This window comes from Bufo gargarizans, chromosome 6, assembly GCF_014858855.1.
Source record: "Bufo gargarizans isolate SCDJY-AF-19 chromosome 6, ASM1485885v1, whole genome shotgun sequence".
Taxonomy (NCBI): domain Eukaryota; kingdom Metazoa; phylum Chordata; class Amphibia; order Anura; family Bufonidae; genus Bufo; species Bufo gargarizans.
In genome coordinates, this window is record NC_058085.1 from 256,482,099 (window position 1) to 256,626,277 (window position 144,179).

Consider the following 144,179-nt stretch of genomic DNA (forward strand, 5'->3'; position numbering starts at 1 on the left):
ATCTGCATGCAAATCCACACGTAAATCGGCACCAATTGATGCGGATTGACAGCACGGATTTCCCTGCGAACACCTGCAGATTTCAGTGCGGATTATCCGCGCATAAATCCTGAATGTGTACATTTACCCTAAGAGTCCCCTAATATGTGAATCAATTCACTGATCATAATCTATGGATTGTGCTGTGGACCCCCACAAGTAGTGTAGGGGCTTCCTAAATAGGGCATGGCTCTGGTAAATACATTGATACATCTTCCCCATTTTGTACATGAGTATACAGTGTGTGTGTGTATATATATATATATATATATATATATATATATATACACACACACACACATAATGCTGCATGAACTAGACAGGTATAAAATGCAAATCTCATAGCTAAATATGTAGTGAAGTAGTGGTTGTAGCAGCAATATAATGTGAAGCGATGTATTTAAAAGGGAATATAGTTTTGTGAGAAGGAATCAGATTAAGGGCTCGTTCACACGAACGTTTTTTTTGCATTCCGTATACGGGACCATTCATTTCAATGGTTCCGCAAAAAAAACGGAATGTACTCCGTATGCATTCTGTTTCCTTATTTCAGTTACGTTCAAAGATAGAACATGTCCTATTATTGCCCGCAAATCACGTTCCGTGGTTCCATTCAAGTCACTGGGTCTGCAAAAAAAATGGAACGCATGCGGAATGTACTCCGTATGTCTTCCGTATCCGTTCCGTTTTTGCGGAACCATCTATTGAAAATATCATGCCCAGGCAAAAATTTTCTATGTAATTACTGTATACTGTATATGCCATACGGAAAAACAGAATGAAACCGGAAACACTACTGAAACAAAAACGGAAAAGCGGCCCGCAAAACACTGGAAAAAAAAAACTTGTTGTGTGAACGAGCCCTAAAAAAGTTTAACATCAGCTCCAGAGCCTTAGAGGGACGAGGAATCTGGTTGAGGTTTAACTTCCATATCTGATTTCACATCACTGCGTGTATACGGAGAAGCCACATACTGGATCTACCTACTACTGGAGGCTGAAGGAACATGCATCTTACACACTTGTATTTTTAGAGTATCATATGTTTACTCACTGAAGAAAACTGGGATTAAGTTCAACAAACGTACAAAGAGAGTCCTCAGTGTAACCCAAACTGTGACCCCATTTACTGACTGCGGTCACCCGCCCCCCCCATCCCATACAACGATGATTCATTCTTAACTTGTTCACTGCTGGTAAAAATTTACATGGACCTAAAAACTTGGAGCAATAACATAAAGGCGCCAGGGTGTAGCTTGTAAATTCCTAAAGCTTGGTGTTGTGGAGTTTTGCAGGCATTTTACGATGTCGCTTTCCATAGGAATTTCCAAGGATAACAGAATCCAGCGCAGTTGTGGCTAGGAAATGGTTAAACAAGGTCTGATAGGAAGGGACTTGCAGAGCTGGGATATGTGTGTTGATGTTCTGCCCCAGCATAGTGTCCTCCTGTCTTACAAAGGCTTTGGAGACCTGTGTGTTTGGGATTGAAGCCACCCACCCCTTCCTTGTGTCTCTCCCACACACCCTCCCCTCTCTCCTCACCGCCTGTCCACACTACTCCCCCTCCTGTAGATGTAGAGGGCAGTCACCAGCACAGCACCTGGACAGTAGGATCAGCCCCACAGATCACTTGTGTTTTCTATGTACAGCTGATGGTCTTCAAGAAACTTCACCACTGAGTGGAAGCCGCTCTGAGGAGCCAAGAACCCAGGGCTCCCTACTTCCCTGCTCACTTGAGTGCATTCAAGGAGTCTGCACCGTCTCAGCTTGAATCTTGAACCATTTACTTTCTCACTGACTTTACCTTCTTCTTTCTCATCCCACCACTGACTGCACAGCAAGCAAACACTACTAGTTTGGCTGGAGAAACCGAGGGTCCTCTTCTTCTGGACTGCGGTAAGCCCTGTGGTCTGTGCCACATCTACTCGTCACCATTCGCTCAGTGTATATAAAGTTTGGTTTGCCTATGTGATTTTATAATAGTATCCTGGGAAAGGTGAATTCATTTGTCAGTAAGTTGTGCAGATGGAGTTGTGATCAGTTATGTCATGAGCAGTATTTAGTAGAGTAGATTATAACCTTATATACAGGTGACCCTTCATCAGTCAGGCTTCCTACATTGTTATAGTCCTGTCAGAGGCTCATGTGGTTACACATCAATGTGCTCCAAAACATCAGCTTATTTTTGGTGGTGACTTGGACTCTTCTTGCAAGTTGGAATTCCCGGGTGGTCCCAGTGGAACCCACTCCCCAATAAAGCCACAAATTAACCTGGTGCCCACCTTATCCACTTGGGTAGACATCATGGTTATCATTACACATAAGAGAAATCCAATTGGAATTGTGACTATTCTTGAACTTTTACATCTACAGATCAGGAACAAAACCCAAGCTGATACCAGCTGCTTTACTATAACAAAGAAGTTTAATTGCAGCAAAAATCTCAATAAATAACAAGGGCAAAAAATATAACATTGCAGGACAGTCACACAATTAATAAATATATCTACGGAGATCACCTCCTCATAAAATAACCCAAAGCAGATATCTCTGGGCTAATTCACAGAGAGAGCACTAATCATTTCCATTAAAGGCCAATTAATCCTTACAATTCAATAATGGTTTACGCTCGTCAGGCTGCTCCGGGGAAAGCCGCCGGTTACATTTTAATCTTGAACAGAGCTTTTTAATCATTTTTAAGTTAAGTTTTAAGTCCATAAAGGCAATAAATGGGGAATGGGTTGCCAGCTGTTCACAAGGACTTTCCTCCAAGTGATTTACTGGTGTTCAATAGGCAACAGCAGAGCTGTACAGGAGGTTTTAAGTCGTCAGCGGAATCTTATAAGGAAGTTATTAGACTTTCACCTTCATAACTGCTTTATTTCATACTAAATCCATTCACTTTACAATATCCCCTCGCACTAAATTCAGCTGTTAAATCTCATTTACTGCAAGAAAAAGAAAATAAATTGTTTTCGGAGCTTGGAACTCAGTGTGTCATCAGACCGGTAAATGGAGCAAAGAATAATTTTATTGTACTTTTTAATTTACTGCTAAAAAAATATAATTTTTCTAAGAAAAAAAAAGTCAGGCGTCGTGATTTGGAAATGTTTTTAAATGTATTTATATAAACCTATTTGTGTGCGTTAATAATTCTTAATCTAAATTTCTACTATTCGCCAGTTACGTGTTCCTTAATTTTATTAAATGAGCATAGAAATTGTTTAGACTGAGAATTAATTTTGCAGTTATATATTGAAACCGATTCGCGTTTCCGGTGCCCCCATCACGAAAGAAGATAAAAAATAAATCAGCAAAAAGTGATAAGTTATAATGTTCCATTGCCCGTAAATTGTTCAATACCGCATTGATGAGAATATAGAAGTTTAGCAATGAGTTCAGCGTATTTTTGTGCCTTTTGTGTTTGATACGTTTCATATAATGCGCGTTACAGAGCTGTATGGCGGCTGATGCATGCTAATGAACTCATTCAGTATTATGCATAGTCCAATATATCCTAATTAATTTACACTAGAGGTTAGGAAGTCTAATCTAATGATGCTCTCATTAATCGTTCCAAAGATTTCTCAGATCTCAGGCGTAACATTTTTTTTTATTATAGTCGGAAGCAAAATAATAAATAAGAGATAATTCCATTTGAGGCTTTTGGTCTGATGACAATTTGATGGCTTTTTTTTTTTTCATTTGCCTCTTTTTTGACTTGTAATCAGTTTGCAGAGATGATTCTTCCTCCAGGGAATGTTTTTTATTACACAAAGTAAAAAGTGTTCACCTTGTTTATATGGCGGCTCTTGGCGCAGGTAATGAGCGGTGATGAGAAGGAGAAACACTTGTGCTATGATAATATTGAGCTGCTGGATGCGGCTAGAATGACTTCTTTGTTAGAAGAGGAAAACGCTGGATTTAGTAAAACAAACGCCTCGATGGCTGAACCAACGCAGAAGCGTCCTGTGGATTTAGCAAATAGTGCGCTGTTGACAGAAAGGAATCCTTATCACAAACACTTTTGTCCCCGGGTTTATTCACTGGAACTGGAGGCTGCTAGCAAGCGACCTGCAGTAGTGGAGAAATCTGCCGGAACAATGCCTCGTCTTCTTTATTTAGAGATGGTAACTCCTCTAATAGCATTTAAACAACACTCCATATTAATCAGGGGAAATGTGACAAATAAGCGCGGTGACAGTGTCCTGCCCCAAAGGTGGTGACAATAAAACAAAAAAAGAAAACTCTACTGGTTTGGAACAGACTGTGGAGGACACTGAGGGTTGTTGTATTTTGACTCCTTTGGATTACAGTATATACATTTGTCCTAAAGAAATAATGAAAATAAAAATTTCCAATTTACTAAAATTGAGATATCAAAAAGCATTCTATAAAAGTTCAAATAGAAATTTTCCAATTTGCTAAAATTCAGTTACCAAAAGTGTTCTATAAGTGTCCTGAAAATGAAAATTGATAGGACCCGCTGCCAGATGATCAAACAGGGTCATAGAAAAATGTGAACAACTGTGAAAATCAACAGGAAGAAAACCAAAAGTGAAAACTTACAGTGAGTTTGGTCTTTGCTTTTCTCTGCTCAGTCCCTTGTATTTTCATAAGTGACGTGGAAGCAGAAAATAGGCTTTAATGGTGTAAGATATTTTTTAAATTCATAACGCAAGATCTTTTTTTTTGTGATGTCACTAAAAAGAATATTGGTTTTGGAAAATGTTATTTCAGTATTCCTCCCTCCTTCCTGGAAGTGTCCTGTAATTGTGGTGCGTCCTGTGTCGCTTTTCCAGGAGGGAGGTGAAGGTGGCATTAACTCCACCAGTGTAATTAATTAGGAATTTTGAGAAGATCTAGGGGATTTAACCTCCAAGATGCCATGTTTTTCTTGTTTAGGGGATTGTTTGCTGAGATTTTTTTTTAGCTTGCAGCTACATAACGTTCTAGTCAAAGCATTTAATTGTTTGTGCACTAACAACGCCTTGGAGAGATGTAGGCTGCAGTGCAGACACTGGAAACATATAACTATCCAAGATTCCAGCATTTACCCAAAGGCATCCTCGAAGATTGCACCTTGCTATTATTTTTTCTTATTAACATAGTTGAGCTGATAATGCAGCAAATTCTGTTTTTTTTTCCGTTTTTGCTGTGTTATCAATGGAAAATAGTATTATAAAACAATCAATCGTTGCCTTGTTTCAAAGCCAGGTTTAATGTTAATCGGCACCAAATTCCCCATCTGCAGCAATGTGACCATTCATTCATGCGTCAACGGTTGAACTGATTGGTGGTTGTGCGGTGAGGGAGTTTTTTTGTGTGTCTTTGCCAGCCTGCACCCACTCGGTATCATTTAGCAAAGACCGACATTTTACACTGGTGTTTGCCCTGTGCTGCCGGAGGATGCGCCTAGTTTATGAGGAGGTGTGGCCTTGTCTTAAATTAGGCGCATACTCCGGCAGTCCATGCGCCTAGTTTGAAATCTACTCCAGTTCCTGGAAACAGGCGTAAATGTTAGTGAATTTGCCGGGGCTGATGGTCCGGCCCCCGCTACTACTCAGTGGTGAGGATGGCGTAAAAACGCCAGAGCGACAAAATAGTGTTTTAAAAGTCATAAAACGGGATCTTGCAACTTTATTTTTATTCCAAAAACTGGCAAAGAAAATGACCCTCACTGTGTTTACTATAGCCACGAAGCTGTATTTGCACTTATGTACTCTGGTAAATGCACTATTAGTTAACCAACTTCTTAGAGTCCAGGTTCCCATGAAGACACATAACATAGTGTTCTGGGTAAAAATGGCTGATTGACATCTCTGCTTATTTTGCTGCAATTCTTGAATTTCATGTATAAGGCTGCTGAGCACCAGTCATCTCTGCTGTCGCTGGTCTCAAGATTTGCTGATGAGAGGGCTAGTGGGGGTCTGGTCCTAAGGCCCCCTTCATGTAAAATGGCGTACAGAATGGGATAATGCAACAAAAGCCAGTGAGCGTGTGCTCTGCTCATAATATTGTATAATTCCCCATGTTCACCAATACAAAAAATATTGTCCCAATAAACTCCCAGCCGAGACACGGAGGTTGGAGACAGTTCTGTACAGTAAAAGTTTATATCAATCTATAAATAATGTTTTTTTTATCTAGAAACCTCATATTTTGCGGTGCCGGAGTCGTGTACCAGATCCCTAAATTCTATTATTTTTACAATGATCCTTCCCACTAATTCAACCCCTGAAGCTGCCAAACATCGGCTCAATGTCGTCTCCTCCAGAGGAACATATAAAAGGAGCCGGGACATTTCAGTAAAATGTGTATCCTAATAAACCTATATTATCTTGGCCAGAAAAATCCATAGCTTGGATGTTTATTGCAGCCACAAAGACTGTGAGTTTCCCTCTCACGGGCAGAACGTTGTGAGCTGTAGATGATATTCCTGTCATTATCCTGGGCAGGGAGGCTGCTCCTCTGGGATAAATTCACATGAAGGTGCATGCTTAGCCATTAGATTGCCCTCACTACTTCTTGGGGACTCAAGGTGGCCATAGACATGACATAGTGTCCAGAGCTCTAACTAAAATAGTAACATACACCAAAGAGATCAACTGTATCTGAGGATAAGATAGGGTTATTAAAAAAATAAAGGTAACACACAACCAAATTTTTACAAAATGCCTAAAAACACAACAGATTTCCTTATAAACCCAATGTGCAAGCTACTTTAGTAGACCGGACAGGTTTGCAGCTGCCAGGTATCTTTTGGCTTGATTATCTCCAGGAAAAAGGATAGGATCGAACAGGAAAGATTCAACCTGCTTGGCCTATGTCTACCCCTAAGTAGACATCAGGGGAGACTCTAGGGAAGCCACCATAGACTTTAGATTGTCATCAGATCCCATTGAAATCTGTGCTATCTGCTGACTAACTGTCTGATGGATGACTCTGTACTGAAGGGATTTTTACTGAGGCAGAATCGCCAATAAAAAATATCGGATTGGATAGAATCTCATCACAAAAATAATAGTCGTTGCAAGGGCCTGACGAGACCTTCAGCTTTCCACAGTCCATAACCATGCATTGTTCTAAGATATGTGTGACTGATATCGTCTATGGGTCTAAATCCTCCAAGATTTGTCACCTCAAGTAGTGATACGGGAGTGAAGAGGGTTTATAGTACCTACGTTTAGAGTCGCTTTAATGGCTGTTTACTTTGCACTTAGTTTATCGTGATTTATTTTTATTTTTTTTGCTTTTGAGTGTCTTAAGGTTTATAAATGCAGAATAAAATGGGTAATTGGAGCAGTTCATCATAATTGTAATTAATCCCCTTGTATCCATCTGTCAGATTGTTCTTAAGGAGATGGAGAAGTCCTGGACTTCATTAGAGCGAGGCCATTTACTGCAATAATCCCACCTGCTGTTTATATAACATGCAGTGAGGAGTTTATACAGTGTTCATTCTCTCATCATGTGAAGTGTTTTTTCGCTGTTAGAACAGCTGGCCGACACATTTCTCTCCGGCGTGACATTTGTTTGTGGGGTTTATTGGGTTAACAGAGCAACACTGCGGCGAGTAATGTGCGTTTCTTACATAGCTGCCTGGAGCTGCGAGCTCTCAGTCCTGCGCGGACATGTAGTCGTGTTGTAACATTAGCTTCTTAATGGACCGCTGTATAGTTTATATTCATTTGGGTTCTTTCCAGCAGAGATTTTATCTCCCTTCTACATATAAGACATTTTCGTGCTGTAGATTAGTGCTCGTTGCCCACCGCACCCAGGACCAGTGTCAGCTTCCAGTGACCTTCAGCAAGGTTATGTGTTCTGCACAAGCGCCTCGCATGGGCTGACTCTAAGGCTTCATGCACACAGTCCTGTACGTATTTCGTTATGCAAACAACGGATCCACAAAATACAGATACCTTCCATGTGCATTCCGCTTTATTCCTCACTCCTATCAGTAGGAATGACGACCATAGAAATGGCACTATAAAATTGAATTGGTCAGTGTGCCAGCCACAAACCTTCAGATAGCACACAGATGAAAAAGACGGTCGTGTGTGACGTCTCAGCCCCAATCTACTTAAAACTGCATTAGGCACTAGGCAAGGTCCAACAAACTGCAAAAAAAAATATGGAAAATTACGTTTTTAAATAGAGGTAATTAGATTCTGTATATCTACATGAAAGTCCATGAAAACAGATTACATTTTATTTTTTAATACATACAGTAAATAAGTAAAAAATATTTTTAGGCTTTTATTTAAAAAAATAAGAAAATTAATAATCCTGAAAGCAAAAAGTTGAAATTGAAATAGATTGGATCAAAAATGTGTTAAAAAAAAGTGGGGAAAAAAGTAATTTTAATATCTGTTGGTTTATTCATTACTAGTGAAAGTTGTATATTAGATAATGGAGAGCTCTTCTGTATTCCATTACATTGCCGATCAGTTCCATGGATGGATGAGGTTCACAATCAAATCTATATAATCTATAATTACCTAGGAGGTATGACGCAGAAACAATGCTGCTGTTCTCCATTTGTGTATCTCCTGTGATATGTGTAGGAGGCTCACATCTTATGGTTTTCCTGGCGTACATTGGGAAAGTATTCCAGACATATCCGCTGAATGTACGGTACTTAATGGCATATTGTATGTCTCCCATTGACTTCCATAAATTTTTTATGGGCTTGCCTTGGAACATGTAGTCCACTGCACTTTTTAATATAGGTAAGTAAAACTTATACTGAGTTATACCGCCCGAACATATGGCAAAGGTACACGGTATGTTTGTGGTATAGATTGAGAGCATTGCCATGTACACCAGACCTAGGAAAAAACTAGATGTGAACCTAATATTTGTATCTTCTCTGGGTCTGGTCTTTTCTGTTTTATGTCGATTTTGGATTCTGACTCTTTACATTATTCAGATGACATTTTGCAAAAACTTCTCACAAGCTGTGTAGTCCCCAATACTTGAGACTGGTACCCCATCTTTAGATTTATATGTATCACGCAATGTAATATAATAAGGCTCATAGGCAGATGCCTAGAGTGACACAGAATATGCAGAGCGTTAATATTTTTATTATATATATCACACATACAGTATCCAGCTCCTTGTAGACAAATGTGTTTGGAAAGAATGGGAAGGGCACTAACCCCCCGATTATTAGCTGCGTTGGTCGCCTTCGCTATATTTTACTGTTCTCGCATGTCATTGGTTACCTCATTGTGATACGATTACAATTAAGTTGTGATCACTTTGGTTTGGACGTGTTACTACGTGACATGAAGTGGAACTGGACACGATCACTGATTGACCACAGTTAGCTGAGAGAAGGTTTTGCATTGTTGTTACCGTGCCGAGATCTGGAAGAGCGTGATGTCATCTGTTCAGTGGGGTCATGTATCACCAGGTCATGGAGTACAGAATATAGCTAACGCGTCTGTCAAAATGGTGGTGGAATTATATTCTATATATTTAAAAGCTGGACACCACTATGCAACTATGGCAGTATATATTTCTAAATCGATATAGAGGTGCAGGTATGGGCACCCAACATTTACCGTATCTTCATGTGTCCCACAAGATGAGTCGTAGATGAGCTTTAATTACCCGACCTCCAGTATGTCCTGCGTGAGACCCATAGAAGCTGCCATTATATACGGTATGTCCCCTGAGCTGACCACGGTTATTGGTGTAAAATCCTGTAATGACCATGTCTTCAAGAAAAGCTACAGACACAATGTCTCATGCAGCTTTTTGTGTTCTGCAAAATGTTTTTTTTTTTTTCATGAGATTAACCCCAAGAACCTCCAGTTTGGGGACTACCCTTTAATGTGGGAGTGTGCACATATATCTGTACTATGAGTGCCTGGAGCAGCAGCCATGTCAGTGATAGGCAGTTTTTTATTAGCTGGAAAATTTGTGCACTATGATATTGCAAGATTTTTTTTTCTACATTTTTATGTGACTTTCTAGCATGTTTTGTAGTGGGAAAAAAAAATCGGTAGAATGAATAATGCTTACATATTATAAAGTGTGTGCATTTGCTAATGAGGTCTAATAGTTACAGTTTAAGAGCTCATGCACACGACAAATTGTGGATGTGCAAAACACGGAACTTCCGACCCATAATAGAACTGTCCTTTCCTTGTCCGTAATAAGGACATGTTCTATTTTTACATGGCGTAAATTCCGTTTTTTATGCAAACCCATTGAAGTGAATGGATCTGTATACAGGCCTAAAAAAAAAACAGCACCGGCGCTGCTTCTTTTTTTCAATAAAAAAAAAAAAAAAGTGCTGCTTACCATTGATAGAAATAGGAGGCTGTTTTCATGCGTTTTTTGGAGCTAATTTTGAGGCAAAAACTCTCCCAAATCAGTGCCAAAAAACTCAGTGTGAACTGGCCCCCTAGACTGGTATTTTGTGCCAGAGGACTGGTGCACGAGCATCATTAATAAATCGTGAACTGTGAACTTTTTTCTAGACACTTCTGCTCCTTTTGGCACAAATCAATTAAAAACATTTCTCTAAGGGCTCGTTCACACAAACGTTTTTTGCATTCCGAATACGGGCCTTTTTTTTGTGTTCCGTATACGGTCTGGTGGAATGTACTCAGTATGCATTCCGTTTCCGTTTTTCTGTTCCGCTGAAAGATAGAACATGTCCAATGATTGCCCGCAAATCACGTTCCGTGGCTCTATTCAAATCAATGGGTCTGCAAAAAAAAACGGAACACATACGGAATGTACTCTGTATGTCTTCCGTATCAGTTCCGTTTTTGTGGAGCCATCTATTGAAAATGTTATGCCCAGCCCAATTTTTTCTATGTAATTACTGTATATGGAAAAACTGAACAGAATCAGAAACACTACTGAAAATCCAGGAAAAACGGATCCAGGAAAAATGGCCAGCAAAACACTGAAAAAGGCATACGGTCATGTGAACGAGCCCTAAATTGAATTACACCCTTAGTAAATGTAGTCCAGTTTTTATCACTTTTGCGCAGAGGGCTGCCTACCATGACGACACAACGCACAGCAACCAGATACTTTATTAATGTGGTGCTTATTCTTTTTACTATATGTGCTGTAAATGCACCATGTTTGTGAATGAGTCCCCATTGCTGTTATATTTCGTTTTGCCGTCTATTTCTGGAACAGCTGAATTTCCAGCAGCGACCCAGGCCGTTCCTCCGCAGCCCCTTCTAATGGCAGAAATACAGCTGCTTATGGCGCCATCCTTGCAGGAGCCCACACTTTTCTGTTGTCCCGGTCACACCTGTCATTGCTGAGAGGGGATTATAATCACATAACAACAATATCTCCTGACCATCCGTGTCTCCTTTAATAACCATAACACCAAAAATTTGTAGCCTCACAAACACCCTAATCCTCTGTGGTATGTTAGACGGTTGTGCTGTGTGTTTCATGTTCCGGAGAACACATGACCTGATATCTCGTTTCACCATGTTCCGATAGCAAAATCAGGAATGAGGAAGAATGCGGCGGTATTGTCTGTATAGAAATGTGCGCAGCCTTCACGTACACTGCACTTTCTTCATGTACAGGTGCACATAGGAAATGGCTGCTTCTTCTCTGGGTCCAACCTGCAATAAGGCTCCATGTCCGTAGTGCGGTCCACAAACCACGGATCTGCAAAACACAGATTTCTTCCACATTTCCCCACTCCTATCAATAGAAATGACTATTTTTATGTGCAATATGGACCAGAATAGGACATGTCCTATAATTTGCGGATGAGCTACATGGATTGGCAAAAATATGGATGTACTATGGCATACAGATGTCATACGTTTTTTTTGTTTGCGGATCCGCAATTTGCTGACCACAAAACACATTCGGTCGTGTGCATGTAGCCTTACATCTACTTTTTGTTCTGGTCTTTTTTTTATTATTATTCATTTATTCTTTATTTTTTTATATATTGACTTTATTTGCTCAGTTCACACAAATCTGTCCTGGAGTCGATTTATATCCTAAATCAGTGGGACCCAGTAAATAGTTAATGAGTAGGAACCAGCAACAGCCGTCCAGTCCCCAGTGGGTTTCACATCATTTGCTAGAAAATGAAATGCGATATCGGAGACAGACTCCCCCGATTGTTCCTGTGTGTGGAAGTTTAACTGCATTCTCGGCACTGGAGCTTTGTGTGACCTTGCACGGGGCTGTGTTGCGTTACATTTGCAGCAGCCAACGAGTTAAAACTCATTAAGTCTTTCTTCAGTAGCAGCTGAAAAATTCTGTGATGGGGATTTATCAGAGACATCTATCACGGCGGCCCAAGCGCTACTGGCGCCGAAACGTGAAATCAACAAATTTGCTAAAATGAACGTTTTTTTAGCTATAGACCTGTAAAATCAAATCTGAAGCCTCCATGTAATGACAGATGTGGCCCTGACACTGCATGTGAAAGTATGTATGAGACCCGTGGAAGGGACGCTCTGCGTCGTATTGTAATAATAAGAATAACCGGTAATCTGCTCTTCTGGGGACATGGCAGCTGCTTGCTGCAGGGAATTAGCATTGAAGGGTAGATAAGCAGCAGGATCATTCTGAAGTAGTACTCGCCCCCCTCTCAGAGATCTGGTATCGATGATGGTTGAGATTTTCTTCTGTTATAAAACTCGTTTCTGTTGAGCGCCATATTTCATTTCTATGGATGCAGCCTGTAGTGTAAAGAATGGAGATTTTCCTGTCTACAGGTATGTATCCTATAGCTCTCCGATATGCACATGCCTCATTACACGTGGCTGGTTTAATAAGCAACCAATGGTTCTTACAAGAATATAAAAAGTAAGAAACAGAAATACAATAGAGATCTGTACAAAGCCTGGGGCAACCAGAATAAAAAAACCTCCATTCTTTACACTGCCTTCAGAGATTTGGAAAATGGAAATATTGTTTATTTGACAAAGTTACTTCTCTTGTTTTAGGATGCATCGGCTTTGTGTATAGAAACGGCTGAACCTTGTGAAATCTTTTCTGCAATGAAGGTCTTTACATGACATATCACAATGCTTTTCCATACAACAGATACAAAAACATTTTTAGGTCTGTTTTTTTAAGCACTTCTAAGTGCTCCTCATTGTATTTCATCTTCAGTGCACCCGTCTTCCAGCTTCCATCCATGTAGGGCTGTGCGCAGCTCCTATTTAGGGAAGGAAGATGCCCTTTAAATCTGCCGCTTGTGGTTCTTATTACTTTCTTGGGGTTTCTTCCCTTTTACACCAGGAGGAATGTGACCCCCCTCGGTTCCTGCTCATCAGGGCAGCATCTATCTGGGTAAAAGCTATATAATTATTACAAATTAGTGGTAAATCCACCTTACCGATCCCACTCCCTCTCTGCTGCCAGTTATAACCAGATGCGCAGAAATCCGATGATCTCAAAATCATCCGTCCTAATCCCAGGATATTCAGTATAAGGCCTCATGCACACAGCCGTTGTGCGGCCCTTCCGTGCATTGGGGACCGCTTGAATGGGTCCCTGATCCGTCCGCACATGTTCTATTTTTTTTGCGGTGCGGAGGCAAAGACAGAAACACCATGGAAGCACTCTGTAGTACATCTGTTGTCTTCCGATCCGTGCTTCCATTCCGCACCGCATCTCCCAGATTGCGGACCCATTCAAGACAATGGGTCCGACACGGCCGGTCCAGTGTATTGGGGACCTGCCGTAAACGGGCCGCAATACGGCCATGGCCGGGCAACGGTCGCGTGCATGAGCCCTAAGGTTCTCCGGCAAGAATCTGTACACACCATCTTTGCTAGATAAGATTCCTGTCGGTAAATGATCCAGTTCTATATAAGGAAATTGCCATCTTATTATGTATATTTTTATTTGCTGCTGCAAACTATATTGTGGTTCCCTGCCTGGCAGTACTTCCCTATGTGAACGGAATACCAGATTGACACATAGAGGGGGATTTACTAATCAAAATGCACATAAGCGTTGCGGGAAAATGTGCGGATGCGTTGCGGGAACACGCGCGATTGAAATGCACCAGATGAATCTATATACGCACTTTGCACCACATTTAGTTAAGTGCTTTAGACATTTTTTTTGCCTTGTCCAACAAGCAGTAAAGAGGCTTAGTTGCTTCGTATCATCATATTAGATGATTAAAAAGTCATACATACCCCAAAATGGTATCAATAAAAAAAATACAAAAAAGGCTAGCCATGCAAAAAATTATCCCTTAAATATAAAAAGTTATGGGTGTCAGAATATGATTTGAAAGTTTTTTTTCCTTAAGTATTAAAACATAAGAAAATCTATATAAATGTTTATCGCAGTAATTATACCGACCCGAATAAAGTTGACATGTTAACCCTGCTGTATAGCGAATGCTGTAAAAATACACAGGCTGAACGGCATTTTTTCCAAGTCCACCTCGTTTAGATTTATCTTTTTTTCAGCTTTTCACTACATGTTATGGAATATTAAATGGAGCCATTAGAAAGTGCAAAGTAGAAATAGTCCCAGCCATAATGTATGTCACATTATGACTAAGGCCCCCTGCACACGAACGTGTGCTGGCCGTGCCCGTGCATGGGCACCTACCGTGGGGATTACGCATGCGGATTGCGATCCCATTCACTTGAATGGGGTCCGCGATCCGTCCGTCGCGCAAAAAGATAGGACAAGTTCTATGTTTTTTTCCGAACACTCCGTAGTGCTTCTGTAGGGTTCCGTTCCTTCCGTTCCGCATCTCCGGATTTGCGGACCCATTTAAGTGATCGGGTCCGCATCCGTGATGCGGAATGCACCCGGATGGTGCCCCGTGTATTGCGGCCACTGGGGGCACACGGTCATGTGCAAGAGGCCTAAGGGTGCCATGCACACCTTAAACGGGTCATTTAAGAATATTGAATAAAGCCTTGATACTTTTATCCTGCACCTGGGACTATTTCTTCTTTTCTGTTCCCCGGTTCCAAGCCTTCCCGTGCCGGGGTCCACCTAGAAGCTGCAACTCGTCCCACAAACAACAAGCCCTCAGAAGTAGTTATGGCTCTAGGAAAGCAGGGAGTAAAAAACACTGATTATTACGGTTTCTTCATTTTCTACTTTACCAGGAGACCGGAGTGGACTTTTGTGCAACATTTTAAAAAGACGCAAGTGATAAATTTGGCTAAAAATCTGACTCTGCCCACAAAGTATCTGCCCCGAACTACAAAATGCTGGCCATGGAGCAAACCACATAAAAAATGCTGCAGAGACTTTATACATTTGTCGCATGTCCAATTTCACCGACAAAATAGCTACAAACTCTCCCCTTTTCTGGTGCAAATGCTTTCACCCGTTACTCTACGTTTTCATACATTTACTCTAAATCTTAGGATTAGCATATCTGTCACATAGGCCTCTTGCACACGGCCGTTGTGGGTCCGTTCTGTGCATTTGGGACCGCAATTTGCGTTTCCCAATGCACGGGCAACGTTCGTGCGGCGGCTGGGACGGATCGAGACCATTCATCTAGAATGGGTCCGTGATCCGTCCGCATCGCAAAAAAATAGAACAAGTTCTATTTTTTTCCAGTGCAGAGGCACGGACAGAAACGCCACTTTCTGTCCGTAGTGCTTCCGATCCGCATCTCCATGATTGCGGACCCGCATACAGCCACGGGCACACAACGCCGTGTGCAAGAGGCCATAGGCAGAGCAGTAGGAGGATCTTCGGAGTGCTGTAATGGTGGACGAGGCGTCTAGTATCTGTATAAGAGACCAAGCGACCTCAGAAATGGCTGGATAGTGCACGTGGAGCAGGTATCGGCTCCCCACCACGGTTGGCCCATTCTCAGTAGATTTCTGACACATGGAGCCTATTATCCCTGCTGGCTGCATACAGTACACATGTTGTATGTAGCAATAGCTACAATGATTTCTCCTCTTACTGGAAAACATGTTGACATGTTTTTTCGATAATCAAGTCTTACAGCGGCTGGCTCCTATGATCATTTCATTGTCAAACAAATATCAGTCGCGGTGTTTTTTAGTTTTTTTATGTATACGTTTTTTTGCTTCCTATCCCACCACAAACAGCTGAGCATGTTTGCATGCTGGGGGTTGTAGTTTCACAGCAGCTGGAGTGCCGAAGGTTGCTGATCCATGTTCTTAACCCTTTAATCAAGAAGGAGATGGAGGCGCAGGCAGAGGAAGCAAGGGGAGTAAGGGTGCACAGAGTGGCTTGGCTCTGCCCTGGTCCCATGTTCATATGTGCCCACATTGCTGAGAAAAATGATGGTTTAGGAGCAATGGGGGCGTTGCTGTTACACCTAAAGGCTCTGCTGTCTCTGAAACTCCACTTTGATTGACAGAACCAGACAGTGAAAACATCATGCTTGGCCCTGTCAGTCAAAGTGGAGAGGGAGCAAAAGTTGCAGAGAAAGCCTCTAGGTGAAATGGCAACGCCCCCATTGCTCCTAGAGGCTCATTTGCATATATTAAAACGTAATATTTCTCAGCAATACGGGCACATGTGAACATGGGACCAACACAGGTGCCTTCAGCTGCCAAGCCCAAATGTAACAGGTCAGCCAGTGTCATAGGTACAAGTCTGCTAAAGGATGTCCTCTGCACATTTGGAATTGAGCGACAAACATTCATATTTTTTTCATTTTTTTTTTTCGATTTAGAAAATTCGAATATCCTCCACATATTTCTGAACCTGTGACTCAATGTAGACTGTACCGCAGCCTGTGTGATCGGTACCGTCACTTGATGATGCTGTTGACGCTCTAGATTTTCCGTCATCTTTCCTTTGTAGGCACAATCTCCATCAAGGGCAATGAGAAGGGACATCCAGGAGCTGCCGTTAGCTGGTAGTGATCCGCTGCTGTGGGTTCTGATGGAAATTGACCCTGTAATTACCACAGCACTTTGATGTGTGCTTGTTGTGTTAACCATTTTCTCCCGGTGTGGCCTGAATGCTCCAGTACAATTTTAAGAGGTCATGTCAACAGCAATGCCCCCTTTAAAGTTCCTTGATTGCTGGAAGATGAAAGAATGAGGACCACATAGAGAAAACATGAACTTTCCTCAGCTTTTTTGGGGCAGAAAACAAAATGGTTTAACCCATGTGTGGCTGAGTGTCTGTCTGGCGCCTGACGGCGGAGGCTATTGTAGCGCAGTGATTAATCACCCTTAACCCTTCCATGACTAGTTTGGAGGCTGCAGAAGCCTCTGTATATACTGTATGTAATCACCTTGTGCTGCTTCTCTGTATGCATTCTATAGCAGCAGAAAACTGACCCAATTGTCGGCGATGAGCATTGGTAGAAACGATCATTCCGGATTATTGGCCCGTATAAAGGTGCCAGCACCCGATAAATGTGTGACCGTGTCTTACAGGCGGCACCAAAAATAATAGTGTAAACAAGGATCTGCCACCCAGAAATGAAGATGTATGTACTAGTGATTGCTAGTCCCCATACAGAGGAAATAATTGCTGCAAGTAAATGCAACTTTCATCTCCCTGACAATCAGGCAATTATTGGGAACCAACATTTTGTTCCTGATAATTGCTTAGTCGTGTAAAGGGACATTTGGATAGTCTTAGGGTATATGCAAACGGTGTGTTTTACGTGCAAATTTTCTGTGTGGATTTCCGTGTGGAAACTTAGCGTACCAGCTAAGTATTTGAGATTTTCAAAATCTCACGTACACGTGGCAGAAATTTTGCACGTAAAAATTGACCAGCAGTGCAGATTTTGAATTCCGCAGCATGTCAATTATTTGGATTTTTATTGCAGACTTTACCCTTTGTAATGTAAAGGGTGATCTGGGAAAAATCTGCATCTAGAGCTCGTGCATACGACTGTATGTATTTTGCGGGCCGCAAAAATTACTGATGACGTCCGTGTGCATTCCGTATTTTGCGGAACGGAACAGCTGGCCCCTAATGGAATAGTACTATCCTTGTCTGTAATGCGGACAATAGTAGGACATATTCTATTTTTTTGCAGAACGGAAACACAGACAGGCGGATACGGAATGCACACAGAGTAACTTCTGGGTTTTTTTTTTCAGACCTATTGAAATGAATGGTTCCGCATACGTTCCGCAAAAAAACGGAACAGACAAGGAAAATACGTTGGTGTGCATGAGCCCTAACTCTATGACAAAATCCACACGTAAAGCCTCATTCACACATCCGTGTCCGTGCTCAAATCCATGAGCAGGTGGTCAGTTCTGCATCCGTGAAGATGTCCGTAAAGGATCTGTGTGTCCGTTTTTTGCTGTCCGTGTTGCATCCGTGTTTCACTGACTCTGAACAGCTGAAAAATTCATTTCAAAGCATCTCTTTCTAATGATCCGTGAAACACGGATGCAAGACTGATGGCATCCGTGGTTTTCACGGACCCATAGACTATAATGGACGTGACGGACAAAGAAGAGCATGCATCCATGCTAAAAACACTGACCCACGGACAGCGCTAAAACACTGACGTCTGAATACACACATTAAAATGAATGGGGACGTGTGCTGTCTGTGGAGAACATGTACAGCACACATCCGTGAAACACTGACAAGTGAATGAGGCTTAGGCTACATGCACACGACCGTTGTGTGTTTTGTGGTCCACAAATTACGGATCCGCAAAACATGGATGGCGTCTGTGTGCGTTCCGCAATTTGCGGTGACAGTACCCCCCCCCCCCCCCCCTTTTACACGACAGCTTCTCAGGATGTTCCATATGAAATTTTTTGACAAGCCTAGTGGCGTGAACATCCTTAGCTGGTACCTAGGACCTTTCCTCCGGTCCATAGCCTTTCCAGTGTACCAGATACTGTAAGGAGTTGCGGACTCTCCTAACATCCAAATTTTTTAAACCACAAATTTGTCAGAATTATTAACCAGCACTGGTGGCGGAGCAGGCTGTGAAGAAACAACAGGAGTAGCATGTCTTTTCAGCAGAGATTTATGGAAGACATCATGGATGTACAACAAATCAGGTAACCTTAATCTAAACAACACTGGATTGATTACCTCCGTAATCTCGTATGGACCTATAAAACGAGGTGCAAACTTTTTGGAGGCCCATTCTTAGAGGACAACCACACCTGATCCCCAACCTGAAAATCCATCCCTCTAGAACGTCTCTTATTAGCTTTAATTTTTTGATTATTTTGAGCCTTCTCTAGGTTCGACTGAACCCAAGCCCAAACTGTGCACAGCTCAGATGAGACCTTATCCACCTCAGGGTTAGACGAGGAGACAGATGACATACTTACATGCTCCCCACTGCATGGTCCAGGTTCCTTCACTCTATGGCCTTGACTGCCTCGCTCAGGGTCAACATCTGCTTTGACTCCGCTGCAGCCCATCTCTGGCCACAGCAGTGATCTGCTCCTCTTGGGTCATGTCAATCATCTTGTGATGCAAGGAGAGCAGGACACCTCTGTGGCCAGCGATTGGCTACACCGGTGTCAAACGGAATGTTGACAGCGGGGAGCGGGGCAGCCGAGGCCGGGGAGCAAAGGTGTAAGGACCCAGTGGCATAGAACAGGTAAGTAAGCTTATCTTTAACTGAATGTGACTGCAAGCTGACACACGGCCAGCTGAGATTTAGATCCCTCAGCAACTAATCGTAAGTTAGTAGGTATATATCCATGTGCATGAAAAGGGGCAAACTGCCGTTATATGTACATAAATATATTTTTTATAGCCTACAATATATACCCATCTCATTTTACTACAAAAAGGTCACAAGAACGGACATCGTTACATCAATAGTGTTGATTGTTATTAAGGGACCAATTGAAGAATATACTGTATATTTTAACATTTTATTTATTATATTTAAGTCTCTATTTTCAATTTAATACATTTTAGTGTGTTTTTATTATAATGGATTTAGCGGTTCCTTGGGCGGACATTATAAAATAAAGTCTACATTTTTACCTATATGTCCCAGCGTGATTCTGGAGAGAGTGCCAATCATGTATTTATATTACAGTTCCTACCATTGTCTGCTTGAGGTCAGTGTGTGTTTTAGCCGCGGTTTTACCAGACAATAATTACTTATGTTTTTGAAGGCGAAATACATTTATTTAACACTTGTAAAAACAGCATCACAATTTTTTTTTTTGCAATCGCATTCAGTTTTTACCATTCGACTTTTGTTGCAGTTTTTAGCCACATCTCATCTGCAACCTGTAAACCTAGTCTCAATACAGAGCTACAGATCGGCTTTGGCCTGCTGGATTTTTAGTGATTTTGGGGTTGCAGTCACATTCAGTTAAAGATAAGCTTACTTACCTGTTCTATGCCACTGGGTCCTTACACCTTTGCTCCCCGGCCTCGGCTGCCCCGCTCCCCCGCTGTCAACATTCCGTTTGACACCGGTGTAGCCAATCGCTGGCCACAGAGGTGTCCTGCTCTCCTTGCATCACAAGATGATTGACATGACCCAAGAGGAGCAGATCACTGCTGTGGCCAGAGATGGGCTGCAGCGGAGTCAAAGCAGATGTTGACCCTGAGCGAGGCAGTCAAGGCCATAGAGTGAAGGAACCTGGACCATGCAGTGGGGAGCATGTAAGTATGTTTCCCTTTGCAGGTCTGCCCAGGAGAGGGGGTGTTGACAAAAAATAAATAAAAAAATAAATAAAAAGGTGACCAACCCATTTAAAGATGCATTGCCATACAGCAAACTTTGGTTGCATGTCGTTTGCTGTGGGAAACCAAGACAGTCAAGGGTATTGTCTGTGATGCTTGAGAGCCCTACCACTTACCTACCCAGGCCACTGATGCCCGCTAGGGGGAGCACATTGCTGGACAAGGATTATACATTCCTCATCAGTGTATGATCGTCTTACTGGCTGGAAGTTATTGGTTCAGACCTAATCTATTCAGCAATATATTTCAGGCTTAACACTTTCCAGTCATAATTTTTTTTTTTTCTTGTTGTTGTAAGGACCAGGCCTGACCTTCTGCATCATGGTGGGATGATTATGTCATCATCACAATATATAAAAAGTATTTTCTACTCATCAAGTGCCAGCTCCTACCCAGGAAACGATAATGGGTGACTGGAGGTGAAGAGGTCACCCAAGATCAAAGTCCCCTCCAGTTCTAAGTGTTTTGTCTCACAGCTCAGAGCTAATGGAGAAAACAGCTCCTCTATACACTAAGTATTGCAGAATGAAATCTGGCTAGGTGATTGATGTTCACTCCTTCTTCTCTGTCAGGAGACACAAGCGAACAATGTCAGTGAACATAAATTACACTCAGAAGACCCTTCAGCATCCCTAATGGGACAATATACATAGCGGAGAGCTGGGGCTACACTCATTGAAGCTCCCGAAACCTTGCTGCCTCCCCACATTCCCAGATACACATTGCACACATTTCTAATAAGTCAGAATCCACGTGTTGTGTACGGACAAGTCTATGACTGCTGTCAGGGGTCAAGTCCTGGGAAAAAAAGTGTGGGAACTCACCCAAGATCCACTGCAACCCCCCCCCCCCCCTCCAAAAAATAAAAAAGCACAGAAAATCTAGCATGCTGTAATTTGTGTAGCTGCGGACTAAAAAAAATAAAAAAAAATAAACACTTAGAAAAGTTTACCCTGGGATTCAATCTCATGACTCATACACATCAGAGGCAAGGCATATGCCCTCACAGCTATGAAAGCTGTCTAGCTAGTTACTTAAAAAAAAATATATATAAGACTTCTACTGTAGGTAACTTTGCCCACTGTGTATGGATGTAGCAGAGCTGGGTGTGTTGGGGCAGCTGTCAAGTGTATGGTTGTGCACTAGGTATCAGTAAACTAGGTATCAGTAGAAGTATCAGAAAAAAAAAAAACACTTTTAGAAAAGTATGTTCTAAGATTCGAACTCATGACCTCTACACATTAGAGGCAAGGCATTTACCCTCACAGCCATAAAAGCTGTCAAGGTAGTTGCTTAAAAAAAAAAATATAAGACTTCTACTTATACCTAGTGTACAACCATACACATGACAGCTGCCCCAACACACCCAGCTCTGCTACATCCATACACAGTGGGCAGCTGTCATGTGTATGGTTGTACACTAGGTATCAGTAAACTAGGTATCAGTAGAAGTCTTATAAAAAAAAAAAACACTTTTACAAAAGTTTGTCCTGGGATTCGAACTCATGACCTCTACACATCAGAAGCAAGGCATTTACCCTCACAGCCATAAAAGCTATCTAGGTAGTTGCTTAAAAAAAAAATATAAGACTTCTACTTATACCTAGTGTACTGATACCTAGTGTACAACCATACACATGACAGCTGCCCCAACACACCCAGCTCTGCTACATCCATACACAGTGGGCAGCTGTCATGTGTATGGTTGTACACTAGGTATCAGTAAACTAGGTATCAGTAGAAGTCTTATAAAAAAAAAAAAAAAAAAACACTTTTACAAAAGTTTGTCCTGGGATTTGAACTCATGACCTCTACACATCATGAGAGGAGTCACAGTGAGGCAGTCGCAGGCAGCAGCACCGCACAGACAGCTTCCTCTCAACTGAAGCCGCCCCTCCTCCCTTAGCCTGCCCTGCACAGTGCGCTCCGTCTCCATCTGATTCTGATTCAGCCGCGTTCTCCTGGCTTGAGGCTGAAAGGGAACGGCGTTCCTGCCATGAAAAAAGTGCAGGAACGCCGTTCCCATGCGTTCCCCCTCCACTTGACCCCTGACTGCTGTGGTCATCTGCTGTAGGCCTAATTCAGATGAGAGCAGTTTCTGTATGTGTGCTGTCCTGGCTGCACCCGCGTAGCACACGGACCATTGGTCCATGCAGACACTGACCATTCTTTCCATCTTCCCTCCAGGGCTCAAATGGTAAGGCCCCATGGTCAGATTTTCTGATGCGGGTTTGGGAGGAGAATTTTTTAAAAAAAACGGTAGTATGTGTCCTTTATACTTTATCGCCTTTTATGATCCACTTCTGATTTTTGCCTTCAAAACTGCATCAAGAAACCTGACAATGTGGCTGTTCTCTAATGAATGGGTTCAGAAAAAATGGACACACCAAGAGACCACATGGATGTCCATATATTTTCAGATGGAAATCGGAACGACCATCTGTATCAGGCCTTATATGATGAGAGGGGTAGCTATTTACTAATATTTTAGTTATGTCGCCGTGTGTTATATTCTGCATAGTAGTCATAAAGAGTCACTAACATTTTGCAATATCAAAAGTTTAGATCGGTGGGAGTCTAACCACTGAAAACCCGCCGATCCCCAAAATGAAGGGAGAGAAGCTCAAGGATAGCGTGTGCTCTCTCGTTGCCATTGAGGATGGAATCGAGACGGACCCATAGACTTCTACAGAGCCAGCCATGTGCAGTGAAGATAGTGCGCTATGTGCGTGCCTCTACCCCTCGTTCTAGGGATCAGTGGGGGTGTCCACGCTTGGCCCCCACTGATCTAAACTTTTGATGTATCTGGCCTCTTTCATGCATGCGTATTTGCAGTCTGTATATGGGCTAGATTTTATGTACCAGAATTTGCTGCTAATGTTAATGAATAGCGTTATGCACATGGGCACATAATTTCCGTCAGGATTTTAAATCCGCAGCATGTCCGAGTTTTGTGCATATTTGTTTCCAAATACACCATTACAGTCTTTGGGACTGCATCAAAAATTAAGGGAGGAAAGAATACGCATGTAAATCCTGATGAAATTCCGAAGCAATACTGATGGTCTATCATCAGGAATCCATCCATAATCCAGAGACAGAATACGGACGGATTTCAATACGCTCGTGTAAAAGAGGCCTCTCTATGATGATAGGCCATCAATAACACAATTCTGGGCAACCCCTTTAATTATTATTGTGTACTGAAAACTTCTACAAAGTCCTAATACTCTTTTGTGTTTCATGTCCACACGATCTCTTCTTGCTGTTTACATCCAGAAGTTATAAATGCATCCTGGAATTTTCGCTCATCAAATGTCCCCAAAATGTCAAGGGGGCGAATTATTAAAAATAAAAGCAAAGGAAGAGAAGGAGCAGTTCTGCCTGAAAAGCCAGACTATGCTCGCAGCTTGGTGAGCCTGGCCCCTGCAGCCTCTGCACATCAGGAAGCTGACAGCTCCTCTGCTTCCGATTATAATGTCTACAATCTAATTAGTGCACTTAAGTGTCTGACTCTCATTAACAGCGCAGCAGCCGTCCAACCCCCCTGAATATGGAATATTCCTCCATGGTGGGTCATGGCGGCTGCCCATGGTTGGGAGGGAAGCTATGGGATGTAAGCTCCTGTTACTACTTAGCAATCAGCGTTCAGATGAGATTGTCACTTCTTATTTGTGTATTGTGTAATGGCAAACAGTGAAGCCATGTTGTAGGACTGAGCTGATAGATTCATGGCCCGGCTCTCCTACTGGTACATTGACGCCTGGTTAAAGGAATTTTTTCGACAAAGCTATAAAATAAAGGCAATTCTTTCTTATTTCCAGTAAAAATTCTGCAAATGTTCTTTTGTCTAGAACATTCGACGGTTCCAATTCACAGAGTCTATGGGGGAGATTTATCACAACTGGTTTAAAGTAGAACTAGCTTAGTTTCCCATAGCAACCAATCATATTCCATCTTTTATTTTTCAGAGTTCCTTTGGAAAATTAAAGGTGGAATCTGATTGGTTGCTATGGTCAACTAAGCTAGTTTTCCCTTGCATCAGTTTTGCTAGATCGCCCCCTATATGTATGCATTAATAGATATCATTCTTGGATCCTTACACATATCTGACTGTAGGACAGGGATCAGCAACCACCAGCACTCCAGCTGTTTAGAAACTACAACTCCCACAATGCTTCATTCCCTTCTGTGGGAGTTAGAAGAACAGCCAAGCATGTTTGCATGCTGGGAGTTGTAGTTTCACAGCATCTGGAGTGCCAAAGGTTGCTGATCCCTGCTGTAGGATGACGGACCACAGGTATTTTTTGCTGTTTTTATGTTGTTGTTTTTGGTGCGTTTTTTTTGCTGTCATTTTTTGACTGGTTATGTACACAAATAAACATAAGTTCCAGATGTTGAGTGGAAATCTAGGGGAATTATTAAATGCAAGATTAACAGGAATTTTTCCTTTTCTTTGTAGTGTCATTTAAAAAAACAAAACGCGTGCAATATTTGTTAGTGTTTTTTAATGGAGTGCATGGCGTTTTCCTTAACAATTATTTTATCCCCCATACAACTCTAAAAAAAAAGTGGTATCATAGAGGGGCAAATACTTTTATCTAAAAAAAACTAGGCATGTAAAAAATTACATAAAAAACGCTAGGTGCTAAAATAGGCTATGGGCAAAAGCACCTCAAAATATGGTTAAAAAAGGCCCACAGGAAGTATGTGTGAGTAAGGCCTCATGCACACGGCCGTTGTTGGCCACAAATTGTGGTCCAAAAATGCACGGGCAGCAACCATTTGCCCGCCATATGTAGACGGGGACCCATTCACTTGAATGGGGTCCACAATCCACATCTGACAGTCCTCACCGCCAAAAAGTAGTGCATGCACTACTTTTTTGAGATGCTGAGACACGGACAGAAAACCCATAGAAACACTGCGTAGTGCTTCCGTAGGGTTTCGTGCCCTGATGCTGTGCACAAATGGCCAGTGCCCGTATATTGCGGACCCGCTGTTTGCGGCCCACAATACGGGCACCGGCCAACAACGGCTGTGTGCATGAGGCCTGAGTGTGACATTTTCCCATGTTATCCTAGGAGGTTGAAAAGTGTCAATCCATGCCCTGTGTTCTGCTGCAGAAAAAAGCCTCACGTTCACGACCAGGTCTGCAAACCATGGACCTGCAAAATAGGGATGCGGTCCTTGTGCCATCTGCGGACCTATTAACTTCAAAGGGTCTGTGGTCCACCATTTGCAGACATAGTCTATGTGCATGAGGCCTGATATTCTGCTGTGTAAATAATGATGTGTTGCGACTTTTCGGATGCGGAACATCTCCATTCATTTCAACGGGGGATGTAATCTGCACAAAAACCCACTTCAAAATTCACTAAGAAATCTGCATCGTAAAACCCACACCATTGTCAAAATCCACACTGGCAGATTTTTCCGCCACGTGTGAAGGCACTCTTCATCAGTCCAGATCAGCACCTCAGCAATCCTGTTACATTTTTAGAGTCAATACTAAATAGTAAGAGAAAAACGAATGCCCCACGATTTTCATAACTTTTTTCCTAATAAAAGCTTTCCATTGATTTGCTGTTTGCCGGGTTTAGGATAACCTCCTTTGTGTTCAGCCCTGTTTTTAGAGGGCTGCATGCATGGAGCATATTGTTGTATATGGTGACAGCTGTGTTTGGGAGTGGGGTGGGGTGAGCCTGTACCCGCTCATACGGAACTCCATTCTGTTTCACCCTACACACAGACTATTGTTCCAGATACCCACAAGTGAGAGCCCTAAGCATTCTCTAATTCTATACTGGCTGGGTGAGAATTTAGGATTCGGTGTAGGAACCGTGTAGGATTGCATAAAGCTGCTTAACCAATTTATAAATGATATCTTCTAATCCGGGAGATAGAAATGGATGTAAAACCCAAACATTTGCTGGGCAGAAGGTTATAGGGGAAGTAACCAGAACCTGCAGTATAGAGATGGATGGATCCATTGACTGCCACACCTGTGCACAGGTAACCGTATCCACAGCTGTTATTGGGAGGACTGTCTATCACCCATCTCCTCCTGTTCAGTGAGGTTAACCTGTGGGTGGAAATGCAGAACAATAAGGGTTCGGCCACAAGTCACCCGTCCACTGTGGGTCTTCCACAGCGTGTCTGAAATGCAGACGGCTAAATCCAGGAACATTAATTGACATGCTGTGGATTTAAAATCTGCGGCACATGTCAAGTTATGTGTAGATGTTGTTGCGGAAAATTTCCCAAAGTGCTCAAGTAATATTTGTGAACCTCTTACGGACACAGGGCGTACAGGTACGCCCTGTGTATTTCCGATCACCGCCGCGTGGCGGGCGGTGATCGGAACAGAGTGCTTGCTGAAATCATTCAGCAGGCACCCTGTGACAATGCCGAGAGGGGTTCTGTGACCCCCCCCCCTCCCCGTATCGGCGGTCGCTGCAAACTGAATTTTGTGGTGCTTTTTCTCCTTTTAACACTTGGGGGCTACAAGAACATGTTAATGTAAAAAAAAGGAGATTTTGAATTTTCTCCTCCACTTTGCAGCTATTCCTGTGAAACACTTAAAGGGTAAACAAACTTTCTGAATGTCATTTTGAATACTTTTGAGGGGTGCAGTTTTCATAATGGGGTCATTTATGGGGGATTTCTAACATAAAGACCCTCAAATCCACTTCAAAACTAAACTGGTCCCTGAAAAAAATCAGATTTTGAAATTTTCATGAAAAATTGGAATATTGCTGCTCAGCTTTGAAGCCCTCTAACTTCTTCAAAAGTAAAAACATGTCAACTTTATGATGCCAACATAAAGTAGACATATTGAATATGCAAATCAATATATAATTTATTTGGCATGTCCATTTTTCTTACAAGCAGAGAGTTTAAAAGTTAGAAAAATGCTAAATTTTCAAATTTTTCATGAAATATTGGAATTTTTCACAAAGAAATAAGGTAAGTATCGGTGAAAATTTACCACTAACATAAAGTCGAATATGTCACGAAAAAATAGTCTCAGAATCAGTATGATAGGTAAAAGCATCCCAGAGTTATTAATGCATAAAGTGACACTGGTCAGATTTGCAAAAAATGGCCTGGTCCTTAAGGGGTTAAAATCATATCCACTTTGCTCCTACTATAAATGTTGCAGATATTTTAGCATGCAGCATGCCACAAATGACCCTACCCGCAGGGTCTATCCATCATCACCACATTGATGTTAAAGGGGTTGTCAACAAGTTGTCAACCGTATTTTTGGTCCCAGTCTGATCCGCTTTTTTTGTGGGTCGTACATGAACCCATTCATTTCTATTGGGCCACAAAAAATGAAGACGACACGGAAGTGGTCGGCACTTGGACAGGACAGGTTTTAAGCCTATAGATAAAATTTACAATGTTCCAATTTACGTCATGAAGCAGAGATTTTAAAATGGTGACAAATGAAACACAAAAGAGGAAATTGATGAAGATAATACTTTTGCGTCAGTTTTTGCTTAAGTCTGTGTTGGTGCACTTTGCACCACATTTTTCAGATGTCACACGTTGTTAAAGATGTTCCAAATTTATCAATGTGAAATGTTTTATCAAACTAGCGCAAATTATGGCAACGCTGACAAGCAAAACTGACTTCCAAAAAATTCCCTCATGATAAATCTCCCCCTTTTGTTGTGTGTTTTGAGGTGAATCGTAACTGTGCTGACAAGTACTACAATGGGCCTCTGAGCCCAGCGCTTCACTGAAAGCTGAAACCGGGTTTCCCTGGGAAACCGCCGCGCTGTCTGATAAAATATAAATGTCAGCAAGGAATGTGAACGGAGCTCGGAGATGTCTGCTGCTCAGGCTGCAGCTACAGATACCCCAGCAGAAATAACTGCTGTGGTGGGGTGGGTTCTGTTACTATCATTTTTTGGGGCTTCTTTTGCCTTGTATACTAAGTGTATGATCTAAATTTACAGAGCATGAAGGCTAAAAATATGAATATTTTCATTAATGATGCAGATTTTGTTGTAATCCTCTCAGGTCGGACCCGATTCGTTCTCTGGTTGGCCTTTTCCCTTTTGGTAAAATATCACAAAGGACAATGGCACTTACCTTGGGAATACAGCGCAGTGACCCCTGGGTTACATGACAGTGACATTTGGGGTACAGAAACATGACACATTCTCTGCTGTCAGACCTGTTCTCCCCTCTACTCTGATACCTATGTGCAGGGGCTGTGGTCCACTCTCATACCCGTTCTCCCCTCTATTCTGACATCTATGTGCAGGGGCTGCGGTCCACTCTTATACCCGTTCTCCCCTCTACTATGACATCTATGTGCAGGGGCTGTGGTCTACTGTTATACCCGTTCTCCCCTCTACTCTTATTTCTATGTGCAGGTTCTGTAGTCCACTCTTATACCCGTTCTCCCGTCTACTATGACATTTATGTGCAGGGGCTGCGGTCCACTCTTGTACCTGTTCTCCTCTCTACTCTGACATCTATGTGCAGGTGCTGTGGTCCACTCTCAGACCTGTTCTCCCCTCTACTTTGATACCTATGTGCAGGGGCTGTGGTCTACTCTTGTACCTGTTCTCCCCTGTACTCTGACATCTATGTGCAGGGGCTGCGGTCCACTCTTATACCTATTCTCCCCTCTACTCTGATATCTATATGCAGGGGCTGCGGTCCACTCTTATACCCGTTCTCCCCTCTACTCTGATATCTATGTGCAGGGGCTGTAGTCCACTCTTATACCTGTTCCCCCTCGGCTCTGATACCTATGTGCAGGGGCTGTGGTCCACTCTTATACCTGTTCTCCTCTCTACTCTGATACCTATGTGCAAGGGCTGTGGTCCACTCTTATACCTGTTCTCCCCTCTACTCTGATTTCTATGTGCAGGGGCTGTGGTCCACTCTTATACCTGTTCTCCCCTCTACTCTGATTTCTATGTGCAGGGGCTGGGGTCCACTCTTATACCTGTTCTCCCCTCTACTCTGATATATATGTGCAGGGGCTGTAGTCCACTCTTAGACCTGCTATCCCCTCTATTCTGTCATCTATGTGCAGGGGCTGCGGTCCACTCTCAGACCTGTTCTCCTCTCTACTCTGATATCTATGTGCAGGGGCTGTAGTCCACTCTTATACCTGTTCTCCCCTTTAATCTGACGTTTTTGTGCAGAGGCTGTGGTCCACTCTCAGACCTGTTCTCCCCTCTACTCTGACATATATGTGCAGGGGCTATGGTCCACTCTTATACCTGTTCTCCCCTTTAATCTGACGTTTTTGTGCAGGGGCTGCGGTCCACTCTCAGACCTGTTCTCCCCTCTACTCTGACATATATGTGCAGGGGCTATGGTCCACTCTTAGACCTGCTATCCCCTTTATTCTATCATCTATGTGCAGGGACTGTAGTCCACTCTTAGACCTGTTCTCCCCTTTGTTCTAACATCATAGTGCAGGGGCTGTAGTCCACTCTCAGACCTGTTCTCCCCTCTATTCTGTCATCTATGTGCAGGGGCTGTAGTCCACTCTTAGACCTGTTCTCCCCTTTGTTCTAACATCATAGTGCAGGGGGTTGCAGTGCACTCTCAGACTTCATGTCTCTCATGGGCATGTGGCTGTGGGGTTTAAGTATATTGTTTTCTGGTTGCTCTTGTGGAGACCATTGCTGGTTTATTCTTTGTGCAGCAGTAACATAGTAACATTGAAACGGTTAATGGCTGCACTGTGATTGCTCTGTGTCCTTGGCCTAAACTGTATTTTTAAACCACACACTGTAAAGCTCCTGAAAGATACAGAGAAGAAATCCACATTTCAGCAAAGATCCATTTTGCCAATTTTCACTTCAACATTAACAACAGTTTTCCGGTTAGAGGAAATTAAAATTTCTAGATCACACTGTGTGTGGAGCTCGATTAAGACTTCAGTCCGGTGAATGTGAACTTTCCTAAGGATTCCCAGCTACTTGCACTCTGGATAATGTCAGCAAAACAAATACAGGCTGACAGTATACAGCGCTGCCAAGCGAAACAAGGAAAGCGACCACTGAACGCACACATGTATATTTAGTATCCTGTGTGCAGAACCTCTGACTGCCAGTAACTTGCTGCTCGGACAGTACCTTCTCACTGCCTCTGGAGTCCAGAGTGTTTCTATGCTGAGACTGTTTGTGGCGTCCCTTTTTATTCATGACATGTGCTGCAAGTCATTTTCATAATCGACTGAAATTAGATAAAAATGGCAATATGCAGAAAAAATTGTAACATGCCCAACAATGTTTTTTGTTACAGGTGAAACATTTTGAATCAATGTCTTTCACCAGTAAAAACAGCAGCCATTGCAGTTTTTCCAATGCGGTTTTAACCGAACCTCAACGGCAACATGTGAACATACTGTTATAGGAGGGTTCCCGTTTTAACGGATAATTAAACGTGCTACAGCTCTCCATTATAAGATCGTAGCTTGCTATCAGTGAATGATAAAATTCTTGGTTAGGCTACTTTCACATCTGCGTTTTCCTTTTCCGCTATTGAGATCCGTCATAGGATCTCAATAGCCGGGGAAAACGCTTCAGTTTTATCTCGATTCACTGTCAATGGGGACAAAACTGAACTGAACGAAACGGAATCCATTCCGTTCCGTTTCTTTGTGTCCCTATCGCGGACAGAATAATGCTGCAAGCACAATTAAATTTGAAGGATCCTGAACCAACATTGGCTTATCCTGCTGAACAGGGGTGGACTGGGAACTTAAAGTGGCCCTGAAAAAAAATACTAAAAGTGGCTCCATTTTGTAGTCTGGTCCAACTTGATGGAAGGCAAGGCCAACAATACCATATTGTAGCACATTATACCACCCCAACAAAGCCAAACACCACAGTCCATCAGAAAATACTGCCCCAGCAGCACAAAATACATCCCCACAAACTTTCACTGGCTGGGCGTGAGAAGGGCTCAGACGGCCCCCTGGGCATCGTCCCACCAGGAAATTTAGCTGTAAAGTATATGGCCAATCCGCCCCTGCTGTTGAACAAGAGACTACATCCCTAGGACTATTGAAAACGCCATAACACTGAGTAAGCTACATTCTACAAGAGACTTACATCTAAGGCTACTTTCACACTAGCGTTCGATCGGATCCGTTCTGAACGGATCCGATCATAATAATGCAGACGGAGGCTCCGTTCAGAACGGATCCGTCTGCATTATATTAGCATATAAAAGCTAAGTGTGAAAATAGCCTCGTACGGATCCGTCCAGACTTTCAATGTAAAGTCAATGGGGGACGGATCCGCCTGAAGATTGAGCCATATTGTGGCATCTTCAAACGGATCCGTCCCCATTGACTTACATTGTAAGTCTGGACGGATCCGCACGCCTCCGCACGGCCAGGCGGACACCCGAACGCTGCAAGCAGCGTTCAGCTGTCCGCCTGTCCGTGCGGAGGCGAGCGGAGCGGAGGCTGAACGCCGCCAGACTGATGCAGTCTGAGCGGATCCGCTCCATTCAGACTGCATCAGGGCTGGACGGCTGCGTTCGGGTCCGCTCGTGAGCCCCTTCAAACGGAGCTCACGAGCGGACCGACGAACGCTAGTGTGAAAGTAGCCTAACACCAGAGGAAATGTTGTTGGGGAGTTTCATATGCAATATATGGTGTGAGACCATCAACAACAGAATTTCAACTTTCTAAAGCATTTTGACCAAAGAATAATTCACTATAATTCACATCGTTTTTTAATTGCTCTTCTGAATTTGTAATATGTATGATCAAATGTACATGCAGTCTGAAGTATAGAGGATGGCTCTTAGAACCCGTATTAATAAACATAGGTCTAGTATATCTAAAAGCTATGCAACACATAGCCTCGCAAGGGGTGCACCACCAATGAGGTCAGGTGAGGCGATCGCCTCAGGTAGGGGCAAAAAAAGGGGGGCAGCCAAAGGGCCATGAGCTGAAGTGAAGGGGTTAGGTTAAAAAATTGGCATGGGGGGGGGCACCATTTCAGTTTTTGCAGCTTCACACCTATTGAACAGTTCCCCTCAGATCAGATAGAGCCAACAGATTTGAACCCCTGATACACATGGAGATTATATGGATTTCTAAAATGAGCACCCTGTCTCCCTTGGGCCTTAATACATCTGTTGTAAATATATTCCTAGGTGTGCAATTACCTCAGTATGTCACTTATTGGGATACTGTTTTTATGGACAGTTACCTCTTATCATGAATTGTCCCTTTTAAAGGAGTTATTAAAAGCTAACTCTTAATAACTTAGGAGTTACCTTTATTCCACTAGTTTTCCATATTTTTTTCCGAATGAAGTGAGTCAAAGTGTTGTCTTCAGAGAAATACCAACACCGATTACGTGGAAGTGCATCTATCAGAGGCTTATTATCTATGATTATATTAATCAGTAACTTTTTTTTATATATTATGAGTTATGTGTTCTTATAATGTGAACAGCCTAAATGCCAATGGGGTTTCAACAAAAGGACAGTTGCTCACCCTCAATGTGGGTACAATTTCCTAGGAATAGTCATTCCAGAGCCTCTACCATTCTAGTGCATAGCCAGGGCCAGCGTTGGGGGGTCAAACTGGGCAATTGCCCAGAGCCCCCATGGTCTAAGGGGCCTCCTGCTTCAGAGCTGCTGTTCAGCTGAAAGTCCGTGGAAGCAACTGACAGCTCCGGACACCAGCAACACTCTTCTACTAGAGCTTTAGGACCTGCCATGATGTCACCTGCAGGAGGCGGATCTCAGCAGAGAAGAGTGGGATGAAGGACCTGCAATGACCTCACCATCATGTGACGAGAACAGGAGGCGGAGCTACGCAGTAAAGTAATGAAGAAGACCAGTGATGCATGGGAAGAAGTGAAGGATTCAATGTAAGTGCCAGGGCAATGCTGGGAGTTGTAGTCCTCTCCTCTTATACTTCCTGTTATGTAATATCAGAGTACATTTCAAGATGAGGTATGAGGAAAGGACTACAACTCTCAGCATATCCAGGCCATTATTATATAATATCAGGGGACATTACAACGGGAGGGAGGTGTTTTTTATTCTAAATGTCCACACTGCTGGGGGCACCAGGGAAGGGGGGAAGGGGGGAAGGAGATCATTATATATACCTGGCACTACTGGGGAGGAATGGAGGAGCATGATATACTGGCACTATGGGAGGAGCATTATATATTGGAACTAGTGGGGGGCACTATAGGGGGACATTATGGTTATATTATTACTACCAGGGTATTGTAGGGGCACCTGGCACCCCATGCCGATCAGCTGTTTGAGGAGACAGAGTGCGCTGTGCGCACATGCCATGTCCCTTCTCTCACTGCTCACCGCTGTATGCCTATGGGACAGCAGCAGTGAACAGCATGCGCCGCCTGCTCAAAAATCTAATCGGCGGGGGTGTCGGACGTCGGACTGTGTTTTTAGCACATTATTACAAGATTTGGGGCCCCACTTTTGATTTTGCCCAGGGACACATTTTGTCTAAAACTGGCCCTGTGTATTGCGCTCAATTCCTCCCTCATGTATGCAGGCTTTTTTTCGGTATGGATGACTTTTGGTGCGCATGCATTGGTTAGTTCATCCAAACGACTCTCCACAGCAAATATCCATAAAGAACTACTAGTTTTGCTCCTCAGGCATCTCTCTTTAGCAACCAGCCAGTACACATGCATCAGCATCTCCTTACAGATATACAAACACGTGCACGAGTCCATCCATATGACTCCGCAGCAAATATCCATCATGCACTACTAGTTTCGCCCCTCATGCACATCTCCGTAGTAACCAGCCAATCGGCATCCATCAGCATCTCCTTATATGTGGACATTAGTCCATCCAAACGACTATGTGCAGCAGATATCCAACACACATGCACAAGCTTCTTCCCTCATCTCTTTAGGAACTAGTCAGCATGTATGTGCAGGCATCTCAGACGTTTCACTATAGTCATCTCCCCTTGAATGGCTTTAAGGCTGGGTTCAGACCTGAGCGTTTTACAGCGCATCCCTACGTGCTGTAAAACGCTCAACAGGCAAGAACCAATGATTCCCTATGGGAATGGTTCTCACCTGAGCGTTTTACAGCGCGTACGATCGCGCTGTAAAACGCCCGACGCCCCAAGAAGTACAGAAGCTTCTTTGGAGCGTCTTGTCGCGCGTTCCCGTACATAGACTTCAGCGGGAATGTGCGACAATGGGCGTTCGCTTGTCTCTGTATGCGGGATTGCAAACGCCCGTACAATCGCGCATACAGAGCGTACGTTCAGTACGCTCAGGTCTGAACCCAGCGTAAGTTTCTCTGTCAGTCAAACTTGCTTTGCACTTGTGTTTTCCGTCTTAAGCTACTTTCACAATTGAGTTGTTGTTTTTCGGTATTGAGATCCGGCAGAGGATCTCAATACTTGGAAAAAAACGTTTCCGTTCAGGATGCATCAGGATGTCTTCCGTTCCAGCAGCATTTCGTTTTGTGACCGGACACAAAACCACTGCAAGCTGCGGTTTTGTGTCAGGTCATAAAAATGGGAAAAAAAACGGATCCAGCACTGAAAATAATGTAAGTCAGTGGTGAAGGAATAGATGCATCCTGATGAGCAAAATCAAAACGGATTCATTTAATTCCAGTATTGAGATCCTCTGGCAGATCTCAATACCGGAATAAACGATGCAAGTGTGAATGTGGCCTTATTCTGCAGCAGTTCAGTGTATTGAGTTTGCCCCATATGGTTATATTCCTATTACTTACCAATTAAACAAACATCGGTCAGTCCGGTTACATGTCTTGTATGTTCCTTTTTTAACTTGATTTGAAACTAATAGTATTTCATGTGTAATTATTTCATCTAGGAGCTGAGTTTTTATTTATTCTGTTTCCGTTCTGTTTTTTTCGTTCCGTATACGGACCGTATACAGAACCATTCATTTCAATGGATTCACAAAAAAAAAGAAGGTACTTCGTATGCCTGCCGTTTCCGTATTTCCGTTCTGTTCAAAGATAGAGCATGTCCTATTATTGTCCAAAGGACAAGGATAGTACTGTTCTATCAGGGGCCAGCTTTTCCGTTCCGTAAAAAACGGAATGCGCATGTCATCCGTATTTTTGGCAGATCCTAAAAAAGCTATACGGTCGTGTGCAAGAGGCCTTATAGTTATGTACTATAATCCTGTGAACTTGACCCAACATTGGCAGCTTCACTGGTGTATACACGCACACAGTCCATATGTAACCTATGTAACTTTGTGGACCTGAAAAAGTGGTGATGACTCGAAATGCGTTGTCCTCTAGACATTGCTTTTGTTGTGTGTGTTTTTGACACTAAAAATCCTTTTTTTGTTTGAATATCTGGCATTTTTATTTTGAAGAACCCACTACGATTTGGGACATCCAGCACCACTGGGAGTCTTCTTCCAGACTTGATTGATTACAGTTATGTCTGGGCAGCTGTACTGGGCAGCACTTTTACTCTCTGTTGTCAGCCTGTTAGAGAGGAGTAGTGTGTCTGGACAGTTACATTCAGCGTCACATGGACCCTAATACATGAATCCAGCCCTCAAAAGTAACTTGCATGAGACTGGTTTGCCTGTCTTTTTTTTCATGACCCTGAAATAGGAGAATTACGACACTGCTGCTTTATTATCAGCTGTGGATTGTTCTGTTAATGGTGACTGGCCGACCATCTTATGTATATGTCCTGACATTACTTCAGTAACAGAGGTTGGAAAAATAAGCTACAGCTGATCGACTATTTGGCTGGCAGCTATCTAAAGCGTATGGGCAGTTTTAGTGGCTCCTTCTATACCGCTGCTGTACTATTATGAGCTGTGGACTGTAGTGTTGTAAATTCCTTCTGTTATCTGTGCTTTATTATTATATGCTGTGGACTGTAGTGTTAGACTCCTCATATCTCTGCTGTATTATTATATGCTGTGGACTGTAGTGTTAGTTACTTCTGTTATCTCTGCTGTATTATAATAAGCTGTGGACTGTAGTGTTAGTTCCTTCTGTTATCTGTGCTGTATTATTATATGCTGTGGACTGTAGTGTTAGAGACTCCTCATATCTCTGCTGTATTGTAGGTTTAGTGGTTTCTCATACCTCTGCTGTATTATTATAAGATGTGGACTGTAGTGTAAGTTCCTCCTCATATCTCATCTGTAATATTATACATTGTGCACTGTAGTGTTAGCAACTTCTATCTCTGCTGTATTATTATACTATAAGCTGTAGTGTTCCTTCTCTTATATGTCTGCTGTACTATTATAAGCTGTGGACTATAGTGTTAGTTCCTTCTCTTATACCTGCTGTATTATTATAAGCTGTGGACTGCAGTGTTAGTTGCTCCTCTTATATGTGTGATGTATTGTTATTAGTTGTGGACTGTAGTGTTAGTTCCTTAAAAGCCCAAAAATGTAGTTTTAATGACTCCTTTTATAACTCTGCTGTATTATTATAGGTTGTGGACTGTAGTGTAAGTGGCTCCTCCTATAACTGTGATGTATTATTATTATTATTATTAGACATGGACTGTAGTGTTAGTTCTTTCTCTTATATCTCTACTGTATTATTATAATCTGTGGACTGTAGTGTTCCTTCTGTTATTTCTACTGTATTATCATCTGTGGACTGTAGGGTTAGTGGCTCCTCTTATATGTCTGATGTATTATCATAAGTTATGAACTGTAGTGTTATTGACTCCTCACATGTTTGTATTATTATTAGACATGAACTGTAGTGTTAGTGGCTCCTCATATCGCTCCTGTATGGATTGTAGTATTAGTGGGTCCTCTTATCTTTGCTGTATTATCATCAGACATGGACTGCAGTGTTAGTGGCTTCTCATATCTCTACTGTATTATTTATGAGCTGTGGACTGCAGTGTTAGGCTACTTTCACACTAGCGTTCGATCGGATCCGTTCTGAACGGATCCGATCATATTAATGCAGACGGAGGCTCCGTTCAGAACGGATCCGTCTGCATTAAAATGGCAAAAAAAAGCTAAGTGTGAAAATAGCCTCGTACGGATCCGTCCAGACTTTCAATGTAAAGTCAATGGGGGACGGATCCGCTTGAAGATTGAGCCATATTGTGGCATCTTCAAACGGATCCGTCCCCATTGACTTACATTGTAAGTCTGGACGGATCCGCACGCCTCCGCACGGCCAGGCGGACACCCGAACGCTGCAAGCAGCGTTCAGCTGTCCGCCTGTCCGTGCGGAAGCGAGCGGAGCGGAGGCTGAACGCCGCCAGACTGATGCAGTCTGAGCGGATCCGCTCCATTCAGACTGCATCAGGGCTGGACGGAGGCGTTCGGGTCCGCTCGTGAGCCCCTTCAAACGGAGCTCGCGAGCGGACAGCCGAACGCTAGTGTGAAAGCAGCCTTAGTTGGTTATCTTACATCTCTGCTGCATTATTATAAACTATGGATTGTAGAGTTAGTGGCTTCTTCTTCCTTCTTTTATATGCCTGCTGTATTATTATACGCTGTGGACTGTAGTCTTAGTTACTTCTTGTGTATCTCTTGTGTTATTATAAGCCGTGGACTGTAGTGTTAGTGGATCCTCTTTTATCTATGCTGTATTATTGTAAGCTTTGGACTGTAGTATATGTTGCCCCTCATATATTTGATGTATTATTATTAGACATAGACTGTAGTGTTAGTGGTTCTATATCAAGGAGAGAAAAACAGAACTGGATCGCACATCCACAATGCTATGCTAAGATGTAATTAAACTCGTTAGTGGCTTCTCATATCTGTGCTGTATTATTATAAGCTGTAGACTGCAGTGTTAGGCCTCATGCACACGGCCGTTGTTTTGGTCCGCATCCAAGCCACAGTTTTTGCGGCTTGGATGCAGACCCATTCACTTCAATGGGGCCGCAAAAGATGCGGACAGCACTCAGTGTGCTGTCTGCATCCGTGGCTTCGTTCCGTGGACCGCAAAAAATTATAACATGTCCTATTCTTGTCTGCGCTTTGCGGACAAGAATAGGCCGTTATATTAAAGGCTGTCCGTGCCGTTACGCAAATTGCGGAACACACACGGACGCCATCCGTGTTTTGCGGACCGCAAAACACACAACGGTCGTGTGCATTTAGCCTTAGTTTGTTATCTTACATCACTACTGCATTATTATAAACTATGGATTGTAGGGTTAATGGCCTCTTCTTCCTTCTCTTATATGCCTGCTGTATTATAATAACCTATGGACTATAGTTTTAGTTCCTTCTCGTGTATCTCTGTTGTAATATTATAGGCTGTAGACTATAGTGTTAGTTCCTCCTCTTATATCAGCTGTAGTATTATGAGCTGTGCACTATAGTTTTAGTTCCTTCTGGTCTATATCTCTGTTGGATTATTAAGCTCTTGAATGTAGTCCCTTCTGATATCTCTGATGTATTATTATGAGCTGTGTATTATAGTTAGTTCTTTCTCTTATACCTCTGCTGTATTATTATAAGCTGCGGACTTGTGGTGTTAGTTCCTTCTCTTCAGGCAGCCATACACATTCGTTTAAACGTTAATCAAAATGGACGGCCTCAACCAAAACATGCGTTCAGTTAAAATCTAACAACGAGCAGTCGCTTTAGCCAACCCACGAAAGACCATTATCATTTGAAAAGAAGTCTCCCCGTGTTTAATATTTTCAACCGATAGTCGGATGAAAGACCTTTCTTTCAAAGACAGACAGTTCATCATGAATGAAAGATCTTTCTTAGAAAGAACGTTCCCAGAAAGATCTTTTGTCCATCCTGGTTTCACGTATGGGCAGTTTGAACAACTGCAATGGCCAATATGGACTAAAATGTGTATGGCTGTGTCTGCAAAGCCAAGGTTCACCAGATGTTTATTTGTTCAACCATCAGCCCACTTGTGTATGGCCAGCTTTATACCGCTGATGTCACATTATGAGCTGTGGACTGTGATGTTAGTAGCTCCTCCGATGTCTCTGTTGCACTTTGGGGCATAGGCTGAACATTTCATTCTCACCTCTAGCTTCCTCTGTAGCTTATTACACTGGGTCTTATCAGGAGGAGATGTCTTATCTCCAGGCTGGAGGAAGTGTCCTTTATCTTCTAAAGCTTCTGACAGAGATAAGTATCAGCTGGAAGTCTTTTGTGGAAGGAGAAGTAGAAAGGATTGTAAAAAATATAGAAGGTAAATGTGGAAAACTGCAGCAGTGAGCACTGGTAAAACCATTACACGTCCGGCACTGAGGACCTTTGCACGCTCACAGTTTGCGCTCTTCTGTGTTGTCTGCCGCCGTTTTCATGCGTTTTTCAGGCGCGGAGCCTTTTATGATCAGGAAACAAATGTATCTCATTGAATATCTAATGCAGTCAGGACACAGCGAGGCTCCAGTTCCCACCTCCCCCCCTCCTCTATATAGCGGGGGCTTGTGCTCACCTCCCAGCGGTAACATATTCTGACACCATACTTCCTCCATAGTACTTCCTGAATGATTGGGCTTTGGCTCTGTGTTCGTCCCTGGCTTCCCCTCTGAATAGTCTGCTCTTTATTCCATGGAGCTGAGCAAATATTAAACCCTTCATCTCTGAGAAGAGGGGGGAAGCCTCAATCTGGTGAAACCTAGTAAGAGCACCACCGTCCTGCTGTGGCCACTTCTGCCATAGACTTGGCTCTACAGACTACAAACTGTTTTTCTCAATGGATTTCCCTCAAAGTGGAAAAAAAACACTCATCCACTTGTGTGCAGGCCGCACTGTTCAGTTATCCCTTAGTAGTCTGGTTCTTCTCGGTCAGCTGACCAAATATTGGATGACCACCACTGCCGTGCCTATCAGGAATTTCACCAGATTTCCACACACCCTGATGATTTGAACAGACCCCCTCCGCATGTTTTTACTTCAGTACTGACCTGCTCAGTATTAACATAGCGGTTAGGTGATTGCTGCAATACGGGAGAACACACAGAGAATGCATGACATGGTCTCCTGAGATTGATCTATAATGGGCATCTATCAGCAGGTTTGTACCTATGAAACTGGCTGACCTGTTTCATGTGCACTTGACAGCTGAAGGCACCTGTGTTAGTCCCCTGTCCATATGTGCCCGCATTGCTGAGAAAAAGAATGTTTGAATATATGCAAATGAGCCTTTAGGAGCATTGGGGGTGTTGTCATTACTCCTAGAGGCTCAGCTCTTTCTTCAACTGCTGTGACCTCTGCACTTTGATTGACAGGCCCAGGCAGTGAAAACATCCTAACATCCATCATCAAAGTGCAGGGGGCTCTGCAGTTGCAGAGAAAGTGGAACCTCTAGGTGTAACGGCAACTCCTCCATTGCTCCTAGAGGCTCATTTGCATATAATAAAATATCATTTTTCTCAGCAATGCAGGCACAGTTTTCCATGCCACTTTCTAGATTTCTTTTAAAAAAAAACTAAAGTTGTGCTGTTTTCAAATTGGGGTAAAAGGCTGCTTTCACACGATGGTGGGAAAAAAACAGCCGTTAAAAATGGACACACTCAGTTTTTCATTGCCATTTTTCAACGATTTGTGCTTCCTTTTCCTTTCTGGCGGACATTTTAATTGGATTTAAAGTTAAAACCCCCAACCCCTGCTGTGCCCTCAGTATATATACTGTATTATTCCCCCATAGTGCCCCCAGTATAACTAATGCACCCCTTTGTACCCCCTGTAGTTATAATGGCCCCCAGTATAATGGCCCCCTTAGTGCCTTCCAGTAGTTATAATAGCCCCCAAGTTGTGCCCTAGAATAGATATTAGCAGGGCCGGTGTTAGACAAAATGTGGCCCTGGGCAAAGTCAAAAGTATGGCCCCAAATCTTGTAATAATGTACTAACAACACAGTTACATTCTGTTGATTACGGCGCTCCCTCACAGATTTACACCCCGTAAAGCTCCTCACACAATTCATTACCCTCATGGCCTCCGAATATGCCACATGCCCCCTCCCCTCACAGCAATGAGTTCCCCTTACTCACGGCATCTGAGAGTGTTAAAAATCGGAAGCACAGGATTCCTCTTCAGGCGCACTTTCCCCCAGAGGAGATGAGGGAAAGCACCCTGTTGTAAAAATGAGTCGCAGCCTGTACTAGGCTTCCAGGCTTATTGTTAGTATATCCCAGTTCAGGCCACTAGATGGCAGCACTGAGCTGTGATAAAAGGATTTCTATTCAGAATAGTGAAGCAATTTACATCTGATGATTGTAAGTTGTGGTCCGTTTGGGGGAATTAACAAAAATAAAAAATAAATTACAAAAAAGTTTTGAGAATATAAAAAAAACATAAAAATTTAAATCAACCCCATTCCCCAAAATAAAAAGAGAGAATTTTTTTTATAAAATAGAATTATGGGCATAACCGCATGCGAAAGTGCCCATACTATTGAAATATTTTTAAAAAGTTAGCCCATATGGTGAATGGCGTAACAGAAAAAATTTAAAAAAGGCTGTTTCGAGTTTTTTTCATCACTTTATCTCTAAGAAAATTGAATACAAAGTGATTGTCATACACAACCCTATTGGTATTGTCAAAAACAACAGATCGGCCCACAAAAAATGAGCCTCCGTGGACAGAATTATAAAAAAAGTTATGACGGTCAGAATATCGTGATGAAAAGAAAAAAACATTGTTTACCAAGTGAGTCCTGATGAGGCTTAGCTTGCTGCAATGATCAAGCCTATAGAGGTCCTGAGTGTGTGAGTGTGTGTGTGTGTGGGGGGGGGGGGGGGTGTTAGGGTTGCCACCTTTCCCAACAAAAAATACTGGTTACACAAGTTAAAAAGGTTGGTGTGGGTAATACGGGTGTTATGTGATCATATTTTACGTTTTGCTCCATTTTCAATTCAAACTCACAACCTTCTACATTAAGGGCAAAATCCTTAACTACTGGGCTGTAGATCTGAATGCTATGTATTTGCTGAAAAACCACATAGAAGTTTATTTTGTATTATACAGTAGAAACTTCTATGAGGTTTTTAAGCAGTAACTTAGCATTGAGCTCTATAGCCCAGTGGTTAAGGTTTTTACCTGTAATGTAGAAGTTTGTGGGTTCAAATCCCCACAGAAACATTTTAAAAATACTGGTTACACAAGTTGAAATGGTTGGTGTTGGTTAATACGGGTGTTATTTAATCATATTTTATGTTTTGCTACGCCCTGTGTATTTGTTTTATTTAGTCTCTATTTTTAAAAAGTTTCTGTAGGAATTTAAACTTACAATCGTCTACATTAAGGGCCAGAACCTTAACCACTGGGATATAGAGCTCAATGCTATCAGGGCTGAAAAACCTCATATAAGTTTCTCTTCTGTTAAAAACAGCATGGAAGTTTCTCTTTTATTATACAAGAGAAACTTTTATGAGGTTTTTCAACAATGACTTAGCATTGTGGTTAAGGCTCTGGCCCTTAATGTAGAAGGTTGTAAGTTCAAATCCCCACAGAGACATTTCAAAAATAGAGTCTAAATTAGATTTATAGACACAGGGTGTCCCTAAACATAATGACAATGCTTGGGAATACCCCTTTCACGTTCATAACACTGACTCCATATATGGACATATGTATATATAGAGTCAGAGCAGGGACTCCTAACCTGGGAAATTCCCCACTATGGAGTCCAGACTGTTCAACCTTCTGTGATCTGCTGGGCTGGACTGAAGCAGGGGGCCCCTTAGAGGATCGAAGCCCTTGGAAATTGCCCAGTTTGCCCCCCCTCCAACGCCAGCCCTGGATATTAGCCCCCAGTTATTACCCTATTATAAATATATGTATGTATGGCCCTAGTTGTTCCCCTCCGCCTTCCCACCATCCCCGCTAGTGCCAACATTAATACAAATCTGTGATTGTGAGCCAAAAGCAGGCTCGGACTGGCCCACAGGGGTACGGGGAATCCCTGAGCAAGGTGGGCCCCTACTTTCCCACCCCCTGCACAAGTGGCACATAACTCAGTAGACTTACTGCACTACATACATATATTCAGTGTACAGTACCTCCACCAGCCTATGTTCATATAAAAAACTTGTTAGATTATTTATTATATTTAAATGTATCCATATGGTGGGCCCCCAAAAGAAATTTTACTGGTGGGCCCTAGGTACCCCAGTCCGACACTGGCCAAAAGTAATGGCTGGTTTACACGTCCCAATAGTTGGGTAGGTTATCGGGGATGAACGCCGATCGCCCGATGTTTGTTCAGGCACATAAACTTATCACTATCTGTGAGTCAAAATCCAACTTTTCACAATCCTTAGGACATGACAAGGGAAACTAGCGAAGCCAGATATCCATCAGTAGACAGCTGTTTGTGTGCTTGCCCCTCATCATTACGGAGTACGATTTTGGCTGGCTGAGTGAGATGCCTATGGGCAGGACATTGGGGTCCTAGGTTTGAATATGCTCAAGGACAACATCTGCATGGAGTTTGTATGTTCACCCTGTGTTCGTGTGGGTTTCCTCTGGGTACTCTGGTTTCCTCCTACGCTCCAAAGACATACTGATAGGGAACTTAGATTGCGAGCTAAGACACCAGCTATGTACATGTATGGAGACTTATTGGTAATGCTCCATGGGAAAATAATATACAAAGATGTATCTCCCAAGGAAAGAGAACCATCTTGCTAGCGCCACCTTGTGGAAGTGGCTTCATATGAGTCAAAATCCGACATGTCCCAAGGCCTGTTAAAAGTCGGATTTTGACTCATAGGGGGCCACTTCCACAAGGTAGTGCTAGCGAGATGGTTCCATTTCCTTGGGGGGATACCTCTCTGCATGTTGATTGAACACAAAAAGTTCCTTTACACGGGACGAGGATCTAGCGAAAGTGTTCCTTCCTGACTATCTGCTGATCGCTAGCGGAGGAGACCACTTAATTTACATGCAGTGAGCTCCTCCAGAGTATGGACACCACTGATAATTTAAGTTTTGCAACCAACTGGATTCCGTGTGTTTAATATCATGCAATGTCCAATGTACTGAAATTCTCTGGGTGTCACAGGCAGCTGAGATGACGATGATATGGAGGCTGAAGCCTTTCCACCCTGGAGTCTCCTGCTGGTATGCCTGGCATTGCCAATTGCTGTGTGGAATGTCTCCCATCTACTGCGGGTGTCACATTCACAGCTATAACTATATTTATACTGCACCTCCCTGAGTGGTTCACATTGCTGAGTAATAGCGCTGGCTGCAGATATAAATAGATGGATATGTGTGTGCACGTATTACACACTGAAATACATGTGAAATAAGCTCTCAGCATCTCATTGATTTTAATGGGAAATACAAGCCATAGTTCATATACCATGTCGTGTAAATAAAATGAAAAAAAAAAAAAAAAAGTGACATGTATTCCATGTGTGGTGGAAAAAAACATCACAATATGCATCAAACACATGTAAAAACCATATTAAAATTAAAATATACGTGAAAAGATGAAATGCACGTGTTATTTTTTATGTTGTGGCTACTGTTTTGTGCTCTTTTCTGGATGACTTATTGGTTCATTAATTTAAATATTATTGAAAAAAATACCTATATTAATTTCATCCGGCTTATTTTTTTCAATTGCTGTCACAGGGTTCGCTCGATGATATTGTGTGAAATAGAAAGTGACAGGCTCCATGCACAGTGTAGTTTATGTGGATTGTCTACACTGATATTTGTGCAGATTCCGCTGAGTTTCCACACCAAAATCTGCCTGTGTCACTTGTGGTTTTTGTCACGGATTATGACACAGATTTGCCCCAGATCTCGCCATTTGCATTGCACTGAAAATCCCCACAAACAATTGACATGCTGCAGATTTCTAAATCCACACGCAGGTCAATGTCCACACCCCCCGTCGGTGAGATTTTGAAAATCTCATCTACTTAAGTGGTGGTACTGTACGACGCGGCGGATATTCCACACAAAAATCTGCGCATAAGAAGCACTGTGTGCATTGTTACTTGATTGCCACCTGCACCTGTCAAACAGTTGCAAAAATTGCACTAAAAAGGCAAAAAAGGCAGCTGTGATAATGTGCCCGTCTCATGTCCTATGACTGGCGGCCGTCGCCACTAATACATGTCCCCTCATCGCATAGGCCTTGCATGGAACAATAAGTGCGCTTGTCTGTAACTTTTTCCCAGGACACTTAAAACTTCATAATTTTTTTTTTCTTTTTAATTAAGTGCAGTTTTCCTTCTGCTAATTCCTTTCAAATCTTCCAATTCAGCAGTTGGGGGAAATAAGAGCCCCTTGTTCTGCTGCAGGTAGGAGCTAAAGAAAAGGCCATTTCATCCATCTTCTTACCTTGAACTGATCAACCAGAAACCTGAGTAGCCACAATGCCACCTTCAGCAAGGATGGCCCTGCGCCTCCTCCATATCTTCCCCTCATCTCTTTCACTTGTTAATTGCAGGAAGTTTTGTGAGGTCCATATCCCAGCTGTTGCCTCCCATTATGAATGACCTCCAGTTCTGTGCACCGTGACCGGCTGCTCAGACATTTGGAGGGGGAGGCGAGGGCGACAACCAGGGAGCAGGAGAAGGGAGACTGGACGGGGCCAGGAATTAGGCTGTGAGCGAGCCGCCGTGGTGCAAGCTGGAAGGTAAGGGGGTGGACGACCGGCTGTGCATGTACAGAAGACAGGTAGGGGGTCAATATGGAGCTGACACCAGTGACATCCAGACATCATATCTGTGCGTCTAGTCCTCCATTGACTTATTTCATCATGGATGTCTGCACATTTATTGTACATGCTACTGATTACTGCTTCCAAGAATATAATGGCGCCTGAGCATTATATGTAACTACAAGTTGTGCTTGAATCTCTCCTAATAGACATAATAACTATAGATAGACATTAAGTATCCGGTAGATTAATAGCCCACAAAGGGGGCCACATACAGATGGTAATATATGTACCATATGGAGAGAGTGCGGTTATTTATTTTATATTTTTAAGCAACAATATTTTACTGGTTGATAAATCAGGCATCCGTTGCATAAACGCCATATAGACACTATCCAACATAGCCGTAGAAAATGTCAAAGAACGGATTGCTGTACCTGTGCTATGACAAGCCCTAACTGCATATTGAATTATAACAGATCCAACAGGTTTAGCCCATGTTGACCGCAATTTCAACAGGTAGAATTTAGCAGCATGCTGTGCTATTTTTCATGTCAAATATGGCGGAATTCATGACAGAGGCTCAAACGGAAATATGAACCAAGCCAGGATGTTTTTTCTTTCATCTGCCCCTTATCTGCAGTGCTAGATGTTTGATGTTGAGGGGATCATTCATTGCCCTCCATAGTTGTCGGATGCATTAGTGCCTGCACAACCCTTGTGTATGACTGGTGGGGACCCGTTTCTGCTAGTGATCCAGCAGACCTACGATGGGGCCAGGTACCATCCATGTTCTCTATATTTTAAGTACATGTATGAGAATTAGGTTTGTCTCTTTTTGCTGTACAATACACCTTGGCCCGGAGCCGTTATCCGTCACTGTCTTGCACGCCACCACATACAAATTGAGCCTCCCTTAGGTGGCGTGTGATCTCCAGCCTCACATACCTTGTATTATAAAACACAATCTCCTCTCGTATGGAGAAAACATCTCCTGTGTAATGCAGTAAATCCAGTGTAACCGGAAGGCCGCGGCGTTGTAAGCACTGCAGTCTGGGTCATGGTAATCCTGCTGCACATATGTATCAGGCGCTGCAGCGCCGCTCATTTCTGCTCCCAGTCCTGCTGTAATTTCCCAGTATTTGGGAACATTTGCTCTCCATATGTATTTTGACAATGAAAGCCAAGTAAACGGTGATGATTATGAACGCTATATAATAGGGGTCAGCATAGCGTAAAATTAGTGTTTGCTACTTTGTGTCTTACATTATTAGGGCTCATGCACACGAACATATTTTTTTTTTCCGTTTCTGTGCCTTTGTTTTGCAGCCTGTATACAGATCCATTCACTTCAATGGGTCTGTTGAAAAAGAATTTACTCCGTGTGCATTCCGTGTCCGTATGTCTGCATAGCCGTTCCGCAAAAAAAATAGAACATGTCCTATTATACTCCATGTGACGGACAAGGATAGGACTGTTCTATTAGGGGCTGGCTGTTCTGTTCCACAAAATGCAGAATGAAAATGGCTGGTATCCACAATCTCTGACCGCAAAACAGCCAATGGCATGTATATGAGCCCTTAGTGTAAGGTGGATGCTAATATAGCCATGTTTTCTATCTATCGCATTATGCATATTTGCAGTGTAATACAGTACCAGCTAAGTAGATGAGATTTACAAGTACACAGTGTGTACATTTTCCACTTGGAAATTGACCTGCGTTCCAGATTTTAAAATCTACAGCATGTTAATCGTGTGCCCAGGTTTTCAGTGCAGAGTTAACCCTTTGCATTGGATCTGGGCCAAATTCACTTAAAAATCTGCAACAAAATCGGCAATTAATACATGCAGATTTTGGTGCAGAAAACCGTACGAAAATCCACAAGCAAAATCTGCATGGACTACACTGCCGTGCGCTTGTACACCACAATAGAGAAATACCCATAATTGCTGTAAATTTGATAGTAACATAGTACATAGTAACATAGTACATAGTAACATAGTACATAAGGCCGAAAAAAGACATTTGTCCATCCAGTTCGGCCTGTGATATGATCCAGTTCGGCCTGATAGAAATGAAGTTTGTGAGGCAGAAAAGCAGTGCAGCAGCAGATGTATTCAGCTTTCTTATTATTCAAATATTTTACTATATGTTTATTATCTACATCATATGATACAAGTTTATGAGCCAAACTCTTTTTTTGCGAAAAATTCCATTTATCCTTTTTTTTCCTGGGAAATGGAAACCATTACTGCTCCAGTCATCATCCTGAGTAGCAGGCTTTCGTGTATATCTCCTGTTGCTGTATTCTTGCATAATAGGCTGATTCCTTACGCAGGACTGTTGGATGTATGAGGAGCTCACTAGTAGTGGCGGTTATACTGATTGTCACCCCTAAAGTCCAGGGGGCTACAGGGATGTCCAATAGCTCCTATAATACCCACTTTTCTAATCCGTCTGATGCATCACATTACTGACCTTTCATATCAACTGCAGAAAGCTAGGCCATAACTAATAATAACATCAGGAACCATAAAACAAGATTTTTCATCCATTCATTTCCAAATTCTCATGTTTTCCGTCATTATTCCCCTCTTTCCTTGCACCCTCAGTAAAAAGAAAATGATCAATCACCCGGCAACTAATGAAATCCCAGAACAATAATGCAATTAGAGGGCATAAATGTTTTTCACGCATCTGTTCTCTCTCCACATGGTTCTCCCCTGTATTCTTGTAGCTGGGGGAGGAAGTCCGAGGAGAGGCTTTTTACAAAACACTCCTAAGTTCAGCAAAATTGGGAGCTTTTACTGAGTCTCTTGGCTGTGGGGGCAGACAAATTAAGTTAGCAGACCGAAGATGTAGCGTAAACAAAACAATATGTGCGGACGGGGCCCCCAGCGGATTGGGGGAGTTGTTAGCTCGAGGCAGCGGTGACTTCCTGATATTGGTACGGCAACATACTGTTTGTTTCACATGAAAGTCGCCTACGACCTGTGCGTTATAGACTTCATCTGTAGTATTTTCTGCACTGCACTCATTGCTATTACTATACATTTGTTATGTGTGATGCGCTGGAAGTCTCCTGTAGTAGTGCTGCACTGAACATCTGCTCTGTAGGTGCAGGGGCTGTATGCACTGGTACAGTGACTGCGGTATGGCTGCTCAGGCGGTGCAGAGCTGTACATCTGCTATTGTATACATCTGCTTATGTGATGTGGCTGCTGTGTACGTCTGCTTATGTGATGCGTCTGCTGTATATGTCTGCTTATGTGGTGTGCCTGCTGTGTACGTCTGCTCTGGTGATGCGGCTGCTGTGTACGTCTGCTCTGGTGATGCAGCTGCTGTGTATGTCTGCTCTGGTGATGCGGCTGCCGTGTACGTCTGCTCTGGTGATGCGGCTGCCGTGTACGTCTGCTCTGGTGATGCAACTGCTGTGTACGTCTGCTCTGGTGATGCGGCTGCTGTGTACATCTGCTCTGGTGATGCGGCTGCCGTGTACGTCTGCTCTGGTGATGCGGCTGCCGTGTACGTCTGCTCTGGTGATGCGGCTGCCGTGTACGTCTGCTCCGGTGATGTGGTTGCTGTGTACGTCTGCTCTGGTGATGCGGCTGCCGTGTACGTCTGCTCTGGTGATGCGGCTGCTGTGTACGTCTGCTCTGGTGATGTGGTTACTGTGTACGTCTGCTCTGGTGATGTGGTTACTGTGTACGTCTGCTCTGGTGATGCGGCTGCTGTGTACATCTGCTCTGGTGATGCGGCTGCCGTGTACGTCTGCTCTGGTGATGCGGCTGCCGTGTACGTCTGCTCTGGTGATGCGGCTGCCGTGTACGTCTGCTCCGGTGATGTGGTTGCTGTGTACGTCTGCTCTGGTGATGCGGCTGCCGTGTACGTCTGCTCTGGTGATGCGGCTGCCGTGTACGTCTGCTCCGGTGATGTGGTTGCTGTGTACGTCTGCTCTGGTGATGCGGCTGCCGTGTACGTCTGCTCTGGTGATGCGGCTGCTGTGTACGTCTGCTCTGGTGATGTGGTTGCTGTATACATCTGCTCTGGTGATGTGGCGGATAGGTACGTCTGCTCTGGTGATGTGGTTGCTGTGTACGTCTGCTCTGGTGATGTGGTTGCTGTATACATCTGCTCTGGTGATGTGGCTGATATAAACGTCTGCTCTGGTGATGCGGCTGATATAAACGTCTGCTCTGGTGATGTGGCTGCTGTGTACGTCTGCTCTGGTGATGTGGTTACTGTGTACGTCTGCTCTGGTGATGTGGTTGCTGTATACATCTGCTCTGGTGATGTGGCGGATAGGTACGTCTGCTCTGGTGATGTGGTTGCTGTGTACATCTGCTCTGGTGATGTGGCTGATATAAACGTCTGCTCTGGTGATGCGGCTGATATAAACGTCTGCTCTGGTGATGTGGTTGCTGTGTACATCTGCTCTGGTGATGTGGCTGATATAAACGTCTGCTCTGGTGATGCGGCTGATATAAACGTCTGCTCTGGTGATGTGGCTGCTGTGTACGTCTGCTCTGGTGATGCGGCTCATATGAACGTCTGCTCTGGTGATGTGGCTGCTGTGTACGTCTGCTCTGGTGATGTGGCTGCTGTGTACGTCTGCTCTGGTGATGTGGTTGCTGTGTACGTCTGCTCCGGTGATGTGGCGGATAGGTATGTCTGCTCCGGTGATGTGGTTGCTGTGTATGTCTGCTCCGGTGATGTGGCGGATAGGTACATCTGCTCTGACGGTATTCATCTTGCATTCGCTGCCGATAACTATACTCCCTATTACTGCCCATGGGCATTGCTGATCTGTGTGGTGGCGAGCTTCCTGCTGATCACTGCAGACATACTTTCCTGAGAACATGGAGGGTATAGCAGACCCAAGGCCTTGGTGTGCAGCATCCTGGCCACGTTATTGCTGCATTGTTCTAAAATAAACACCCACTAGATTTCTGCAGATGGATCTGTATATTAGAAACAGCTTTGGTTGTTTTACCGCTGTAAATATCTTTGTATGTTTTGAACCTGAACCAGTTTTCTGTCAATCAAACTTCTTTTTGCTCCACAAACTGGAAAACACGTGTGATTTGAACTTATGTGGGTCCTTTCGTTGCCCCCAAACCTGCTGGGGCAGCAGCTGAGACCTGGTAAGAAAAGCTGCGCTGCAGCTATCGGCCCCTGCGACCGGCTCAGACAGCCGTCCTCCGACAGCCAAGGAAAGACTCAGAAGTCATTGAAATAATCCAGGAAGGCAGCGTCTCCCACCATTTCCTGATTTCAGCTCTGTCTATACATTGTTTGGAGCAGGCCCAAATTGCTTGTTTCTAAGAATTATTCCAAAAACATATTGGAATATGTTCCGTATGTGAGGCCAGCGGAGAATCTTGTAGATGTTTTAACCCTTACTTCAAGGCATGACATCACAGCAGCTTGAACTAACATGGTTTTGGCTGCTGTTTGTGGATCTGGTGTTGAAATATGTTACAGTCAACCTCTCTCCAGCCTGAAATAGGAGCAATAGATTGTATTCCCCTGCCCTGTTGTCAGCCTCTCCAGTATATTAAATGGCTGATAACAGCGAGTAATCCATTGCAATCATTCATCTGCCTTAAAGGAGTTCTCCGGGATTGATATGTTTTTTAACAGATATGCCCATGTAGTTGCTTACCTTATGTACATCTTCTTTTTTCCAATTCAGACTTTCCTGACCTGTTTTCACCATGTAAACAATCCCACTGTTTCTGCATATAGCACTTCCTGTTGCTGTATCCAACCAAACCCATGATGCACTTCTCCTTTCTCTGCCACGGCTCTAGCACCGCCCCTAACAGCGCCTAGCTAGTTTATAGCTCCTCCTACCCAGCTAGTTACATAAACACTCTCCTATCACTGCCACTAACAGTGCCGAGTTTGTTTATAGCTCCTCCCACCCAGTTACATAGACACTCCCCTATCACTGACCCGCCCATGGACATAGCATCACAAGAAATAAAGAGCTGAATGGACATGGTCATGTGACCACAGCCCAGAACGGAAGATAGGAGCAATTGGTCAATCAAAGAGGGGAAGGCACAGCAGTTGCAGAGAGAGCTGAGCCCCTAGGTGTAATGGCAACGCGCCCGTTGCTCCAAGATGCTGATTTGCATATATTTAAACCTCATTTTTCTCAGCAATACGGGCGCATATGAACATGGGACCAACACAGATGCCTTCAGCTGCAAAGCGCGCATGCAACAGGTCAGCCAGTTTCATAGGCACAAATCTGCTGACAGATGCCTATAGCAAATCTGCTGACAGATGCCCTTTAAAGGATGTTGATGCCAACATAAAAGGTCCGATAAGCCACGTGTCAGCTGTTTGGAGAACAGTGAGAGGGACCAAACATTCATATCAGCCGTTAATTGGCTATTATAAAGGCCCATTACAGTCAGCAAGCAGAACATTAATTACTTCTCCTTCAGCCGAGCGATGTTCATGTCCGGGTACTGTCCAAGTGTGGGCACAGACTTATTACGGTCATATGTGCACTTTTCCACACAGACCATAAGTCCGGGCAGAATGACGCGCAGCATGCACCTTGTAGGTTCAATTTTCCCGCAAGACTGGTCCATTCTAACGCATAGGCTGACAATATATAACAAGCGGCCACCTGTTAGCGGATTTTCCTGTGCTGTTACTATAGTCTATGTGCAGTCACCATCAATCACTTAGGTTTGTGATGTGAGGGGGTCTCCTCTCTTTGGAGACGTTTTTTTTTCCTAGTAATAACCCTGTGAGCAGCTGATGGGGGTCTCCGGCTTCTGTCGGCCTAGGGGTGCCATGCCCTCTGTGGAGTCAGTAGGCCAATACTCAGCAGTAGTTTCTGACTTGGGGAATCCATATGCTTTTGATGCATTTTTTGCAGTCGAGCAGAGCTTTGATGTTTGCCCAGTAGCCCTCCCTCTACCTCCAGCTGTCATCTCTTGGGTTCCGCTCCCTGACATTGTTCTGAAACGGGGCTTTTAAGAGCGGTCATGCTTTCCCTAAACGTCCATGCCTCAGGGGTATGTGAGTGACGACAGGCCTAGCAAATGGTGGAGGATCTGCTGTGTGTGCCAGCGCAGCCCTGTCTGCAGCCCCGGTCCTGTGTGCTTGTCCCCGTTCTGGTAATTAGCTGCAGATTTCTCATGTTATCTATTAACATGTCTGCTCTGTGAGGAGAAAGCAGCATTGTGTTCATCACTTGTATTAATTACACGTTTATTATTCACAGATAAAGCACCCAAAATCTTCATCCTGTACACCAGGGGTGCACAACCTTTCCCTTTGCTGGTTGGGGGCCACATTGTCAAACCCAAGGGCTGAAAATAAAACTTAAAGGGGTTGGGTATTACAACTAAAATACTGTATTTATGGCATATTGGCCATACAGTATGTAACATAAATGGGAGAAATACAAGAAAAATACATGTGAGCAGCCACAAGACATAGGCATACATGTCTGTTACCAGATGGTTGGGGGCCGCACAGAGTGGCATCGAGGGGCGCAGGTGGCACAGTTTGTGCACCCTTGCTGTACATGGAATTGCTGGAATTATTAATACAATGATTATCATTATCCAGGGTGCGCCAACCTACTCTGTCCACTCCAGCAATGTCCCTAATTTGCTCGAGAAGAATAGGTGACAGCTGACCTGTTCGCCATTATGGGGGTTGTAGTCACTGAGCTTTCTACGACTGCAGAATGGTCAGCCTGCCAAGTTATACGGCAGTAGGGATGTATCACTACTTGAACAGGAAGATTTGACAGCCAGGATTATGTGAGCGCTGGATGACAACCCTGACGGGATTTAGGCGGACATATCTGGTGTCACTCAGCTTTCTCAGAAACAGATATAGCTAATGGGCTCTATTTTGGTTTAAAGTATTAAAACGGAAAATCCAGTGTGAATGGGTTCATTTATCAAACTGATGTAAAGTAGAACCAGCTTAGCTGCCCTTAGCAACCAATTAGATTCCACCTTTCATTTTCCATAGGAGCTGTCCAAAATGAAAGGTGGAATCTGATTGGTTGCTTGACTTTAGTCCTGTTTCAGACGGGCATATTTACCATCCCTGTACTGTCCGTGTGTGTGCATCACATGGACCCAGATAAGTCAATAGTGCAACTGACACTTCTTTTTTTTTCCTCACTGACCTAGAGTCCGTGCAGGCCCTAAGTGGGTAAAAAGGGCATAAGTCTTTAGTTTATCTCTCCACAATGCCTAAGGCTCATAGATCACTATATATCCCCCACTATTTAGTCCTCCCTAATACCCAAAATAAATACCTCACTAACCAAGTTAGAATTTTTACTTGACAAATTTCCCCAAATTATAGAGCATTGATATCACCCTGGTGTGTGAATCTTACATGCCTTGCCCATCTGAGTAAGGCCTCTTGCACACGAATGTGTGCGCCCTGTGGTCGTGCTGCGGCCCGCAAAATGCACGAACACTGTCCGTGGGGCAGCCGCAGTGGATCGCGGACCCATTCATTTGAATGGGTCCGCGATCTGGCCATTCCGCAAAAAGATAGGACTTGTTCTATATTTTTGCGGAACGGAAGTACTGGACGAAATCCCACGGTAGCACTCCATAGTGCTTCCGTAGGGTTCCGTTCCGTGCTTCCGTTCCGCACCATTCCGCACCTCCAGATTTGCGGACCCATTCAAGTGAATACGAAACGGCACCCGTGTATTGCGGATCCGCAAATGCGGTCCGCAATACGGCAACGGGGCGCACACGTTCGTGTGCAAGAGGCCTAAGGGTCCAACTACACGGCGACATGTTTCGCACGGCACAAAGGGTTATGGCTACATATTTTTGACATTACGTATTTCAGTGGTATCGCAATGCAACATGTTGCTACTGTGACACCGCAGTCACAGAAAAATCCGACTTGAGTAGTTTTGCGACTGTCTAGTCGCAGTTGCAGCGTTTAGCATGTCCCATAATGATACTAGTGAAATTCATTACATGAAATGTCGCACAACACATGTCGCCGTGTAGCCAGATCCTAACACTCAAATGGCCTGTGCACCTCACTGCATATTAAACATCATCTCCGTTTTGCAGCTGCAATATGGACGTTTTTTAATAGGGCCGTTTGAATCTTAGAATATTGGCTGTAAAAAGTCAGATGCAAAATACCGTCCAAATCTACGAGTATATAAAAAAAAAATAATAAAGAAATACATTTTCTAACATATATATTTTTTTCTATAGAAAATGCAAACCAAATCTTCACTGCGTGCACAAAGCCTTGTAATGTCCTATATAAATACAGTAGAAGGACAGGCATGTTGGGTGTTGTAGTCCTCATCAGAGCTTTTAAAGAAACCCCTAATACCATGTATCCTGCTCTCATTAATGTTGCATTAAAGCCGTCTGGGGCCCCGGATGAAGTAACTGAGAGGAGTGGGGTTTGTCACATTTACCTCCCAGATCCTTCATGTGCCGGAGTTTTATTAGCAGGAGACCCAAAAGTCATTTTCTGATGGTAAACGACATAAATCAGACAAACGGCAATCAAACATGTATGGTCTCCGAGGAGCCGCTTCCCTCATTTACATGCCGCATTCTCTTAGGTGGAATAACTCCAGCAAATGTTATTTTATGAAATTTAAATGGAAAATGAGATTTAGGTGTTGTGTTTTAATATTTATATGGCATTGGGAACAATCATTATGCATGCAGAGTGGAATAAATTATCCATCTCCGTCTCCGCAGGTACAAGGAAATGCTAGATCTAGTGATATCACAGAGCCTGTCTGTGACCAGTGGCTGCTCTGAGAACCTGAAATTCAACCCTTCTCACGGTCACTCCACGTCTCCTGATGACATAACAGGTAAGTGTCTGCGCTGGTATCACTCTATGGGATGGGGGAGGGGGGTTATTGGGGGACAGTGCAGTGGTCAGACAATATAATGTCATCAAGGTTAGATGAATAGACCGGTGTGTCTGCCAACGTATCGCTGCCCGCAGTCTTATCAGTCCCAGAATATAGTCCGTTGTCTAAGCAGGATGGTCAGCCCTGAGAAAAGGAAGCAGAGATAGACCAGGTAGGTACAGCAGGACTATAAGGATACCTTCCCTTGTTCTTTATATGTATTTGCTGCACTTTAGTGGCCAGACGGTACATGTTGGGAACTGTGTTTTCTGTGATATTTTTTAAGGAGTTTGTTAAGCATTTTTGTGGCATTTTTGGCCAAATGCATTTTTTATGGTGTTTTTTTTTGCATGCCTTTTTGTGTTTTTCTTTTATATATGAAGCGGTCTGCCCCTGTAATGTAATTTCCTCTTTAGAGAAAATCAAACATAAAACTGCAGCACTCGCCGGTCTTAAATTCATGCTGGTTTATTCACCAAAAATTGTGACGTTTCGACCTCTCTGTCTTTCTCAAGCAAACTGTTTGCTTGAGAAAGACCAGGAGGTCGAAATATTGCAATTTTTGGTGAATAAACCAGCATGAATTTAAGACCGGCGAGTGCTGCAGTTTTATGTTTGATTTATTCTGGATGATTTGGGGATACTACAGACTGGTATCCAACACTGCGGGCACCACCACCATAGAGACTTTTTGCTATAGATTCGTAAGTGCTGCTACTTTTTTTCTTTTCTGAGCTTCCTCTGTAGAGCAACATGAAAAACATACATTGGTAAAAAAAAAAAAAGGCTATTAAAAATGCAGCACATGTTGCCACTTGGATTTCTCAACAGGTCCAAAAATGATAGATGTCTACTGCACAAAACACTTAGACACCAAAGGCATGCTGTAATTGACCGCAAAAAAAACACACCAAGTATCCAAAAACGCCACTACAAAAAGAGCATTTGTGCTGCGTTTAATAATAATTTCCATAGACTCCCATGAAACTTGGGGGGGGCTGGTGTTTTTTTATTTTCCTTAAAAATGCTGCAAAAACATCAGTTAAAAAATTTACAAAAAAATGCTAAATGCCTAAAAATGACTATGTGACACCACCTTTATTAGGAGACTACTGATGTCAGGACTGGTGAAGTATGTCCTAGATAACCATCCTGGAGCTTCTGTGAGAGATTTTGCATATAGTCCCTGCTCCATTCTACTCCCTTGATTGGCATCACATTTAGGCTGGGCTACATGGTGAAGTGGCGCAACCAAAAACATATGTGAAAGTTGTCTACAACTTGCTTTCACACAACTATTTTAGATTTGTGATTTGGCTGTAAAAACAGAGTCACAGGCAAGTCACACTAGCTTGTATTGTGGTCTATGATGGCAAAGTTATGTGCAACCTGGTGACCTGTGACCAAAAAACTAAGTCTTAAATTTTGTGGAATTGTTGCATCACAGTTGCAGCGCAACACCACAATTATTAGATGCAACATCTCGTTTTTCATGTCGTGCAAAACATGTCATCATGTAGCTCCAGCCTTAAAACAGTTGTGGAAAATTGGGGGAGTTTTGCCAAACCCTCCTTTCCCCTCACTTGGCCGGACTTGAAGCCAACTGCTTCCCAGCGCTGGCTACCCGCTCCTTCTCTTCCAGGCCTGGGCTCCTCCAGTTTGACATTGGCTCAGCCAATCACTGGCTGCGACAGAGACTGGATCCCCTTTCGTTATGTGACCATCTGTCACGACATGAGGGGAGTCGGTCATCGTCAAGGCCAGTGATTGGCTGCAGGCAATGTCAAATAGGATGTTTACAGCGAGGGAGCCTAGCAGAGCATCACAGGCTGGGATGAAAAGGAGCGGGGAGTCAGCGCAGTTACAGATTTAGGCAAGTAGGGTGGGGTTGCCAAAACTCTTCCACCACATTCTTGCACAACCCCTTTAAAGAGGCATGCAACCATATTCCATGGCTGTTATCTGATATTCCAGGGTTTTCTTTAGAGTTGTTTTTTGTTTTATTTGCCTCTGTCCTCAATGTCCTGACTGTTTCAGAAATGCTAAAAGATTTTGTGTTCCTTCTCGATGTTGTGAGACTTGAGAATGAGACATTCTGCTCGTCTTTCCTATGTTTTTTCCCTTTAAACATTTGACCTCTAAATGTCCTTCTATAAATAATTTATCTTGAATCGATTCCATCGGGAAAACGTTCCTCAGGCGACTTAGCACAGGATTTCACAGAATTATTTCCTGACTCCTGCTCAGGAATGTTATTGATGCCCAAGAACGTCTTAACTGGCGAGAGAAATGTAGGACTCGTTCGAGTCAGATAGCGGCCTGTAAAACCATTAGAAGACTCCAAATCTGTTTAACAGATCACTGGCAGTGTGGACCAGGCTGACACTAGCAGTGTGACCCCGATCCAGGTTCCCTCACTGTTCTACTCCTTATTCTTTTACAGGACAAAAAATAGAGCTTTGGGATTTTGGGTGAGCAGATTTTAGTGACTGAAGAGCCCATAGATCACAGATTTCACACTGGTGAAAACCACAGGCTTTTTTTCATTTTTATATTCATTTTTCTTCTCTGCCAATCTACATTCATATGCCATAAGATGAAGAGCCAAAACTCTGCTCGTTCCGGTCAGGGTTCATTCCAGCTTGGATCATACATTCTGCATGCTTCATCATAAAGATGTGGCATAGTTACTCCCAGGCAGGAGAAATGTCTGCACAATGTCAGTCTAAGGGCTCATGCACACGAACGTGTGTGCCCCGTGCTGCGGACAGCAAACAGCGGTCTGCAATGGACGGGCACCGGCTGTGTGACCACCGATTGCAGATGCGGACCCATTCACTTGAATGGGTCCTCCATCCGTAAGAGGCAGTCCTCACCGCCCAAAAATAAAACATGTTCTATTTTTTTGTGGTACGGAGTCATGGAACAAAATCCCACTGAAGCGATCCATAGTGCTTCCATGGGCTTCCACTCCATGACTTGCAGATTGCGGACCTATTCAAGTGATACGGGCACGGGCCGCACATGTTTGTGTGCATGAGTCCCAAGCCGCCAAAGGATCTAATCCTAGTTGTATTCCATGCATAAGTCCACAGGGTACAACACCCAGAACAGAGAACTTACAGTAGATGTATACACAACTTGATATGCCGCAAAAGGGGCTTTCGAGCTAAGGCCTCATGCACATGACTGTATCCGTTTTGTGGTGCAAAAATCGTGGCCCATGTACCGTCCGCATTTCTTTTGTGGACCCATTGGACCATGGACTTCAATGGGTCCTTGGTCCGCATTTTGTGGACATGTTTTATCTTTTTGCAGAACGGACATGCGGATGCGCAAAGCACGCAGATGATCCATGTGCTTTCTGCACCCATATGTACGTTCTGCAAAAAGATAGAACATGTCCTACGCTTGCCCACAAAATGTGGACCGTGGACCCATTGAAGTCAGTGGGTCCTCAAAAATTGTGGATGCAACATGGACTGCATCCATATTTTGTGGCTCCACAATTTGCACATCTCAAAATACATATGGTTGTGCGCATGAGGCCTTAGGACTACAAAAGTCATACATTTTTGGGCATTCTGCCTAAAAATGGGCAACTTTTTTTTGTTTTACATGCTCTTGCCATTTTTAGTGAAAACAATGAGGAAGGTTTAGTACTTACTACAATTTACGACAGAAAAGTATAGCTGAAATCCCCCCAGCTTATAGATTTGTTCTGAGGTACAAACTGCTGGAAGATGAAAGCTGGCTCCTCTTAAAGGGATTGTCTAGGATCAGAATATTGCTGCAATTTTTCCAAAACAGCACTACACCTGTACACAGGTTGTGTGTGGTATTACAACTCAGCCCTGTTCACTTCAACAGAGCTGAGTAGTAATAGCAGATACAGCAAATGGACAGGTGTGGTGCTGTTTCTGGAAGAAAGCAGCCATGTTTTTCTAATCCTGGAACAATCCTTTTAGTAAATTTGGTACATCTAGTGCCAGCACAGTTCTGATAAAGACTGGCATATGAAGCGCTAGTTTTAATCAATTCCACCATGTGTGCTTCAGTTTCTAACTTCTGTTTGCTGTCAGTGTATGTAAGCAGTAAAAACTTGTATGACTATTATCCTTATCACAGCTGAGATTTTGTTACATTTGCATCTAGTCCAGACAACGCTTTGGGTTAAACAATCTGGCCTTCTGACTGACATATTTTTATACTTTGTAACGACGGGTTATCCCATTCTCTGGATATAAAGAAGGTTGCTTCTGTTCACTGACAGCAAGCAGGCTTTGTGTTTCAGCCACTCAGCATTTTCAGGATCTGTAACAGAAAGTTGCAGAAGTTCCTATTATACGTGGATTCACCTAAGTGCTCATGCACACGACCGTAGGTATTTTGCAGTCCGCAAAAAACGGATCCGCAAACAATACAGATGACGTCCGTGTGCATTCCGTATTTTGCAGAAAGGAACAGCTGGCCCCTAATAGAACAGTACTATCCTTGTCCGTATGCGGAAAATAATAGGACATGTTCAGAACGGAAATATAGACATACGGAAATGGAATGCACACGGAGTAACTTCCGTTTTGTTTGCGGACCCATTAAAATGAATGATTCCGGATATGGTCCGCAAAAAAACCCGGAACGGACACGGAAAGAAAATACGTTTGAGCCCTAAGGTTGGATGGACCCCATGATTGGTGATGGCTCAATCCGTGTGTATGGCGTGAAAGCCTCCTGGATTTGTATTCTGTGTGCAGCCAGCATCTCAGCCCCTCCGGCGTTGTTTTCATTGACATCATGCTGGAAGGCCTCATGAAGCCATGATTCCGTTATGGAACAGTAATCAGATTATTAGCTGCAAATATTGTAACACAAGAGCTTAGTGAAATGCATCCAGAGTCTGCGGGGAGGCCGGGTCATCCGAGGTCACAGGCAGGAAGATTCAGCTGTTCTTCGCCGTCTCGCTGGTCGACGCGCTGTGTGTTCTGCCCGCGCTCTAGAATCGGTCGTTCCTTTTCATTAAAACTTGGCATTCCTGATTTAGGCTGGTAGGAAACGTCTCCAGGCATAAGCCATTGTTGTAGAGAAAAAAAAATCCATGGCAAATTTTCATTCGGTGCCATTCCAGCTCCCAACGGGTTTTTTCCCAGTTTTTCCAGAATGGCGGATCTGCCTAGCAGGGCACGTACGTAAGGGAGTGTGGGTATTTTACTACAGTACTGGGCATATTTGTCCAGGAACATTGGGCACCATTCAGTCTGGGGATAATTGCAGCTATATTGGTTTTCACACTGCGTTCCTAGAAGACTAAGGCCCCTTTCACACGGGCGAGAATTCCGTGCGGGTCCAATGGGGCTGTGCACATGAGTGGTGATTTTCACACATCACTTATGCGTTGCGTGTAAATCGCAGCATGCTCTATGGCCTCTTTCACGCGGGCGTTGCGTAGGAAAATGCGCAATTTTTCTGCGCGAGTGCAATACGTTTTAATGCGTTTTGCACGCTCGAGAGAAAAATTGGTATGTTTGGTACCCAGACCCGAACCCGGACTTCACAGAAGTTCGGGTTTGGGATCGGTGTTGTGTAGATTTTATAATTTTTTCTTATAACATGGTTATAATGGAAAATAATAGCATTCTTAATACAGAATGCTTAGTAAATTAGGGATGGAGGGGTTAAAAAAATATAAAAAATTTAACTCACCTCATCCACTTGTTTGCGAAGCCCGGCTCGTCCTCTTTCTTCTTCTTTGAGGACCTAGGAGGAAAAGGACGTTTGGTGACGTCACTGCGCTTATCACATGGTCCATCAATAAAGATCGGGTCCCCATCCCAATTGTCACCTAGCAACCATGTGTGAAAATCGCAACGCATCCGCACTTGCTTGCAGATGTTTGCGATTTTCACGCAGCCCCATTTACTTCTACGGGGCCTGCGTTGCATGAAAAACGCACAACATAGAGCATGCTGCGATTTTCACACAACACACAAGTGATGCGTGAAAATCACCGCTCATGTGCACAACCCCATTGGAGTTGATGGGTCCAGATTCAATGCAGGTGCAATGCATGAGGTGAACGGAATTCTCGCCCGTGTGAGAGGGGCCTATATTGTGTGTTTTTGATGCAAAGCAAGCCCCATAAAAGTGAATGGGGCTATGTGAAAATCGCAAGCAAGTGCGGATGCAGTGCGATTTTTCACGCATGGTTGCTAGGTGTTGATCGGGACCCGTTCTTTATTATTTTTCCTTATAACATGGTTATAAAGGAAAATAATAGCATTCTTAATACAGAATGCTTAGTAAAATAGTGATGGAGGTTAAAAAAATAAAAATTAAACTCACCTCTTCCGGCTTGTCTTCTTTCTTCTTCTTTGAGGACCTGGGAGGAAAAGGCCCTTTGGTGACGTCACTGCCTCATCATATGGTCCATCACATGGTCCATCACCATGGTGATGGACCATGTGATGAGTGCAGTGACGTCACCAAAGGTCCTTTTCCTCCCAGGTCCTAAAAGAAGAAGAAAGAAGACGAGCCGAGCAGTGCGAACAAGTGGAAGAGGTGAGTTTAATTTGAAATATTTTTTTTTAACTCCTCCATCCCTAATTTACTTAGCACTCTGTATTAAGAATGCTATTATTTTCCTTTATAACCATGTTATAAGGGAAAATAATAAAATCTACACAACACCGATCCCAAACCCGAACTTCTGTGAAGAAGTCCGGGTCTCGGTACCAAACATGCTGATTTTCACACTACCATATGGCTTTTTCAGTATTAAGCAGTCTGTTTTTCACGGATCCGTTGTTCAGTTTTTTTTGTTTCCGTTGTGTTTCCATTTCCGTTCCGTTTTTCCATATGGCATATATAGTATACAGTAACTACATAGAAAAAATTGTGCTGGGCATAACATTTTTAATGGATGGTTCCGCTAAAATGGAACAGATACGGGAGACATGCAGAGTACATTCCGTATGTGTTCTGTTTTTTTTGCAGACCTATTGACATTGAATGGAGCCACGGAACGTGATTTGCGGGCAATAGTAGGACATGTTCTATCTTTCAACAGAATGGAAAAACGAAATACGGAAATGGAATGCATACGGAGTACATTCCGTTTTTTCTGGAACCATTGAAATTAATGGTTCCGTATACGGACCGTATACAGAACGCAAAAAAAGGCCTGCAACGGAAAAAAAAAAGGAGGCCTTAAAGGGATATTCCAGTTGTGACAAGTTATATTCTGTCCACAGGATGGGGGATAACTATTATATCAATGGCGGTCCTACCGCTGGGAACCCCACTGATTAACTGCACCCCTCGTTTAACGTCAGATAGAGCATGTGCACTGCCACTCCATTCATCTCTGTGGGAATTCCGGAAATAGTGGAGCGCTGTACTCGACTGTCTCTGGCACTCCCATAGAAATGAACTGAGCAGCAGTGTGCATGCTTGACCTGCCGCTCCACGAGGGGTGCAGGATCTCCGTCCTCATGATCGGTGCGACTTCCCGCCGATCTAATAGTTATCCCCCATCCTGTGGATAGAGAATAACTTGTTACAGTTGGAATACCCCTTGAAGATAATGGGAATGCAGACTCTTAATTGGATGCCAGTCGGTAACACTCGCTTTTTCTAGTCGTTTTCTAGTGGATCCCTGATGTCCCTGGCCGTGCCTCTATCAGCAGAGGTTACATGTGATTTTCAGCCAACCCTCAGCCTCAATTAGTTGGAATTCTGCACTTTTCTTGGCAGACGTCCTCAGTAAACGCGAGAAGCAATTAAATGGATTTTTCGCTCTCGTGTTGAGGCAAAGTTAATTTTTCTTTTTTTTTTTTTTTCAGATAAAGAAAAGAAAGCTTCGTCCAGAGACAGTTTTGCACATTCAGGTAGCTCCAGATAATCGGACCTACTTATTTCTTGCCTATTACTGATAGGGAATCATTCATAATGTAACGTCTTCCATCGTCCCCCTGGAGTCGTCCCTTTCTGTCAATATTCTAATCTGTCAATAGCCATTTATTCGTTCTATCTGTTTCTAGTAAAGCTGGGTGCTTGGGGAAAATCTGGCTATTTATGCAGTGCTACATCCCTATTCTCGTGTCAGGTGCAAACGCCTTTACCAGCTGAAGTGATAGCTAGGAAGCGAAATAGTCAAGCCTGGTTTTTAGTAAGGCTGAGTTCACATCACCGTTTAGCTTTCCGTTCTTCTGATCCGTCAGAAGAAGAGAAAAAACTAATAAAAAACAGGTTTTGCATAGGATTGCATAGGATCACAATGCACGAACACAGTCCGTGGGGCAGCCGCCGCGGATCGCGGACCCATTCACTTTAATGGGTCCGCGATCCGGCCGTTCCGCAAAAAGATAGGACATGTTCTATCTTTTTGTGGAACGGAAGTACGGGACGAAACCCCACGGAAGCACTCCGTAGTGCTTCCGTAGGGTTCCGTTCCGTGCTTCCGTTCCGCACCATTCCGCATCAAGTGAATGGGTCCGCATCCAGGATGCGGAATGCCCACGGAACGGCACCCATGTATCGCGGATCTGCAAATACGGTCCGCAATATGGCAACGGGAAGCACACGTTCATGTGCAGGGGGCCTAACTTGACAGAAGAGAAGGATTCACTGAGCGAAATCAGCATTTGGCAATAATACGGCCTCTTTCGCACGAGCGAGTTTACCGTCAAGTTTGTTGCAGAAAATTTTCTGTGTCTGAAAATCTGTACTAAAAATTTGAGACAATGGGGGAGATTTATCAAACTGGTGTAAAGTAGAACTGGAGCTGTGAAAAGTGAAAGGTGTAATCTGATTGGTTGCTATGGGCAACTAAGCCAGTTCTACTTTACACCAGTTTGATTAATCTTCCCCCAGTCCCTGCAAATTTGGGACTGTTAGCAACTATGTGAATGGGGATTACAGAAATCTGTGTGCTACCGCCAACTACCGTATTCAAATGAATGGAACTGATTTTACCTTAGGTAGGGTAAATGAACGCGACGGTTTAGTTTATGCATATTTTCCCTGCTGATTTCCATGCACTTTTCTCTGCGTTTATGCACCAAATCCTTACCAAATTCCGCATGTGTTATTTGTGAATTTGGGACAGATTTGCCCCAGATTTCACTTCATGAGTGAAATCTGCACTGAAAATCCTCGCCAACCATTGATATTCCGCACTGTGAGTCAGCTTCCACGCTGAAATTTTCAGCACCATGTAGATTACTTAGCTGGTACTGTATTAGGCCTCTTGCACATGAACGTTGTGCATCCGTTACGTGCATTGGGAACCGCAATTTGCAACTTGAATGGGTCCGTGATCCGTCCGCACCGCAAAAAAATAGAACAAGTTCTAATTTTTTGCAGTGCGAAGGCACGGACAGAAACACCACGGAAGCACTCCGTAGTGCTTCAATGGGGTTCCAATCCGTACTTCTGTTCCACATCTCTGTGATTACGGACCCATTCAAGTGAATGGGTCCGCATCCATGATGTGGGCCGCAATACCGCGTGAGCCGTGTGAACAAGCTCTTACGCTGCAGATTTTCTGCATGAAAATCTGCATTAAAATCTGAGCGTCATCGGCACCGTGTGCATATACTCTACAATTTTTTCTGACTACTTAATGGTCAATGTAAAGTTCTGATCTAGCTCCATTACCAACAAATATGTCAGTGATCACTGCGAGTATCCACATTACCTATAGAATGAGAAATTGGAAGGTTGTCAGAAGGTGGGGATTGCTCTATATTCAAAGTATTTCAATGTTGTCAGAGCAGAATCCAGTGCTGGTTTCAGACTAAACATGTCTTATTTCTTTCTTTAAGGCAACAGCAAAGAATCCCAGCAATTTGTACCTGAACTGAATTACCCAAGGTAAGCAGAGTGCAGCCCGCTATGTAGAGCGGTGGGAAAGTGGTGGACTTTTCTGCATTGATTGTTTAGTGACTAGAGCGGAAGTGGTTGCATGTTTTCTGAAGGCCCATATGCAGAAGGAGCAGCCTGCGGCCTTGTTCACACATCAGTGAATCACGGACGTGTGCTGTCCCCATTCTTCACGGACAGCACACGTATACCTGTGTTTATTCACACATACAACAGAGACATACACTACTTTGATCTGTGATGCGGACCGAACACACCCATTGAAGTCTATGGGTGTGTGAAAACCACTGGCAAAACACAACGTTCTGTCCATTGGTAGTAGATGCTCTGGAGATCCCTTTTTCAACCTAGCAGTACATGTGGAATACAGATGGAGGACAAAAGATGGACACACGGACCAACAACTGATCCTTCACAGACATCTTCATGTATTAAACACCGCTGTCTTGTCACGGACATCATCACGGGCATGGAAATGTGAACAAGGCCTGAGGAGAAGTTATACCTGGAAGCTTTGACCTCCCTGTCCAGCAGAGCCTAGGGGTGCTCTGCTGGCTGGCACACAGTCTTCCCCCAGGAGGGGGTTCTCTATTCTCACTTCTGCAGGGCTCGTCTAGCAGGGGGTACTACCTTCACTAACTAAAAACTCCTCCCTCTTTAGAGAGGGCTAGAATGGATAAAAGGTTCCATTCTATGCAAAGTAGCTCTGCCATTACTGCCACCATCTGCTGGTGAACCAGGTGCATTATATTTACACACAACAGTTGCAAAATAGAAAATGCACTGTGTTTGAACCTGGAATAAATAAATGAACATGTGGCCGTATCCACGGGCGCTGCGGGAAAATGTGCGGGTGCGTTGCGGGAACACCCGCGATTTTTCAGAGCGAGTGCAAAACATTGTAATGCGTTTTGCACTCGCGTGAGAAAAATCGTGCATGTTTGGTACCCAAACCTTGGCTTTGGATCGGTGTTCTGTAGATTGTATTATTTTCCCTTATAACATGGTTATAAGGGAAAATAATAGCATTCTGAATACAGAATGCATAGTAAAATAGCGCTGGAGGGGTTAAAAAAAATAAAAAATTATTTAACTCACCTTAGTCCACATGATCGCGTAGCCCGGCATTTCTTCTGTCTCCTTTGCTGAACAGGACCTGTGGTGAGCATTCATTGCAGGAACAGGACCTGTGGTGACGTCACTCCGGTCATCACATGATCCATCACCATGGTAAAAGATCTTGTGATGGAACATGTGATTACCGGAGTCACGTAACCACAGGTCCTGTTCAGCAAAGGAGACAGACGAGATGCCGGGCAGTGCGATGAAGTGGACTAAGGTGAGTAAAATTTTTATTTTTTATTTATTTATTTTAGACCCTCCAGCGCTATTATACTAAGCATTCTGTATTCAGAATGATATTATTTTCCCTTATAACCATGTTATAAGGGAAAATAATAATGATCGGGTCTCCATCCCGATTGTCTCCTAGCAACCGTGTGTGAAAATCGCACCGCATCCGCACTTGCTTGCAGATGCTTGCGATTTTCACGCAACCCCATTAATTTCTATGGGGCTTGCGTTACGTGAAAAACGCACAAAATAGAGCATGCTGCGAGTTTCACGCAACGCATAAGTGATGCGTGAAAATCACTGCTCGTGTGAACAGCCCCATAGAAATGAATGGGTCGGTATTCAGTGTGGGTGCAATGTGTTCAACTCACGCATTGCATCCGCACGGAATACTCGCCCGTGTGAAAGGGGCCTAAATGTTTTGAATTGGCGACTGTCAGTGCAGAATGTCTGTGTTAGTTTCAATTTGATTTCTTTCACTCCCAGTAGAAACTGATTCTAGAATTATGGATAGATGATTCATGCTTTTTGCAGACCCCTTTCAGTTTCATGCGACTGTAGTCCTTTGATCCACAGGCAGCATGGCCCAGATTTAATATTGTGCGTACGCCAAAAATCTGTCTAAAAAGTGGCACAATGTATTGCATGTAGGGTTTCTACACTTTTTTTCCAATACGCTTGACAGAGGGTGGGACTTAGCAGAAAGTCGATGTTGCTTCATGGGAAAGGGGCGGGGTCTAAGATGTGCCATTTTGCACCAAAATTGCGCAACAATTCTGGCATAAAAATCTGTCTCAAGTAAACCATTCAATAGCTGCTATACAGTCAGAAAAAAGTGTCTATTCCTGCCCCAGATTTATTATCCAGCCTAAGCCCACTTGATAAACCTGGTGCAGGTCTAGATAGCCTGTCTAATCTTGCGCCATATTCAGGATTAGCAAATCTGAGACCATGTCTGTAGTAGTCTCTTTAAAGGGGTTATCCCATGACTAATGTAAAATATTAAATACAGATATCATATAATACATGACAATCTCTAACAAAGGTAGAACCAGTCCTGTACCTCACATGGATCCAGAGATCTCCCCATTCATTGCTCGGCTAGATTTATATCCAGCTGACAGCTCAAAGGGAGTGTCTTTTCTGCTGCAGCTAGGGGGGCGTGTCTCAGCTCTCCCTATCACAGATCAGGAGGCGTGTCTCAGCTCTCCCTATCACAGATCAGGAGGCAGTTGAAGGATGAAACTGAGCATGTGCGGCCTTCTCAGTGAGCAGGACAAAGAAATAAGAAAACAAACAGCAGGCGGCGCTATACAGATGCATTTTATTGAATAATTTAGTGGCTATGCAAAATTTGCAATTTCATGCAATTACAAAAGTATTCAGATCCAGGTGCTAGTTTGAAAACTGTAGAATGTTTTTTTGGGTGGCCAACCCCCAATAAATGACAAGGAATAAAGATATGAATAAAGTATAGCTTCAGATGATATATTGCATAATGTCAGATTTTTTTCTATTGCAGGCATTATCCCCATATAGTCTCCCCACCATCCATCCCAGCGATGGCCGCCTATGGACAGACCCAGTACAGTGCAGGAATTCAACAAGCAGCGGCATACTCCACGTACCCTCCCCCCGGACAGGCTTATGGCATCCCATCCTACAGTAAGTCATAAATTCTGCCATCATTGATGCCTCCCTGTTATCTAATTATATTATGTAATACTGTAATAAGATATATGTAATCCTTTAGAGTAGGCCCAGGTGGTTTGGCCGCACTGCCACAGATTTTTCATGCAGCTATTGGCCGAAACGGGTGCCTGTTGTCTGCCGTGTGCACCCGGTGCACCGCATTCAGACCATACCCATTACAGTGCTCACTGTCAAATCTGACCCTTGCTGTGGATGGAGCCGGTTCATCAGAAGAGTCAGCGGTTTGTTGTTTAGTAGCAGGAGAATACTTGCTATCAATGTGAAACCATTCACTGTATTCCTCTGACACACCACAAATGGCTTCCTGCCTCTGCTCAAACTCCTAGCTACGATGTGGTTAAAGAAACGGGTCAGGGAATGAAGTCCAAGATTTCACTGACCAGCAACAATGTTTGGTATCTGACTGGAAATGCTTGCCAAGCAGAGCACTGCTTCAATTCCTGGCTGAACTGACAAGGCCTCATTCCTGAGGCTGTGGAAATCAGGAGACGTTAAATCTCACACACATCTATTACGTGTCAGTCTGCACTAGAGGGTTGAGGGGCAGAAACTGGTGCATGTGGATGAAAGCTACCACCCCCTACAGTGGAGTCCCCCGACTCTAACTATATAGCCACAGCTTAAAGGTTATGTACACCGTTGGGGGAAATTTATTTTATTAGTGCGTTATATTTTTTTCAATTGGTCTTTATTAAAAATATGGAGTCCTTTTCTCTGTACAGAGCTGAGATGCTCTACTAGCAGGATCAGAATTTTCTCTCCGCTCTGTCAGACAGCTAGCTGACGGGCTCCTTATCTCTGCTCTCAGACCTTATAAACACTCGTCAAAGTTCAATACTTATCTTACTGATAAGAATGTAGCTTAAATAGGTGTTTATGACCTCTTAGTAAATTAGAGATAAGGTTCATTATATGACTGGTGCAAAGTGAAAGTAAAAAATGACCATTCACACAGCTAGAAAAACAGCTCTTTGTGACAGAACGGCTCAATATTTTTAATAATGACTAGATGAAAAAAAAGATTTTTAGCCCAAAATGAGTAAAAATGGAATCATAAAAAAAATTGCCTCCGAAGGTGTACGAAGGCTACTTTCACACTCACAAAAACAGATTTGTTACAATAATACAACCGCATGCATCCATCATGAACGGATCAGTTTGTATTGTCGGATCCGGATGAACTCAATTGAAAGTCAATGGGAGACGGATCAGTTTTGTGTATTGACTTACATTGTGTGCCAGGACGGATCCGATCAGTTACATTGCGTTTTGGTGTCCGCCTCCAGATCGGAATGGAGACTGATCAGAGGCAAACTGATGCATTCGGAGCGGATCTTTTTCCATTCAGAATGCATTAGGGCAAAACTGATCCGTTTTGGACCGCCTGTGAGAGCCCTGAACGGATCTCACATAACGGAAAGCCAAAATGTGACTGTGAAAGTAGCCCTAGTAGGATCTGTACATATGTCTCTAGTCTGCCCTGTGATTGTGCTTTCCTCATAGACGACATAAGGGTGCTTTCACACGCAGCCTGAGAATGAAAACCAGTTCCATTAATTTGAATGCATGTGAATGAGGCTTGCAGAAATCCATGTACTTGCCGCCAAAACAGTCCCATTCAGATGAATGGAATTGATCTGCTGCACCGTAAAACTTTATGAACACCTCCATGCTTTACACTACAGTCTGCATACAGCTTGGAAATAGTTTGGAAATAGTTACAGAGTGACTTTTTACTCCATGAGTGAAGAACTCCGTGTAAGGCTCTGACTGAAGGCCACCTGTGTCGATTGATTCCTCGCTGTCCGTTTTTGCAGCATTTTTCCTGTTTGTGGCTTGTTGTGGAGACGTGAAGTGAATTACTAGCAGATGTGGTGGTAATTTATGTAACAGAGGACTTTGGGGTCCAGCAGGAAATGTTGGGGGGAGATACTAAGCGTGGTAGACGTGTGTATGTATATATGTAATATATATGTATATAGTACAGAAGGGGTGACCTGGGCCTTCTTATCGTGTGACCTGTTGTCTTGGTGAGGCAGGAAATAGTGAATCCTAATGAAGCCGAGCACAGCATGGAGATGCGGGTCGCAGACCGTCCCTTTAATTCTGATGATAAGTTTAGGGCTTTTTCCAGAGTTGTTCTATAGTTCGAGAACTGGAAAGTTTCCAGGGAAAATACCAAGCAGTTGTTTCTCATAGAGCAGGTGAAAGTAGAACCATTTGCTACTGGATTGTGTCTTAAGGGTAGGACACATGACGGCTCCATATGTTGCTTATAAATCGTGCAGATTACCTATTAGGGTCACCGCTCATGCAGGGCGAGTGAAAGGCTCCCACCTGGCTGCTAATCCACTACAATGAGGTGTTTCTGTTCATACAGAACACCATAAATTCAGCTCATTTTCCTAGACACAACATGGCATGGCGGGGGGAGATGTTTGCTGCTTGGGGTTATCTTCCTACATGAACAGTTTCTTGTAGGGCTCAGTAAACTGTCTGAAAAGATTCATTTTTTAATGGTTTAGCAAAATAAAAAAGGGAAACTTATCTCATCGATCCCCTGTCAACCCCCGTTCCACGGCTTACTCGGTCCTCTCTGGTCTTTGCTTCCTGGTCCCACTCCACACACAGAAATGCCCGTCCAATCGCTGTGGCTGAGTAGTCATTTCCTGTGCATTGAGTGGGACCAGGAAGCAGGGACGAGACGCATTCACATTTCCGTTTTTGAGATCCAGTTGCCTGATCCGGCGCAAATGCTAGCCGGACAAAAAAATGTTGCCTGCAACGGTTTTTGTCCGGCAGAAACACTATAATTATGCTGGAAATCAACCGGTTCACTGCCGGACCTCATTGTTCTAACGGAGATGTGAACAAAGCCTAAAAGCGTCAGAATAGGTACCAGACCTGGGCAACCCTTGTAAATATAAAGAGCACCTACTCGAGCAGAGGTTCGCTGTATCACTTTCACACTAGTGTTTTTGCTGGATCCGCTTCCGTTACTGATATACCACCATCTGCATCCGTTATCCGGTTGTATTATCTTTAACATATCTTTAACATTGTCAAGACGGATCCGTCATTAACTCCATTGAAAGTCAATAGAGGACAGATCCGTTTTCTATTGTGGCAGAGAAAACTGAATCGTCCCCATTGACTTACATTGGGTTAATGACGGATCCGTCTTGCATCCGCATCCAGGGACAGAAAGCAAACTACAACATGTTGCGGTTTGCTCTCCGGTCTGGGAAGGCAACTAAATGGAACAGAATGCATTTTGGAGAATTCCGCTCTGTTCAGTTCAGTTTTGTCCCCATTGACAATGAATGGGGACAAAACGAAAGCATTTTTTCCCTGTATTCAGCTCCTATGACAGAACTCAGTACCGGAAAACTTAAACGCTAGTGTGAAAGTACCCTTAGCCATTTCTAAAGGATGCTCAAATCACTCGATATCCAACTCAATACACATCCTCTGATTTTTAGGAATTTTCTTTGTTATACATGGCAGCACTCCATTTTTTTTTTTTACTGGGGACCAAAAATCTGTTTATCCTGATCCTCCTGGTCCATGAATAGAATTTCAGAATGACAGAAGAAATAGGGACCTCTGCATTACAAAATGGCAGAGTGGCGCCCTCCATTTATCTTCAGTACTTCATGTTAGAAAGATAGTATTTTTATCCATTTGAACACAGATATTCCTCTTTCATTTTATCAAAGAAGTTTTGTTAAAGATTTTTTTTTTTCAGGATTGCAGCCCTTTTTTTTAATAAGACTCCATAGCGAATGGCACCTAATGAAAGAATCCTACTCCCCAGCTTCCAGCTGCTCAGGGTCATTCAGCAATCATTCAGTGTGTACACTGCTGCAGCCAATGATTGGCCTCAGCAGTAACATGTCCTCAAGCATCAGTGCTGGATCATTTACTGCTTGGGACACATCACTGCTGAGGCCAGTCATTGGCTGCGGTGGTACATGTGTCCACACCTGGAAGTAAACAGTCTGGGGACCCCAAGATTGCCAAACTGATCCAAGACACTGAAACAGAGCGGCAGGGAGCAGGTAGGATTTTTTCATTAGGTACCACACGTTATGGGGGCTTATTAAAAACAAAAGGTCATAATCCTGGAAAAGGTTTTTGGAGAGGGTTGCTTTTCCTCCCTCTGGGTTGGTTCACCCCAAATCCAGAAGAATATGTACATTAAAGAAAATTGTAATATAATTCTTCTGTTCTTCTCTGTCCATATTTATTTACTGTAATCTCATCCATAGATGAAGGTGTCACTGACCTCCATTTCCTTGTGGCTTAGAACTGGGATATTTGGGAACATCTCCCCGCAATATTCTCCAGTCAGGTCACATAGGTTGCTCATTGCCCTGTGATCCTGTATTTACGTCCATACTGTTTTACATAAGACCGTTATACTGTGTTTATTTCTGTCCTTTCTTTTCTAGATATCAAAACAGAAGACAGTTTAAGCCATTCTCCTGGACAGAGCGGGTTCCTCAGCTATAGCTCCAGTTTCAGCACCCCACCCCCAGGACAGGCACCATACACGTATCAGATGCACGGTATGTGCCCTGCCAGCCGTAATGTATAGAATTCTCTAAGGAACATTAGAATTTTGGGTGCCTTGACACATGGCGGAAAAAAATATGCCAGAAAATGTGCAGCATAACGACTTCCCCCGTGTAGTGCAAATCTCTGCCCTGTGATCCAGTACAGAACAATATTCTGCCGTACAAATAATTTTTGAAAGCAAAATATCTCCATGTACTTTAATGGGGGATGTAATTCGCAGAGAAATCTACAACAAAATCTGCAACACGTAAATATCCGCACCTTTGTAAAAACCCGCACCTGCGTTTTTCTGGTGGCTTTTTCCACCACATGTGGAGGCACCCTAAACAGGATTCTGCTTTATCTCATACTGTAATTTGGGAGCAAGTGAAGAGTAATGTTCTTCATGTAAGGCCCACACATAGAGGATTTTTTCTGCACTTGAAATTCCACTGTGGGTTTGTTCTGGATTTTGGTGCAGATTTCCGGCAGATTTCACTCCATGCATTGCAAAGGGTGAAATCCACGATGGATATCTGCAGTATAAATGAACATGCTGCAGATTTAAAATCTTGAATTCAGCTCAGTTTAGGCTGCAGATTTGTATTGTATCATGGAGATGAGATTTCTCGAAATTTCATAAACTTTGCTGGCGCTGTAAAACACTGCCGTTCTTCTGCGCACAAATCTGCTGCTGCAAATATGCTGCCTATCCGCTGTGTGTGAGCATACCCTAAACATACTGGTGCCACACACTCGATTTGATAGAGGTGATCGGTTGTGAGCAGTTAATTCTTCTGCATGGCCTCCCGGTTTATGCTAGTAGAGATGAGAGTCCGCAGCGTTTGGCCACGGTGGATGGGTTAATTGCTCGCTTGTTGTTTTCAGCAATGTGTTCAGCTGTCTTGATGGAATGCTCAGAATCCTCCAACATGACGTTAAGTCTAAAACCTGCAACTTGTCCTATCCGAAACCCACAGTCTCTGCCAGCCAGTCCTTCCCAAGAAACACTTTGTTCTGCCTGAGAAATGTCCGATATTTGTGGCTGCACACAGGAGCTCCCGATCTGCTGGGCAATCAGGCCGAGAGCTGCACTTGGTGGCCGGGTGACCTACCGCCTGCAATTTTTTTTTTTGCATTATTGACAGACTGAGCAAACTTAAACAAAAGGGATAATTAGCAGCACAGACGTCATACAGAAAAACAGGGGAGCAGAATCTATGTTCTCCAATTCCAAAATCTATATGACATTCTTTAGCGAAACAGCTGTCTGCAGATGAGATGCTGGCTTAATTATAATCCAAGTCATGTCTCAAGGCCTGTTTAAAAGGTCAAACATTGACTTATAGGATAGCTACCTTACATCTGGTGGCATTACGGACAGGGTTTGCTAGGAGCTCATTTGCATCCCTTTTCCCATAATTTTAGAGGAGCGTGCATGGCCTATTAGACTCCTCATTCTGTTTAGGCGCTCTCCATAAGGAGGTATAGTATCGCCCAAATTCTTTAGCATATAAATGAACGGCTCCGTGCACATCTATTTACCTATATATCATCTGCCCTGTGTCCATTCCAGAGAGATTCCTTGTAGCTCGGGGCCTGAAGGGTGTACAGGTCATGTTTATTTTTAGGTGATGTGTCCCTTGAAGCAGGTTGTAGGTGAGGTTATACCTTGAAGGAGTTGCAGGGAAACAAAAAAAAAAGCCATGTGTTTCCCACGCTATAATGCTGCGAGGCTTCACCCTTTGCTACCAGAAGAAGCATTTTCCCTCCGGCGACAAGAAAAGGAATAATTATTTTCTCTTCTTTTAATTTTTTTTTTCTTCCATAAATCAGGCTTTACAATAAATGTGGCCTCATTTTCCTTTTCCGCCTTGCAGGGATGAGCCCCGTCTGGAGTGACAGCCATCGACAGCTGAAAGCCCCTGACATATTTATATATTTACCCAAATCCCATGGGGGTTCTCAGCGTTTGACTCTTAACCCCTGATGGAGACTGAAGTTTTTAAGAGGAGACAAAAACTATTTTGAAAGAAAACACCCCCCTGCAGTTCACTGGCCTCTTATAAGAACGTTTCACATGCCATCGATTTACAGGCCGGAGTGCAATACATACGTACATGCATATGTGAGTGCAGCCACTGTGCGGGATATAGCAAAACATTTCATATATCATCTTACCCGTACACATAGATTAACACATATAAATATAGCAAGATTCCAATAGTCTAGGATTATCAGAATTTGACAGGTGCCGAACTACCAGATGGCCATAGAGAATTACATAAAATCTTCCTTTAGGCTGGGGCTAAATGGCAACCTATGTTGCCCAAAAACACCGCTGGAGTTTTGGTTGCAAGCTGCACGCAACTTTGCCGTCATAAACTACAATACAAGTCGCCTGCAGTTTGGCTGAGTTTCTACAGCCAGATCACAGGTCTAAAAGTTACACAACTTTTCTGCGACATATGTTGCCATGTAGAAAACACTATATGAAATGTTCTATGGGAAAACATAATTGTGCTGTGTTTAAGCACTGGATTATGTCAGTTTGTTTCTATAGAAATCCATGGTGAAAAACCGCAATAAAAATGTGAGGAAATTGTGATCATCTGGGGCATTGCACATGTATTTCTGGCACAGATTTGGGTGCAAAGATCCTTCTGCAACTTCTCCCCACTCACGCCAGGTCTAAAAAAGTGGGCGTGGTGCGGGCAGGGAATGGGGCAGGCCGGCAGGCCCATCTCATTTACCATTTTCTACGTCTGGTTTGGTCGGCGGTGGATATGCCTAAGTTATGAAGAAGCTGACGCCTCTTCGTGGATCCTTCACCAGCTATGGGGACTTATTAAGACTGGCATCTAAAGCGCTGATCTTAATATATAATATATTTTTACTTAAATCCCATTCATGACAGTGTAATACAGGGGGTAGGCAACCTCCGGCACGCCAGCTGTGCATACTGGCTCTGCTATTCTAAAAACTCTTATAGAAATGAATGGAGCATGCTGGGAATTGTAGTTTCACAACAGCTGGAGTGCCGAAGGTTGCTGACCTCTGGTGTAATATCTAGTCAGTGCAGTGACAACCAAAGCACAGATTTATCATTTTGGTTATTGGTCATTTACTCCGGGCCTCTCCCTTAAACCTCCTAGATTTTTTCCCAACCCCCAGCCTTCCAAATAAACACACACAGCCACTGTTTGGATTAAATCGGCCACAGCAGTCATTTTATTAATAAAATAAATACATAATATAAATAAAATAACATTAACCTTGACGAGGGAGATCGTAGAAGCCCCAAAATTTGACATCCATAAAAACCCAACATGGCACTTCCATCTTGCCTCCAGCCGTAAAACACCAGCTCGGAGACACCAACTGATGGACGCCTCTCTGAACCAAACAAGTGCCTCAACTATGAGAGTCCAGCCCCACCATTGAGGCCCTCCCATTTTCCAATACCGTCCTATACCACCAGCTTCTAGGCTCTCCCACCGCCACTCAACATGACAAAATCTCAACCCTGCCCAGAATCATGGAACCACCACCCGATACAACCAATGTTGATGTTTAAGTATCCCTACCAATCTTTTTAACCCCTCAACAAAATGTTTTTTTCTTTTATATATATTACCAAACCCTAGGGAGGAAGGGCGGGAGTTCCTCTCACCTACGCAGCCCCTTACCTTTTTAACATTTTTAACCCTAAAATCCACCCCCTTTTCCTAACCCCTCCCCACCTAACAGCTATTAACTCCCTCCAGCCTGGCCCTTCCTACCAAAACCTATCATGTCGGCCTCCCCTTAACTCCCATCCTTGTCCGGCCTCACTGTTCTGGCATAGGAGGTATAACAAATCTCCCACAATAGATCGAATTGATTTTTGCAAGTAAATACATTCCCGGCTTTAGAGTACTAGCAGCACAGAGGATAACAGCAATTCCTAATATTCCTACCTTTTCAGATAGTAATCAGGCCGGGAATGTGCACTGCCTTTGGCTCTGAACTTTCAAGCTCCTGCTTTCAGTTGACAGAGTAATTTGGGGCCATTTGGAAAGCTGTGCCCCTGGGCCGTGTGGTGGATGCTGACTGTTAGAGAATGTTGATTTACCCTGAATGATCACTAATAGTTTTCTCCTTGAAGTTAACTCTTCAGCAGCTGGCAACGTCCAGAGGGCAATTGTTTTAGTCTGCATATAGTAGCGGCGGTCGCCTGAGATAACTGTATGTTAAAGGGAATCTGTCACCTATCAAACTTTTTGTATAGACACATAGCTGTTGAACTGAGGATCCAATCCCAAGTTATGATACTTTATCTTAATATGCAAATTAGGCCTTTGGTGCAGTGAGGGAGTCATCATTGCTCTTGCTGCACCCAAGCTCCACTCCTTTCTGGGGCCGGCCCCTCCCTTAGCTGCCTGGCCCTGTGAATCACACTAGCAAGGGAAGGGCTGGCCACGGAAAGTGGCATTTTGCTGTAAAAATTTGCATCTTTTTGAAATTTTCCACTGCTCACTCCATTTTTTTTAAAGAGCTTAGAGGAGGAAAGCCGTCTCCTCAGCCTAACACATCTATCACAATTTACGCCAGAAAACTGACAGAAATTATAGCTGAGGGTACTTTCACACTAGCGTTTTTCTTTTCCGGCATAGAGTTCCGTCACAGGGGCTCTATACCGGAAAAGAACTGATCAGGCATATCCCCATGCATTCTGAATGGAGAGTAATCCGTTCAGTTTGCATCAGGATGTCTTCAGTTCAGTCGTTTTGACTGATCAGGCAAAAGAGAAAACCGTAGCATGCTACGGTTTTTTCTCCGGCGAAAAAAACTGAAGACATGCCTGAACGCCGGATCCGGCATTTTTTCCCATAGGAATGTATTAGCGCCGGATCCGGCATTCAGAATACCGGAATGCCGGATCTGTCGTTCCGGCATGCGCATGCGCAGATCGGTAAAAATGCAAAAAATGTACAAGACGGATCCGTCGGTCCGCATGACAAGCGGAGAGACGGATCCGTCCTTGCAATGCATTTGTGAGACGGATCCGGATCCGTCTCACAAATGCTTTCAGGCAGCAGCAGATCGGCGGATCCGGCGGCCAGTTCCGACGACGGAACTGCCCGCCGGATCACACTGCCGCAAGTGTGAAAGTAGCCTTACGCTGGGTTCAGACCTGAGCGTTCGGAAACGAGCGCTCTGTATGCGCGATTGTACGGGCGTTTACAATCGCGCATACAGAGATTGGCGTTCACACATTGTCGCGCGTTCCCGAATTTCTATGTGCGGGAACGCGCGACAAACGCCCAAAAAAAAGCTCAAGCACTTGTTTGAGCGTCGGGCGTTTTACAGCGCGATCGTACGCGCTGTAAAACGCCCAGGTGAGAACCATTCCCATAGGGAATCATTGGTTCTTGCCTGTTGTGCGTTTTACAGCGCGTGGGAACGCGCTGTAAAACGCTCAGGTGTGAACCCAGCGTTAAACCTTTACCAGCCCATATCGGCTGAAGACTTCAGTTTCTGTAACCCCTTAATATGACTAGACTATGAAACGCCCCTTTCTGTTTGATCTGTTCACCGTTTCCAAAATCTCTGCTTGCTGTCAGTTAATGGGAACATTCTTGCTTAAATTTAGAGACTGCAAACTTATCTTGACTACTGACCTAATATTTCTTGCAGTTAAGAATTTGTTACTATTGTATCCAGTCTAGACAATCCTGGACTCCAAGACTGATCTCTCCTGCACTGATACATTGTAGCAAACTATCAGGAAAAGAGAGATTTGTGCTTCCTCTCACACAACATTGCATAGATCTCTCCTAGAGCCTACAGTAGAAGGCAAATATGCTTAGGCCTCTTTCACACTTGCGTTGTCCGGATCCGGCGTGTACTCCACTTGCCGGAATTACACGCCGGATCCGGAAAAACGCAAGTGTACTGAAAGCATTTGAAGACGGATCCGTCTTCAAAATGCTTTCAGTGTTACTATGGCACCCAGGACGCTATTAAAGTCCTGGTTGCCATAATAGTAGTGGGGAGCGGGGGAGCAGCATACTTACCATCTGTGCGGCTCCCGGGGCGCTCCAGAATGACGTCAGAGCGCCCCATGCGCATGGATGACGTGTCCATGCGATCACGTGATCCATGCGGTTGGGGCGCCCTGACGTCACTCTGGAGCGCCCCGGGAGCCGCACGGATGGTAAGTATGCTGCTCCCCGCTCCCCGCTACACTTTACCATGGCTGCCAGGACTTTAGCGTCCCGGCAGCCATGGTAACCATTGAGAAAAAGCTAAACGTCGCATCCGGCAATGCGCCGAAACGACGTTTAGCTTAAGGCCGGATCCGGATCAATGCCTTTCAATGGGCATTCATTCCGGATCCGGCCTTGCGGCAAGTGTTCCGGATTTTTGGCCGGAGCAAAAAGCGCAGCATGCTGCGCTATTTGCTGCGGCCAAAAAACGTTCCGTTCCGGAACGGAAGACATCCTGATGCATCCTGAAGGACGGACTGTCCATTCAGAATGCATTAGGAAAATCCTGATCAGTATTCTTCCGGCATAGAGCCCTGACGACGGAACTCTATGCCGGAAGACTATAACGCAGGTGTGAAAGAGCCCTTACTTAGGCCTCTTTCACACTACCGTTTTTTTTTTCTGTTTTGCGGTCCGTTTTTTGCGTTCCGTATACGGTCCGTATACGGAACCATTCATTTCGATGGTTCCGCAAAAAAACTGAATGTGTTCCGTATGCATTCCGTTTCCGTATTTCCGTTTTTCCGTTGAAAAGATAGAACATGTCCTATATTTGGCCGCAAATCACAGTCCGTGGCTCCATTCAATTCAATGGGTCCGCAAAAAAAACGGAACACATACGGAAATGCATCCGTATGTCTTCCGTATCCGTTCCGTTTTTTGCGGAACCATCTATTGAAAATGTTATGCCCAGCCCAATTTTTTCTATGTAATTACTGTATACTGTATATGCCATACGGAAAAACAGAACGGAACAACGGAACGGAAACGGAACCACAACGGAAGCAAAAAACGGAACAACGGATCCGTGAAAAACGGAACGCAAAACACTGAATTCAACATACTGTAGTGTGAAAGAGGCCTTTTATACAGAGACGCATCCTTGCTGTTGCCATCATTTAGGGTACTTTCACACTAGCGTTTTTTGATTCTGGCGGGCAGATCCAGCAAGCCGTGTACAAACGGCAAGCTTTTTTTTCCGGATCTGGTGAAATACCGGATCTGTCTCATCCGGCATCATCCAAAATAACGGATCTGGTATTTAAAGATCAAAAGCAAAAATAGCTCCTCCTATGTCCCGTCACAAGCGCAGGCCGGAAAAACGGATCCAGCCTTTTCCAGAACACTTGGTACCGGATCCGGCCTTAATACATCTCTATGGAAATGAATGCCGGATCCGGCAAGTGCGGTATCGTTCCAGGATTTTGCCCGGAAAAAGTAACGCAGCATGCTGCAGTATTTTGTTCAGTCAAATACCATACAAGGGAGGGAATGGAAGACATCCTGATGCAGACTGAACGGATTGCTTTCCATTCAGAATGCATTAGGACAAAACTGATGCGTTGTTTTTTTCCGGTAATGAGCCCCTTTTATCGGATTTCAATATTGGAAAATAATAACGCTAGTGTGAAAGTACCCTAGTTAGGTAGATTTGCCCTACAGGTGTCGAGAAAAGCTGGGTATTAACCCCTGGAGCTGTAATCATAGAAATTCTGCTCGCCACCCAGGTATAGGTATTACTATAAAACATATGATGAACATTTTGACAACTTGACAGAAGAGGGCAACTCCAGGACTTTATGGGTTACTGGCTGTCTACATCCAGTACAGTACAATTAAGAGCGGTGACTGGTATATTATATGATTGTGCCGCTCTCAGTGATATTGGAGAGTTGTGAGTGTCTCTGGGTGGTAGCTCACTGAAGGTCGAGGGGGGCCCATCCTGATGGGGTCACCGCCTGCATTTACTATGCATGCCGAGGCGCACAGAGGCTTTAATTCAATCAAGACGTTGTAATTTTTTTCCTCCGGTTTTCGTGGGGGTGGGGATGAGGGCAAATTCTGCTCTGGAAGTTTTGGGTGGGGACGGTCTTGTGCATATTTAGAAGTTTAAAACATATGTAAACTATTCGGCTTCATACAGGAAATCCCAAAGGATCACATATAGAGTGTGCGACATGTGGGGGCACAGTGGGGGTGGGGGTGCTTCCCTCTAATCAGATAATCTTGGGTATACATTATATATATATATATATATATATATATATATATATATTTTTTTTTTATAATGCTAATTACATATTTGTACTGATCTAGAAATCATATCATACTTTAGTCATACTAGAGCTGCATTTTGCTGCATTTTGATTGCACTGGTTTCCTTTTACCGGAACAAAGTACATCATGGGAGAGTACAAAGAACAGTTGTTACAGTTAGGTGCTGTGGTACCGTTTGATATTGTGGCTTATACTCCAGTTACCTCCAGAGCTGCAGTCACAATTTTGATTGTCTTTTTTTTTTGCATTGTTGGGAGGTCCATTAAACAGTTAAAACGAATCTGTTTTGTTAGAAGACTTTGCAGAGTATAGATGAACCACTATCGAAGGGCAAACAAGCAGAATTGTGACTGCAGCTCCGGATGTGACCGGACGATAAGACATTATGTAATAGAATATCAATGTGACATAAGGAAGACAAATACTGTGCAAATCTACTGATTTATAGCCTTTGGAAGCAGTAATCAGATTGAAGCCAGATATTAGACCATTTTAGGTCAGACCTTTTTGTCTTCACCTTTCTAGTTCACGAACAATGAAGCCTTCGTACTTTTTCCCAAATTTAGCGCTCTGCGTCCTCATGTGGTCTCGTTGCCAGCGATGCATCTCCTCGGCCAGAGAATTGAAGTCTCCGTTGAAAATCAGCCCCTGACACTAACTTTACGGGTCTCAGCAAGTTACTTAACCCGACGGTTCCTGTGAGCGCCCGTGTTGTGGCAAAGCCCTCAGTCAGGCACATTGAATAAATGAAACTGAAGGAAAAAATTCCTCTGCTTCTGCTGTATTTAACCTGTGACCTCCCAGTAATGCAAAACAGCCACGGTGGCTGCAGATCTGATCTAGTGAAACCCACTTGTGTGTTAAAGAAATGCAATGTGCGGTAATTGATAGTGCGCCAGCTTCCCCAAACATCTCCCAGCCAACGCAGCCGACATCTGACTTGTTTTACTGGGCAAGGACAACCTGATCCTCAGCTGCAGCATCGTCTGTAGGTGGGGGATCCTCTCAGGAGAAATTCTCTCGACGTTCGGAATTGGAGGCTATGATGTGTAGCGGAGGCGCAGCCGGACACATGAATAACGCTGCTCTGTAACAGCACATTCTTCTCTAGGCACCCCATAGTACATCCCCTCCCTACCTGCAAGCCATGGCATCACCGCAGGTTGGATATCTGATACATGGCGGTGCTTGGTAATGACATGTCTGTCATTCCCAGATAATTCTATTCTGAATTATAAAAATGATCAAATCAGTAAGATGCGCTCATTTCATGTTAGGGGAGAAGGCAACATATAAAGTAGTGCATGTAGAAGAGCATACAACTAGATATCTGGATGGATATGTGGATCAGATATAACATGCCTATGGAGGATATATATGGTAGGAGAAGATATGACATGTAGCAGTAATCATGTGGCTATCAGGTATAACATGCATATGGTGGATTTATGGCAGTAGAAGGTCTGACATGTACGTAGCAATCAGCATGTGGCTATCAGGTATAACATGCTTATGGTGGATATATGGTAGGGAGAAGGTCTGACATCTAGCAATCTGTGGCTATCAGATAGAACATGCATATGGTAGATATATAGTAGGAGAAGATCTGATATGTAGCAGTAATTGTGTGGCTATCAGATATAATATGCATATATGGTGGATATATATGGTAGGAGAAGATCTGACATGTAGCAGTAATGGTGTGGCTATCAGGTATAACATGCCTGTGGGGGACATATATGGTAGGAGAAGATATGACATGTAGCAGTAATCATGTGGTTATCAGGTACAGTATAATGCAAATGGTAGATATATAGTAGGAGAAGATCTGACATGTAGCAGTAATGGTGTGGCTATCAGGTATAACATGACTGTGGGGGACATATATGGTAGGAGAAGATATGACATGTCGCAATTAGCGTGCGGCTATCGGTCCCTTACTAATATATAGTAATATCCATTCACTGAGCGACGAGTAAAGAAAACAAAATCTCTCCAGGTTTGCTTCATAAAAGCAAACTCTCCATAAAATAAGTCTCTTTTTTCCGTCTTTTTACAGCACATATGGTTTACATTAGATTTAGTCTAAGATTATGGCGGCATAGCTGAATCTTAAGCCCCAGAGAAAGTCCTGCGGGTATATGGAGGCCTCATTTGTAAGGGGTCAAATCACACGTCCTACAGTACAATTAATGCTTCACAAATAATGGTGCGTGAGATCCCACTCTGCTGTAAGGACTCCGCTTGTTCGGTTTCCTTCATCCTATTCTTTCCAGAAATAATACAGCAATATGTTTTTTTCTGACGCATGTTTTCGAATGGAGATACTAAGACATTGTGCATGGTGTTTTATAGTCTGCATGTTGCCGCCATACAGTATATCATCGTTATTATGTGTATTTGTTTTATTATCATTTATAAGCCTAGTGTGATCTGTTTAAGTGTGTTGAGTGTGCAGTTGGTTCCAGTTCCATATATACTCGTAGAGCTCCAGTACCGTATAAATTCATAGAGCCCCAGTACTGTATATACTCATACAGTTCAGTACCATATATATTCATAAGGTCCCAGTACAGTATATACTTATAAAGTTACAGTAGAATATATATTCATTCTTTCCCAGTACTGTATATACTCATACAGTTCTAGTACCATATATATTTATACAGTCCCGGTACACTAAATACTCGTAGAGCTCCAGTACCATACATATTTATACAGTCCCAGTACTGTATATACTCGTAGAGCTCCAGTACCATATATATTCATACAGTCCCAGTACTTTATATACTCATAGAAATCCAGTACCATATATTCATACAGTCCCAGTACTGTATATACTCTTAGAGCTCCAGTACCATATATATTCATACAGTCCGTACTCATAGAGCTCTAGTACCATATATACCGTGGATATAAAAAGTCTACACACCCCTGTTAAAATGTCAGGTTTCTGTGCTGTAAAAAAATTAGACAAAGATAAATCATTTTGGAACTTTTTCTACCTTTAATGTGACATATAAACTGTACCACTCAATTAAAAAACAAACTGAAATCTTTTATGTGGAGGTAAGAAAAAAAAAAACTAAAATAATGTGGTTGGGGATGTAGCTGTGTTCAGAATTAAGCAATCACATTCCACATCCTGTTAAATAGGAGTCAGCATACACCTGCCATCATTTAAAGTGCCTCTGATTAACCCCAAATAAAGTTCAGCTGCTCTAGTTGGTCTTTCCTGAAATTTTCTTAGTCGCATCCCACAGCAAAAGCCATGGTCCACAGAGAGCTTCCAAAGCATCAGAGGGATCTCATTGTTAAAAGGTATCAGTCAGGAGAAGGGTACAAAAGAATTTCCAAGGCATTAGATATACCATGGAACACAGTGAAGACAGTCATCATCAAGTGGAGAAAATATGGCACCACAGTGACATTACCAAGAACTGGACGTCCCTCCAAAATTGATGAAAAGACGAGAAGGAAACAGGTCTGGGAGGCTACCAAGAGGCCTACAGCAACATTAAAGGAGCTGCAGGAATATCTGGCAAGTACTCGCTGTGTGGTACATGTGACAACAATCTCCTGTATTCTTCATAAATCTGGGCTATGGGGTAGAGTGGCAAGACGAAAGCCTTTTCTTACGAAGAAAAACAACCAAGCCAGGCTACATTTAGCAAAAACACATCTGAAGTCTCCCAAAAGCATGTGGGAAAAGGTGTTATGGTCTGATGAAACCAAGGTTAAACTTTTTGGCCATAATTCCAAAAGATATGTTTGGTGCAAAAACAACACTGCACATCACTAAAAGAACGCCATGCCCACAGTGAAGCATGGTGGTGGCAGAATCATGCTTTGGGGCTGTTTTTCTTCAGCTGGAACTGGGGCCTTAGTTAAGCTAGAGCAGGCATGTCCAAACTGCGGCCCTCCAGCTGTTGAAAAACTACAACTCCCAGCATGCCCTAATAGCTGTAAGCTACCCAGGCATGCTGGGAGTTGTAGTTTTGCAACAGCTGGAGGGCCGCAGTTTGGACATGCCTGAGCTAGAGGGAATTATGAACAGTTTCATATACCAGTCAATATTGGCACAAAACCTTCAGGCTTCTGCTAGAAAGCTGAACATGAAGAGGAACTTCATCTTTCAGCATGACAACAACCCAAAGCATACATCCAAATCAACAAAGGAATGGCTTCACCAGAAGAAGATTAAAGTTTTGGAATGGCCCAGCCAGAGCCCAGACCTGAATCTGCTTGATAATCTGTGGGGTGATCTGAAGAGGGCTGTGCACAGGAGATGCCCTCACAATCTGACAGATTTGGAATGTTTTTGCAAAGAAGAGTCAAAATGAGCCATGCTGATAGACTCATACCCAAGAAAACTGAGTACTGTAATAAAATCAAAAGGTGCTTTAACAAAGTATTAGTTTAAGGGTGTGTATTTTTATATTTTTTCTTCCCTCTACCTAAAAGATTTCAGTTTGTTTTTCAATTGAGTTGTACAGTTTATAGGTCACATTAAAGGTGGAAAAAGTTATGGTATGATTTATTTTTGTCTCATTTTTTTTACATCACAGAAACCTGACATTTTAACAGGGGTGTGTAGACTTTTTATATCCACTGTATATTGTGGGTACTCGCTCTGGTAGAGAGGATTAGCGGATGCAGTATAGAGGCAACAACAAGTTCTTTGAATCAAACAGTTCAGTGTTTTATTCACACTTTAGGCAAGTGAAAAAACAAGCTGTCATATTCAAACAAAAAGTTACCTTGAGGAGTTGGTGGTAATTCACGCCAAACAGGTAGCAAGCCTTCATCCAGACACAAGGCTCCCAGATCCTAACACAGAGACATGGCTTCTGAGCCCAGCTGCCTATTTAAGGACAACCAGATGCTGCCAAAACCCGGAACGGCATTTAAAATCTGGTTTGGTATTTGACCTCACCTGACTGTAAATCAGCCCAACAGCACATGCTGGGAGGAAAATACCTGTTTTCCCAGACCCAGACCAAACCTCTCACTGTGTCACAATATTCATAAAGCCACAGTACTATATATACTCCTAGAGCCCCAGTACCATATATATTCATACAGTCTGCTATTCCTAGAGCTCCAGTAATATATATATATATATATATATATATATATATATATTCATATGACCCCCAGTACCGTATATACTCATAGAACCCCATTACCATATATATATACAATGAATTTGGAAAGTCTTCAGACCCTTTCATTTATTTCATATTTTGTTGCCTTCTGCTAAAAGATGAAAAATGACCATTTTCCCCCATTAATCTGCACTCAATCTCCCATAATGAGAAAGTGAAAACAGAATGTTCAAAAGCTTACTAATTTATTGAAAAGGAAAGACTAAAATATTGCATTGACATAGGTATTCACACCCTGTCCTCAGGACTTAGTTGAAGTCCCTTTGGCAGAGAGTACAGCCTCCAGTCTTCTTGGGTATGATGCCACAAGGTTTGAAAACCTGGATTTGGGGATTTTCTGACATTCATCTATCCAGATTGGATGGGGACCGCATATTTTAAAGCTCCAGTTCCATATATACTTATAGAATTCTAGTACTGTATATATTTTCCTAGAACTCCAGTGCTGTATATACTTGTAGACATCCATTATTGTGTATACTCCTAGAGCTCTGATACAGTATATACTTGTAGAGCTTCACTGCCATATATTTATAGAGCTCCAATACCATATATATTCATAGTGCTCCAGTACTGTATATTTTCTTACAGCTCTAGTACAGTACATATTCATAGAAGTACATTACCTTATATACTTGTAGAGTTACAGCACTATATATACTTTTAATGCTCCAGTACTTTATACATTTGTAGAGCCCTATTTTCTTATATACTTGTAGAGCTCCAGCATTGTATATACAGACAAAGCTTCATTATCTTATATACTTGTAGAGCTCCAGCATTGTATATACAGACAGAGCTTCATTATCTTATATACTTGTAGAGCTCCATTACCATATATACTGATAGAGCTTCAGTACTTTATACATTTGTAGAGCCCCATTTTATTAATACAGTATACTCGTAGAGCGCCAGATGCGTGTACATTTGTAGAGCCCCATTTTATTATATACTTGTAGAGCTCTATTATCTTCTATACTCGTAGAGCTCCAGTACCTTATAAATTTGTAGAGCCCCATTTTATTAATACAGTATACTCGTAGAGCGCCAGATGCGTGTACATTTGTAGAGCCCCATTTTATTATATACTTGTAGAGCTCTATTATCTTCTATACTCGTAGAGCTCCAGTACCTTATACATTTGTAGAGCCCCATTTTTCTACTTGTAGAGCTCCAGTACTTTATACATTTGTAGAGCCCCTTTTCCTTATTTACTTGTGCAGCTCCACTACTGTATATACTCATAGAGCTCCAGTATGATAAATACTTGTAGAGCTCCAGTTCTGTATATGCTCACAGAGCTCCATTATCTTATATACTTGTAGAGCTCCAGTTCTGTATATACACACAGAGCTCCATTATCTTATATACTTGTAGAGCTCTGTTACCATATATACTTGTAGAGCTCCAGTACCTTATACCGTACCATATATAGCGGTATGTTTGTAACGACTGCATGCAGCATGTACTGACCTATGATTAACCACATGTAATCTCCCGGATTTTGGGGCTGACAGTAACATGTTACACACACTGTTTTGTATGGAAGGACATGTATGCAGCCGTGTGCTGGGAGCAGGCCGGAAGATAAATTACCCGCTTTGTTACTCCTATTATATTGAGGCACAGCCCAGTCAGAACGACATGTAGAGGGGAAGCAGCCTGCTCCTATCTGTCATTACCAGGGTGGAAACCGTCCAGAATCACACAGCATCTTAACAGAATGTACTCCGTGCTGAGCGCCTGTCTCCAGGGGCTGCCGTTATCGTCACACGGGCAATCACTGAAATCTCTGTTCTTTTCATTAATTAGAAACACAATTCTTAAAACTGACTCTGTGCTTCTGACGTGTCACACATTTTTGGCCACTGGTTGTGCAGAAACACCAGCGGATAGAAGCTCCTGGGTACAGTTATCATGCTTGGTGCTGATTCACACATGGTATACTACTACTTTTACTGCTAAAAACCGGCCTCCGCAGTGGAGAGGTTGTCAAAGCCCTGCCCCCTGTTACTGACATCACTGAATATGATGTAATATGATGACATCATGATCAGGCATCCGTTAAATCCATACATCTTATATTACAGTAACAGCTATTCTATGTATTACTGCCGACAACCAGCCTCTGTATCGTGACTTAGAGGTTGTCACAGTCCCTCCCCCTATTACTGACATCACTGAATAAGATGTAATATAATGACATCATGATCAGACTTACATGGAGCACATACACCTTATGTTATAGCAACAGTTATTCCATCTATTACTTCAGACAACCAGCCTCTGTTTCATGACTAAGAGGTTGTCACAGCCCTGGCCCCCATTACTGACATCACAATATAGTATGATAGTAATGTGATCAGACGTCCATGATATCCACTCAGCTTATACTATTCTTCCTTCCGACACCCAGCTTCTATATCATGACTGACTGAGAAGTTGTCGGCTATAACTGAATATAATGGTAATAAATTATATTGCGATCAGATGTTCCGCGTATTTATCTATATATGTGCTGACCTCGCTATGTGCAGACATTCTGAGTAAAACCCTTTTACTTCTTCTCCCTGTGAAGTAAATAAATCTCGGCATTGCCTGTGCTGAATGACGGATTTATTACTGAATACGGGGCTGATTTCTTCTGCCAAGCACAAATACTGGTAATTGCACAGAGCGGTGCAGTTCCTGCCAGCATCATAAAACCATAGAGAAGCACATTATCACCAGCCCGGGGGACAATGGGGCTTTTATAAGACTCATTGTCTGGGGCAAAGTGTAATAGATGCCCCCATAATGAGCGTCCTCTCCTGCATTTCTCTCTGCTTTACTGAGGCTACAAATGGCAGCAGAGCCTCATGGCTGTGGGTGAGATCTGTGGCTGCCCTTGGCTGCCAGCGTTTGTTCAGCTGTTCATTCCCCAGCTAATCCAGCATCTCGAATGAAAGTAAACACGATTTTAGGGGAAAAGAGGCAAAGAAAAGACACGGTCCAGTAAGAATGTCTCTAGGATGGGTTATTGTCTCCTGGGAGCATCATATCTCCGAGCTGGGATCTATATCCATTGGTATAGTAGTAGGAGAACGGATCACAAATGATTACTTTACAAAATACGAAGCAAATTCACCCTAAATCATCTGGCACCTCGACTCAAATCATGGTTATCTGCAGATTCCATTGACCAGTGCATTGTCTCTCTGCTCCCCAACCCATATCATGTGCAGGTCATCTCAGCTTCAGATGGTCTCCCTTTTCCTCCTTGTGCTCTGTTGGGTCCTGTCTAGGAGAATCTTAAAAGTGAAGTCACCTCCAGTTCCAGGCTAATCATGCTTTGAAGTTGCAGCAGGCGGATCCCTGCGGAGCTAGAGACAGTAACCAGTAGGTGGTGCAAAATGTAATTCAGATATAATGGGATGTGTGCCCCAGATCCTCCGCTATCCTGAAGAATCCCATAATCCCTTCCTCCGCTCACTATGTTCATGTGAAGATAACCAGCTACTAGAATATAAGATCAACATAATGTACATTGGATTATGGTTTTATTATTGTAAGAGATTTCATTTTTCATGTACAAGACACAGTGAGAATGATGGGAGTTATTCATGCAGTTTTTATATAAACGTTGGGCAGTGTGGTAATTATCTGCAGTGAATCATGTAAGATTGTGTTGTTCTCCTCCAGGTCCTTCAGGACTCTACCAGGGGGCCAATGGTTTGACTAACGCCAGCACCTTCAGTGGTCTACATCAGGTGAGGGGCAGACAGTAGTCAATTTACTTTATAACCAGTCATGTTTTTCTGATCAGAACTGTAATTTTAAGCTTGCGAAAACAAATCTCGAATTTAGCCATTCACCCAATGCATCCAAATTGAGCAGGCAAAACAATCCATAATCCCTAATGTGAAACTTTATTCTTTCAATTTCATTTAAGGAATATTCATCATATCCCGGCTTTAGTCAAGGACAATACGCACAGTACTATAGCACATCCTACAACTCCCCATATGTTCCCAGTAACAACATCAGTCCAAGCACCATCCCCACCACCACCTACTCCCTACAGGAAACATCTCACCACATCTCCAACCAGAGCTCAGAGTCACTGTCAGGTGAGTACATGGTTACATGTAGGCGTGTGTTGTATTATAGATCATTGTGCAATGAGATATTCAAGACAGAATTCATCAAGTACACTTCGACGTTTTCACCAGTCTGTGGTATTAGACATGCTCCTGTCTTACTGCATTCTTAAGAAAGACCTCAGTATAGAGATGTCCACATTTGTAAACTGTATTTACCCTGTCCCATTACTTCTTTGCAGGAGATTATAACACTCACAATGGTCCCTCCACACCAATAAAAGATTCTGAAACTGACCGGCAACACAGAGGCTCTGACGTGAAGTTACGAGGAAGGTCCAAACGAAACAACGACCCTTCCCCTGCGGTAGACAATGAGATTGAGGTAGGTAATGCAGGATGTGCAACCATGTGCGGCCTCATCTAGAATATGCAGTCCAGTTCTGGGCACCAGTACATAGAAAGGACGCACTGCAGCTGGAAAAAGTACAGAGGAGAGGGGCATGGAGGGTCTTAGTTATGAAGAAAGATTAAAAGAATTGAATTTATTTAGTCTTGAGAAGAGACGTCTAAGAGGGGACATGATTAACCTATACAAGTATATTAATGGGCCATACAAAAAAATATGGCAAAAAGCTGTTCCATGTAAAATGTGCTCAAAAGACAAGGGGGCACTGCCTCCGACTGAAGAAGAAAAAGTTCAGTCTCCAGAAGTGTCAAAGCTTCTTTACTGTAAGAACTGTGAATTTGTGGAATAGACTTCCTCAGGAGGTGGTCACAGCAGGAACAGTACAGGACAGTTTCACAGTGAACAGTTTCAAAAAGGGTTTAGACTAATTTTTTTAAGTAAAAAACATTAATGATTATGAAAATGTGTAGAAATCTGAGTCTCACTTCCTTTTGGGATTCGCGTCCCCACCTATCCCTTGGTTGAACTTGATGGACGTATGTCTTTATTCAACCGTATTAACTATGTAACTATGTGACAACGATCAAATGCATATGTGAACAGTCCCATCCACAAATTCCATAAGGATCTACCTGAACACATCTGACTCTGACAAGTTTAGGGCTTGTTACAATGTGTCAGAGCGTAATGCACATCATTGTCAGACATGATCAGTCTCTGGATGTAGAGTGTTCACAAGCAGAGATTTTGAAAATAATGAGAAACAAAAACATAAAGCAAATTAGAAAGCTGCATAATTTTTCAGTATTCGATTATTAAAGTTTTGTTTATATCCAGAAAAGCTATGAAAGTGAGATAAAAAGTAAACCAAGTACAGATGCAACAAAGAACATCGTTTTCCTCCTTGAGCATTATCCTATATTTTGATCCATGACCCCCCCCCCCCCCCTTCCCCCTATTACAGGTTGTATGAAATCAGATTGTAATGACTCTTCCTGGTCTTACATAAATTAGCTAACAGGCTTCCTTCCTGCAAGTTATTTCTCCAAGTGCAGATGAGAGTACTGATGGGTCCTTCAAGGAGCAGATTCTGAGTGGGCATTTTTCTGCCAGCGAAAACAGTTGTAAGCTTGTAATAGACTGGTGCCAAAGCCTGCCAGATGTTCAGGATTAGAAGGGATGCAAAGCAATGTCAGTAATGTACAATAACAATTAATGGGTTGTGATTTACTGACTTTGTATTGGAATGTCTGGCAAGTTCAGCAGGGGAAGACAGAGGCTCCATCTCCTGCGCGATCCCCCTTCTTATCCACTATAGACTTGGACTGACGTTAGATCTAGATGACTCTGTGATTAGATTTCCTTGTCATAACTTTACTATCTATGTAAATTAGAACCTCAAAGATCGAGTATCTAAAGCCAGTGTGAATGATGGTTTGGGTTTAGAATGGTTAGCAGCCTGTAAGATCTACAGGATATCAGCAGATGACACAATGTGCTTTCTTATAGTAATACTTAGTGGGTTGTTCCCAGATTGGAACCATGGCCATTAGCCAGCGCAGAAAGCAACTGCAAACAGCATGTGTGTGTCTGTGTGTCTATCCTTGGTGTTCAGATTGTGATAGGTAACTGGTTTGCCAGTGGACTAATGGAAAATGGTCATGCATAGTAGACGAGTCCTTTTACTATGGACTGTAGAGGAAGGTCTGATAGGTTAGGGGCATGTGTAGTGGATGAGTCCTTTACTATAGACCGTAGAAGAAGGTCTGATTGGTTAGGGTCATGTGCAGTGGACGAGTCCTTTACTATAGACTGTAGAGGAAGGTCTGATGGGTTAGGGTCATTCATAGTGGACGAGTCCTTTACTATAGACAGTAGAGGAAGGTCTGATAGGTTAGGGGCATGTGTAGTGGATGCGTCCTTTACTATAGACCGTAGAAGAAGGTCTGATTGGTTAGGGTCATGCGCAGTGGACGAGTCCTTTACTATAGACTGTAGAGGAAGGTCTGATGGGTTAGGGTCATTCATAGTGGATGAGTCCTTTACTATAGACAGTAGAGGAAGGTCTGATAGGTTAGGGGCATGTGTAGTGGATGCGTCCTTTACTATAGACCGTAGAAGAAGGTCTGATTGGTTAGGGTCATGCGCAGTGGACGAGTCCTTTACTATAGACTGTAGAGGAAGGTCTGATGGGTTAGGGTCATGCATAGTGGACGGGTCCTTTACTATAGACTGTAGAGGAAGGTCTGATGGGTTAGGGTCATGCATAGTGGACGGGTCCAATACTATAGACTGTAGAGGAAGGTCTGATGGGTTAGGGACTACCCTTTGTTCAGCATCAAAGACCAGACAACAGGCAATGACAAAATTCAACCACATGAAGATAACCAGTAAGCTCCTATTTATGAGTGAGCGTGGCAAGTCCCAAAGTGGCGGCGCCACCATGGGAGCTTCCTTACTAGTGCACTTTACTGCCTCTGTTGTAGCTGCAGTTGTTCAATTATTCCAAGACTTTCCTCCAGACCTACTAACCGGGATGCAGCGCAATCTATCAGCTTCAGAGACAATAGAGAGTGGAGCGAGGTAGTTTGTCATTGCATCAGACTAATCCCATTTCCTCTAATGCCTTTTCCACATGGCTATTTAGCTTTTTTCTGTAGGACAAAACTTTGAAACTAGCTTACCGAAAAATTGGCTGCCTCACAAAGGATTCTTGTATCTAAATACATTATGTCTTGAAAAGCCCTGAATGAATTTAAATAAATGTCCTGTAGTGAGTTTGGCAGCAAATGTGAAGACGGCAGGAAAAAAATATATATTTTTTTACCTGTGGACATATGATCTATGCAACTACAGGCCCGTTAACCACATACATGCCAGAGTTCTCCTACCATCCCGTGGTCTGGTCCCTCACAACATATTGTTTAATCAGACATCATGACAGATGTAGATGGGCGCTGGTTGGATGGTGCTGGCTGTGCCTGGTGGGAGGATTAATGGCCTATTAGTCTCACACATAGATGGTCAGACAGGACAGTTTTAGCTTGGACAATACTGATGTGACTTTGTCAAGCTATAGCTGACTGTATGTATTGTAAGTCAGGTCGTGTCACAGGTCCACAGTGAATATTCAGAACGTATTGCTGAGGTTTTGCATAATTCCCCTTATAACGACTGCACCTAATATGACCTATATATAAAAGTAATGTGGATTCCTCAGCCGGCCAACACAAGAAGCTTCTGCCAGGACTTCAGATAGAGGAGGGGACAAGATGCAGGGATACACTGTGATCTCCCCCAGGGTGAATCCAGCAGATGATACAGTGCTGCACGTACATCTAATCTCCACTTATCGTGGGAACTTGTGTGGTGCGCCGCTGCCCGTATCAATCTCATCTGCTTGTTTCTATATCCTGACACAACTTAGTAGAATCCAGGGAGAAATCCAGACGGAAGGAATCCTTATTTATGGTCCTGAGCTTCAAAGATGGGCCATTCCTGAGTCAGTTTTCCAATATATCTGTACTTTCTCTTTAATCCAGCCAAGGGATGCAATTCTATCAATAAGTGGCACTACAATGTCAGGGGCGGGGTGTAGTCCTTAAACAGTCCAGCAGTCTGTTTGTAGCATATGCCTGGGAGCTGGAAGCTTGTAACCCATAAAACATGCTATAGAGCCCAGAGCCTTAAATGTGCATTATGTCCACAGTCGTATATATCCAGCACAATCCCCTTGTAATGGCTGCTTAACTATCCAGAATTAATGTTCCCTTCTTTCTCAGAGGCTGGTGTTTGGAACTGTCTCCTCCTGTATCCTGGGTTGGTTGCTCTCTGCTGCTCTATGCTGCTGCTTTTCTCGCTCTCTCTCTCCTCACTAAACTGAGCAACAGCATCACTAGAGGGATGGGTGGAGTAGCCCCTACTATCCCCATACGCGGCCTGTTAACCCCATATGCAGCCATCACTGGAGAAAACAATGAAACTACATAATAGTTACCGTTTTAACCCCTTTTTGCAGTATACCACTAGGTCACAGCTTCAGAAAAGAGGTGTCTTATTGGTTGTTAATGTCAGGGCTGCAGCTAAGTACTTGTATTCTTATAACACTATGTGCTGTTAATGGGGTCTTTTGACTCTTACACACAAGGCCCCTGGTGTGACCGCATGCTCTTTCTGCACCTTCTATAGATCCGCCACTGATATAGATCTATGATGGTTTACAAATATTAATAATGTAAAAGAAAGTAAAGAATTCAGTAATGAGTCTGCTGAGTAGTTTTATTTTTGGTGCTATTCCCTGGTCATCCATGCACACTGGTGAGGTGCGAGGCTGATGATTGTTCAGTGTGATGTAGGACATTCAGTGACAATGCAGCATCAGTGGGCTCTGCTTTATTGGCCTTATACAATGGACATGTTCTGCCCTGTAATAAAATGTGCTCCTCTTTCTTGTCACAGCGCGTCTTCGTGTGGGATTTGGATGAGACGATTATCATCTTCCACTCATTACTTACTGGAACATTCGCCACCAGATATGGCAAGGTAAGAGCAGGTTATGTGTCATCCACAGAGTGCAGGTCATTATTATCATCCCTATAGTTATATCCCGATCAGAAATTCCCAGTAATTAGAGGTCCTTGAATGGTTCTCACCTGTCAAGTGTCAAACTATATGCAGCTGTTTCTTTATTGTATTTGTTTCTAGGAAAGCTGAATAAATACTAGTATGGAGACTATCATCTAGATTTTCTAGTGTCCTGATTGGCAAAACTGCCTGGTGACACCATGGTGGGCAATGTTCACATGCAACATCTAAATTCAATATCTGTACAGCAGACACTGGATCCACTGGATTTTCAACTGGGTATTTATGCACTCAGCAAGTGATCCAATATAACATACTGCTTCCTTTAGAAAGTGAAATGTAACAGGCAGCAGCTTTATGGGGGATGGGAACATACAGTATATCGGGAATTCGGAAAGTCTTCAGACCCTTTCACTTTTTTCACATTTTGTTATGTTGTGCTAAAATAAAAATGTTAACCCATTTATTACCCACAATGAGAAAGTGAATTTTAGAAATTTTTGCTAATTTATTAAAAAGGAAAAACAAAAATTTTGCATGGACATAAGTATTCAGATCCTTTACTATGACACTTTAGCACTTGATTCCTCCCATTTCTCTTTGAGATGTTTCTCAAAGAAGTCCACCTGTGGTAAATTCAGTTGATTGGACATGATTTGGAAAGACATAGCCCTGTTTTGTATAATGTCTTACAGTTGGCAATGCATAGCAGAGCAAAAACTAAGCCTGTAGAGCTCTGTGGAGGCACAGAATAAATTCTGCTGCGCTGAAAGTTCCCAAGAGCACAGTGACCTCCTTAATCCTTAAAGGGAAGAAGATTGGGACAACCAGGACTCTTCGTAGAGCTGGGCACCCCACCAAACTGAGTAATTGGGGAGAAGAGCTTTGGTAAGAGAAAGAACCAAGAATGCAATGGTCACTCTGGCTGAGCTCCAAAGATCCTTTTTGCAGATGGGAGAAACTTCCAGAAGGTTAACCATCGATGCAGCACTCCACCAATCTGGGCCAGAGTGCCCAGAAAGAAGACTTTCCTCAGTAAATGACACATGAAAGTTTGCAACAAAAAAAAGTACCCAAAGGACTCTCAGACTGTGAGAAACAAGATTCTCTGGTCTGATCAAACCAAGATTGAACTTTTTGGTCTCAATTCTGAGTGTCATCTTTGGAGGAAATGAGGCACTGCCCAATTCCATCCCTACAGTGAAGCATGGAGGTGGCAGAATCATGCTGTGGGAATGTTTTTCTCAAAGAAGTCACAGGTCAGGGTGGAGGGAAAGACAGAGACAGATCAGGGTGGAGGGAAACATAAATGGAGCAAAGTACAGAGATCCAGAGTGCTCTGGACCTCAGCCTGGCCTGAAAATTTGCCTTCCAACAAGACAACAGCTCTACGCACAAAGCCAAGACAACACAGGAATGGCTGAGGAACAACTCTGTGAATGTCCTCGAGTGGCCCAGCCAGAGCCCTGACCCAGACATCTCTGGACACAGTCCCCATCCAACCTGACAGAGCTTGAGAGAGTATCTTCAGATAAGAATGGCAGAAAATCACCAAATGCAGGTGTGCAACCTTGCGGCATCATACCCAAGAAGACTAGAGGCTGTAATTTCTGCCAAAGGGGCTTCAACTAAGTCCTGAGTAAAGGATCTGAATACTTATGCCAATGCAAGGTTTTTAATTTTTCCTTTTCAATAAATTTGCAAAGATTTTGAACACTCGGTTTTCACTTATGGGGTATTGAGTGCAGATTAATGGGGGGGAACGATTTTTTTTTATATTTATTTTATCACCGCAACATACTGTAACAACATAACAAATTGTAAAAAAAAATTAAAGGGTCTGAAGACTTTCCAAATGCACTGCATATTGCTCTAAAAACACACATGGATATGTACCCACATCACACCCATTTCTGCAGGTTTAGCCGTTTCGTGCCAGCCGCATGTAAGTCGAGTGCATAAAATCTGACGACTTCCTATTTTAACAGCTTCCAATTAATCCTGCTTAGCAGCTCAGTAGGAGGGGAGCACGTCTGCTCTCATCATCGCAAGCCATCAATTAAAACACTAATGGAGCCGTTTCACTGCTCGTAAGAGCCGCACGGATCTATTTATAGACTGAGGAGAAGTCACAATGTACTAACACTTCATTAATGTGCGCAAGGTGCCGGCAGCGCAAATAAAACCTGCCCTGGGGTCTAGGAGGAGGCTCTTCACCTTAGGCCCTGGATCAGATTTCCAGTAAGAACTATATGTAAGATATCACCAGTTTAAGAGCATTTTCCCCAAAATCTGAAAATCTCAAGGAGTGAATAAAAGTTCTTGAGTTGACCTCAGGGTATCCCTACTCTCTGTACATAGACCCCAACACCCAGCTTGTTACAGTATAGCAGCGATCTCCTTTCTGATGATCACTGTAGCTGTGTGAGAAGGACTAAGGGCCCATTTAAATGGGCAGATAATGTAAGTGGGTGTTGATCAACAATATGGCATTCAATCGACGCTTAGTGCATTTACATCCAATAAAAGAACTATCATTAGTATAATCATTTGTCCCCATACAGTTTGCATTTACGTGGGAAATGTGCTGTCCACTTGCAATTTATTTATTTATTTATTTTTGCTATTGTCTGTCACCTGATCGCTGGCCATATTTCCATGGGGCAATGGTCGGGAACAAAGGTTTGTGCTATTATCATCCCATCCAAACAATGATTATGTACTCGTACTACACTCCCTTATGAAAATTTCCAACTAGCAACACAAAAGGGGCAGCTATAAAAAATAAAACAACTTTAATTTGGTTTGTATCTAAAAAACTAACAAAATGCACAATAAATACAAAAATAGAAAGTCTTACTAGTATGTTGATAATTTTATTGGCACTTGAATACCGGACTGGTTTGGGTGATGCCGATGACAGGGAAGGTGAGATATTACAATATGTAAATCCTGTTCCTACCTTGCCCTGTCAGGTCTATAATGCCCTAATAGCCTCCTAAATATGGAGTCATCGCCCTGACAAGAGCAGCCCCGTCTGGAACCTTGCCCTATTGCCAATCCCTAAAAAACCCTATTAGGGGGAGTTGGTATCTGTCAATATTCTCCCTAATCCAAGCAACAACCCAAAAAAAAAATTTAAAAGATATGTAAAAAAAAAGTGTAAAAAAAATGGTCCAATGCGTTTTGTGTTGATGGATTCCCCCAGACTCATCAGGGGACAAGGAGCCAAAATTGAAAAAATAATCTGTAAAAGAAATTAGCAAAAAAAGATGCGTAGTTATCACCACAGTCTGGTGTCACTTATACACCGAAAGAGGGCCTGTAGATCGCCCTACTACCTCTAAAGCCCCTTGCAGACGAGCGTTCCTCCCACAGCGAGTCCGCATCGCAGCACCCGTCCTGACTTCCCAGCACTGACGGGATTCACATAGCATTATATTGATTTATGATGCTATGTAACCCTTACAGTTCTGGAATGTATTGGATAACACTGGCAGCATTATGCTAGTATTATCCAATACATTCTAGCACTGTATGGGTTACATAGCATCATAAATCAATATAATGCTTTGTGACCCCTGGAAGCTGTGTTGCGGACTCGCTGCGGGAGTATGGCAGTATGACTAGTTCACATGTGTCTATCATCCCATGTAAAAGGGCCTTACACCAAGATAGATGCAAAGAAGATAGACATATTGCTGTCACTATATAATCATAAATGAGAAGGATCTTTTCTGGGGGGTTCACGTGAAGAATATTGGGGGTCGCTTGTCTGTCTCTTGGTATGTATTATATCACTCTGAGATGGGGCTCCTGTGTCATCTCAACCAAGAACTAACACAGGCTAATATACTTAGGGACGTGTTTATTTTCCTGCTCGCAGGTTCCTCCTGCGTTTATTTACCTTGACTTATCCTAGCCTGCCGAGTACCTGGGGACACTAGGGGCTGGAAGAGTCTGATCTTAACTCCTCAGAGAGCTTACCCACTCACAAGATTAGGACAATCTAGGGAGGAAGTTTTGCTTCTACAAGATTGACTATGGAGGAAATAAAATGAGATTTGCACAACTAATAACCCACCAATTATCACTACTGAGAAATTCACCTACACAAAGTTACAGCTGAAAGTGTGAGATCAGTAAGATGTGGACATTGAGTTTATTCCCTTGTCGATGAAATCTGTTCCCCCCCCCCCCCCCTTTGCTAATTTTTTTAATTTTACAGTGTCACATTCAACCAATCTCAGCTTTCCTTCCCTCCCTCCTTCCTTCATTCCCTCTTTCTCTCTCTTTCCCGCTCTGTCCTCCTCTTTCTTTCTCATTCTTTGCCCCTTCCTTCTTTCCATTCTTCTCTTTTCATTTCTCTCTCCCTTTTACCTTCTTTCTTCCTTCCTTTCCCCATTCCGCCTTATTTCTCCCTCTTTCTCTCTCCTCCTCTCTCCTCCTCTTTTATGTCTTCCTTCCTTTGCTCTCTTTCTCTTGACTTCTCTGTATTTCTACCTTCCTTTCTTCTTCTTTCTCTCTCCTCCTTTCTCTATTTCTGCCTCTTGGTCTTCCTTTGTTCCTTCCCTCTCTTTCTTTATCTTGACTTCTCTTTATTTCTCCCTTCCTTCCTTTGCACTCTCTCGACTTCCCTTCAGTTCTCCCTCCCTTCTTCCTTTCTTTTTTTCTCCCTTCTTTATCCATTCCTTATCCTTTCCTCCCTCCTCACTCTCTCCTCCTCTTTCTGTCTCTTGGTCTTCCTTCCTTTCTATGCTCTCTTTCCTTCTCTTGACTTCTCTTCATTTCTCACTTCCTTTCCTTGCTTTCTTGACTTTTTATCAGTTCTTTCTCCCTTCCTTTTTTCCTCCCTTTGTTATACGTTCCTCCCTTCCTTATCCGTTCCTTATCCATTCCTCATTCCTAAATCTCTTCTCCTCTCATTCTCTCTACTTCTGTCTCTGATAGTAATTTGTACTGTAGTTAGTGACAGACATGCATGTGATGGTTGGGAAGGAGGTTCTTCCCCTGTTTAGTACAAAATTCAGTGGATGTAGATAGTTTCCCTATGAAAGGCTCTAGTGACGCCATTATTGAAGCCTTAATTATACCATGCCAAGAGAAGCACTTAGCCAGACTCTTGGCCGTCCCGTCCTCCCCGCTTACTCACAGTACCTTTCAATTATATTCCACGGGGCTCTTAAGATTAATAAGTGTGATTTAAATGTCGGCTTGAGAGCACACAGCAAATTGCTGATTTGGAGAGCCGGGCGGCTTTTGTGCTTTATAAATAGAGTGTTGGTCACGGATAAGAGTGCAGCCCCCACCCCTCCCGGCATACCTGGATCATTCCCCCGGGCATTAAATAGCAGGTTACACATCCTAAACCTCTTCATTACTTTATGGGCTTTGGAGAAGAAATAATAGGCGCTGGCTTGGCAAGTTCTACTCTAACATTCTCAGGGGATCTAAGCTTCTATCATCCCTGCTCAGGGACAAAAGGGCAGCGAAGGCCAGGATTGCTAAGCAGCGATTTATCTCCCTTATATACAATCTATTCAGATTTTAAAAAAATCACAGCAGCTGTAAATGTGGCGCACAGGACCACAGGGGAGAGGATGGGAGTGGTGGCGGCGGCAATCAAGGTGGTTGTAATCCTCATGGTTGCTAAACCTGCCCTAGCGCATCCCTTGGGCTGCACGTGCAGTGAATGGAGGGGTGCAACCCTTGTTCCCCTCAGGGCATTACCTGGGGACCCCTGCCTGGTGGTGGCTAGGGTGACTATATATGTTAGTAGTATGGATAGTGGGGTACAAGGCAGGAGAACAGGAGTCCAGGTCAGATAAGGAGCCCTATGACCAGGCTGGCTATAGGGGTCCAGGTCAGATAAGGAACCCTATGACCAGGCTGGCTATAGGGGTCCAGGTCAGATAGGCTTGGTTGTAGTAAAAATAGAGTCTCTCTTTTACTGATTTAATATTTGGTGCAAATACAAGCATTAAACGCAGTTCTCAACTATATCACAGAGAAGACGTTTTTCCAAAGGCTGTATATAGGATGGTTATGATAGTGTTCATCCCTGAGTCACTTTCTGTAGATACATGCAATCTTCCTAAATGACCAAAGGGGTTCAATATTTCTCTGCAATGTGCAATTGTGGGCTGCAGTCCTACATCAGATGGCCAGTCTCAGTGTGGCAGGAGTCAGAAGCAATAAACCCCAAGCCAGGTGCAGTGAAGTCTAAAGCCATAAACATGCATTGCAATACCTTTCACTGACTTTGTCCAAACATTGTCCTTTTATGGTTCTCAACCTTCTGCAAAAATTCTATGCTTCTTTCCCTTAGATTTTGCAAAGTTGCTTTTCTGGCAGCTTTTCGCGCACTGGGATGGTGTCTCCACAGAGAATAATAATTTTCTCCTTGTTCAGCTTGTCCGGCTTACACACCAGTAGCAATGTACATATACTCTCTCTGGGCCTTCTTGCCAACAACTACTCTCTAGCCAGAGGTAAGTGGGGCCAGCCCACCACCCGGCACCTATTACTAAGAACTGCTAGTTAACCATTTCCTTCCTATACTCAGCCTTTTGAGATACATAGTGCATAGATAAGCTACTTCAACCATTTGTACCACTAAAAGTGTATAGTTAGCATATCCGTAAATATTTCAACAAACTTAGAAGTGCATTAACCCATTAGCAGTGAACCAGTGGGTCACTGCCGGAATGTCACTTATAAAGCAGTAGAACACTTTACTGCCCTTTAGTTCTTCTACTCAGAAAGGCATGTTAAAAAAAAATTGTCAACCACTGCATGGTCGTTACGCCTGCTTTATAAATGTACCCCTTCCTTCTCACCTTTTGGCCGCTGTCAGTGCTTGAAAAAGATGAGATTCATATCATTTTCCCAATGTATGCTCAGTCGGATTCAGGTCAGGTGATTGACTTGGCCATTGCATAACATTTCGCTTCTTTCCCTTAAAAAACTCATTGATTGCTTCTGCAGTATGCTTTGGGTCATTGTCCATCTGCACTGTGAAGCGCCGTCCAATGAGTTCTAAAGCATTTGGCTGAATATGAGCAGATAATATTGCCCGAAACACTTCAGAATTCATCCTGCTGCTTTTGTCAGCAGTCACATCATCAATAAATACAAGAAAACCAGTTCCATTGGCAGCCTTCACTGATGCTTAGGATCATGAGCAGTTCCTTTCCTTCTCCATACCCTTCTCTTCCCATCACTCTGATACAAGTTGATCTTGGTCTCATCTGTCCATAGGATGTTATTCCAGAACTGTGAAGGCTTTATTAGATGGCAAACTGTAATCTGGCCTTCCTGTTTTTGAGGCTCACCAATGGTTTACATCTTGTGGTGAACCCTCTGTATTCACTCTGGTGAAGTCTTCTCTTGATTGTTGACTTTGACACACATACACCTACCTCCTGGAGAGTGTTTTTGATCTGGCCAACTGTTGTGAAGGGTGTTTTCTTCACCAGGGAAAGAATTCTTCGGTCTTCCACCACAGTTGTTTTCCGTGGTCTTCCGGGTCTTTTGGTGTTGCTGAGCTCACTGGTGTGTTCCTTCTTTTTAAGAATATTCCAAACAGTTGTTTTGGCCACGCCTAATATTTTTGCTATCTCTCTGATGGGTTTGTTTTGTTTTTTCAGCCTAATGATGGCTTGCTTCACTGATAGTGACAACTCTTTGGATCTCATCTTGAGAGTTTACAGCAACAAATTCCAAATGCAAATAGCACACTTGAAATGAACTCTGGACCTCTTATCTGCTCATTGTAATTGGGATAATGAGGGAATAACACACACCTGGCCATGGAACAGCTGAGAAGCCAATTGTCCCATTACTTTTGGTCCCTTAACAAGTGGGAGGCACATATGCAAACTTCAAATCCATTCTGGTGGTGTATAGAGCCAAAAATGTTAGAATTGTGTCGATGTCCCAATATTTATGGACCTGACTGTACATTGTCAACCTATTCTGCAACACTGTAGAGAGATTGTCACCTTTCACATCAGTCCCTGTTCTAGGGAGCTTACAATCTTATTTCACAATCTATTTACACTTGCATTGTTTTTGGACAGATTGTATTGGAATTTGCAGATTTTTGTGTGTTACTTCTTGTCTAGGATGTGAATGAATAAAACCTGATGATTGTGTTCCCACGCCTGTCACTGCTGCCATTCTTTGTGTGCTCACTTCTTATCTCTGGAGAGGATGGAAAACATTGCAGTTAATCCTTTCATCATGAGCTGTTACCTGAGCACAGGAGAACAATAGGATTGACACCTCCGCCATTAACCTCTTCATGAACACACTGCTTCCTAGAGGTGCCAGAATCATGCAGGGCTTGTGTCCTTATTTCAGAGTGTGCCGTCAGATTTCATTTATGCCTTTATTGTTCACATACTGGACATATATACTGATCTGCGGCTAAAGACAGAGGTATAGAGGCAGCAGGGTGTGAATATTTACATTTCTCTACCTTTTTATATATAATCATAAAATAACTTTCAGAGCTCCTGTACTGTAGATCCCAGCCATGGATGTAGCATTATTACCCTCCAATAATTGCAGGATCTGTAGCATTTCTCTATCTAGTAGGGACCCATAGCTGGTCATCCTGAGCCCCCCTACTTCATATTTTTATTTATTTATTTAATGCACTTATATAGCGCTACTATATTCCGCAGCGCTTTACAGACATTAGCATCCAACTGTCCCCAAACACAGGGAGAACATACAAACTCCATGCAGATGTTGTACTTGGTCAGATTTGAATCTAGATCCCCAGTGCTGCTAGGTACCAGTACTAACCACTGAGCCACCGTGATGCCCAGTGTCCAGATCTACAAATACACAATAATATATGGAACAACAGTGAACACTGATACCTAAGTGAAATAGGAGAAAGCAGGCGATATCACACAAGATGCCAAATCTCAGGGTCCCAGATTTATTTTAATGAGAAAAACCCTTCCTATAATTGAAGGGGGTATATATATCTTGGTAGGGATGCTACTGGTAAGTCAGATATATTCTATATGACCGTGGACGGAGCAGTCTATAACTGTGATGGCTAACCTCCGGCACTCCAGCTGTGGTAAAACTATAACTCTCAAGATGCACACTTGCTTGGCGGTTCTCAGTATTCCATAGACATGAATGGAGCATGATGGGAGTTGTAGTTTTACCACAGCTGGAGTGACGGATGCTAGCCATCGCTGGTCTATAATATCAGCACTGCAGACGAGTACGTAGATTATAGAGCTCTGCGTCCATGTAAAAGACTGATATCACCCTGATCCATTCATTACATTTACTTTTCCTCCTTATTGCCCTCATTGTACCAAAGTGCCGTTGGAGGAGCCACAAGTGGTTCTTTACACTGCAAGAATGCCACGGGCCGCGACTTGTTCCCTCGCCGCTGCTGCACTAAAGTATTCTCCTGGACGGCCGCCAGCCCTAAAAGTCAAACATTACCTGCCAGAGTGCATTAGCCGGGTGTCAGTGATGTCCCAGGGCTCGCCGTCCCATAAATATCCAGTGAAATTATCTCTTGGCAACAGGCTGGCGGCCCCGCGCTCCACACATGTCACTCAACTTTATGTGTGCATGTGTTTTAATGGGCAGCGCAACGGCAAAATGCTCTGAACTCAATCAAAAAGCACTTCTCCAGAACTGGGACCAAGCTCAAAAAAATGCAAACGCGGCTCCAAAAAAACTACAACTTCTCTCCCTTTTTATTAATTACGCTTTTTAAGGAATATTTGGAGTTCAAGCTGCAGTATAAATCCCTAGGAAATCTTATCCTTGGCCTCCCCATGCTGGCTGCTTTGTAGGACTTGGGGTAGTCATAAATTATAGTGTCCGCACTGAATTAATGGCAAGAAATTTACAGCCGGTCAGAGATGGAACCACCCCTGCAGACTATGAACATACTACATAGATTTACATGCTGTGTCCTGGCCTCACATCTCCACGACCACCCCGAGCGTCACACCGTCCACACGAGGCCTCACTACTCCAGTAATCTGAAGGCTTTTATCCTGGAAAATGAGGACAGGAGCATAAGGGGTCACTCTAATGCGGAAAAGAATAGTAACACTTCCGGCTCCTCTGTTTTGTGGGGTTGTTATTTATCAGAACATTTAAGTAACCTTTTAGGTAATTTCAACTTCACTATCTGAGAACAATAGTGAGTAAAAAAGAAGCTGAAACATACGAAAAAGGCTCTCGCCATTTCAAGGGAAAGTCAAGATATATATATAGCATTAACACAAATTTCTCAGAACATGGAGGATATTATGGTTGTTTTTTATGCAGGACATGTTTTATATAGGTTTGTCTGTACAATTTTGTTGTATGTTTTAAATAATATGTCAAAATAAAAAATTTAATAAAAAAAAAAAAAAGCAGAGCTCAGTGATCTATAGGTTTTACGATTTGGAGCAGGATTTCTGAGTAAAAAACGGAGTAAATCCCGACAGGACTCTTAGGAGAGGCAGTGAGAGTCCTGATTACTCCGCCCATGGTCAGTGATTGACAGCTTTGCCTTTATTAGTGTGTGTATACAGAAAGATGTCAATCACTGTGTGTGGGCAGGGTAATCAGGACTCTTACTGTCTCTTCTAGGAGTCCTGTCAGGATTTAATCAGTTTTTTACTCAGAAATCCTGCTCCAAATCGTATAACCTATAGATCACTGAGCTCAGCGCTTTTTATTTTACATATTATTTAAAACATACAACAAAATTGTACAGACAAACCTATATAAAACATGTCCTGCATAAAAAAACAAGCCCAGCTTCTATTAGAGTCAATGTAAACCTTTAATTTGCCTAGTTTTACTGTTGAGTGATATTAGGAATAGCCGGGGGACTGTGGCTACCTCCTTAACTTTATTGTTCAGTAATAATTTGGTGTAAAATCGGTTCAATTTGTTAACAAAGTGATGACCATGAATTATGAGTAAAGTCACCATCCCTAATGCTAACAGATCATATGTACATGTCGTGAGGTTGCCGACCAGCTGTGAGACATTGCAGCATTCATGTAAATGAAATCTATGTTGGAAGGGGCATTTTTTTTGGGGGGTCTCTGTAACAGGTAGAATAGATGCAGGGTGAAAATGGAGAAGCTCTGTAGGAATAGTGGCAGAAGAAGACATCCCCATTGGGAACTATAATGGCAGCCATATTGGTTGTCACCCAGTTTTCCCAGACAGATGAGAATGACTTTTATTTACAGAGGGTTCTTCATTCTAGTAATTCAGCTTGTACTGCGACCACCGACAAAATGTCTCAAATGGTGATCTGTGGGGGTAAAATACGTTCTAGAACAGTGGTCTCCATCCTGTGGCTGTCTGACTGTTGTGAAACTGCAACTCCCAACATGACATTTACAGATTACCATGACTTATTGGGAGTTGTAGTTGCACATTAGCCAGAGCCCCAAGTTGGAGTTCATAGCTCTAGACGTGTTCCACAACCGGCAGAACAAGTCTGAAACCTGCGAGTTCCTAAGTAATTAAGTGCAATTAAGGAGACGGCGTTGTCTGTGATTTGCAGCACTTTCTATTTGTGCAGGTAAAACCACAAGGGGAGGGGGTTTACAGTGCAGAGAAAGTTGCTGATTGTCTCCTAATCCGTCTCTCACCCTTGGCTGACATCTCCGGGAGATAAGCTCCACAGAATAGCGGTCTGATTTAATAAATACACATAATTAATACCTTTATCCTTGTGGCAGTGTCATTATTTGCGCACATTCTCAACAGGTAGTTGGCAGTAGAAAAGATGGGGGCCGGCCTGCCTGAAATGCTTACAAAAGCCTGTAACGTGTGGACTCGCATCCGCATTGTCCTTGCCTCTTGAATGTCAGAGTAATTGGAAGATAAGTAAACAGGAGGGGATCCAGACAACGAGACGCAGGTTTACTGGAAGCCGCTCACAGCCAGCAAGTCTGAACATTAGGGAAGAGAAGGGTGTGCGTCAGAAGCGGGGGCCCCATCGGGGCATGTTACCGTATAGTCCCGTCCCCCTGTAAATTATATACAGTACATCTGGAATCATTAGCAAATAAACTCTTACAGCGTAAATGTGACGCTAATGTCGGAGATGTGTGTAAGATGTTTACATGTAGAGCTAGAAAACGAAATCCTACAAGTGATGTCACAAGTAACGCCCAGCAAGAAAATTTCTGTTCAGATTTCAACGAATCGTCCAGGTGTCTGAAATAATCCTATAATTACCTGTAGAATCTGAGGGGTCAGAGCACTGAGACCCTCACAGGAAGAAGGACCCTCCATCCTCCAGAACGTACAGCCTCCGTACATCCATATGCTGAAACCACAAGCAGCCTTCTCTAATTAACATTCACTGCGCTAAGAATGTGTAATAATTAAGTTACCATGCAGTATATAGGATGATTGAAACGCATTCTCCTCTGGTGACCCCCTGGCCATTGGGTGCAGATCTTGGGGTGGAATTCACACTAAGTTTATATACTGTGACCACCCAGGGAGCTGATAGGAGCACCCCCAGAGTTGACGGGTTGCCCACAATCACTGGTAGTGCTCCTGAAACCTGGATTTCCCCGCAGTGGATCCTCCATATTCCTAGTAGTAATATATTATAGGACTGCAGAAAGTGGGAGAGGCAGTGACTATTTTTTTTCCTGGTGTAGCGAGGGATGTGTTGTGGTAATTTATATAATTTTTTGTTTGTTGTTGTGTTTTTTGAGTGGAGAAATGTAGAGGGAACCCCTTCACCCCCTTCCCTTTTTTCCATTACTGTGTTCTGATTGATTACAGAATGGTTCTTAGTTTCTTTCTTGTTGTCTTTTTTATATGCACTTTATATTGGTTTACATTCTTCCTCATTGGGGGGGGGGGGACAAGAAAAAACATATAAACTGTAAAAACAACCTGTGTTTGTGTAGATTTCTAAACCATTCTTTCACTTTCCTTGAACATCTGGACTCTAGAAAAGTTACATTTCTCTCCTAAATGAAGCCGTAAAGTGTGAACCCCAAGTAACGGCCCTGAGGAGCAATGAGGTGATGACCCCACTGACAATGTATCTGTCTCTCTTCAGGACACGACCACATCAGTGCGGATAGGTCTTATGATGGAGGAGATGATCTTCAACCTCGCCGACACTCATCTGTTCTTCAATGACCTGGAGGTGAGTGTCCTGAGCCCCCACCTCATTACTTGATAGAGAACATCCCTTGAGGGGCGTCACCTGTGCAGTGGGCGTGATATTACCTGTGATCAGGACAGATAACCATACTCAAGCACCCTATATACCCCACAATTTACACATGGGAGGGATCTAATCCTCATTCATATATAAAACTGGTCAGTCATTAACTATCTTTTTCAGTTTTCATTTGTTATGCAATTTTCCTGATGCAGTGTAAAGAATGGAGGTCTTCATTCTGATTGTCATTGCTATGTCATAGGTCGTGTATACATTTTGTGTTTTATTTCCTTTTTTGTCATTTTTTGCAGATTTTTTCCCCTGACCTTTTATATGTGGCCAGATGTTACATTAATTGTATAGTGCATTATTTAATGCGCTGCAGACAAAGCATTTTATATGGCTTTTTTGGCTGCGTTTTGACATTTTTAGTGTTTTTTTTTTAACAGAAAGCAACAGGCAAGCTCTAGGTATGCTGTTTTATGTTGGCATTTTGTGCCATAGGAATTTCTATAGAAGATGAAAACCGACAGCTACTGAACACATATGGGCAGCCGTTAAAGTCAGGAGTGCATACACACATGCTTGATAAAGGGCTATATAAACTTAAGGCCCGAAACGTTGTCATATTGATGCACCTTACACGGCTGAAGTAAACAGACATGTATGTTAAGCTGCAAGAATCTTGGCGTGCCGAAATATTTTGTCTATGAAATTCATGATCCACGGGGGGAGAAGGATCATAAAGGGACAAGCACTCAAGAAAAGCCTCAACTTCTGATAAGTCCTGTGGCCACAGTATATTCTCAAGTGTTTTTACAATTAGAATGAAAATCTCAATTTTTTACTGTGCAGGCCATATCCAGGAAAATAATAAAAAACACTGAAAAAAAAAGGTACACAGGCCCAGATATTTACTGAACCTAAAATCTATCTAAAAAAATGGCTCAAGTTGGTGCAACTAGAATTTCTATACTTTTTCTGACATGCTCAAAAAAGGGCAGGGCTTAGCTGGAAGGGCGGATCATCACAAGAAAGGGGTGTGGTCAAAGATGCACTGTTTGGTGTCAATTCTGGCATAATATTCTGTCTCAAAGTAAGCCAACCAATAGTTGATATAGAGTTAGAATAAAGCGTCTATTCCCGCACCACCTTTATCATCCAGCCCCTGTGATAAATCTGGAGGAGGTGTAGACAGCCATCTATAGGATTAGTAAATCTAGGCCACAGTTTATAGCTTTGTGGCTACTAGTGTGGACACCAATCTTAAATCTAACGTTTTCTTGCACTGATCCGAGCTGTTGATGATCAGTCTTCGGTGGTGCTAAAGACAGACAATGATAGCATGGATAACATCTGTTCATGTCTGACCCTTTTCCAGGCACAAACATCAGGGGGGATCTAGGCACCTCCGCATCTGCACGTCTTATACACTGATTATACTACCCACTGACATGAGGCGGGAGGGGGCGTCTGCTCATGTAATTGTGGGAAATGAAGGTTAATGACTTGTACAGGTGAAACGTCTTAGTCTGCCCCATCTGCTCAGACACAGGGATTCACTGGCCAATTAACCTGATGTTTACCCAGCGCTGAAACAACACGCCCAAAATCCGTCCTTCCTGTCGTGTCCATTTCCACCAAATCATTTCCTAATTTTTTCTCTTTTTGGTAATTATGCTGCAGCTTCCTGTGAGGGTCAGAGTTCATTCTAGAATCACCACTCCCCTGACCACATCAGGGTGGGGGGAGGATCCATAATGAGCGCATTATAAAAGCCCCTCTCTGTAAGTTGTGTTACATCGTTATGAGAGGGGTCCCCTGATCAGGAACCTCCAATTAACCGAGCTCCTGTGATTTCTGTTTATTTCAGTCTTTGTAGTTGCCCAAAACCGTCAAGCCCACTTATACGAAGGGTTTCGCCTGTAGTGGTCTGCGGCAGTTGCGCAGCTTTTTAATACCGTCATGCACATCCCTGCTGAATATCCTTGTGCTGAGATCTTCATTGTCTTTAGATAAAGCTGCAGACACTCTCCATTTTCAGCTGCTTTCATAAATACATTTTCTTGGAAAAAAGCCACAAAAACACTGATCGTCAGTGACCTTGTTCCTCCAGTTGCTGGCAATTCATTTCAGATAAAAAGTAATTTCTCCAGAAATCTCTTTCCCAAATCACCAGACATCTGACTACACAAATACCGGATGACAGGCAGCAGTGTCCTCTCTTCACGAGGCCTGCGCCAATCATACGGTTTGGTTGTACACAATGTCTGCTTATATATTTAGCCTGTATCCAGATGCAGGAGCCATGCAGCGTTCACTGGGAGCAGTACCAGGAAAATCACTCTTTACACCCTTCACCCACTTATGTTGTTTCCAAAGTCTCCGCTCCTTTTTTAATTGTACATTGTGTCCCAGTGGTCTGTATCAGCAGCCGCTCATTGTGTTCATTTCTGCAAAATGTTGACATGTTTTTAGCGCAAATCGCTGGTGGACACATGATTCGAGCGTTACAACACACTGATCGCGTGGGGGGGAAAAGTTTGAACTTTTGAACTCTTAAAGGGGTTGTCGAACTTCGGGAACTTTTTTAACAGACCTCTGAACTGAGTTATATCTATGGAAAAACTTATACCCACTGATCCCTGCTGCTCCATTCCTGCTTCCTGGCTCCTCTCAGTGGTCTTTCTGTCCCTGTCCTTTAAATTTTCGGATAGAAGGGTTCACATGCACTGCTGCACACAATGTCTGGCCTCAGCAGTGACATTTCCCCAAGCGACATGGGACCCAGCAGTGACATGCCACTTGGAGACACGTCATTACTGATGCCATTCATTGGTTGCAGAAGCACACCTGACCACATCTATCAAGATGGCCAGCAAGAATGGAGCTGCAGGGAGCAGGGGAGTATCATTTTCTTCAACAGATATGACACAGTGCAGGGGCCTGTTAAAAAAGTCTCAGAAGCTGGACACTCATAGCAAGAGTAAACTTTAAATCATAAAGACTTTGTTGCCTGGTGCAAACTTGTGACTTTTACTTGGTGCCAGCGTGTAATCCAGAATCTTACCAACCAGACCTGAGGTCATGATCAGGCGCTGCTGCAGGGACATTTGTGTGAGGAGTTAGCGCCACCATGTGGTAAGAAGTAGGTAGCACTTATAAAACATTATCCAGACATCTGTCCCGTAGACATATTCCTCTGCCAAGTACCTGCATCACACCAGAGCGGATCCACAGATGTGTGGGCTGAGACTGTAACAGCGTGTGGAAATAGGATTTCCAGCAGATTGAGGGATCGTGCCAATTAAAGCAAGTGTGAGCTGAATTAATTGCACACAAGGACAGATGGAGATTTCTAGAGGAATCTTAGGCTTGGTTTACACAAGGCATTTTTATGGGTTCTTGTTGCATCGTAAAAAAATGCACTTTGGAAAAAATGCATGCAATTTACTGCTGCATTACCAACTGACGCATTTGCACAGGAAATTGCAGCTGTTGACGCAGCAGTAAAAACGCATACTGTTTTCTTTATTGATCTTAAACGCAACCAGAACACATTAAAATACCCTGTGTAAACTCAGTCTTAGGCCTCATGCACACGACTGTGCCTTTTTTGCGGTCCACAAACCACGGATCCGCAAAAAACGGAAGGCGCCCGTGTCGCCTTCCGCAATTTGCAGAACGGAACGGGCGCCAGCAATATAAATGCCTATTCTTGTCCGCAACAGGACATATTATATTTTTTGAACGGGGCCGTGGAACGGAGCCACGGATGCGGACAGCACACTGAGTGCTGTCCGCATCTTTTGCGGCCCTATTGAAATGAATGGGTCCGCATCCGAGCCGCCAAAACGGCGGCTCGGATGCAGACCCAAACAACGGTCGTGTGCATGAGGCCTTAGGGCTTGTTCACACGAACGTATGTGTTCCATTACGTGCATTGGGCACCGCAATTTGCGGTCCCCAATGCACGGAGGACGTTTGTGCAGGCTCCGGGACGAATCCAGACCCATTCACCTTGAATGGGTCTGCATCCTTCCGTTCCTCAAAAAGATAGAGTAAGTTCTATCTTTTTGCGGAATGAAAGTACGGAACGGAACCCCATGGAAGCACTCCGTAGTGCTTCCGTAGCGTTCCGTGCTTCCGTTCCACATCTCTGGATTTGTGGACCCATTTAAGTGAATGGGTCCGCATCCGTGATGCGGAATTCACACAGAACGGTGTCCGTGTATTGCGGATCTGCATATGCGGTCTGAAATACGGAAAAGGAACAAATACGTTTCTGTGAACAAGCCCTTAGGCTACATGCACACGAACGTTGTTTGTTTCCATGTATGTTCCGTTTTTTTAGCGGATAGGATTCGGACCCATTAATTTCAATGGGTCCGCAAAAAATGGGTGCTCTACGCATCAGTATGTCCATTCCGTAGCCCCACAAAAAAAATAGAACATGTCCCATTCATGTCCATTTTAGGCATTGTTACAATGGATCCTCAAGAAAAAAAAAAAAGATGGCATACGGATGTCATACGTTTTTTTTTTTTACGGATCTACAAGTTGCGGACCGCAAAACACATATGGTCGTGTGCATGTAGCCTTATACAAAGATGACGAAAACAGAGTGTATCTAATTTCACACAAGTTTGTTCAGTCCGGGAAACACGCTCCGTGTGATGGCTGCATTTCCCAGACCGAACACTGCTCCCCTAATCCAAACTCACAGCACCATAAGGATATATGAGGCTGTGAGCTGTGCCCGACCACGGATCTACTGAATGCTGCGAGTACGCACAGCATCCTAAAACAATATGATGTTGTGCGTTTGAGTCAGAGAAGCCGTGTTCAGTTCAGGAAATGCAGCCATCACACCAGTGTGTTTCCCGGACTAAACACAGTGGTGTGAAACTGGGTTTAGAAAGTTGTTCTTACAAAGGACCAGTCCATTCTTATGAGAATGAAGGTTAGGCCTCATGCACACGGCCGTTGTTTTGGTTCGTATCCGAGCTGCCGTTTTGGCGGCTGGGATGCGGACCCATTCACTTCAATGGGGCCGCAAAAGATGCAGACAGCACTCCTTGTTTTGCGGATCTGCGCAAAACACACTACGGTCGTGTGCATGAGGCCTTAGTCACAGGATGCTCATATTCTCTTCTGGATGTAGCCCCAGTGCATCTATCCTGTAAACCTGTGACCTAAGATCTGGCATTTCCTGGCATGGAAGGAGTTAACCGCTGCTGCATGTTTGCACTGCTAATATGATTGCAGTAAAGCGCAGATCAGCAGTGAGTTAACGTCCTTTAAACAAACAGCTATGAGCGGCTAATGATGATAGAGGGGTCCAGGTTTTCACATTATCTTGCACTGCCTGTAGATCAGCGCCATTCAGTGGACACATTTATGGACACATCTCGACTGGCAGGAATGGCTATGTTTCCCAGTTTTATGCAGTGGGTTAATTATCTTCTATGTGAGAAGATTGATACTTCAGCTTCCTATGAAGCACGGAGTGATGCTGCTCCCTTCAATCACAGCTTTTCTCTTCCTGGCTGTACACCATGCATTTAAGGGCACAGTGCCACCTGGTGGCCAGATTATCATGGAATTATCATGGTTTCAGATGTTTTTGTGAATCTCCATCTCCTGTTTTAGATTTCATCCAGCGTAGAGTGGATGATAGGAATATTCTTATACCATTCTTATATCTCAATGCATCCATCTATATACCTCCTTCTTGCTGTATTTTTTTGTTTTTTACCGGCTCCCCCTTTCAGTTCTCACCACAACATGCTGATGAGGGTCAACTGTGTCCAACCTGTTTGATCGCAGCCATGTTTAGCCTGGTAATACGATAGAGCCAGTCAGTGGGTTATGAGGTAGTGTCTCCCCAAGTGTCACAATGTTTTATTAACCTAGATATGTGAACGCTGCAGGTGCCGCACATCAGTGCAATGATTCCATCAAAAATGAGAAAAGCAGATTTCTGTCCACAGAAATACCATTCTCCTTACATAATGCATCAAGGAGGACGGAGCGGAGGCCGGGTTCATGTAACCAATGTGTGTATAGTGCAAGGAGCTGATCTCAGTGCTGCAAGGAGCTGCTCAGATAAACATTTAGCGAACACGTACCCCCTCACTGCATCATGAAGGCACCCCCCCTTCCCATATTTTGATATGTTTGTGTGCTTTATTCTCAGTTTGTCTATTTCTCCTTCTAGGAATGTGACCAGATCCACATAGATGACGTCTCCTCAGATGACAATGGACAGGATCTAAGGTAAGAAGCCGCACAGCCCCCACTTTTAGCGATCGTATCTGCTGAGCAATACAACCCAGACTGATAGTAAATTTTTATTATATGATTGAGAGTGACTTGAATGTTACTATGAGGCCATAAGACAGCGGTGATGATGGTGGATTCCATTCCATTGTACAGAAGCTGCCATTATCATCCTCGAACATGACATAATCTGATGCTGGTTATATCCTTTCATACTACTGACCCCTTGTGTCTTGTCTCACTCCCTTACAGCACATACAACTTTGCAGCAGATGGTTTTCACAGCTCGGCCGCAGGATCAAATCTCTGTCTGGGATCTGGGGTTCATGGGGGCGTCGACTGGATGAGGAAATTGGCATTCCGTTACAGAAGAGTGAAGGAGATGTATACTACCTACAAGAATAACGTAGGAGGTGGGTGTCATGAAGGGGATCATTGCATCATTCATACTACTGCCCACAACATGCAGGCAATGTTACTATAATCCAATAAAGCTGTCAGAATGCTCCCATATTTTACAGCGGATGTAGATGCTTTGGGGCTCTGGTACCTTGGTGGACCCATCTACCACAGAGATCAGAGCTTTAATTGGCAAATTGTTGCCGCAGAGGAGAGGGGCTGGTACACAGGGGCGGATTGGCCATAGACCTTACAGATAAATTTCCCGGTGGGTCGATGCCCAGGGGGCCGCCTGAACTCTCCTCACAGCCGGCCAGTGGAAGTTTTTGGAGATGTATTTTGTGCTGCTGGCACCAGTATTTTGTGATGACCTGTGGTATTTGTCTCTTTTGGGGCGGTATAATGTGCCACAATATGGTATTGCTGGCCCTTGTGTTGCCCCTGCCTTCCATCAATTTGGGTCCAACTACAAGACGGCCCACTTTTAGTATTTTTTCCAGGGCCACTTTAAGTTCCCAATCCGCCCCTGCTGGTACAGAATTTACATGAGAGTCCAAGACCCCCCCCCCCCCCCTCCCTCCCCCACCACCACCGACAAAAACAAGACAATATCAGTTTTCCTGTTGTCTATTTTGTTGATATTTGTTGCATCACTTAGTGGTCTTTATTGTTTTTAATTGTTTCTGCCAAATTCTAAAATCTTAAACAATCTAAGATAATTGTTTAATGTACTCCACGGCTTTTACTGCCCTGTGACCAAAGAGCGTAGACTCCTTTCATTCCTCTCAAGCTCGTATTAAACTTTGGGCCAGAAACTCAATTTAGTTATTTCTTGTAAAGAGGAATTCTGACATCAGCCCAGAAGAAGCTCAGGAGCTGACGTCAACCTGAGGAGAGGCAGGGAAAGGGCTAGCAGCCATTAATTACCTATTAAATAGCTATTATAGGGACTGACTGCATCCCCTGCTCTACTATAGTCTAGTGACTATTCCTCATCCACCTCATGACCTCATTTTAACTACTTATTTTCATTATTTCATATTTTTGGGAGGTGACAGGACAATGACACACAGACTCTTGAGGAATCAGTTTCATATATGAATTAACTTCAGGATATTGTCATTACTTTCATTTTTCATAATTTCAGGTCTGATCGGAGCCCCCAAGAGAGAGACATGGTTGCAGTTAAGGGCAGAGTTGGAGTCGTTGACTGATCTGTGGTTGACACATGCACTGAAGGCTCTGAATCTCATACATTCCAGGTGAGAGGACAAAGAAATTGACTAAATATTTCCTTTTACTATAGCATATGAATGAAGTACTCCAATAGAAGACAACGCTATGTAGATGAAATATGCTTAAATGTATTAATCCAGTTTATATTAGAAGCCAGACCATGTGCAGACTTGCCTCTCTGCGTGGAGCAGTTTAATGTTCCTCTTTCTTTAATAAACCCCCACACAACGCCATCTGTTTCAACTCTCACACTTGTGTCTGATCATTGCTCTGTTTTTTTTGCTGTCTTCAGGCCAAACTGTGTGAATGTGTTGGTCACCACGACCCAGCTCATCCCGGCCATTGCCAAGGTCCTCCTCTATGGGTTGGGCACAGTTTTCCCAATTGAAAATATTTACAGCGCAACAAAGACAGGTAAGTTCCATCCCTGAGGAGCTTCCCAGCCCCAGGGCAAGGATGTTCATATTGTTGCTCAGTGGTCACCTTATTTGATTTTGGGCACCTTTCCTTACTTTCCTTATGATGACATGTCTGTCTATGCAGGGAAGGAGTGCTGCTTCGAGAGGATAATGCAGAGGTTTGGGAGGAAAGCCGTTTATGTCGTAATTGGAGATGGAGTAGAGGAGGAGCAAGCAGCGAAAAAGGTAACAGCAATCCCCCCGGTACAAGATTTAACTGCAGTCTGAAACTTAATTATTTGGTTTGGTCTGTATAGTAATTTCCAGAAGTTTCCAGAGCAATTTCCTCCAGCAAATCCCCCGCTTTACTCGTATGTCCCTTGATAACAGCGCTTCGTACAAAGTCATTTCCAGACAGGAGCAGCTGATGTAGTCAGTGCTCCTGTGCCGGACACAAAGGAGGCTGTTCCTGCAGTCACCCTGAGTCAGGATGCATCTATGTTCCAAAAGAGGAACAGCTTGACACAGATTGTTTGTTGTAGTGAATGGCATAAGAGTGGCTACCACCTGAAGACCAAACCTACCCCATAAAAACACATAGGATCATTGGCACAGATTAATCCAAACATGCACCAGAAAAGAATGCAATAAAAGAATTGGAAAGTAAATTAAATGTAGAGGGATTTTGGGAATCAATTAAATAGCAACTTTCAAAAATCAGAAAAACATTGTCACCACTGATCCCGCAGTTGAGCAAATGACCAAACAGGTCAAACCCCCAATGTGTATGGTCCTTTCTTCCTTTGATAGCAGGGCCGTTAGAGTCCTCACATCTGTGCTCAGTTGCTTTGTCCCCATTTTGTGATTCCTTTCTTACTTTTGCTTCTTTTTGCTGCAGCACAACATGCCATTCTGGCGGATCTCCTGCCACGCTGACCTGGAGGCCTTACGACATGCCCTGGAGCTGGAATACTTGTAGCACCCCCCCTGCGCTCAACTAACCACAGACATCCAGCACAGGAGCTGGGGGCCATTGATGCTCTGAGTGCTGGAGGCTTATACCCAACCTGGACAATTTATAAGCTTGAGAGACTTGTGCCAGGCACTCCTTCCGCTACTCAATGTCCCCGACTTGATGGACAAAGGAGTCAAATAATTTTTTTTTTTTGTCTAATTTATGGACTTGTCTCATATTTTTGTCCTGTCCTCGCGCTCCTTGTACCTTGTCAGTCAGGTGGGCGGAGTCACAAGGATCTTATTTAATAATTCCCAGGGAGCGGTGCATCTTGTACATTAGTTTTGGTTGATGACTATTATACCATTCTGTTTTCCACTTGTCACTGGGACATGGACCTTGCATGTGTCTGCAGTGCGCCTTCTGCGGCCAGCTCTAGTTTTTCTATATAAAGCAGAACATTGTCCTGGATGAAAGGCGTTCAATAAAAAAAAAAAGGGAAAAATGTTTACATTTTGGGGAACAATGCGTAAGTAGTGTTCTCATTTATCTGCAACCTCATGGCATCAACCATAGTGTCTATTCAGTCATGTGACAACTGGCACCACTCATTGTGGCAGTTGTGGCATCCTCAGCTTCCAGCAGAAATCTGCTTTGCTGCGGTGTGACAAAGAAAATGCATATAATTACAACCGGGTTTTGCTGCAGTTTACTTAGAACACTAAACACAAAAAACAATCCCAGAACTTCCTTCGCCACCTTATTTCCCGTAAAACTAGTTTGTCTTGTATTACAGGTTATACTGAAAAATATAAAATCTTCTCTGTGTCCTAAGAGATCAGCCATGTTCTCCCTCCTCCTGCTCACTGTTCTATGTCCAGCTCTGAGGCAGGTAGCTGAAGCAGGTGCCCCCCTGCTGTGTCATGTCTACACTAAGACAAAAAGCCCCACTCTTTTGTGAAACCACACCCCTGACAAATATGGAGCCGAACTAAAGGCATTTAATCCCTTTGTTCTCTACAACACTGTCAGTCTGTAGAATTTTCTGCATGATCCTGACACAGACAGTGAGGGCGACTTTATTTCTAAGTTTAGTCTTCATATAAAGGCGATAGGTACATCTGTGCAACCAATTTTTGCTAAAAAAAAAAAAAAAGAACAAAACAACTTTCTAAATAGTCTTGATTATAAATCTCTAGCATTGTGTATACACCTCCTATGCAGATAAGTGTGTCTCCATGGTACAAAAGTACAAGCAAACTCTGCGTAGTTAGGCCTCATGCACACGACCGTGCTGTTTTTTGCGGACCGCAGACCGCGGATCCGCAAAAAATGGAAGCCGCCCATGTGCCTTCCGCAATTTGTGGAGCGGAACGGGCGGCCCATTGTAGACATGCCTATTCTTGTCTGCAAAAACAACTGCGGACCCGAACAACGGTCGTGTGCATGAGACCTTACCCTGTAGAAAACCCAGTGTAGTCAGATTCTACAATCATGTGTTCATCCCCTTGCTGGGGAGACTTCTGAGCTGTACAGTTGTGTCATCGTGAGAGGACACAGTCTAGAACACTGTTTTTTCGCTCTTCAGCAGGTCTGGTTCTTAAGTCTTTTTTAATTGAAAAAATGGTGCTGATATGTTTAACCTCTTCGTGACAACTCACTCTGCAAAAAATACAAATAATAAGGCAACACAAACCAAACTTTTTTTCAAATCTTTTTTAGATTTCAAAAATAGTAAAACATAAGAAATATATAAACTTGGTAATTTTTACTGCACAGTAAACACCATAAAACCAAGACACAATTTTTTTTCAATATGTTATATGGTACATTAAATAATGCCATTAAAAATACAACACAAAAAACCCTCATGTTTATGTATGGCTTTTGGAAGCAAGGATGGAGAAACAACCAAAAAATAAATAAAGGCTGCAAGCCTGCAAGAGGAAGGGGCTAAATGGCTTTATTCACATTTCCGTTATGTGCATGGTAACATGTTACAACCATGCCATATTGGTACAGTTTTTAGCCCATAGAAGTCAATAGCTTGAATTTAAAAATGCATTTTATGTGTCTGTATAGGTCACATGTGTTCAGTTTTTTAGCATACATATTTCTGCAACATTACATAAACAGCAAAAAATAGTCCTTTAACGAAAAACAATATTGAGGAAAATTCACAACTCGAATAGAGAATGGATTAGTAACAGATCAAACAAACAAAAAACATACATATTTAATCTGTGTTTTCATATCCAAGTGTGATTAATATCTGCACACATGATATGATAATGGCCTAAGGCCAGGTTCACATCACCAATTATTTTCTGTTCTTCTAAGGCCTCATGCACACGACAGTTTATTTTCACGGTCCGCAAAAACGGGGTCCGTGGGTCCGTGATCCGTGACCGTTTTTTCGTCCGTGGGTCTTCCTTGATTTTTGGAGGATCCACGGACATGAAAAAAAAGTCGTTTTGGTGTCCGCCTGGCCGTGCGGAGCCAAACGGATCCGTCCTGAATTACAATGCAAGTCAATGGGGACGGATCCGTTTGACGTTGACACAATATGGTGCAATTGCAAACGGATCCGTCCCCATTGACTTTCAATGTAAAGTCAGGAGTCCCTTTACTTTCACACTTGTGTTCATATAATGCAGACGGTGGCTCCGTTCAGAGCGGATCCGTCTGCATTATATTGTTAAAACATTTCTAAGTGTGAAAGTAGCCTCAGACGGATCCGTCCAGACTTTACATTGAAAGTCAATGGGGGACGGATCCGTTTGAAAATTGAGCCACAGTGTGTCATCTTCAAACGGATCCGTCCCCATTGACTTACATTATAAGTCTGGACGGATCCGCTTGCCTCCGCACAGCCAGGCGGACACCCGAACATAACTTGAAGCGTCCCCATCACCATGGGAACGCCTCTATGTTAGAATATACTGTCGGATATGAGCTACATCGTGAAACTCATTTCCGACAGTATATTCTAACACAGAGGCGTTCCCATGGTGATGGGGACGCTTCTAGTAAGAATATACTACGAACTGTGTACATGACTGCCCCCTGCTGCCTGGCAGCACCCGATCTCTTACAGGGGGCCGTGATCAGCACAATTAACTCCTCAGGTGCCGCACCTGAAGGGGTTAATTGTACTATCATATCCCCCTGTAAGAGATCAGGGCTGCCAGGCAGCAGGGGGCAGACCCCCCCCCCTCCCCAGTTTGAATATCGTTGGTGGCACAGTGTGCGCCCACCATCGGGCCCCCCCTTCCTCCCTCTATTGTTATAAATCGTTGGTGGCACAGTGTGCGCCCACCATCGCCCCCCTCTCCCTCCCTCTATTGTAATAAATCGTTGGTGGCACAGTGTGCGCCCACCATCGCCCCCCCTCCCTCCCTCTATTGTAATAAATCGTTGGTGGCACAGTGTGCGCCCACCATTGCCCCCCCCTCCCTCCCTCTATTGTAATAAATCGTTGGTGGCACAGTGTGCACCCACCATCGCCCCCCCTCCCTCTATAGCAGTAACAACATTGGTGGCAGTGTGCGGCCTCCCATCTCCCCCCCCCCCGATCATTGGTGGCAGCGTAGTTCCGATCGGAGTCCCAGTTTAATCGCTGGGGCTCCGATCGGTAACCATGGCAACCAGGAAGCTACTGCAGCCCTGGTTGCCATGGTTACTTAGCAATAGTACAATTGTAGAAGATTCATACTTACCTGCTTGCTGCTGCGATGTCTGTGACCGGCCGGGAGCTCCTCCTACTGGTAAGTGACAGTTCTTTAGCAATGCGCCGCACAGACCTGTCACTTACCAGTAGGTGGAGCTCCCGGCCGGACACAGACATCGCAGCAGCAAGCAAGTAACTATGAATCTTCTACTATTGTACTATTGCTAAGTAACCATGGCAACCAGGACTGCAGTAGCGTCCTGGTTGCCATGGTTACCGATCGGAGCCCCAGCGATTAAACTGGGACTCCGATCGGAACCACGCTGCCACCAATGATCGGGGGGGGGGGAGATGGGAGGCCGCACACTGCCACCAATGTTGTTACTGCTATAGAGAGAGGGGGGGCCGATGGTGGGCACACACTGTGCCACCAACGATTTCTAACAATAGAGGGAGGAAGGGGGGCCCGATGGGGGGTGCACACTGTGCCACCGACGATTTCTAACAATAGAGGGAGGAAGGGGGGGCCCGATGGGGGGCGCACACTGTGCCACCAACGATATTCAAACTGGGGAGGGGGGGGGGTCTGCCCCCTGCTGCCTGGCAGCCCTGATCTCTTACAGGGGAATATGATAGTACAATTAACCCCTTCCGGTGCCGCACCTGAGGGGTTAATTGTGCTATCATATCCCCCTGTAAGAGATCGGGTGCTGCCAGGCAGCAGGGGGCAGTCTTGTACAAAGTTTGTAGTGTATTCTAACTAGAAGCGTCCCCATCACCATGGGAACGCTTCTGTGTTAGAATATACTGTCGGATATGAGTTTTCACAAAGTGAAAACTTAGATCTGAAAAAGCTTTTATGCAGACGGATCTTCGGATCCGTCTGTATGAAAGCAACCTACGGCCACGGATCACGGACACGGATGCCAATCTTGTGTGCATCCGTGTTCTTTCACGGACCCATTGACTTGAATGGGTCCGTGAACCGTTGTCCGTCAAAAAAATAGGACAGGTCCTATTTTTTTGACGGACAGGATACACGGATCACGGCCTCGGCTGCAAAACGGTGCATTTTCTGATTTTTCCACGGACCTCTTTCACACTACCGTTTTTTTTTCCGTTTTGTGGGCCATTTTTTGCATTCTGTATACAGAACCCTTCATTTCAATGGTTCCGCAAAAATTTTTATTCCGTATGCATTCCGTTTCCGTATTTCTGTTTTTCCGTTCTGTTAAAAGATAGAACATGTCATATTATTGCCTGCAAATCACGTTCCGTGGCTCCATTCAAGTCGATGGGTCTGCAAAAAAAAGGAACACATACGGTAATGCATCCGTATGTCTTCCGTATCCATTCCGTTTTTATGGAACCATCTTGATAATGTTATGCCCAGCCCAATTTTTTCTATGTAATTACTGTATACTGTATATGCCATACGGAAAAACGGAACGGAAACACAACGGAAACAAAAAAGCGGAACAACGGATCCGTGACAAACGGACCGCAAAACACTGAAATAGCCATACGGTAGTGTGAAAGAGTTTCTCACTGTCTCACAGTTTTTTTTACTGTCAGTGATTTGGCTTCAGTGGTCAGTGTCCGATTTTGCTTCAGTTGTTTTTCCTTGTGTCTTCCTTTTTTTTTTGTCTGACAGGGGAAAAAGAAGGAAGGTTAATGAAAAGTGTAATTTTATTGCACCAAGGTCTTGTAGAAAAAAACGGACACGGATGACATACCAGTTGTGCATCCGTTTTTTTGTTTTTTGACTGACCCATTGACTTGAATGGGTCTGTCCTCCATTTTCCAGTGACAAGAATAGGACAGGTTATATTTTTGTATGTTTAAACTGTTTTATTTAAACATTTTATATGCATATTGACAAGACGAGAATGAATAGCGTACAGTTTCAGTTTACAAGGATCTGAAAAGGCCAGAAACCTAGACAAGCGTAGTTTAAATAAATATTTCAGGTGCGCTACTCGACTCCCGTATGTAAGAAGGAGCATCCTAGATACATATTGCTACAAACTGAAGAAGATAGCAGAGGAGAAAGAAGAGAGATTAAAGAAGAGGAGAGGGAGGGGGGAGGAAGGAACAGGTGGGAAGGGGTAGGGATAATCTGTAAAGGCTAGGCAGGAACTCAGCTAGACAGCATAGTAATGGAATCTGGTGACCGCTGGAAATCCATCCACTCAGACCAAATCCGATGGTATTTGGCAGATTGTCTGGAGTTTTCAGCAGATACTTCCTCCATTCTTGCTATATATAACATCTCTTGATACCACTCTCTGATGGAGGGTTCATGGGAAGTACGCCAATGTCGGGGAATCACCGATCTTGCCGCCGACACACAAAATCTCAAGATACTTTTCTTTTGAAAGGCAATAGAGCCCGGTAAGATGGAGAGGAGTGCCACTTGGGGGGTATTTGTAACTGTAACTGCTTGTTTCATTATGTATCTATAAATCGCGAAAACCTTTTCCCAAAAAGGTTTGACCTTATTGCAGGCCCACTAGATGTAAGGCATTGTACCCTCGGCAACCCCACAACGCCAACAAACGTCAGACACAGAGGGGAACAGCTTGACCGGATATCTGTACCAACCAGTCATGATTTTATAATTTTTTTCCTGGGCAGAGCATGCCATAGATAGCTTGTGCGTAAAAATAAACACCTTCTACTGTTCTGTGGTCGTCAAAGGGGACCCTAACTCCTGCTCCCATCCTTTCAAAAAGCCCGGGGGACCTTTGTACGAACCTTCTAGTAGGTTTTGGTATATTGCAGAGATCAGGTGTGTTGGCGGGGACGTCAAGAGAAACAATTTCTCCATCTCAGAAAGGGAAGAACTAAAGAAGCCCTGTTCCCCTTTTGAAGAAATATACAATTTCATCTGCTGGTATTCTAGCCAGGACAACTGGGCTGTAGGGGATTTCGAGGTGAGTTCAGATAATAAGGGCAATGGAGCGCCTGCTAGCAAATGAAAAAATCGGGGGTCTGTAGAAGCCTGTAAACCCAAGAAAGACACTTTGTTGGCGCTAGCTGGAAATGCCGGGTTATGCAATATTGGCGTGAGGGGGCTATTCCTCCTAGAGCCAATCCCTTTATTAGTGAACGAATCCCACAATTTTAAAGACTGTCGGACCTTTATGTTAAGTTCGGAGACTCGTGGGCGTACATCTGGTTCAATCCATGGAGCATGTTTAAGTGAGATAGGATATAAGGATTGCTCCAAGTGAACCCACTGTTTAGCTGTATGATGAAAATTCCAGTCCACCATTCGCGTAATAATGGATGCTGAGTGATAAAGCCTGAGGTCCGGAAGACCAGCCCCCCCCCCCCCCCTCGGACTTAGCCCTATGGAGGGTGGATAGACCAATTCTGGGGTTTAATGGGCCCCAAATAAACCTGAGAATCTTAGATTTTATGGTACGAAAAAATATAGCAGGTGGGGTTAGAGGGACAGTCTGAAAAATGTATAAAAACTTTGGTAATATGTCCATTTTCAGAACATTCATTCTACCAAACCAAGAGAGCCCGATTTTGCTATAATTATTCAGGTCTTTTAAGGTACGGTCCAGGAGGGGTAGGTAATTCAGTTTATAAAGAAGATCAATATCTGCCGGTATTTGGATTCCCAAGTACTTTAAAGAAGAAGATTGGTGTCTAAATGGAAAAGAGGTAAGTATGTCGGTGAATTCTCCCTGCGGGATGGAAACGTTAAGGATCTCAGATTTGGAATAATTGACTTTAAAGTTACTGAGATGGCCAAAATACTCGATCTCCTTCAAAATGGAGAGGATAGAGATACGCGGTTGAGTTATGTATAAAAGGAGGTCGTCTGCATACAGTGCAGTTTTATAGTGTGTTCCTACCATTTTAATGCCTTGTATTGAAGGGTTCATGCGAAGAGCAGTAGCCAGATGTTCCATTACTATTACATACAGCAGAGGAGAGAGAGGGCACCCCTGTCTCGTGCCGTTGTATATGGGAAGAGCGTGTGACAGTATACCGTTAGCCCTGACTTTGGCCTTGGGGGTAGAGTATAGTGCTCGTATCCTATCCATAAATTTAGGGCCCGACCCAATTTGTCTTAAGGAGGAATCTAAGAACTGCCACTGTACTCTATCAAATGCCTTTTCAGCATCAATTGATAATAGGCATAAAGGGGAACCAGTGTGTTTGGCCGCATTGGTTAACAGGAGAGTTTTCAACGTGTTGTCTCTAGCTTCCCTACCCCTAACAAATCCCACTTGGTCAGTGTGTATGAGCCGAGGGAGCAGAGGAGCCAGCCTCTCAGCGAGCAGCTTAGAATACAGTTTAATATCTAAATTAAGTAGGGATATGGGCCTGTAGTTTGATGCGAGAGTGTGATCTTTTCCGGGTTTTGGGATTACACTGATATGGGCTTCCAATGATTGGGTGACAAAACGTGAATTTGGGTCAATACTATTGAAAACCTTAGTCAGAACCGGGGAAATGACGTCTTTAAACTGTTTAAAAAAGGCCGGTGTGAAGCCATCGGGGCCTGGGCTTTTTCCAGACGGAGAGTCCTGGATGGCACATATTATCTCCGAAACTGTGAAATCTGCCTCCAGCAAATCTCTGTCGGTATCCACTATGGTAGGGAGAGCCGTATCAGAAATATCAATTCGGGAATTTAATGATGAGGCAGGAAGGTCAGAGTATTGACCCTTAATGTTATATAACTGCGAATAATAAGAGCGAAACTCCTCCACTATGTCTATGGGGTTATGAGTCATATGACCGGTAGAGGTTCGTATGTGCGGGATAAAAGTTTGTGCTGTTCTCGGATGGAGAGCTCGGGCCAGGGGTCTTCCACATTTATTGGAATATTCATAAAAGAATCTTTTTCCTCTATCCAAGAAGCTTTTATATTTCTGATCTATTAACGACTTAATAGAATCCCTAACTATCATCAATTCTACATGGACGTTCGGTGCTAAAGTCCGTTTGTGTTGTAATACTAAAGTATGGGCTCTTGTCAGTAATGCTGTTAACTTGTGGGCTTTCTCTTTTTTGAGTCTGGACCCATGTTTGTTAAAGACTCCTCTGAGGACACATTTTAGTGCTTCCCACTGTGTTGGAGTAGATGTGTCATCAGAGGAATGGTCAAACAGGAACTCCTTAATGGTCTGCTGAATGTCCGCTACACATACCGCATCTTTAAGGAGATTGTCGTTTAAACGCCAATTCCATGGCTTAAAGGTCGAATTTGGCAATTCAAACGAGAGGTATACTGGGCCATGATCAGATAATAAGATATCACCAATGGTAGCTTCCGGAACCCAGGCTAAAGAGTGGTGGCTAACTAGGAACAAGTCTATGCGGCTATAAGAATTGTGAGGCGTAGAATAGAAGGTAAAATCTTTACCTTGGGGGTTCAGAACTCTCCAGACGTCAATAAGCTGGAGAGAATGAAGGTAAGATCAAAGAGACCTCAGTTGTCTACCGGGTATACTACCTGAGTTAGCAGAGGAGTCTACAGCAGGATCTATTGTGAAGTTAAAATCCCCGCCGATCAGCACCTGACCTTCCGCAAAGTCATACAAGCGTTCCAGGAAAGCTCTGCAAGTAGAGATCTGATTATGATTGGGTAGATACCAGTTGACCACAGTGAACATAATCCCCTGTATCTTCAGCTTAATTGAAATGTAACGCCCCTCTCCATCTGTTTCTATACCGGTCACCTACCCTCTGAAAGACTTATAGACAGCCACTGAAACACCTTTAGACCTAGAATCTGAGCTTGGGCTGTGGTACCACTGTGTGTAATATCGGTCCCGGAGAGAGGGTATCTGGCCTCTCTTGAAATGTGTGTCTTGCAATAATAATATGGAAACTCTCTGTGCATATGATAAAGGATCTGGGAGCGTTTTTGCGGGGTGCTAAAGCCCCTTACATTCATAGACCCCAGCTTTATCGCTGCTATTGCCCTAAAATCTGCTACGGGGTGGGAGGGACAGGGAAGTAGGAGACCAAAAGGGGGGTAAGGCGTAGGGAAGGACCAAGAGAAAGGAAATAGAACAGTCAGAACAGAAAATAGATGAAGAAAGTTGAGGGTAGTAGATACGTCTAGTGTGGACACCAAAAAGACAGCAGTGTCCACAAGAAGGGACGTATACACTGTGCGGAAGCGATCTTTCTACAGAGAAGCTGCTCCCCCCGAACCAGCAATGAGAGACACAGAAGAAGAAGGAAAAAGGTGAGAGTAACTGAATACTCGTATGGTGGGCAAACCACAATGTTACATAGGAGCAGAACAACATTAACTAGCTGCTAATTCAGCACATTGCAAGTACAGAAAGGCAGATTGACATAATCAGGGACTGATTTGAAACGCCGCAGGAAGCGACCAGTATAATGCTCATCAATCCCCTCTCTGACAAGTTGGCATAACACTATTTGCGGGCCAAGGGGCCCCTAGGGAGATCATCCCCCAATAACTAAACCATAGGTCAATGAACAATGAATGTATAGTTAAGTACATTTCAATCAATGGGATGCATGCTGAGGATTGTCGCCCTTGTCGTCTGCACGGATTAAGTGATCAAACCTCTGCAGATTTAGAATTGCCGCCAGATTGTGGAAGGGGCATTTACAAGGGTATGCTCCGATAACCTCGTCCGAGGTATCTTCAGATTGTCCAGTCCTCATTATTCAATGAAGTGGTCTTCGGGGCCCCCATCAGGTTCCCAGTAGTGGGGCGATTCCTTTGTCTAGGAGGTTTAGTTGCCTTTTGAGGTAGTGGGTTGACTTTGACCATCGGGCCGGTTGGCAAGGATGGCCAGTCCTGAATTCTCACCGGTTAGATACCCAGGGCCGCCAAGAAGGATGAGATATCTCTGGGGTGGCGAAGTATCAGTGTACGGCCATTTATGCGAGCTTGTAGGCGAAAAGGAAAGCCCCCATTATATACAATTTTCCGCTGCTGAAGGACGGATAGCAAGTGCCGAAGCGCCTTTCTTTTGAGCAATGTGAGCCGGGATAAGTCCGCCAGAATTTGGAGCTGTATCCCCTTGAATGCTACTTGACCAGCTTCTCTGGCGCCTTTCATTATGGCCTCTTTGAGTTGGTATCTGTGAACCCGGCCTATGACATCCCTGGTTCTATCTGGATTATCCGGCTTAGGCCCTAAGGCCCTGTGTGCTCTATCTAGCTCCAGGGGACTATCTCGGGGCACCTGTAGGAGGTCATTAAAAATGTGCCGCAAGGTGGAGTCCAGATCTTTTGCAGGTATGGACTCGGGCAGTCCTCTGACACGTATGTTGTTACGATGTTCCCCATTACCTCCGCGTCCAGTGCTGAGCCGAGAGAAGCCTTCGGTGCGCTCCCCGGAACCCCCGACGTCTGTGTCTTCATCCCTGCGGGTGTAGGTAACACTCTGCTGCTCTCCTTGTGACCATTCAGGAGCGGCGTGCAGCAAGATGGCGCCGGAGCTGTGCTGTGTGGGCCGGGAGCCAGAAATCGTGTGATGTCCTGCGCAGGCGAGGAGTCGGGCTGACTGAGGGACGGGGGTCCGATCTTCTTTCTTTTGGGTCTCATAATCTGCTTTTTCAGATGCGGTGTGCCTCAGATTTTAGGTCTCTCAGCGGGTCCGAGGTAGGAGCTGGAGCAACATGCATCCTCACTCCGCCATAACCAGGCCACGCCCCCCAGGTTATATTTTTTGGACGGACTAGGATCACGGACGCGGTGAAAAAACGGAGGACTACAGTTGCAAGAAAGCGTATGTGAACCCTTTGGAATGATATGGATTTCTGCACAAATCGGTCATAAAATGTGATCTGATCTTCATCTAAGTCACAACAATAGACAATCACATTCTGCTTAAACTAATAACACACAAATAATTAAATGTTACCATGTTTTTATTGAACACACCATGTAAACATTCACAGTGCAGGTGTAAAAAGTATGTGAACCCCTAGACTAATGACATCTCCAAGAGCTAATTGGAGTGAGGTGTCAGCCAACTGGAGTCCAATCAATGAGATGAGAATGGAGGTGTTGGTTACAGCTGCCCTGCCCTATAAAAAACACACACCAGTTCTGGGTTTGCTTTTCACAAGAAGCATTGCCTGATGTGAATGATGCCTCGCACAAAAGAGCTCTCAGAAGACCTACGATTAAGAATTGTTGACTTGCATAAAGCTGAAAAGGGTTAGAAAAGTATTTTCAAAAGCCTTGCTGTTCATCAGTCCACGGTAAGACAAATTGTCTATAATGGATAAAATGAATGAACTTCAGCACTGCTGCTACTCTCCCTAGGAGTGGCCGTCCTGTAAAGATGACTGTAAGAGCACAGCGCAAACTGCTCAATGAGGTGAAGAAGAATCCTAGAGTGTCAGCTAAAGACTTACAAAAGTCTCTGGCATATGCTAACATCCCTGTTAGTGAATCTACGATACTTAAAACACTAAACAAGAATGGATTTCATGGGAGGATACAACAGAGGAAGCCACTGCTGCCCAAAAAAAACATTGCTGCACGTTTACAGTTTGCACAAGAGCACCTGGATGTTCCATAGCAGTACTGGCAAAATATTCTGTGGACAGATGAAACCAAAGTTGAGTTTAGAAGAAACACACAGCACTATGGGCCAGATTTTTCATGACTCTGACAGCTCACTCCACTTTAAAGGGCTTCTGTCACCCCACTAAAGTGATTATTATTTTTTTGGGCTAGTCAAATTAGTTATATTGCGATATATGACAATATAATTGTGTCACTTACTTTGATTCAGCAGTTTCTGCAAAAAACGAAGTTTTAATATATGTAAATTCGGTCTCTACCAGCAAGTAGGGCGGCTACTTGCTGGTAGCTGCTGCAGAAATCCGCCCCCTCGTCGTGTTGATTGACAGGGCCAGCCGGGATCTCCTCCTCCGGCCAGCCCTGTCGGCATTTCAAAAATCGCGCGCCTGTGTGGATTCGGCGCAGGCGCTCTGAGATGGGGAGGCTCGTCTCCTCAGAACTCCCTCAGTGCGCCTGCGCCGATGACATCACCGAAATAGAAGATGCAACTTTTTTGTGACTTTTTAAATAGTCCCAATAGTAAGGCCCCATGCGGAACGGAAATACGGACATACGGAAACGGAATGCACACGGAGTAAGGCTACATACACACGACCGTATGTGTTTTACAATCCGCAAATTGTGGATCCGCAAAAAAAACCATTTTTTTTTGCGTGTGGATCCATTGTAACAATGCCTAAAACAGACAAGAATAGGACATGTTCTATTTTGTTTGTGGGGCTACGTTCCGCGGCTACGTTGCGGATAGGATGCGGACCCATTAATTTTAATGGTTCCGCAAAAAATGTTGACAGTACACCGTGTGCTGCCCGCATTTTTTGCGGACCCAATGAAATGAATGGGTCCGCATCCTATCTGCAAAAAAAACGAACACGGCAACAAACAACGTTCATGTGCATGAAGCCTAACTTTTTTTTGCGGACCCATTAAAATGAATGGCTCCATATGCTGTCAACCAACAAAAATGGAACGGACACGGAAATAAAATACGATCGTTTGCATGAGGCCTAAGGGAGATCCTTACAACATGACTTGTAAAGACTAGAGGAATGGTATGTTTACATGTTGGATTTGAATTGTATTTTCCACTGCAGAAATCCAAGGCTGACCTTCAGATTTCTGCCATATGTGTGCAGTTTGCACTGCCGCTGATCCAAACAAGGATTAGCCCCATGCTTTTCCATTGCAGCAACAAAAATCCACCAGGAAGGTTCTCATTGCATGTCCTCAGGGTTGCAGAAATCCCATTCATCTGCATGGAATGCAGATTGTGGTCAAATTTGACATGGATTTTGGTGCAAAATCTGACACATGTGGACAGAAATGGAACTGAGAACCACTGAGCTACATCATTGGGTGGAGACAGCAGTTAGAGGCCTCTTTCACATGTTTTTTTTTTCCGTTTTGCTGGCTGTTTTTTGCGTTCCGTATACGGTCTGTATACGGAATTATTCATTTCAATGGGTCCGCAAAAAAAAACTGAATGTATGCATTCCGTTTCCGTGTTTCCGTATCTCCGTTCCGTGCAAAGATAGATTTGGCCTATATTTGGCCGCAAATCACGTTCCGTGGCTCCATTAAAGTCAATGGGTTCACAAAAAAAACTGAATGCATACGGAAATGCATCCGTATGTCTTCCGTATCCGCTCAGTTTTTTTTTTTGCGGAACCATCTATTGAAAATGTTATGCCCAGCCCAATTTGTTCTATGTAATTACTGTATACTGTATATGCCATACGGAAAAACGGAACCGAAAAGGAAACACAACGAAATTAAAAAAACGGAACAACGGATCCGTGAAACACTGAAATAGCTATATGGTAGTGTGAAAGAGGCCTCACAGGGAACAATCACTGAGCTCTGACCCTGTAGCTCCACAGGCAGCATGTCAGAGAAAGGCCTCATGCACACGACCGTTGTTTGCTTCCGCGTCTGTTCTGCCGATTTTAGCGTTACAGGTGCGGACCCATTCATTTTTATAGAGCCGTTGAAAATGCGGATAGTGCACCGTTTGCCACCCGCGTCCGTGATCTGTGGTTGCAGTCCGTCAAAAAAAATATAACCTCTCCTATTCTCGTCTGCGGAAAACGGTCAATGGGACCGTTAAAAAACACGGAGGCACACAAGATTGTCATCCGCGTCCGCACGTCCGTTTTATTCCTATCATTTCTATGGCAAACCTTTTTTTTAACCTTCCTTTATGTCTGTTGGTCCTCCAAAAATAAAGGAAGACACACGGAAACAAAAACGGATCACGGAACAATGGAACCCCATTTTGCGGAACGGAACACAACAACGGTCGTGTGCATGAGGCCAAAGCAGAAGAGAATTACAAAAGGTAAAACAAAAATAATACAAATCTGCAACAGAACAGTGACAGGAAGGTTCAACAACTGACTCTCATGACATTCAGTCCATTGATAAAATAGGTCATTATAAAATTTCACAACAATGACCAAACTGCATAAAAACTGGTGAATTCAAAGTCACCAGTGTGAGAGGGCTCCTATCACCAGAGATTTGGGCATTGAACCACTGCCATGGTGTTGGCACTGCACTGCACACCAATTTTCATCTACGTGTTGCTGCAACTGTATCCTTGCTGTTAGGCCTCATGCACACGACAGTTTTTTTTCACGGCCCGCAAAAACGGGGTCCGTGGGTCCGTGATCCGTGACCGTTTTTTCATCCGTGGGTCTTCCTTGATTTTTGGAGGATCCACGGACATGAAAAAAAAGTCGTTTTGGCGTCCGCCTGGCCGTGCGGAGCCAAACGGATCCGTCCTGAATTACAATGCAAGTCAATGGGGACGGATCCGTTTGATGTTGACACAATATGGTGCCATTTCAAACGGATCCGTCCCCATTGACTTTCAATGTAAAGTCTGGAGTTCTTTTATACCATCGGATTGGAGTTTTCTCCAATCCGATGGTATATTTTAACTTGAAGCGTCCCCATCACCATGGGAACGCCTCTACGTTAGAATATACTGTCGGATATGAGCTACTTCGTGAACCTCAGATCCGACAGTATATTCTAACACAGAGGCGTTCCCATGGTGATGGGGACGCTTCAGGTTAGAATACACTACAAACTTTGTACAAGACTGCCCCCTGCTGCCTGGCAGCACCCGATCTCTTACTGGGGGATATGATAGCACAATTAACCCCTTTAGGTGCGGCACCTAAAGGGGTTAATTGTACTATCATATTCCCCTGTAGGAGATCAGGGCTGCCAGGCAGCAGGGGGCAGCCCCCCCCCCCCAGTTTGAATATCGTTGGTGGCACAGTGTGCCAACCACCATCGGCCCCCCTCCCTCCCTCTATTGTATTAAATCGTTGGTGGCACAGTGTGCCAACCACCATCGGCCCCCCTCCCTCCCTCTATTGTATTAAATCGTTGGTGGCACAGTGTGCCAACCACCATCGGCCCCCCTCCCTCCCTCTATTGTATTAAATCGTTGGTGGCACAGTGTGCCAACCACCATCGCCCCCCCCCCTCCCTCTATAGCAGTAACATTGGTGGCAGTGTGCGGTCTCAACAGTAGAAGATTCATACTTACCGGCTTGCTGCTGCGATGTCTGTGTCCGGCCGGGAGCTCCTCCTACTGGTAAGTGAAAGGTCTGTGCGGCGCATTGCTAAAGAACTGTCACTTACCAGTAGGAGGAGCTCCCGGCCGTTCACAGACATCGCAGCAGCAAGCAGGTAAGTATGAATCTTCTACTGTTGAGACCGCACACTGCCACCAATGTTACTGCTATAGAGGGAGAGGGGGGTGGTGGGGGGGGGGGCGATGGTGGTTGGCACACTGTGCCACCAACGATATTCAAACTGGGGAGGGGGGGGGTCTGCCCCCTGCTGCCTGGCAGCCCTGATCTCTTACAGGGGAATATGATAGTACAATTAACCCCTTTAGGTGCCACACCTGAAGGGGTTAATTGTGCTATCATATCCCCCTGTAAGAGATCGGGTGCTGCCAGGCAGCAGGGGGCAGTCTTGTACAAAGTTTGCAGTGTATTCTAACTAGAAGCGTCCCCATCACCATGGGAACGCTTCTGTGTTAGAATATACTGTCGGATCTGAGTTTTCACGAAGTGAAAACTTAGATCAGAAAAAGCTTTTATGCAGACGGATCTTCGGATCCGTCTGTATGAAAGCAACCTACGGCCACGGATCACGGACACGGATGCCAATCTTGTGTGCATCCGTGTTCTTTCACGGACCCATTGACTTGAATGGGCCCGTGAACCGTTGGCCGTGAAAAAAATAGGACAGGTTATATTTTTTTCACGGCCTCGAAACACGGGTCACGGGCGCGGTGTAAAAACGGTGCACAAGCCGAGTTTTCTACGGCCCCATTGAAAGTCAATGGAGCCGCAGAAAAAAACTGAAAACGGCACAACGGCCACGGGTGCACACAACGGTCGTGTGCATGAGGCCTTAGCAAAACATTCTGCTCTCATTTGACGTCCTGCTCGGCAGCATTAGCACTGAGTTTGCAAAGATAATGGGACACCAGTCAAGCAAGAATGGGCCTTCTTATCCACTTGCTGACAGGCTTCACAGTTTTGTATTTTTTATTTTTTTTTGCTGTTAGATTTTGTGTTTTGTTAATTTTACAAGTGTTTTGGGTTAGGATTTATTTAGAGAATAAAAAATAAAAAGTAGACCTATAAATGCCGTAGAGTAATACAGACATATATAGCTTTGGGTAAACGCATGGTTGATGGTTTTAACAAGCAGCGTGTTTAAATACACACGGGGGTGGTCATTTATTGTGCTTGTCTGTTTTTTAGGCCGCATGCACACGGTTGTCGTGCGGCCGTTCCGTGCATTGGGGACCGCAATTGCGGTCTCCAATGCATGGGCAAAATCCGTGCAGCGGGCCGGACCCATTCAACTTGAATGGGTGAGTGGTCTGTACCACAAAAAAATATGACAGGTCATATTTATTTGCGGTGCGGAACAACGGAAAGAAATACCACGGAATCACTCCGTAGTGCTTCCGGTGTTCCGTTCCGCATTTCTGGAATTGCGAACACATTCAAGTGAATGGGTCCGTATCCGTGATGAGTGGTGCACGCGGTCGTGGATTGCCGACCCACCGTTTGCGGGCCGCAATGCGGCCACGGCCGCCCAATGGTCGTGTGCATGTAGCCTTAGAGTGCAATTAGATTGGCTTAGTCGATAAAAAGTCCCATATTAGACATGAAAAGGCGCAACCATACTGTCACGGCCATGGCCATGACCGTGACTCCTGAACCGCATGCGGTTGTCAGCGGTTTGGTTTGGTTGTCAATCACAGGTGAGGGCTGTGGTATTTGCCTCACCTGTGGTTGCCGCTGGCAACAATATTTATATGGCAGCCTGAGCTGTTTCGTGGCAGCTTGCTGTGTTGTGCGTGCGGTTGCACTTGGCAACTTGTGTGATTGGTGTACACTTCCCATGTTTGGTGTGCACGGGGTTGTTTGTGTGTTCACTTCCCCTTTAAGTTGCTGTCTTCCCTTGTCTGGTGTGTGAAGGGTTAATTCCCTTCCTAGGCTGTGAGCACTGGGTGTGTCCGTGTGGGTGTGGCCACTTTGGGCTATAAAGCCTTGTTGGAGATCAGAAGCTGAGGGGGTGCTTCAGCCATGCTTTGCTGGAGACACCCTCCTTGTATTTACATCTGCCAGTGGGGGCCACCCTTGTGGTCATAAACAAATTGTGACTCTTAAGTTTATGTTGATGTCCACTTGATGTTTTCCTTTGTTATGTTATGCACCTATGGGTCTGGGTTCCCGTGTGTTTGTGTGTGTGCTGTGTCCATTGGTGTTTGGGTGTGGACACTAGCTTGTATTGCACGGGATCCAGTCTGTGTGTCTGTGGCAGGTAGGTGTGGAAGTGCTTTTCATCCTCCTGCCATACCCATAGGCTGTTTATGTTCTTTTCCCTTTGCAGCTTGGCTAGTGAGACTCCTGTTCCTCCGTGCCTAGGAGGAACAGGTCGCCTTACCCTGCTCCTTGTTCCAGGGCAATCCTGAGGGCTAGCAGGGACCTCAAGGCATCCGGTGTATGAGCCCTCCCACCTTCAGGGTTGGCTCATATGGTTAGGAGTCAGGGTCAGGTTAGGGACGCGATAGGAGGTGACCTGCTCCCTAATTCTGTCATCCTGGCCAAGCAGCGCTTAACATCTTTGGGCATCGCACGGCTGAGGGTTTTCCCCATCCTCAGCCGTGACACATACAGACATGTTTATGTCGATGTGACTATTTTGCTAAAATTATTGAAGATGGGTCAGCACTTCGGTTTGCACGTGGTGCAGGCGTCCAGGGAAAGCGTTCCACTAGTATAGATGCAATGAGCCGGACCGTGGGTGCAGTTATACGGACACCAGGTATGCAGTGGGTCAGGATATGAGTATAATAGTCTATGGTTTTTGTTTGTGATGCCAATTGCAGCGTGCGCAGGGTACTAACACAGGGCCCTTTAAGGTGTTGCAACTCACGTACCAGGTAAGGAATGCCAGAGTGGTGTAATGTCTCTGTGTGGTAATAGCAATGGTGTCAACGGTGTCTCCTACCTGGGTACGGCTGGACTCCTGGATCACTTGCAATAAAATGAGTGTTGCTAGTAGGAGTAATTAAGGGGTTTGGTAGCAATAATTGAGATCCAGACTTGGAATATAATTCAAACTGGTCTTTACTTGATGCAGCAGTAATCCATATGAGGTACAGCAATAGTCTGAAGTCCCAGCAGGTATTGGCAATGTGTGGCAGGAATCTATATCTTCTGCTTCTATCATGTGCCTGGAGCTCTCTTGCAGGATAAGGACGTCTGCTTGTGGCTCTGTAATGGGGCAGGAATTACTATCTTCTGCTCTGTCTATCTTCTGCTGTATTGGGGACTGACTAGCTGAGGAGGAATTTGGCTTCTCCTGGTCTCTGGACGGTACTCACAGTTGTGCTCACAGGGTATGGTTCTTCCTGGAATACTGGAGGTGGCTGCTTGCTTCTCACCAGCTGAGGCTGAAAGGCTCAGACTGGGAATGGTGATCTTTTGTCTCAGCCGAGACAAGATGCTGGCTTGGATCCCTATATCTGGGAGCTCCTACTTGCACAGCCTTCCCCTAGCCGGGGTGGCTGGCACACTAACTGAACTTCCTTCCCCACCTATGAGGCAGGATGTGGGAACATTCCACACCTCCTCACAGAGGGGGGGAGCTAAACTGGAATGTACTATTCCAGTCTAGATAGGCTAAACTGAACTAAGTCCCTTCTAGACACATTGCTGCCACCTGCTGGTGTACATGGAAATTACAGCAAAAACATTTAACAAGGGGTTCAATGCACATTTGAGAGAATGTGATGTAAAATTACACAGATTAAAAATGCAGATACACTTAACAGGTTGTAGCGGGGTAAAAGAGTTTTGTAACATAACTCTGGGATGTTACATTCCCCCTTACTTCGAGTTAAGCCGCCCTAGGCTTATGCTTAGGAGGGAGAAGAAGAACCAGCTCTGGGGTACCCAATAAAGTGCAAAGTGCTGCATGTATTACACATAATGACATACATAGACAAACATGAAATGGCTATCCCAAGGTTCCTGCCTGCATGAGCAGGGTGTACTATTTAACCGTTTCCCTCTCTCAGTATAACCAGTGAACCAAATACTGCACTAAGCAAACATTACTGACTGACTTTGAAGTGTTCTGGCCCTAAAACACCAAAGAAAGTATAGAGGTCTCTTTACTGTGTAGTCCCTCCATTATGTAATGGAATGCCCGTAAATGAAAGGGTGGCTTTATCCTGTATTCCCATCCTGGCACCAAAGTCTGAAAAATATGGCTTATAGCATGATCACTATGGTGACTAAGGGGTATCTAAGTTGTGTGGCTCTAAGGTTTGAGGCGCCATACCTTAGACGAAGGCTCAGAAGGGGAGGTATTTAGCATCTCCATACACTTCTGGTAATGTCACAGGAGGAGGGTAGTATAATCCCATGGAACTCCTGGAAGTAAAACGCCTCAGGATGGGAGCAATCCTGAACATATAACAAACCGGAAGGAGGAGTCTATGACTATTAACCATTCCTGAAGCAGCGGGGTTATCCGTGTAGTTACTGGACCTGCCGGGACTTACCACTTGGTCCCACCTGGGTACCTAGGATATATAACTCCAGACGTAGGCCATTAGTATTAAGCATCCGCATGAAGGCAGTCCGTATAAAGAGAGTGAGAGAACAAGAGCTGCAAAGTAAGGCATACTTGAGTAAGTTGCTACATTTGGTTAAGTCCAATGTTAAGTGCAATTGTCACAAATAGTGCATAAATTCACATTGTGGCACCTAAAAGAGAATACACACAATGGGCATGTTATCTTAAACGTTGCATAACATGTAAACTGGTAATTAGTGCAATAATATTAAATAGGAAATCACAAATAGCTCAGGTATACGTTTGAGTCTTTTCTTTGGGTGCAAGCTTTTAACGATGCAGTAAAAAAAAATGTTTTTTTTAATAAAAGTTGTGCAAATTTTATTACTGCAATGGTAGGTCCTTTGACTTGAAGTGCTTGACGTTGAATCCTCTGGAAACAGTAAAAGTCAATTGTAATCCATAGGGATGATAAAGTTAATTGTAATCCAAGGAGGTATAAAATGTTATCTAAAAGCACATATTTAAGAGCCATAGTTCCATGAGGTTATCAAGTAACCTGAGAAAGAGGATAAAACAATTAACTTGGACGTGAGGGGTTAAATGCTGATGGGGGGAGTCCTTACAGCTCATGACCATCAGGGTGAGGACAAACTAGGGCAACCTGAAATAAAACGTTAAAACAATGCCAACGGGTCCTCACCCGTCAGGAACAGTCCACGACGTGGCTCCCAAACAGTTCCTTATTTTGTTGAAAGGCTGACTCTTTAGAAAAGGACATCCATGTCCTCCTCGCTGCTGGAGCTACTAAAGTGCATCTTGCCTCTGGTAGCTCATAGTTGCAGCAGTAGTGGTACGCCACTGCCCTATAGTGGTAGCTTTTGGTGTTGGCTGTGCAGACAGCCTGGAGAATGCAGCTGTGACATGCTGCAAGCTGGGATCCCTAGCCGGTGCAGAGGCATTCAAAACATCCGGCTGAAGGGGTTCTGGAAGGCTACTTGCAGGTGCCTGGGGCAGCTTCCAAGGAAGGACATAAGGTTGCACCCTGGGGTTAAATGTCAACACAGAGTTATTTATCTGGCCCACCCGTAGTGTTGGTGGTGCAGCCAGGTCAGGGATAAGTGGTGCAGGTTCTGGCTGGGGTTGCTCCCTGAAGCATAGTCTACCGTCTGGGGTCTCTTGTAAGGATCTGACCTTCCCTGCAGAGCCTGGGTCTTTCTGCCAGGTCTCTTGGGTGACTGCAGGGGTTAATGGTTTAGCCAGCAGGGTCACACCGGCAGCAAAGGGGCCTTGGACGGAGCGCATAAGGGTATATTCTACCTGGTCCCCTGGGTACAGGTTGTGACAGGCCTGTGGTAGGTAATGTCGCTTGACTGAGCAGCGGCCCACAAAGATCTCTGACCCATATGGCTGTCCTGGAGAAATCCCACTCCTCTCTCAACTGAAAACCAGAGCACAGTCCCAGTGCGCCTGGTCAATTTGGGGTCTCCTGGCTGGGGGTCATCTACCACTTGCTTCACCCACTCTTCTAGGGCGCATTTGTAGTCCCAAGCCGTCTGGGCATAAGCGGTAATCTCCCAAGGGACTTCGGGGTTAAGGCATCCCGGTTTGGTAGTAGTAGCACTGGGCGGCGGAGTGGAAATTCCGGCCGCCTCCGCCGCACCAGTAAGTGTCCTTGGCGGAGCAGGCCTAGGCCTGTTTGGGGTATCGGGACCTACAGGGAGCAGTGCAGGGGCAGGCACGGACTGGGCCTGGGCCTCAGGGAGCGCGTCTGCTCTTACCTGATGTCGCGGCCGGGCAGCCGGTTCCGGTGCCTCCTGGTGGTCATCACCGGCTTCAGGTGCCGTCCGCGGTGTAGGCTGGTCCAAAGCCTGGGCGACTGTATCAGCAGCGTCCTCCGCGGGAGCAGGCTCAGCGTCGGCGGCCATCTTGTGGGGATGTTTCGTCTTCAACGCTGTCAGCAGTAGTGGCGGAGGGATCGACTGCCTCCGAGGACTGGACTGGAGTCGCGTCTTCTTCCGCGGGAGCGGGAACAGCGGCCTTCTCAGCTGGGTCAGCGGCTGCTGTCTCTTCCCTGGTTGCGGCATGCGCTGGCTCTGGGGACACTCCAAACGTGCAGGGGACAGCTTTCTTGACAAGCTGCGAGACCCGAATCTCAGGTATGGTGGTCTCATAGACAAGCTCTCCCTGGATCGAGTGAAGTTTCCTCCTCCTTGGCTCCACTGTCAGGGTGCTTTCAGGAAGTGATGGAGTGAGGGTGGAGCCCAGAGGGAGGAGACTTCACTCCCTTGGTTTACAATGCAAAGTTCTTGGTGGGCAGGCTTTAGATTTCCCACTTCTAGGGGGGTGTAGTCTGCATTTTCGGGCTCTTGAGAGGGCGTTCTTGACTTTTCCCGCTTCCAACAAGCATGGAGAGGCGGCGCCATTTTGCGAATATGGCGAATTAACCCTTTGAGTACTCGTGGGCACCGCATAGTGCTTTTTGGCACAGCAACAAAGCAATAAAGTCAATTTTCAGGGTTTTTGCACAATCTGTAGATCTTGCAGTATTGTGAAACATGCAATTTGATCCGGTTAAGCACACAATTGGATCCGGTTCTGTTGGGATACAATTCAGTTCTGTTGGCACACAGCTCGATCCTGTTGGCACACAATTTAATTTGTATCCTGTTCCAGTTACGCCAAAAATGCAATGAGTCGGACCGTGGGTGCAGTTACACGGACACCAATTATGCAGTGGGTCAGGATATGAGTATAATAGTCTACGGTTTTTGTTTGTGATGCCAATTGCAGGGTGCGCAGGGTACTAACACAGGGCCCTTTACTCACGTACCAGGTTAGGAATGCCAGAGTGGTGTAATGTCTCTGTGTGGTAATAGCAATGGTGTCAACGGTGTCTCCTACCTGGGTATGGCTGGACTCCTGGATCCTGGATCACTTGCAAGTAGGAGTAATTGAGGGTTTTGGTAGCAATAATTGAGATCCAGACTTGGAATATAATTCAAACTGGTCTTTACTTGATGCAGCAGTAATCAGTATGAGGTACAGCAATAGTCTGAAGTCCCAACAGGTATTGGCAATGTGTGGCAGGAATCTATATCTTCTGCTTCTATCATGTGCCTGGAGCTCTCTTGCAGGATAAGGACGTCTGCTTGTGGCTCTGTAATGGGGCAGGAATTACTATCTTCTGCTCTGTCTATCTTATGCTGTATTGGGGACTGACTAGCTGAGGAGGAATTTGGCTTCTCCTGGTCTCTGGACGGTACTCACAGTTGTTCTCACAGGGTATGGTTCTTCCTGGAATACTGGAGGTGGCTGCTTGCTTCTCACCAGCTGAGGCTGAAAGGCTCAGACTGGGAATGGTGATCTTTTGTCTCAGCCGAGACAGGATGCTGTCTTGGATCCCTATATCTGGGAGTTCCTACTTGCACAGCCTTGCCCTAGCCGGGGTGGCTGGCACACTAACTGAACTTCCTTCCCCACCCATGAGGCAGGATGTGGAAACATTCCACACCTCCTCACAGAGGGGGGAGCTAAACTGGAATGTACTATTCCAGTCTAGATATGCTAAACTGAACTAAGTCCCTTCTAGACACATTGCTGCCACCTGCTGGTGTACATGGAAATTACAGCAAATACATTTAACAAGGGGTTCAATGCACATTTGAGAGAATGTGATGTAAAATTACACAGGATGACTATGCAGATACACTTAACAGGTTGTAGCGGGGTAAAAGAGCTTCGTAACATAACTCTTGGATGTTAAATATAGTGTTAATGTAACCGCCTCCATCATGTCTTTAAACTAATTTTTCCAAACTGCTTAATGGAATTTCAATATAAGGTGTGGGAGGGGGGTGGTGGGCTACAAGACTTGTTTCGTTTGCCAAGGGCTAAGGCTAGGCAGCACCTGTCCACACGTTCCACCATAACCTGCTCTGTCCTGACATGAGGCTATCATGCCCTGATATCTATAATCTGATTGGTCAGTGCTCTATATCATAAACATCTGATTGGTTTTGTGTTTGTATCTTTTAGTATAAACAATGAGAAAGGGGAACTCCGGACTGTAATGTACACCAACTCTGTGTGTGCTTATTGTCCCCCAGCCGGTGAATCACTTGAACCTCGACCACTTCATTTTTAGTAGAGGAAGCTATTCTAACTGTAGTTCTGGGCTCATCGTGAGCCCCATCACACCTTCCTTGACTGAAGCAAGAAGGGAGCTCCCGAGAGGAAAGGAGAGACACAAAAACCATGGTTAGTAAGCCCCTGTCTTACTGATCTCTCGCCTTCCCTCTCTAGGTGAGTTCTGTTTTCAGTCAGGGTGGGAAACAGGGAATCTCCGAGAACTTGTCGAGGTTCACTTGTATGTCCTCATGTTGTTTGTCGGGTTTGTCCCTGACGATGTGAGATTGTGAAACAGCTATTTCTGCATAATGTTTGTACTGAAACTGTAATTTGGCATTCCGGGCACTAGAGGCCACTGTTTTGCAGCTACAGCCAGCACACTCTTGGATTTGAATATGCAAAACAGATGATGACTCATGCTGATGACTCATGCTGTGTATGCCAGACAGAGCAGGAAGTGGTGATCTGACATGGTGGAAGAATTGTGCTGTGAGGGACTAAATCCGATTCCATCCTGGCTTGCAGATGGCCGGCAGTTAATGAACACTCAAAAGAAGGAGAGTAACTGTTATACCCTTACTGAATACAGCTCTTTTGAAAGAGAGGTTGTCCCAGGAAGACCAGTTCAGTGTGTGGACAGAAGGCCTCATCATCAAGCAAGGCCGCACGGTTGCTGAGAGGTTGGTGGCCATCCCTGGTAAGCTGCATCCTCGGGCCCAGAACGGACGCAGGTCAGTGCACCCGGTTACGGATTATAATATATTCTGTGGCGCCTGAAGTAACAAAGACTAGCCTAGGCCTCGCATTAGTTAGTTAGTTAGGATTATATTGTTTTGCTAGGCTTTTTTGTACTGGACTGCAGCGCAGTTATTGACTTGCAGGCTCTGCTGCGTCTGCCACCGGCTAGGGGTGTCCTCTGTAGCGGCACAGCACGACTTGCAGGCTCTGCTGTGTCTGCCATCGGCT

At 43.9% G+C, this 144,179-nt stretch overlaps 1 protein-coding gene across 5 annotated transcripts; it reads left to right on the top strand.

Moving 5' to 3' along the window:
• Nucleotides 1-1,576: 1,576 nt before the first annotated feature.
• EYA2 (EYA transcriptional coactivator and phosphatase 2) lies at nucleotides 1,577-119,924 on the top strand. Of its 5 annotated transcripts, none has more exons than XM_044296880.1 (17): nucleotides 1,577-1,935; nucleotides 56,044-56,162; nucleotides 64,043-64,087; nucleotides 66,026-66,074; nucleotides 68,959-69,101; nucleotides 73,604-73,720; nucleotides 90,868-90,935; nucleotides 91,118-91,295; nucleotides 91,508-91,650; nucleotides 96,133-96,216; nucleotides 109,349-109,438; nucleotides 115,677-115,735; nucleotides 115,991-116,151; nucleotides 117,285-117,399; nucleotides 117,666-117,787; nucleotides 117,917-118,017; nucleotides 118,670-119,924. In XM_044296880.1, exons 2-17 carry the CDS (start codon nucleotides 56,054-56,056, stop codon nucleotides 118,748-118,750), a joined length of 1,665 nt encoding a protein of 554 aa, XP_044152815.1. In that variant the 5' UTR covers nucleotides 1,577-1,935; nucleotides 56,044-56,053; the 3' UTR covers nucleotides 118,751-119,924. The 5 variants fall into 5 exon arrangements, with proteins under 5 accessions (XP_044152815.1, XP_044152820.1, XP_044152816.1 ...); XM_044296881.1 differs by lacking the exon at nucleotides 1,577-1,935 and adding an exon at nucleotides 46,159-46,272; XM_044296885.1 differs by lacking the exon at nucleotides 64,043-64,087 and having other exon boundaries at nucleotides 1,584-1,935.
• Nucleotides 119,925-144,179: the final 24,255 nt, after the last annotated feature.

What these genes read in the sequence shown, in the direction of transcription:
- EYA2 (XM_044296880.1), top strand. Translation starts at nt 56,054, where the DNA reads ATGCTAGATCTAGTGATATCACAGAGCCTGTCTGTGACCAGTGGCTGC. An exon ending in AGACAGTTTTGCACATTCAG is followed by an intron (nt 64,088 to 66,025) that starts GTAGCTCCAGAT and finishes TCTTTCTTTAAG; the next exon opens with GCAACAGCAAAGAATCCCAG. An exon ending in CGGTAGACAATGAGATTGAG is followed by an intron (nt 91,651 to 96,132) that starts GTAGGTAATGCA and finishes TTCTTGTCACAG; the next exon opens with CGCGTCTTCGTGTGGGATTT.